Here is a 143,529-nt window from a genome sequence, read left to right on the forward strand (position 1 = left end):
TTGAGTTTTGTACACATGCAGGAAGGCGGCAGGGCTCCTCTGTGTCCCCCCCTCTTCTGCTCAGCTTTATAGTTGTGGGATTCAGCCATGCTATAGTGGCTCACGGGGACAGGCTCATTCTCCTGGCTTGGTTTATAATATTATTATTTATTGTGTTTATTTCTTTATCATTTATTCGTTTATCATTTAGGTATTGTGAGTCTACCTCTCAGACATCTGGGATGTTTAGGGAAGCACTCTTTTTTTTTTTTTTTTTGAGGTTATATATTTATTGAGAGAGAGAGTGGGAGGAAGGACAGAGGGAGGGAGAGGAAGAGAATGTCAAGCAGATTCCCCACTGAGCACGATCTCACCACCCTGAGATCATGACCTGAGCCAAAATGGGGAGTCGGACGCTTAACTGACTAAGCCACCCAGGCGCCCCTAGGGAGACGCTCTTATGCACATTCCTGTTTATGCTCTTGGTGCTCGTTTCAGTTGGACGTAGTTCTGGGAGAGGAGCACCTGGTCATAGGCACACGCTCATGAGAGCCGGCTCTTAGGTCGTCAAGAATTTGCAAAGTTCTGCCCCATTCTGCCCTTCCTTCTCTTGCATTCCCGGGTCTCCCGAGGCTGTATCTGTAATGGTGGGAATGCGGCACAAATGTGATGTACCTTCTCCCTTCCCAGCTCCAAGCTCAGTGATAACTGTCCATGTTGGTAGCGTGAAATCAGTCATGGGGGAATTTTTACAGCATGGAAATGTTACAGATCGAGGCTTAATAGATTTGTTTGGCTGATGGGCTAGGATGAGCCTGAAGGAAGTGATGGAGAATGTGCTGGTAATGCATGATAGGCTCAGAAGGGTTCCCCTCTAAATAGAGCAAAGGAACTCAGGATATATTTCTCCAGTTTCGGAAAACTATGGACTGATTAAGGGAAGAAGCTTGTTGTTCACACCACTGACGAATGAGTGACGTTCAATGTTGTTTCTCTTCCGTGTTACTCTTTAACATCAATAAAAGTATTAACCCAAAGATAATTTTGGTGGAGCTGCACTCCCAGAGCCCGTTAGGAAGCACTGATCAGCCCGGCACTGGCCGAGGGCGTGTCGTGCCATAGCTCATCCCATCAAACCATTCTCCAAAGTGGTCTCGCCGATTTATACGTCTGCTGGTGGGTTTTTAAACAAAATTCAGTTGTACTTTGAACTCTTATCCCAGGACCAGCACTTTCCTAGAAACTAAGGTTATGGCTGAGCAAAGAAACTGACATAGGCTTGTTGATAATTATTGGCAAGAGATTCCATAAGCAAATATTACTTCCATAGGGCCGCTATCTGAAGTGTGAGCCAGCCGTTAGGGCGTTGGGTTGAAGCTGCAACTGCTTGGCTTCCTGGTGGGGGCTGTACTCTGAAGGCCCCACCGCTTCAAGTTCGAGTGGGCATGGGAGGCAGCAGGCACTGGGCAGGGTCAGTCTGTGAGTGCTATGGGGTAGGCACTAAAGCTGGGGCATAGAGAGCTGCAGGCATTTCCATGGGCAGATGTGTTCCTCCTGTGCAGGTGTCCTATCCTCCATGCCTCAGCCCCACTGCCCACCTGGAAGGAAGCCTGAATCGGGCTGTCACTGGGGCAGAAGTTTCACTCGAGGAAGCTCTGCTCCCCTCTCAAGGGAACCCCTCTCTTACGGGTTCCATTCTCACGTCTTGTATATCACTGCTCAGATCTAATCTCAATAAATTCTTTTGTGCACTGACATCTGTGGGCAACACTGAGTGGCCCATAATATGATGAATAAACATTGTCCAGAAATGCACACAAGCCCTTCCGAGGCTTGTGAATGTGTCCGTTGTTCTTGCGGCCGGGGTAGACATTTCCTGCTCTTTCTCTTACGCAGAGGTCAACAATCAATCACAAAGGACTTCTCGCTGTGCAACTCCCAAGAGACAGGCTTTGCGTTAGATGTGGACTGTACAAAGAAAAACTTCAGCCTCCTTCTGAGTTCAAGTGCAAAGAAAGAACCAACATCCATGAAACAGGGAGATGAGCCAAAGGCTTGAATGGGAGATTGTCGGCACTCCACAGTCACAGACACAGGAAGGGCGGAGGGTACAAAAAGTCAGAGTGGGGCTTGAAGGAGTGGTTAGGAAAGCTGTGGAGTCCTAGACACCCAACATGTGAGAATGACCCACGGACACGTACAGAGTGTTTCATGAGCTCCTAGAGTTGGACACAGTATTTTGCATAACTAGGCATCAACATTACCCTGGGGAGAACACGGACCCATGGTCCAAAATAAATTTTAGTGGCAGACTTCTACCTTTGACTCCTAGCACCAATGTCACACTGGGTGGCAGTGAGTTGGGGAACTTCCTCTATCACCATCCACCTGGAGGTCCAAGGGTCTATTCTACTGACAGTGTGCAGAACGGAACTTCTGATCTCCCCCTCCCAGTCTACTTCCTCCAGTCTTCCCATCTAGCAGTGCAAGTCCCTTCTTCTAGCTTCTCAGGCCAAGCACCCTAGCAGCGTCCCCGTCTCCTGATGCTATATTCCCTGGTGATGTAAGCAAACCCCATGGTGACCTCCTTTAAAACAAATCTAGAATCTAACCTATGCTGCCACTTCCCCACTGTTGCACCCCAGACCAAGCTGTCACATCTCTCTTGCAGATTACTGCTGAGTCCCCACAATTGTCTCTCTGCTCCCCTCCTGTCCCTCCTCTTAGTCTATTCTTAGGCCCCTCCAATGACTCGTCCCTCCCCCAGAATGAAAGTAAAAGTTCTCCCAGCTCCCTGCAAGGTCCCATAATCTCCGATCCCTATAACCTCTCCCATAATCACTTTGTTCTAGCCAGGCCCACCTTGTGGAGGTTGCTAGAAGATGCCAGGGTGGGGCAGTGTGGGGGCTTTCGCAGCCTCTTCCGGAGCTGCTCCGGATGGTGACCCCTCCCCCATTTACAGGGCACTGGGCAAGCACGGTCTTTCGTGCCTTTTCCCACACATTCTTATCTCCCCAGTGGTAGTAACTCCCTGCTCTTTTGTCTGTTGTCCTTGGGGGGCAGGGACCAAGTCTGATGTGGGTTGGTGACCCACAGTACTTGACAAGGGCCTGGCCCAGAGCAAATGCTCTGTTGAGATTCTTCAACTGAAGGGAGCTCTGCCTCCCCTCACTCGCCTCCCCCCATCTAGTGCAAGTCAGGAAGCCAGAGTCTGTCTAGCACCTACTAGGGCAGGTCTGGGCAGGCCAAATGTCCCCTCTGTGCTTAGAGACCCCACTTTTAAAATAGTATCCAGGGAAACATTCAGCTCTGAAGGTGTCTGATTTTTTGGTTAACTTACTTCATGGGAGCAGTCTCAAAACAAAATATTATCAAATATCTTGGAAATTGCTCACTTCCGATTCTCCACCATTTCCAAATAACCATCAGGTTCTGGTTCATCTACCAGGTCCCCATCTACTTTGCCCACCACTTCCTCATTCTACAAGTCATGTTCTGCCTTTGTGTCCTTACAGTGGCCTCTGGCATTCGTGTTGCATCCTGTGGCCACTTCCTTGTCTAAGTGCAACTTCCCTGGTGGTTAAGAAACACCTGGGCCTGGACTCACCTGGGTTCACCTGGACTCAGTCCCTGAGCCCTCCAGGGCCCCTGCTGTTGCATACTGATGGGCAGAGCACATCACTTGTCCTTAGTCACCAACACTGTGAACTTCAGCTCCTGGGGAAGAGACCTCATGGCCACATGGATTCTGGGAAAGCGTCTCCTATAGCCCAGGGAAGTGAGAGGGAGAAAGCATTGTAGAACAGAGATATCTGAGAGCTGAGAGGCAGCTGGCTTGGAGATAGATCAGAAAGGACCGAGGACAATGAAGAGTCTGCTGCGAGAGGCCACTAGAGGACTTGGGGACTGTGGAGCTGAGGGAGAAGACAGGAGTGATGAGGGACAGAGAGATATAGAGGATGAAGCAGAGATGGAGAAAGAGCCAGAAGTCCTAACAGAGAGAGAAGGAGGGAGCAACTGAGTTACGGACAAATAACAGGACAGAACAAGGTATCAGAAAGGCAGATGTCCTGGGTCAAACATGAGTGGCATGCTGCCTGGTTCAGCTTCAAGAGGGAGACTGGAGAAGGGGTTCCTACTCTGTCCCCAGTCCTACCTGCTCCTCCTGTGTCTCAAAGCCCCACTCTCCCATTGAATAATGGGATGCTTAGTTTCTTTCTTTTAAAAAAAGATTTATTGGGACGCCTGGGTGGCTCAGTTGGTTAAGCAGCTGCCTTCGGCTCAGGTCATGATCCCAGCGTCCTGGGATCGAGTCCCACATCGGGCTCCTTGCTCGGCAGGGAGCCTGCTTCTCCCTCTGCCTCTGCCTGCCACTCTGTCTGCCTGTGCTCACTCTCGCTTCTCTCTCTATGACAAATAAATAAATAAAATCTTTAAAAAAAAAAAAATAAAATAAAAAAAGATTTATTTATTTGTTTTGGAGAGAGAGAGCGAGCAGTGGGGACATGCAGAGAGAGGGAGAGGGAATCTGAAGCAGACTCCATGCTGAGCATGGAGCCCAACATACGGCTTGATCTCCCGACCCTGAGATCACGATCTGAGCTAAAAACAAGAGTCAGAGGCTCAACTAACTGAGCTTCCCAGATGCCCCTGGATGTTTCGTTCTTAAGAGTTTGGAGATTTTTCCTCTTTTTGTTATTGATTTTTAGTTTGATTTAATTCTGATCAGAGAATACGTTTTGTGTGATTTCAGTTTCTTTGTTTGTTGAAGTTTGTTTTATGTTCTAAGACATGGTCAGTCTTGGCAAATGTTCTGTGGGAACTAGAGAGTTATATTCTGCTACTGCTGGGCAGATGGCCCATAAATGTTGCTTACCTCTTGTTGGTTGATGGTGCTGTTAGGTTCTTCTGCACCCTTGCTGACTTGCTGTCTCCTTGTTCTCTCAGTTGTTGAGAGAGGGGTTTGACATCTCCAGTTATAATTGTGGATTTGTCTATTTCTTCTTTCAAATCTATCAGATTTTTAGGATTTTATTTATTTATTTATTAGAGAGAGAGAGCATGAGAGAGCAAGCGTGAGTGGGGGAGGAGCAAAGGGAGAGGGAGAGGCAGTCTCCCTGCTAAGTGGAGAGCCCTGAGGCAAGGCTTGATCCCAGGACCCCTGGATCATGACCTGAGCCGAAGGCAGATGCTCAGCCGACTGAGCCACACAGGGGCCCCTAATTCTATCAGTTTTTTCTTCATGTATTTTGCAGCTTTGTTTTTTGGTGTTATACATTTAGGATTGTTACCCTTTTATCATTACGTAATGTCCTTCTGTACCCTGAACCATTTTCTTTGCTCTGAATTTGACTTTTTCTGATACAAATACAGTCACTCCTACTTTCCTTTTATTAATATTTACATAATGTATATTTTTCTGTCCTCCTACTTTCAACCTAGTTATGTTGTTGTATTTTTCAGTGAGTTTCTTGCAGACAGCCAATAGCTGTATTATGTTTTTATTTATGTGACAGACAGATCACAGGTAGGCAGAAAGGCAGGCAGAGAGAGAGGAGGAAGCAGGCTCCCCACTGAGCAGAGAGCCCGATGCGGGGCTTGATCCCAGGACCCTGGGATCATGACCTGAGCCGAAGGCCGAGGCTTTAATCCACTGAGCCACCCAGGCACCCCTGGATTGTTTTTAAAAACCACTTTGCCAATCCCTGTCTTTTAATTGGAGTATTTAGCCTATTTATATATGATACAATTATCGATATACTAGGGTTGCATCTGCCATTTTATTTTTTATCTGTTTTCTCTGTTTTTACATTTTTCATTATTTTCTTTCTCCTACTGTCCTGTGGGTTACTTAAACATGTTTTTACAATTCCATTTTGACTTATCTACGGTGTTTGAGTTTATCTACAGTTTGAATGTATCTCTTCATACAGTTTACTTAGCGGTCACTCCTGTGGCCAGTTTGCATCCATGATTTATCACAATCTACTGGCCTGTTAGGATGAGTAATGGACTCCAAAGATGTCCATGTCCTAATTCCTGGGACCTGTAAATATGCTGCCTTATGTGGCGAAAGAGTCTTTGCAGATACAATTAAAGTAAAGATCTTGCGATGGGAAGAGTATCCTGGATTAACCAAGTGAGCCCAATGTAATCACAAAGGTTTTCATAAGAAGGAGGCAGGGGATCAGAGTGAGAGACAGAGGTGGGAAAGTGGAAACAGAAGTGGGAGTGATGTTGGGCCAAGACTCAAGGAGCTCCGTCAGCCTCTAGAAGCTGGAAAAGGCCAGGAAGTGGTGTCGCCCGTGAGCCTCCAGAAGGAATGCAGCTATATGTTCTTTAGCCCACTGAGAATGACCTGGACCTCAACATTTAGAACTTGAGGCTGACAAATCTGTGTTGTGCTAAGCCATGATAGCTGTCATGCCCAGAGTTTTAAGCTATACTTGGGAGGAGTGGGGGGAGATGTGTCTGTTCCATCTTGACCCAGAACTGGCAGTCGGACATGTGATTTTGAGGTGCTGGTGAGACTTGCAGGTTGAACTGTCCTGCTCATGGTTGAGCACATCTCCATCAGACTAGACAAGAAATCTGGGTGGGCATTATAGTTCCAGGAGTTTTCAGTATAGAGAGTAGTTTAATCTAAAGGACGAAGTCCTTCAGGGGCAGAGTGTAGGGAGAAGAGAGGAGGGGCAAGGAAAGAAGCCATGGAAGCACTGTGGGCTCTGTGATTTTGAGAGTCCCATGGGGACAGATGGCAATGGGGCAGCAAGAGGCGGGAGGGCGATCAGGAACTGAGGCAGGAGCCCAGGGCCATCTCATGACCATGGAATGGAAAGTGGCGCGTGGGCATGAAAGGCAGGACGAAGGAAGGCTGAGTGCATTTGGGCACCAGATGGCATCCAGGGAGTGAAGAAGAAGGGGGCATTTGAAAACACACACAAATGTTGACCTGGAGAGATTGGGAGCAGAGCCCAGCCTTGCCAGACTGGAATGAAGAGAAGACCATAAGGGAGCTAGGATTCCAGAGAGGAAGGAAGACATGAGGAAGAGACAGGAAGGATGAGCAGAGAGAAGCTCTTTGATTGCTGAGTTTCCTTTACAAATGGGGCAACATTGGGCAACATCTCTGTTGGTCAGAGCCTTGCTCTCCTGTATCCCCAGCCTCCACCCCTCAGCTTCTTCCAGTCTTCCCTCGGACACCATCCACACCAAGCAGGTGACTGAAAGTTAATCTTTTCCCAAATGGATTTCTCTGATAGTTAAGAGTTAAGACTTTGCTCAGGATCAAGATCTGCTCAGTGGATCAGGAAAAGGGGGCATCTTGGGGCACCTGGGTGGCTCAGTCAGTTAAGTGTCCAACTCTAGGTTTTGGCTCAGGTCATGATCTTAGGTCTCAGTGTGGAGTTTGCTTGAGATTCTCTCTCCCCCTCTTCCTCTGTTCCCCCACCCACACAATCACCCTTTATTAAAAAAAATGTCAAATTGCACTTATTTAAAAAAAAAAAAAAGAAAATGGGGCATCTCGCTTGCCATCTCTGCCCCTCATCTCACTCAATGTGAGCACACAGGAGGTTAAGTATGAGCAGTCATAGTGCCCAGGAGAGAACCCCAGGCTAGTGTTCTCTGTAGCCTTGGGAGAGTGCAAGTTCAGTGATAATATACACTCGTGGGTTAAATGCCACAGCTCATGTTCCAGCACCTCCTACAGGGAACTGGGTTTGTGCTAGTTTTACCTCTGTTTTCAGCTGAACAAGAGTAGGGGGAGGGAAGAGGAGGATTGACTCTAGACCTGGGAAGGAGAGGGAAGGAGGAGATGGGAGGGTGGGGTGTCCCTGGAGAAGATAGCCCCTAGAAGGAGCTAGAGAAAGCGGTCCCAGGCTACCAAGGCCCCTCTGGACACTCCAGTGGGCCTTTGGCTGCAAACTAATTCACTAAGATGAGAAAATCTCTGGCCTGGAAAGGGGGGTGCATTAGGATTTGGGAAGCTTTGCCCCCCCTTCCACAATCCTCCCAGCTCATCACTTTTATTTCCTTGCTGCTCTCCTGGTGTTCCTTCTCCTTGTCTTTGGAAGCTGATGTGGGCTGTAGGGTTGGGAAGAAAACTTTCAGTAGAAGGCGGGGCAGTCCTAGCTTCCCTGTAGGGGAGTTCTGGGTATTGGAGGTCATGGAGGAATCTCTTCTCCAGCCTTTCCTATCAATCCCCTAGCTGCTATCCTCATACAGATGCTCCTTAGCACTCTAGGTCCTCATATGCTAGATGCTGCCCAAGGCAGGACAGGGGCAGGACAGGCATGTCCCACCTGCTGGGAGGTTTCTGCAGGGCACGGGGTTGCGGGGAGGGGGAGATAGAGCAGGCAGGTGTCCCCCCCCACACTACACTGGGGCTCAGTGCCCCACTCACTCTCAGGGTCCAGCTTCCTCCTACCTCCACGGGGATGAGAAGGGTGCCAATTAGACTTAAAACCAAAAGATTTTGGGGAGGGAGATTTAGACCTCTCCTCCTGTTTCTCTTCACACTCACCCAGTGAACAATCCCTCAGTGAGGGTCTCCCCTGGGCTGGACTTGAGGATCCAGAGATGGGTCAGAGGCAGCCCCTTCCTCCTAGAGCTCAGTGTCAGGGGAGGGGTGCAGGGAGATGGGTCAGTGGGACGCACAGCCAGGGTCAGCAGGCTCCTTTTAGCGGGGCACCCAAAAGGAATATGGACCTATGAGCTTAGGAGGGAGGGAGGCCAGAGCTGGAGATGGAGAAGGAAGCTAAGGAGAGAGGAGAGAGGCAGAATGAGAGACGAGGGAAGAGGCAGAGATCAGGGACAGAGACATGGAGAAGGAGTTGGAAAGCAGGCCAGGGTAAGACTGACACTCTAGAACACATGGGCAGTTGAGGGCAGCCACATGCTCTGTTAGAAGGAGGGGCATGTAGGAAAGTAACTCTGCCATTGTTTTGGTTCCGGGGAGCTGTCCCCACCATGGCCAGAGCTCCCAGCAGCACCTTCCTAGGTACCTACACATGGGATAGAGACTCTCAACACACACAGCCCCTCCTGATGGGCCAAGTGTCCCTAGAGGGCACTGCCTGCTCCCCTGTAGCCCCATGCCCAGCCGGGCCCCACACAGCTCATGACACTCATTCACGTCTGCAAATACGACCAACAGCTTGCCCATACTGAGCACTGTATAAGCATCTCGAACATTAGATTTTAACTCTACCCACTTCATACGGTGGGTATTACTTGTATCCTATTTTTACAGATGGGGAAACTGAGTTTCAGAGAGGATAAGAGACTAGCCCAGGCCAAGGTGGCTATTTAGAGTGGAGCAGGTTCCAGCCAGGTGTCCAATCCAATCTCCTACACCTCTAACCATATTTCCCCTTGCCCTCCAGTCCACCAGGCTGTACAGTGCAGAAGTGAATGAGGGGGGTGTGGGGCAGACGTCCTCCTGGAGCAGGTCAGGGGCTGGCCACTCTTGGCCTGGGGGAGCTGGGAAGGAGCAGCTCCAGCCTTGCCGGGGGCATGGAGGAAAATAGCGGCTCCTTGCTCCCCTGGGCACCCACCCAACTCCTTCTCAGAGATGGCGTGGCAGGTTTGGGGGGGCAGCCAGCAGATCTGCCAGAATGCAGCCCCATGGGAGGGACAGCTGCAGGGGCCCCTGGCTCAGGTGATTCCTGCCTGGGGGTTTCTCTGGCAGGAACCTCATTCCTTCTGGGAAGCAATTTGCATGGCTGGCCCTGGGCCAGCAACTGTCACCCTCCAGGCTGCCCTTGGCTGGCACCTTCCAGGAAGACTCTCCTGGGCCTGGCCTGCTGCACATTCTCATCTAGACGTGGTGATTAGGTGCTCATGGAGTTCAGATTTCTGCCAGGGAAATGGGGGTGCTGACCTGGCTGGGAGAATTGAAATCTTGCACCTGGAAAACCTAGGACGTCTCCACTGGCCCTCGGATCACTGGGCAGAATGATGCCGTGTCCTTGGGGAGGTCTGCGGGGTGCTGGCCCGAGAGGGGAGGGTCCAGAAGGGCAGAGGGTGCTGATTACGAGGAGAGGGAGGTGAGGGAGGAGAAGGAGGAGGAAGAGCACTGTCCAAGGACATAGAAGCTCTTTGTCTCTGTGGGTTCTTTGTAAATTGGGCAACATTTGGCAACAAGACATATTAGTTAATAAAGCCACCATTTTCCTGCCTGCCACCCTCCAGCTCGGCCCCCACCACTCACAGACACTCCTGAAGTCTCACCAGGGCTTTTGACCATATGCAAGGGGCCCACTTGGGGCCCAGTATTCTGGGGACCTTGCTCTGGAAATTGTGACCATCACCCTGGCCAAGAAGCAGAGAGCTCTGAGTCTACCTCACCCTCAGTTTTGTTCACGTTCTGCTCTCTCTTCTGGGTGGTCAGCAAAGGAACGATGGAGAGCCATCAGGGACCACCGGATAGGAGGCAGGGGTCAGTGGCGGATTTCTAGATCTGACCAGTGGCGTGGCCACGGACAAGTTGCTTTGCCCGGTTCTCCCCACTCGGAAAGCAGGCCTGCTGAGGCACATCACGGTCCTTCCACAAGGATCAAGAGCCATGGCTGACATGTGGAAGGGGCTGGATGGTACCTGAAGCCACAAGGGGGTCAGTCCCTGTGGGTTTTCCTTCTTGCTGAGGTCAAGAGCTAGGGCTGTCCCTGGATTTCAGCCTCTGTGTGCTGAGCTCTGGGAGAGTTCTGGGCTTCCTTGGGGAGCACAGCCTGGTTGTGGGCTCAGGGGGAGACTCAGGGCTGGCAGTTCCATCTCTGCATCTTACTCACTGTGTGACTGCAGGCAACCCTCAGTTTACCTGATTTTAGAGCAATAACCATGACTTCCAGAGCTCCCTGAGCCATGAGAGACAAGGTCACTGGCAGCTCCATTTGAAGTTCAAAGTGCTAACCAAATGCTTTGGGTTATTACCTTGTCTTTTTCCTAGGAGGCCATTTAGCCACGCTGACCTGGGCACGCTGCCTGCACGCAGTGACAAGCCCGGGCCATGATGTGCTATAAACTGGCTCTTCAGGAGGGAAACATGCCCCGATTCACAGCGTTTGCTCATTTCCATGGTGTAAATACTCCCACCATGAATGAGTTCAAGCTACTAATGGTTTAACAACCTGCCAAAAAATTCCTGAATATTTAACAAGTGGCTGTCTAGCAAGCCAGTAACCTCCCACCATTGGCAGGGGTGGGCAGCCCAGCCGGTGGTCTCCAGTTGGCCAAAGACCCCTAGCTGAGGAGATGTCTGAAGAACTCCTTTCCTTCTTTTTTCCTTCCAGAGCTTGCTCTGCCCAGATCCACAGCTCCTTCCCAAAGCTCCCCTTGGGGTTTAAAGCTGGAGGACACTGTAGAGGGCAGGGAGTGGGGCTAATTGTGCACCTGTCGGGAGGGGGTTTTGCTTGGGCCAGTCCTTGAGCTGGCAAAGGGTCCCTGTGTGAATTTCAGGGCTGGAGAAGGAGTGAGGATATGGGAGAAGTTTGTTGGCTTCCCTCACCTGCCTGCCACACACCAGTCCCCAATGTTACACGGTGGTTTGTCCCATCAGCATCCTTCGTCGCCATGCCACAGTCTTGGCATTGTGAAACCTACAGCCTACTTCCCTGCAGGCTCTGTGAGATTTGGCCCAGCTCCTGGTCCCTCAGAAAGCCATGTAGATCGATGCTGAGCCCATGGGCAAAGTGGGCTCCGTGCACACAGACTCTGGGGAGGCCTGACTTCTCCAGCCCTGGGTCTCCCCCTCTTTCAGATTTGACAATGGCAAGCAGGATCCTTCACGCTCTGTCCCTCCTCCTTGCTCCTTCACTCATTAACCAATATTGATCATCGGGTGTCCATCACATGGACAGGGCTAGCTGGCCAGAGGATTTGAGGACCCCTCTGAGGCTGTTTATTTGGAGGGTTTGGTGGAAGGTGGTAGGAAATCTGAGAGCAGGTGCAGGGCTGGAGCGGGGGATGAGTGCATTTCAGATGCACTGATTTCCAGTGCCCACAGGACCTACAGGGGGAACTGTCCAGAGGCAGATAGACACCTGGTGTGGAGCTCAGGCCAGAGGAGGTGGCTTGGTCAATCCTTCTTCCAAGGAAAGGCCCAGGTCAGAAAGCCCAGATTGACCTTTTGTGGTTCCTCGTGCTTAGGTAATTGGTCACTGTGTGCTCACGCTCCCAGGTCCTCTCTTGTCTGTTTCCTCTACCTGAATATTTTTCCTGTAGAAATGTAGCCCTTCCTCCTGCTACCCAGGCCAAATATTATTCCTTGAACCATTCTGGAACCTTCATGATGGGAACTGGTCAGTCATTCCTCCTCCTACCCTGACTTTGTATATGCTCCTGTGTCTGTGTGGTTGAGGGGTATGCCTGTGCTTGCTCCCAGCCATTTGGCTATGCTGTGAGCTCTCGAGGGCAAGGACAGACCCCTCTTCTCCACGTCCCTCCTGGAACTCACTAGGTCTGGCACAAACGAATAAAGAATGAATGTTGATGATAGTTCTGTTGAACTTCATTGTCTCCTGGGTAGACTCCAACTTTCTGTCCACCTCCTCTGCAGATGGCCTTGGAGTAGCCATGCTCTGTAGGTGTCCAGCTGAGCACATCCCTGGCCTGGGACTGGGCCATGCCCTACAGACACAGCATACAAGCAGTCTGTCCTGTGACCCGACCTATCCCGGTCCTGCCTCCAGGGCCTATCCCTTGAGCTCAGCCTCTTGATTGCGGCCCCAGGTTCTCCATGTTCCTGCCAACGCTGTAATAGACATAAGAGGCTCCGGAGGCCCCTGACTTTACAAGCCACTCTTTGTAAAACTTGCATTGAGAGACAGACATATGGGTGGTGACATTTCTTAATTCTTTAATAATTGTGGAAGGGCAGAGCTGAGTGGCTAATTTAGGTACCAAGATGCTTCAGCACTCCTGAGAATTAGTCAATTTTGCATTTCTTCACTATTTTTGAAATCGCTTATTGCAATTATCGATGAAAGCAACTTTTAACGTTGTGACACTATGTTTCCAAACAATAGGAGGGGCTGAATTTGTCACCCCCAAACCCGGCTGGTGAATCTACTGCTGACCCCCAGGCAGGCAGGATACCTGATCAGACCCTACTCTGTGCCTTGACCGTCTCCATACCTGGGGCAGAGGGGCCCCACCATCTCCCTGAGGGTCCCAAGGAGGCACACTCTGTGACACCCCGAAGCCATGGATGTTGACTTTGCTTCCAGTTGGTTAATGATACACAATGTGGCCCTGGAGATCCTCATATGTGAGCCGCTGTGCAGCACCGGAGTGCATTTACAAGGTATATTCTTAGCAGCAGAATCCTAGAGTTTACAAACACCTTCCTGAAATAAGGTCAGCTTATGTTGACAAAATATGACATTTATCAAAATGAGGTTCTCATCTCCCACCTCATACCGCCACGGAACAAAACAAAAGAAAAATGGCATAAGTGTTAAGACAGCCTTCTCACTGGCAAATGAAGGGACAGGGCGATAGCCGTTGGGCCCTGGGCGGTGGTCGCTTCCTCTGAGACTTCTGGCTCTGTTTTCTGGGAGCTGTACTGTGGTCTCAGTGGGGCAGGGAGAGACCCCATGGGTGGCCTGGGACAGACTCTGGGCGGGTAGCTGGGTCCTCTGCAGAATTCTGGGCTGGCCGCTGGCCAAGGTGAAGTTGGCTCCCAGGCACTTCTGACTCATCTGCGAAAGGAAAGGCGAGCTTCACAGTTCACATGATCACAAATGTTCACCTTGGGATCCCTGCTCTGTGTCCAGCGGTCTAGGAGGCTCTGAGACCAAAGAAAGGACAAGACTCGGAGGCCACGAGTCCCTAGGGACTTGCAGCCTGAAGAAGAGAAAGACCATCCCAGTCCCCAGTCACCAGGCAGCACCAGTGGAGACTCACAGAGGTGGCCTGTGGGCTGGGTTTCCTCCCTTATGGCGCTAAGGCTGCTGGGGCACCGGTCCTTCTCCCCTCCCTCTCCTGTTCCCCCTCTGCCCCCCTTTCTTGGCCTCAAGGAACTAGCGGAGGAAGGGTGCGAGAGTGCAGGGCAGGGGATGCGTATTGGGCCACAGGGCGGGGCAAACCCCCGTGAGGTCACCAAGCCGAGGATAAAAGCGGGGCAGAGCCGGTGGGGGTGGCAGAGCCTTCGTTCGCCAGAGTCGCCTCAGGGACCCAGAATGAAGCTAGTCTTCCCTGCCCTGCTGTTTCTCGGGGCCCTTGGTGAGTGCAGGTACCTGGGAGCGCGCCCCGCCAGGTGGGCGCCCTTGGTCTCCGCGCCCTTGGTCTTCGCGCCCGCTGGGTGGATGCCTGCGTCCCCACTATCCCCCTCAACCGTCTATCCCTGCGCCCCGCCGGGTGGGCGTTTGCGCCCCAACTCCGCGTGCCCCGCACCCTTCCATCCCTGTGCCTCGGCTCCAGCAGCCTGGAGGCGGCCGGGTCCGCCCACCTGCTTGGGGAGGAGCCAGAGTAGGGCTCCTCTGAGCTGGTCCAAGCGTCCCTAGAGCGGCATAAAGCGACCCTGTCCCATTGTGTCCCACTGGGACCTTTGGTACCTATAGTACTCTTGCAGGCTTTTTACGTGGGAGGCAAATGAGACCTAGAGACCGTGAGTGACTTGCCCAAGACACACAGGAGACTGGAGTTCAGAACCCAGCTCGTGCCAGGACTGTGTAACTTGGGCAAGACAGAGCCCAATTTTAAAAAAAAGTCCAGCTGTCTTCCCAGAAGGGCAGAGGTGGTGGCACAGACCTTCCTGAGGGGCCCCGTTCTTCAGAGCGTCTAAGAGAGATATGATTGATTTCTGGTTTTAAATACATCCAGGCTAGGACTATCTGAAATAGTTTCTGGGGTGTGTGCAGGGCACTCAACAGTCATGGACATCAGTGACTGGAATGTGTGAGGGCAGGGGTCCCCGCAGTTGTGGGGTGTGTGTGTGACAGGTATCAGTGCCTAGGCAGTATGTGGGGGGTCGGAGGAAAAGGAGAGATGTCCCCTCCCTCCCTGGGCTCCTGCCATCCCGGGTCATCCTCCTCCTGGCTTAGAGCATGTACTCCCAGCTGGGAGAATCCTGGGTGGAAAAGGGCCACAGAGAGCCCACTGAGCGTACACCCCCAACCTTAGGGACCATGAAGCCAGCCATCCCTGTCCCCATCTTCTGGTTTCCTTCTCCAAATTCCTTCCTATGGGTCTTGTCATCTGTCTTCTCTGAGACAGGATTGGGTCTGCCAGGACCTACTGCTCAGGGCCAGCTTGCCTTCTGCTCCCTGACCTGTGTGTAGCCAGCTGGGAGCAGAGCACAGGGTTGGGTCACCTGAGAGAGACCAAGAAAACTTGTTTTCCTGGAGGAGGTCATAGGCTATGCTGCAGGATCTGGGCTTAGAGTTGCACCCCTGTGTTCCATTTTGAGGATTCACTTGAATCTTTGGTTGCCGTGGACCTTGCTCTAGGGGGTCCTTGCCCTGCTCCCATGGGCATCCTGGCTGGTGAGGATTGGGTGGGGTGAGAAGAGTAGCTCCATCCTAGTCCCTGCCCTGGAGGTCAGGGCACTGCCTGTCTGTACACAAGCAATTAGGGGATGCATACTTTCAAGGAGATTCCATCCAGGCTCAGGGGGGCAGCATCTGAAGGGCTGACAGAGTTCGGGTGTAGGTTTGGGGATACAGGAGGGGGCAGCCTCAGACCTGCTTCAGAGGGCACGTGGTCTTGAGGGGGACGCATGGCTTCGGAGGTGGCTGGGAAGGGATGAGTGGGTGGTGTATTCTGACCCCGCCCCTAGTGTTTGGGGGGCTGGGACTGTGGATCTGGAAAAACTCCTCTGTGGTCCGTTATATAGTTTCCTGGTTCAGCCCTTCCCAAGAGAAGAAACCAACTCTGCCTGTGGGTTCCCCATTCCTGCTGCTGTTCATGTCCTCCCCCACCTTGAAGCATGGTCTTCTGTTTTACCTTTCCTCTTTGGTCGCATCTGTCATCAAGCTAATTTCGGACACCACCTCACTATTCCTGACCCTTGTCCATTCCCAGTATTTTTCTGCCTGGTTCCCTGCTTTCAGTCTACCCTTTCCCCATTCTTAGCAAACCTCTTATCTCTGCTCTCTTTCAAGAGAGAGCTCTACTCCCTCTGGAATAAGACCTCCTTGGACCAGCACCGAGGGCTTTCCATGATCTGACCCCAAACCCTTTACTCACTCCATCTCCACTGTGGTCCGTCTCTAACCTGACCAACCTAAATGGGCGGGCTAGCTTTGTGGTAAGAGCAGGAGGTTTTGTGTCTGACTTTGTAAGTTGAAATCCTAGACCCAATACTTCTTAGTTGGGGGGAATTTGGACAAGCCACATAACTAGCTAAAGCCACTATTTTCTCACCTGGAAATGAGGGTGTTAGGAACACTCACAATACAGGGGGTTGGGAGGACTGATGGACAGAGAAGGCGTGAAGTGCTGAGCAAAGCGCCTGGCATAAAAGGTGCTTGCAACATTGTTCTCACTCTCCTGGACTGCCCTGATTACTGGCTGAGGTCATGGGGACCTCACTTCTGGTTTGGTATTGTTTCTTCTAGAGCATTCATCGTCCTTAGCTTGCTCTTTTTTGACTTTCTCCCTCTCCAGAAGGGAGGTAAGATCTAGTACTCTCTGCTTACATGTTCCTCTGTATGACACACAGTGCTGTGTATACAGAAGGCATCCAGTAAATGCTACTGGGTCACAAGTGGCTGACTATGACATGGTTAGTTGATTTTTTAAAAAATGTTTTATTTATTTATTTGAAATAGAGTGTGAGAGAGAGAACATGAGCGGGGGAACAGAGGGAGAGGGAGAAGCAGGCTCCCCACTGAGCAGGGAGCCCATTGTAGGGCTTGATCCCAGGACCCTGGGATCATGACCTGAGCCGAAGGCAAAGGCTTAACTGACTGAACCACTAATTTTTATGGCAGTACAGTTCCATGAGAGCCTCATGCTAGATTACATCCCCTGGGATTTTTTGGGACATGGCTGGTGGAGAAGAATTGTGGCAGCATGCCCTTGAGCCCCTTCTGACTCTGCTTGGGTGCCTCCCCAGGCCCTCCCCTGGGAGCCTCAAATACCTTGGTGGGTCTGATTATACAGGGGATGGTTCACAATTATGCATGGGTCTGATTATGCCATAGATGGCAGAGGGCTGAGTGTTCTACTCTAAAGCACATCCAAACGGGAAGGGGGCTTTTGCCAACAAGTGGGTTTTGTTTATTTGTTTTGCAATAGCTTTATTGAGGTATATTTTACATATCCTCCAATTCACCTATTTTAAATGTACAATTCAGTGATTTGTAGTAATTTTACCAAGCGGCACAACCATTACGGTAAATCAGTTTTAGTACATTTCTTCTCCCTAAGGAGTTTCTTCATGTCCATTTATAGTTACTTCTCATTCCCACCCCCACATCAGGTCATCACTAATCTATTTTCTGTTTTATAGATGTGCCTTTTAGGAAATTTCATACAAGTGGAATCAAATAATAGGTAGTGTCTTGTGTCTGCTTTTTTTTCATTTAGCATAAATGAGGCTCATTTGTATCATGGCCCATACCACTAGTTCTTTCCTTTTTACTGCCAAATAATGTTTTGTTGTGTTAATGTACCACGTTTTCTTGAGCCATTCACCAGTGCCTGGACTTTCAGGTTGTTTCTAGTTTTTTTTTGGGAGGGGGGCGCTTTTCTGGATAATGCTGCTATGAATATTCATAAAGGAGTCATTATGTGGATATATTTTTTTTATTTCTTTGGGGTATACATCTAAGAAGGGATTGCGGGGTCGTGTGGTAACTCTCTGTTTAACATTTTGAGAGACTGCTCATCTATTTCCTAAAGTGGCTCCAGCATTATACAGTGTACAAGGGGTCCCATTTCTTCACATCCTTACCCATACGTTATCCTCTGTTTTAGTTATTATAACTAGTTCCAGTAGGTGTGAAATGAAGATCTCATTGTGCTTTTAATTTGCATTTCCCTGATGATTAATGATGTCAAACATCTTTTTCATGTGCTTATTAGCCATTTATGTATCTTCTTTGGTGAAATGTCTGTTCATATCTCTTGCCTATTTTTTGATTAGGTTATTTGTCTTTGACTGAGTTGTCAAGGTTCTTTGTAAGTGTTTTCCCCCAACCTGTTGCTTGTGTTTGTATTTTCATAACTGTCCTTGAAACACAAAAGTTTTGAATTTTGATAGGCCCAATTTATCAATTTTTTTTCATTTATGGACTGTGTTTTTGGTGTCATAGCTAAGTAAACTTTGCTAAGCCAAGGTTGCATTGTTTTCCCCATGAAAGTATAATTGTTTAACTCTTACACTAAATTTTATGATCCAACTTTGAGTTAATTTTCTGTGTGTAGTGTGAGGTAGGGCTCTAAGTTAATCTTTGTATGAGCCTACCTGTGTGCTAGCACCATTTGTTAATAGACTATCCTTCTGCCTATGAACTGCCTTAGTGCCATTAACAAAAATCAACTGAATGTAATGTAAGGATTTACCTCACTCAGGACTCAACTTTTTTCATTGATCTATATGTCTATCTCTACGCTAACATCACACTGTTTTGATAACTGTAGCTTTATATAATTTTTTTAAAAAGATTTTATTTTATTTATATTTATAAATATATATATATATTTATATATATAAATATATATTTAAAAATCTTTTTAAAGATTTTATTTATTTATTTGACACAGAGAGAGATCACAAGTAGGCAGAGAGGCAGGTAGAGAGAGGGGGGGAAGCAGGCTCCCCACTGAGCAGAGAGCCCAATGCGGGGCTCGATCCCAGGACCCTGGGATCATGACCTGAGCTGAAGGCAGAGGTTTTAACCCACTGAACCACCCAGGCACCCCTATAATGTTTTGAAAACAGGAAGCAAAATTGCTCCAGATTTGTTCTTTTTCAAAACTGTTTGACTATTGAATATAAATTATATGGAAAAATTATAAATATAAGTTATATAAAATTATTTTGGCTATTTTATATCAATTTATTTATTTATCTATATACATTTTCAAATCTGTTTGCCAATTCCTCCAAAAATAAAAAAGTGGCCTGCCAGAATTTTGATAGAATTTGTGTTGATTATCTGTATCAATTTAGGGAGAATTACCATCTTAACAATATTGAGTTTTATAAAGCATGAACAAAAATGTTTCTCCACTTATTTAGAACTTCTTTCATTTCCCTCAGCAAAGTTTTATAATTTTCAGTGTACCAATCTTCATTTGTTTTGTTAAATATTTTTCTAAGCATTTAATTACTTTTGATGTTATTGTGAATAAAATTATATTCTTAGTTTCATTTTTGGATCATCCAATGCTTATATGCAAAAATATAATTGCTCTTTGTGTATTGATCTTTGTATCCTGTGACCTTGTTTTACTTGTGTATTAGTTCTAATCACATTTTGTGCACTCCTTAGGATTTTCTACATAGAGGATCATGTAATCTGCAAATAAGGACAGTTTTGCTCCTTCCTTTCCAGTATGGGTGTCTTCTGTTGCTTTTTCTTGCCTTATTACTGTGGCTAGGATCTCCAGTATTATGTAATATAGAAAAAGTAAGAGTGGATAGCTGATCTTAGGGGAAAGCATTCAGTCTTTCACCATTATAATATAATGTTCACTGTAAGTTTTTCAATGGTATTGTTTTTAAGGGCTGTGAGCAAATCTGGTCTAGCCTCATTCTTAATTGCAAAGATTCTACTAACAAAGCAGTCTCGGCTGGAGAACCAGTCTTCTTGATACAGGGTGAATGGTGGTAACTCAGACACACTGACCCATTTGGTACACCACTCACTACTACTGAAAAGGAGTCGGGTGTGTTTTAGTTGCCTTGGCATCATCTGGGGATATTCTTGTCAAAGGAACAGTCTAGAGGGACTTGTATTCTAGGCTGGATTTTGCCACCGCTGAGCAGCCAATCAGTTTCCTCAAGAGCCAGTTTCCACCTTAATAAAACAAGAACAGTAATCCCTTTCCTGCCTACCTCTTGACTTCAAGTGGGTCAAAGCAGGTGGGAGAACCTCACAAATGGATGCAAAGGGTCATCATCATTTTTTAGAGGTAGGAAATGTGTCAGGTACAGGAAAGAAAATAATCCAGAGGCTCTGACCATCTCCTTTCATTTATTGAGAGTCACAGCCTTCTGGCCAGCAGAGAATGCTCATTAGACCATCAAGACATCTGCACTCAAGGACAGTTTCTAACTTTGGCACTGAGTGAGGGGGAAAGCGGAAGAGCAGAGAGATGGAAGAGTCTGGAAAACCCTGTCAGAGGGTGAGGTGGTATCTCCCGTGGGCAGTGCTTGAACCCTGACTCCTTGGTTTCTCTCTCCCAGGACTGTGTCTGGCCGCGCCTAGGAAAAATGTTCAGTGGTGCACCATATCAAAAGCAGAGATGGCAAAATGCTCCAAATTCCAACGGAATATGAAGAAAGTGGGGGGCCCTACGGTCTCCTGCACAAGGAGAACCTCCCCCCAAGAATGTATCCAGGCCATCAAGGTAAGTCATTGCCGTGTGTTTGGGTGGGACCAAACTGAATGGAGGGAATGAAATGGAGTGAAACAGAAAACGTGTTTTCCCCCACTTCTGCTTTTCTTTTTGGGTACCTGTAAGTTGGGAGTGCTCCTTCCTTATAGGACACAGGGCCATGTTGAAAGAAGATATTAACATTTCAAAGTTGAGAGACCAAAGGTGGGGAATCTGGGGTTGCAACACAAATTGTTAAGAAGAGTTGTTGCAAACACAGAAGTAGTCACGTTGGATGAACAGGCAACATCAGGGTTCCTCTGAAAGGTAAAACCTCCAGAAGATCATTACCGCCAAACCCTGAACAAAGTAAGATCAGCTGATCTGTAGTTACTGGATCCCAGGGCTTGGGAATGGCTGGCCAGGGCACCAGGCATTGGAAGGACATTTGTGCAAAACATACCCAGAGAGAAAAGGGAATCATGACTTCCGGATGATCTCTGATTCCTTTTGTTTTTTTGAGATATAAGATCTACTGAAATAATTTTTTTTTTAATTTATTTGACAGACAGATCACAAGTAGGCAGAGAGGCAGGCAGAGAGAGACAGGCAGAGAGAGAGACAGGAGGAGGAGGCAGGCTCCGTGCTGAGCAGAGAGCCCGATGTGGGACTCGATCCCAGGACCCTGAGACCATGACCTGAGCCGAAGGCAGAGGCTTTAACCACTGAGCCACCCAGGTGCCCCCTGAAATAATTTTTACTCATTCACTCAACATATATGTTCTATGTCCCTTCCCTGTGCCATTATTGTGGGCACTTGACTCTAGCAGAGTGGATAACTTGTGTCAAACTTTCTAATAATATCTAGAGTTATCAGAACAGTATGTAGGGGTAAAAGATCTAGCTTAAACAATGTTTTAGGCTATTGTTTTATAACTATGGCCTGGGGAAAAACAACACCAGCATACCTTGCTCATTTAAAATGCAGAATCTTAGACTTCGTTCTAACCTATTCAACTGAGTACCTGTGATGGGGTCACAGAATTTGCCTTTTTAATAAAACCCCCCTTCAAAATCAGTTCTAGATACCACACATCAAATGATGTCATTGGAAATAGAAAACGCATTTTTCAAGAATCAAGGGACAGGTTAATTCTCAGAAATTTGGAGGACAAGAATGCTCATAGCTTTTAAGCAATGAACGAAATCGTGAGGTAAACTGACAGATTGAAAAACATAAAAAATTTAATTTTTAGTCATTAAAAACATTCAACCAAAAAATTTAGAAAGCACCAGAATGAATATGCACCAGCTCTGACAAGGGGTTCCTATTTACCGTACACTCTATAAAGAATTAATTCAACCTGGTCAGAAAGGTAGGGTCCTATACGAAAAATAATATGAACCAAGCCTTAGTAAGAGGGCATGCATAATTACTAAAAATAAGAAATGTTCCCTTAGTAACCGGAGGAATATACACCTAAGCAACCTGTTAGCACTTGCATTTTCTAAAGTAATAGCAATAAAACGAAAGCCTGTCCTGCTGGTGATTTTATAGCAAAACTGATCTTCCTGGTCGGTGGGATTCTAAATTGCCATTACGGATCTTCTGGAAAGCAGAAAAACAACAGTGGCCAGGGCCATGAAGATAAACGTGCTCACCGTCTGGGTGATTCCCACCCTCGGATGCCTATCCCAAGGCGACAGGTCATCAGAAGGAAAAAAGAAACCTATGAGGACAAAGCGATCCATAAAAGCATAGATATCATAGCAAAAAAAGAAAGTGCCGAACATTTGAGGAATTACTGGATAAGCTATGGAACAACCGCACTATCATAAAATATAAGGAGGTCAATGAAGTCAATAAAGACTGCAGAAGTAAGAAAATGTCATGTGGTTTTAGATGAGTAAAACAGTCCACCAAATATTGTCTCTACCAGATTGCCAGTATAATGGTGCAGTCGTTAATCAGTTGCCTTCCTCTCAGGTCATGATCCCAGGGCCCTAGGATCGAGCCCCGCATCAGGCTCCCTGCTCGGCGGGAAGCCTGCTTCTCCCTCTCCCACTCCCCCTGCTTGTGTTCCTTTTCTCACTGTGTCTGTCTCTGTCAAATACATAAGTAAAATAAAAAGAAATAGGTAAGTATATGAGAAGTAATATGCCAAAGAGAATGCACATGGTTTATTAGGATAATTTTAAGATAGCGTAAGAGTTCTATTTTCTATTCGATAAAAAGGAACTTAAAAGAACCAAATATAGAGAAAAGATGGGAGCAGGCATCTAGAATAAACAAGTTTAGATATAAATGACTAAAATGAATGAGCGATACGGGCAGGGGGTTCGTACAAAAAAGAGAATATAGCAATATGGCTGGATGATCCTTCCAGCCACAAAGACCTATGACGTCCTGGAATCCAGCGGCGTGGGTTAGGGTGGGCTCTCTTCTGAAGCTTGGCTGGCCTCTTCACTTTCAGGCAAACAAGGCAGATGCTGTGACCCTGGACAGTGGTTTGGTGTATGAGGCTGGCCAGGACCCCAACAAACTGAGACCCATAGTAGCTGAGGTGTATGGGACCCAGGCAGGTAAGTTCTCCCTGGAGACCCAGAAGCTGGGGTGGCCCTAGCCTTGGCCCTGGGCTCCGTGCAGTCAGAGGGGCTGCGTTGTAGAGGTGGGGTCTCGGATAGCATTCCACTTGCAGGGGACAGATGCCCACGAACTGGGCTCTTTGGGCCAGATGCCCACCCACTTGGAGAGGACATGCATGTGCTCCCTGGGGGAACAGAGTAGACCAGAGGAAAATGTAGCCTACGGCTCCCCTTTCCACCCGGGGAAGGTCAAGGTGGGCTGTTTTTCTCCCTCTAAGGCTTTTAATTATCCAGTTAAGAGCTTTCAGTTCTCTCTGTCCCTTTGCAGAGCAACAAGTCTACTATTATGCTGTGGCCATAGCCAAGAAGGGCACTAACTTCCAGCTCAACCAACTACAAGGCTTGAGGTCCTGCCACACAGGCCTTGGCAGGTCCGCTGGATGGAACATCCCGATGGGTACCCTTCGTCCATTCTTGAACTGGGCAGGGCCACCTGAGCCCCTTGAGGAAGGTGAGATGGCTGGGGGATGGAGGGCCATCTCTGGCGGGGGTCTCCAGCCCAGCTGCACACACAGGCCACTTGGTACACATGTGTGATGAGCCCAAGGTGGGCCTCCCTGCACCAGCGGCCCTTGGAAGGTGGCAGCTGAGTCTGCCGTCAGCCAAGGGCATCTCTGAGCTCCCAGTCTCACGAAGAGGTTGTTCAGCAAGGATAGAGGAAGTGGCTCTGTGCCCGCAGGAGTGACACAGGGAGGTGTGACGAGCTGTGGCTGGGTTGGCTCACCCCATGTGGTCTGTTTCTCTGTGTTTGACAGCTGTGGCCAAATTCTTCTCCGCCAGCTGTGTGCCCTGCGCAGATGAGCAACGGTACCCCAACCTATGTCGCCTGTGTGCGGGGACAGGGGGAAATAAATGTGCCTGCTCCTCCCAGGAACCATACTTTGGCTACTCTGGTGCCTTCAAGTGAGTGAGAAGGTCGTCTTCTCCTGAGTGCCACATGTCCTCAGCTCAGGAAGCCTTTTCTCTGGCCCCAAATACAGCTCAGCCTGCTGGCCGGGCCCGCGGAGCAGGTCCAGTTCTCCCACTGTGGTGTAGACAGAAGTACTTAGTAGAAAGAGGGCACTGACTTTGCCCAGCAAACGTGCCCCTCCAGCCCCCACCCCCGGACTCCCCCATGGTGCCCCTCACCCCTACACCAGTCTGGTGGTGTCCTCAAGATACTCAAGACTTTACTTTCTGGTGTAGAGTCTTCAAACCCTTTTATATAGAAATATATACATATATATATGTATATGTATATATATATATATATATATATATATATTATATAGAAAGACCCATTTTGCCCTTTCGGCCCCTAACACAGGAGATGAGGGGCGTGGTCTCTGGCCAGCACCTGAGCCATTCTTCTTCACCATCTACCTGGACGTGGCTCTTGCTCCTTCCCCAGATGGGGTGCTCCAAAGCCTCAGAGCCTTGACCACTGTGGGTCAGACGCCCACAGGAGACAAACCCCAGGACCCTGTTCCCCTGGGAGGCACGAGGAAGAAGTTGGGGAGGGCCACTTCGTGCTGACCCTTCCCGTGCTCTCTCATTCCACAGGTGTCTGCAGGAAGGGGCCGGAGATGTGGCTTTTGTGAGGCACACTACAGTGTTTGGTAAGAGACGGGAGGAGAGCCTTGGGTACTCTCTCCTTTTATTTTATTCTCCCATAATTTTGAGTATTGAGCTAATCGGATGCCTCATCTCCTTGGCACACTATTGTTGGGGTTTCCTACAGGACATGCCTCTTTTTATTTCCTTTTATTTCTTCTTTTAAACAATCATTTTCCCTTAAATCCCCCCTACCCACTGCCTTTCTCTTCCTCATAGACAGCCCCGCCATGGTACTTGACACGGGTCCTTCGAGATGTATGAGGTCTTGCAAAATGCAGAGCGCCCCTTGTATTTTGGTGTTCTAAGACCGCAGATGTTTCAGCATTAGAAACCATGCTGCTGCCCAGATTTTCCACCCAGCAATTTGTTCCAGAGATTTATCTGCTTTTTGTGTCTGTCTAGTTCAGTGGTTCTATCTGTTGAGGAATGCTCCACGGAATGTGTCTACCAGATTCGAATGCTTTCATTTTCTTCTGTTAGTAGGATTTTGCTGTAGTTGTTGTGATAGATGGCATTTGTCAAGGTCAAGAACTTTACCAAGTTCTCCATATTACTAGTTTTCTGAAACTAAAAAACAAACACAAGTAGATGTTGAACATACACGTACTTGTTCTGCATCTATTAAAATTAAGATGATCTCACGGTTCTCTTCCTTTTCTCCATTAATGGCATACATGGCTTTAGCTTTCTGGATGATTGACCATTCTTTTGTTAATGGGATAAACTGACAAACCTTAATCCTGATCTGCTAGTTTTTAAGATACTCTGTTAGATCGAATTAACTAATGTATATTTGAGATTGATGCATTTATGTTCGTAAAGACAAGAGGGCTGTAATTATCTGCTGTACTTCTCTCTCTGATTTTGAGATCAAGGTTATACTAATCTCATAAGAGGAGTTGGGCAGGCTCCTGTCACTTTATATATTTGGAAGTGACATATATACGAGATCCATTAGCACTTCCAAATCAGGCTGAACTCCCTCATAAAAACAGTCTTTCCCCTTCTTTTGATAGCACCCAGTGTTGGGAAGTGATTCAACTGTATCTCTCGCCGTAAAAGCGTTTGTAATTTTTATTCTTTCTAGAGAGGTGGGTAAGGCATCTCCCTCCGGGATGGCTAGCTGGGTTGCCTCTGCCACCTGGCCCTTTTCTGGACAGAGTTGCCATGGAAACAGAGGGGGTCTGGTTCTGCCTTCTTGACCAGTCAGGCAGCAGTCTTGATCCCGGAGCAGCCTGTCTGACCCAGAGGAACACTGGGCTAGCCCCCCGAGGCTTTCTGGGCATTGTCGTTCCTTCTGGAATGTTCTGGAGCAATCCACTGCCTTTCTCACCGTCCAGTTTTGTAGAGTGCCTCCGATGTCTCCTCTGGGGGAAGCTCCTGGTTAGGCTCATCTGGGCTCCCCTTCACTTTTGCCCTTCCTCCAGAGAACCTGCCAAACAAGGCTGATCAGGACGAGTATGAGCTGCTTTGCTTAAACAACATTCGGAAGCCAGTGGACGCTTTCCAGGACTGTCACCTGGCCCGGATCCCTTCTCATGCTGTTGTGGCCCGAAGTGTAGATGGCAAGGAGGACTTGATCTGGGAGCTTCTCCAGAAGGCACAGGTATCCACCCCTCGCCCCCCCCCCCCCCGAGGCCCTCCGCACCTCCTTGGATTTGTGTGGGGAGATGCTTTCCTTCCCCAATTTCCTGCTGTTCCAGAAGTCCTACTGCAGCCTCTCTTCCCAAAAGGTGACACATTCAGTGAACTGCCTACCTTGGCGGTGCTCTAGACAGCAGAAGCAATCCAGATCTCTCCAGCATTACCGATGAACATTGTCTCGTGGGCTGGAGCAGAAGCAGAGGGAGGATGGGGCGGTATTCTCAGGACCTTAAGGTGCTGGGACCCTAGCAACTTTCTAAGGAATAAGCCACAGCTGAGCTCCTGCCACAGGGAAGGCGCCGGTCCCTACGCAGGAGGAACTGAACCAAGGATCATCCCCCAGCTCCTGATACTGTTTTCCAACATGGTGTTTTTCCTTTCCTCTCTATTTACCACTGAGACTGTGATTCTTATTCTTCCTGAATTAGGAAAAGTTTGGAAAAGACAAGTCATCTTCGTTCCAGCTCTTCGGCTCCCCTGCAGGGGAGAAGGATCTGCTGTTCAAAGACTCCGCCCTTGGGTTTTTGAGGATCCCCTCAAATATAGATTCTGAGCTGTACCTTGGCTTCAACTTCATCAGTGCCTTCCAGGGCCTGAGGGAAAGTGAGTGAGGCCGGGGCAGGACCGGGATGAGGGAGTTGTGGGGGTGGGGGGGCAGGGCGGTGAGGGGTGGGGAGGCAGGCTGGCAGCAGGGGCTGCAAGTTGCCGGGGAGACCTTCCAGGAAGGACTCTGCACTCCCTTCTCAGGCAGTGCGGCCCTGCTCTAGAGCGGTCACTTCTTCACTGGAGGCAGAGGCCAGTGTCCTGTCAACCAAGCCCGGGCATGATGAACCCTGAGGGCCTGGTGAACACCAAGTCTGGGCTGGGGCCCTGCACCTGCTGGGGGAGGGGGCGGATACCACAATGAGCCAGCTCAGCCCTGGCTCCTCTCCTGGGTGCATGCACAGGTGGGAGTTTGAGGGGGGAACCAGGACCCTGCACTGTCCTTAGAGGTGGTGACTGCCCTAGGGGAGTTCGGGGATGGGCTCAACGTCCGCTAAGCCATCTCCTGGGACTGCCACTGTCTCTGTGTCCTGGAGCTTGTGTCCCGTGGGACTGAGATATTAGACAAGTTATTGCACTAAGGCTCGAAGGGTGGATTAGAAACCGGGGAAGTCTCCAAAGGAACGGAAACGAGAAGCCGGGTTATGAGCGTTTCTGGAGAAGGGGTTGTGCCTGGGGTGGGGGGCGCGGGAGGGCAGCAGGTTACCTGGGTGTTTCTCTGCGCTGGTGGGCGCTGGGCGGCGCCGGGGTGTCCCCGCTGGGCTCTGGACCCCACTTCGGCCTTGTTCCGGTGCGCAGAGGCTTCGGAGGCGGCAGAGCGGCGCGCGCGGGTGGCGTGGTGCGCGGTGGGCGCGGACGAGCTGCGCAAGTGCGAGCAGTGGAGCCGCGCGAGCGGCGGGACCGTGAGCTGCGAGTCGGCGCCCAGCGGCGAGGACTGCATCGCGCTGGTCCTGGTAGGGGCGCGGGCTCCGCCGGGGGTGGTTCGGGGCCCCGGGATGCTCCGCGCTCCGTTCAGAACGGCTTCTGGTGGCCATCCCACCCCCCCAACCCCCACCCAGCCCGCTTTGACGCGATTATTGCAGGGGACCGAGGAAGCCTAGACAGGTAGCATGTCGCACACCACTAGCAGAGCTACACCGTGGTTCAGGGGTTGAGAGCTTCCTACCCCCGGATTCCTGGGTACACGTGTGCATCCTGGATTGCACTTGTTCCGTAGGCTTTGAGTCCTTGTCACTTGGGGTACGTCGTGGCCATTTTCTCATGTGAACATAGTCTCTGAAAACACTTAAAAATGATGTTAGGGTATCTTTCCTGTGTCTGTGGCTTGGTTTAGCCATGATCCTATTCTGCTTCGTCCCCTTACTTCGTTATTATCTATAACTTGGTGATGCCCCATCCCTGAATAGAAATCTTCAGCCACGTCTCCAGTTATTTTTAGGAGAGTTGTAAAAAAAAAAAATTATTACTGAGCCAAAGAGGGAGTTAGTCTTGATGAATCAATGTTCCAGTGTTGGGGTGCGGGCTCGTTCATTCCCAGGGTGAGGCAGATCAGTCATTTTGGTTCATTTGTTAAACGCCTCTCTCTCTCTTTTTAAAATCTTATTTACTTATTTGAGAGAGAGAGGGAGAGAGCACAAGCAGGGGGAGGGGCAGATTCTCCGCTGAACAGAAAGCCCCACACAGGGCTTGATCCCAGGATCCTGGGATCATGACCTCAGCCGAAGGCAGATGCTTAACCCACTGAGCCACCCAGTCTCCTCCATGTTGAACAGCTTCTGTGTAGCTCTTTGAGTGTGGTGCCAACGGGATGAGACTAGACCAAGCCAGTTGTTCACATGCATTTGCTCTGCGAGTGAGGCTGGTCCAGGAGGGTGTCCCAAGAGTGCTTGGAGGACAGAAAGTCTGTGCTGCCTGTGCCTGGTCTCTGTGCTGGAAGTGACAGCGTGAAAGGCATAGAGGGCTGGTAGAGAATCAGTGATGCCCATAGTCTTTCTTTGGATGCTCTGTTCACACAAACCCCTGTCTCTTTCTGCTTCTTTATTGGAACACCTGACATTCTCTGACGTATAGCCATGCTCCAAGAGACCCTAAAACAGGTGGGATGGGAGAGAGCCTCCCTGTGTGCTGCTGACGATTTGCTTTGGTTTTGCAGAAAGGAAAAGCTGATGCCTTGAGCCTGGATGGAGGACTTATCTATGTTGCGGGCAAGTGTGGTTTGGTGCCTGTCCTGGCAGAGAACCAAAGTAAGTTGGGGGAGTGTCTTCTCTGGTTTATTCCGTCTGGGCCATGGGAGGAGTAAGCCCACCGGGTGGGGTCCAGGTGGAGATGCTGAGACGGGGGATGCATTCAAACAGGAGAATTGGGGGGAAAGAATAAAGGAAAGAGGCTTTTACCTGCTGTGTTGAGAAGCATGGATCGAGCATGGACAGAGAATAGATTGGCATGGATTGGCTTCTTTCTTCTCGTTTTAAAAAAAGGTTTTAGGGGCACTTGGGTGGCTGAGTCGGTTAAGCATCTGACCTCGACTCCGGTCATGATCTCTGGGTCCTGGGATTGAGCCCTGTGTCAGGCTCCATGCTCAATGGGGAGTCTGCTTCTCCCTCTCCCTCTGCCCAGCCCCCAACTCGTGCTCTCTCTCTCTCTCTCTCTCTCAAATAAATAAAATATTTAAAAGAAGATTTTAGTATAGTATAATATACATACAGAAAAATGCCCATAGGCGTGCAACTCAGTGATATTTCACAAACTGATACGTCCCGGTGTGCGAGTGCCCAGATCGAAACACAGCAAATTCCACGTGGCCCTGGGTGCGCTCTTGCCACCAGCCCCCTTACTCCAGCCAGGGTAATGACCCTTGACCTTGGACAACACAGAGCAATTCTGCCTGATTTTAAACCTTGCATGTGAGGCATGTGCTTTGTACGTCTCTCGCTCGGTGCTCCATTGGTGCTGTTCCTCGAAAGGATATGGACTCTTGTGGCTGTGTGGTGTTCTGTGCCGTGACTTGACCAGTTACTTGTCCCTCCAAAGGTAGAGAGGCATTTGGGTCAGGTCCAGCTGGTGGCCGTTGTGAGCGAGCTGCCGTGAGCATCCGCGAACACAAGGATGGATGCCTTTCTGGTGCCAGGGGCTGCTGCACCGTCCCTTCTCCTCAGATTTGATCCTGTGTCATTGAGATTTTAAAAGTTTGCGACTTCTCCACAAAGCTCAGCGTTGAACGGCATTTTGCTTGTTTTTGTCCTTTCAGAATCACAGAACCCTAATAACGCAGGTTGTGTGGATAGACCAGCGGAAGGTGAGTTGGAATCTGTTCCTTTCCGGGTGGAGGTTAAGTCCTCATTGCCAGAGGGGGAGATGGCAGGAACTTTAGAAAAACTCAGAGAAAGGGATGCAGCTGGAGAATCCTGAAGTTCTTTCGAAGGTGCACATAATTCACAGATGCGTAATGGTAATGAATGTTCTGCTAACCTTCACACTTGGCCGAGAACTTTCAGAATGGCTCACTGTGTCCTGATCGCAGGGCAGGAGGGTGGTTACATCCCTGTCTCGTATGGCTGGGTCAGGGTAGGTCCCCAGCCACTGCTTAAAGGCTCGGCTTGTCTTCTTCCTTTCATAGCTTAGATCGGTCTCACCTTCACATAGAACAGTCGCTTAAGTTTCTGACAGTGGCCAGATATCTGGGGGGTATCCCTGATTGGTGGGGCTCCTTGACTTGTTTTGGCTTTGGCTGCAGATAGCTGCGCTTGAGTCTGATGCCAGGCGCCCCCCCCCTTCTGTTGTTCAAGGGTACCTTGCTGTGGCCGTTGTCAGGAAATCAGACCCCAGTCTCACCTGGAACTCTCTGAGAGGCAGGAAGTCCTGCCACACCGCTGTGGGCAGGACTGCAGGCTGGAATATCCCCGTGGGCCTGCTCTTCAACCAGACGGGCTCCTGCAAGTTCGGTAAGGTGTCCTGAGGGAGTCGTGCATGGGTAGGCGCGCAGAGCTGTGGGACCTCAGGGAAGGGGGACGGCGGGGTCGACTGGCCCGAAGGCCTCTCTTGGGGTCAGCACGTTGTCCGTGTAGCAGACCGGACAGCAAGGAGTGGGTCACCCCACCCCAAGATAAAAAACTGGAGGACCAGTCGGCTTCTCTGCACCCTAAGAATAGATACAGGTTCTGAGAAGTACAGATTTTTTTTTTTTTTAATCTTTTGAAGTGTTCGATCCAAATTTCTCCTAGGCGCTGGCTTCCTAATTTGGGGAAGGGCACCTGTTTGCCTTAGGAAACAGACTGCTTCCTCCACGCTGCCAGGAAACCAAATTAAGAGCTCAAGGGTTCTGGCTCTGCCTGCTTCTGGGGCCTTCTCTCCCTGCATGCCCCATGTTCCCCCCGCCAGGAGCAGGCCGTGTCCCACCTGCTGTGGGCCTGCTGCTGTGAAAATGTGTGGCACGTCCTCACCAGGGCTTGCCTCTCGTGCAGGCGTCTCCTCAAGGAGGATGCCGCTGCATTTTGAGTGGATTTGGGAGCCTGGCTCGGGCAGACTTCCATGGGGCTCTGCTCCTCATTGCTGACACTTGCCGTGGTCATCCTTTCCCAGCCCCGTGGCTGCTTCCAAGCTGGGAGAGGGGACCTTAGCAGGTGCTCCCCAGGCCTCTCCAGAGGTTGACACTTGGTGTGGCTCTCCCAGGGGCAGGGCCCGCATGAGTCGGATAATGGGTGCTAGCTGCTCATTGAGGCAGGACCTTCTCGTCCCAGCGTGTCCTCTCACCTTCACCCATAGAAGTCCATGTTAACTCCTAAACGTGGGTCAGATCACACGGGGGGTTAGTCGGATCAAGTTCAGCGGCCAGGAGAGAAAACTCCCCAAGTAGCAGAGGCTTCCACAAAGCAGAGGTTTCTTTCTCATGGAAGTGAAACCCAGAGATTAGATTGTCCGGAGCCCCTGTGATAACCTCACAGGGTTCAGAGCCCGGGCTTCAAACACAGAGCTGTGATCTGTGTGGCTGCCGTGCTCAAGGTCCCTTCATGGCCCGTATATGTCACAACTGGAGGCTGGGTGCTCACTTTGGCAGCCCGTGTGCAGAAGGAAAGAGAAGAAGGGGAGAAAGATCTGGGCCAACTGTCTTCGAAGGGTGTTTCTAAGGAACTTGCTGAAGAGTTCTGTACTAGCCACAGGGCATCTGGTAAGGCCAGTCTTTATCCTAACGGACCGGATGCCCAGGTAAAAAGCAGGGCTTCTGTTTCTGAGGAAAGGGGATCAGATCCTGGAGCGTGGCCAGCAGGTTCGGCTGTGGGTCACTGCCAAGTTTATCAGTTGAGTCTCAGCCCGGGGGTGTCACAATGGGCCCCTCTGCCCAGTACCGGACCCTCTTCTCCAGCCCCCAGGCAGACTTCCTGTCAGTGCCTCCGGTGTGAAGCTCTTTTGATTTCTGCTGGGCCCTCTGTGGGTGGCAGCACCAGGCGGTGTGTGACATCGAGGGTGCGGTGTCCTTGCCAGGCTGTGAAACGGACCCAACCCAAGCTGTATGGCCTGCTGGGTAGAGAGGCCTCTCATCTCGACTCAGGTGGGAAGTGCTGACTCCCGTGTTCCTTCTCTCCAGATGAATTCTTTAGCCAGAGCTGTGCCCCTGGGTCAGACCCGAAGTCCAATCTCTGTGCGCTGTGCGTTGGCGACGAGAAGGGTGAAAACAAGTGTGCGCCCAACAACAATGAGAGATACTTTGGCTACACTGGGGCTTTTAGGTGAGTTCTGCAGCCGAGGCTGCCTGGGTGGGGCCTCGTCGTTCATCCCTTATTCTCCAGCATCTTGACAATGCACGTCTAAGGAGGCAGACACGGCCTGTCACAGCAGAGCCAAGGGGCGGCCTGGGGGCCCACAAAGGGGCTGCACCCATGAGGGCCCCTCCACTCCTTCCCAAGGCTGCCATGGGGTTGCTGCCATGGGGCTGCATGACCTCAGCTCTGCCTGGCCCCTCTCTGTGGCCTGGGACCCAAGTCAGCCTCAGTGGGCCTCAGCGTCATCCGCCTCAAAATCAAATGGGTCGTGTCTGTGGCCTCTTAAGTCCTTTCTACAGTTCAATTTTATGGGCAAGAATTCTCTTTCCTGTAGCTGCCACCCTCTTCACCCTCCTCCCCCATCAGGGTGGTCCTTATATCTCACAGTTTACTTTTCTCTCTGATTTCAGCCTTAGAAATGGCAAAGACAAAGCAGTAGTGCAGTGTTATTTTCCACTAGGAAAGTGAAAGATAAACCAAAAAATACGTTTTTAGAATTCACTAGTTATAACCGCTTAGTGATCCACAGTAATTATCCATAATTCAAAATTGCAACCCCATTCCTACAGAGGTCGGCTTCTCAGGGGTCCTCCACAATCCCTTTTTCTCTATTCACCAAGAATATATTGCTCTTGGGGCTCCTGGGTGGCTCAGTCAGTTAAGCGTCTGACTCTTAATTTCAGCTCAGGTCTTGATCTTAGGGTTGTGAGTTCAAGCCCTGCATCAGGCCCTGTGCTGGGTGTGGAACCTATTAAAAAAAAAAAAAAAAAAGATATTGTACCACCAGATGGCGTCATGGATCTGACAAGGACAGTGGCCAAAGTGGGGTCTTTGAACTTTTCATATATAAATTCAGTAGCCTTCTCTCCCACAATGGGACGATATAGACATAACTTTTACTATAGTGTGAGTGACTTATGAAAATATTTTGTGAAAATATGAGAATATCTTTAAAAGACTAAGGATTTGTGGGCGCCTGGGTGGCTCAGTGGGTTAAGCCGCTGCCTTCGGCTCAGGTCATGATCTCAGGGTCCTGGGATCGAGCCCCGCATCGGGCTCTCTGCTCGGCAGGGAGCCTGCTTCCTCCTCTCTCTCTGCCTGCCTCTCTGCCTGCTTGTGATCTCTCTCTGTCAAATAAATAAATAAAATCTTAAAAAAAAAAAAAGACTAAGAATTTGCAAATAGAAAAGCTGTGATGTGATTCTGCTCAGAAATAGAAAAACCCAGAGGAATCATGTGGTTTTCTCTTTTATAATCACGGGAAGGTATTATTCCATTGGAAACACCTACACCTTAGTCTTCCTCTTTATACAAGAAGGAAATGTTTTGTCTTTTGTCTAAACTGAAAGCTGGACCCAGAAGTCCTAGCATGGCTATATTTCTAATTAACATTCTTATATTGCTGGTTCTTAATTTTCACTTTTCAGCTATTTTTCTGCTGACTTTCCATTATGGAAGAAGTTCTAGCCTCTCCTGCAACTCCTGTGCCTGTTCCACTCACAAGCACGAATTTCACCTTTCAGCACCCAGCATATTTTTATTTCATGTTCAGTGCTTACGTTATTATGAATATGTAAATATTCTCATATCAAATATGTGGTGTAATAAGGTTGTTCTTCTCTTATAGTACAAAGTTTTCGTTTACTCTAGGGTTAATAAGTGTCTTTTTTTTTTGCTTCATTTTTTTGCGTCACGTGCTTAAAAAAAAAAAATCACGAGTTCATCTAAAAACCCGTAGTCAGTAGTGTAAACCTCCTAACAATACATACCCAGACTGAATACTGGCTCTGGTTCCTCAGATGCTGGGGAATCTTGCTCTGGCCAAGTTCCGACTGGTGTTCTCGATGTCTCCTGCACAGCTGTCATCCTGGGATTCCCCTTGATGGTCATTCTGGGATTTCCCTTCACAATACTTTATGTTAAATTGCCTGTTTCCTGGATTCCATATCTTTTGCTTTCTTGGCTTTGTTGGCACAGAACACATCTTTTTGAGAAAGGCTGAATTGACATTGCTGTTCTTTGAGGATTCCGTGTCTGAAAATGTGTTTGTACTACCTTTGAAATGATGTATAGTTTGGCTGGATGACTAAGTGTCAGTTGAAAAACATTCTCCCTAGGGATTTTGACAGGATTTTCCCTGTCTGGGAAAGGACAGCATTAGCTATTTTGACCAATCCTTTCACTAAAAACAAGCAAAAATGTTGGAATAGTCCACACGGTAGCGTGCGTGCACGTACACAGACACACACACACAGACACACACACACACGTTCTTAAAAATATCAAATAAATAACAAAGTAGTAAGGTGGACTAGGAATTCAGAGAAATAAGAGTTCACTTTGTCCTGAGGACATTTACCTGTCATGACAAACTTGAACACAGAGGTTACATACAGCTTTAAAGTAGGAGTGAATCAGAAGTAATTTCCTCACCTACTCCTGAGGGCAACAAGTGGTTGGATGCTGAGGAAAATGGAGGAGAATGCACACCAGCCCTGAAAAACTGAAAGCATGAACCCCCTCCTGCATGGATTTGCAGCTCAAACTTATATCCCCTAGAATGGTCCAGAAATTCTCAACTAATGAATATTTTCATTTATTTATTTATTTATTTATTTATATAAAGACTTCATTTTTTTATTTGACAGAGAGATTCACAGTGAGAGAGGGAACACAAGCAGAGGGAGTGGAAGAGGGAGAAGCAGGCTTCTCGCCAAGCCGGGAGCCTGATGCAGGGCTCGATCCCAGGATCCTGGGATCATGACCCTGAGCCGAAGGCAGATGCTTAACTACTGAGCCGCCCAGGTGCCCCTCAACTCATAAATATTTTTAAAAGTGGTCCCAGACTAGTGGTCCCTCTAGAAACCTGCCTGAAAGACAGCATCTTGAGAATAGGCCTCAATGATTGTTCAAAAATCCTTTTTTTTTTTTTAAAGATTTTATTTATTTATTTGACACACAGAGAGAGAGAGAGATCACAAACAGGCAGAGAGGGAGGCAGAGAGAGAGAGGGGGAAGCAGGATCCCTACTGAGCAGAGAGCCCGATGCGGGGCTCGATCCCAGGACCCTGAGATCATGACCTGAGCCGAAGGCAGAGGCTTAACCCACTGAGCCACCAGGTGCCCCCAAAATCCTGTCTTGATAACAATGAGCAGTACACAGTCAGAAGTAACTATAATAGTATGAAGCAAACACACAGGGGGAAAGTTACTAGAAGCAATATCCAGCAGAAAAAACAGTATTTTTTCTAAAAGAATAAATTGAACTTCTGGAAAGGAAAAAAAACATAGCATTTGAAACTATCTATGCCATTGGCCAGTTTCACAGCTTAGACATAGCTGAAAAGAGAATTAAGGAATATATGTGAAAAAATTATCCAGAATGTAACAGAAAGACAGAAACTGCAACAAATTCAAAAATTTAAAAGCATTAATCCATTGTCTTCTAAATCTAGAATTTCCCTTGAGAAATCTGCCATTTTGGATTCCCAATCCTTTGTATGTGACTCTTCCTTTTTGAAAAAAAATTACTTTTGATTTTTCAACAATTTATTTGTAATATCCTTGTTCTGAGAGAATGAGCTTTAGGAGGGTGAGGAAGCATCTTAGACGCACAGGTCGACCCCAAGAATATTTTGTGAAGAGTAAAGAAATCAGGCACCTATGCCTCTCCCTTAAAATGTATATTTCTCTCTAAATTTACAGAGATTGAACATTGAATGAAAAAAACTTTTTTTTTAAAAGATTTTATTTATTTATTTGACACAAAGACACAGAGAGGGAACACAAGCAGGGAGTGTGGGAAAGGGAGAAGCAGGCTTCCTGCTGAGCATGAAGCCCAATGTGGGCCTCGATCCCAGAACCCTGGGATCATGACCTGAGCCGAAGGCAGATGCTTAATGACTTTGCCACCCAGACGCCCTGAAAAATACTTTTTAGGAAAAATTCATATGGGGTTTTATCGAAAGTAAGATGTTTTGAAAAAAGTTTCTTAAGAAGTTTCTGAGTTAAAAAAAAAAATCTCCAATGTTCTGAAACTTCACACTGATATTTCTTTATGTGAGTCTCCTTTTAAACCTTTGGATTGGATACTTGGTGGGCCTCTTTTGTCTAGAAGCTCAAGTTGTTCTGTTCTGGGAAATTTTACTTTATTATTTCTTAGATAATTTCTACCCTTTTTTCTCTGATTTCTCTTTAAACTTTAATTCTTAAATTATAGACTCCTGGATTATCATTTCATCATCTTCTTATTTATTTTTTTATTATTTGCTTTTCTTTATCTTCCAGTTTCTGGGGTATTTCCTCAGCTTAACCTAATCATTATATCATTTTTGAGAATTTTGATAATTTTTGTTTTACTTTCTAACAACAGTTTATATTCTGACTGCTCCTTTTAAGAGCTTCTTGTTCTTGTTTTATGAATGCTACAATTTCTTTAATCTCTTTAGCGATATTCATTGTAGTAAAAAAAATGTTAGGGGCACCTGGTGGTTCAGTGGGTTAAGCCTCTGCCTTCAGCTCGGGTCATGATCTCAGGGTCCCTAGGATCGAGCCCTGCATCGGTCTCTCTGCTCAGCAGGGAGCCTGCTTCCCCTTCTCTCTCTGCCTGCTGCTCTGCCGACTTGTGTTCTCTCTCTGTCAAATAAATAAATAAAATCTTAAAAAAAATTTTATTCCCTCTCCTGTATTGTCTCTGTACTTTCTGAGCATAATTAACTATGTTTTTGCAGTCTACATTTTTTCCTGGCTTTTATTCCAAAGATCCAGAAGTTTTTAGCCAATTGTCCATATTTGAGAATAAACACAAACAATGACTGTTAGTTCTGCATCAGGTGCCATGTCTTGGCTTGGTTATGGGCCTCACCTATGGGGCAATTGGTTTGTGTCATTTCACTGTGGGGCATCCCCATGTCAGAATCTATAGGAATTTTTCTTGGATTGATCAACTTTTCCAGAGAAAGAATCATCCCGTATGCTTCTTGGGAGGCTGAGTGGGGGAAAGAGGTTATGATTTAACCTTACAGAATATAGGTTTTCAGTCCACTCTCTGACATCAGTGTTGGGCCTCTGCTCTCCACTGTGCTTGGCTTTTTGTCTCTCATGTAATTCAGGTTCAATATCTTGTGAACAAGCCTTCAGTCTTCTGCCAGAGGGTGGGGTGTGCGGAGCCATCTCCCATCCAAATGGAATAGAAGGGCACATAAGCCATGTTTATACACACTCTATCCAGTCCTCCTGTCTCAGCCAGATTTGTGATGCCTGGTACTTCTAGTGATGCCTGGTACTTCTAACTGATGAACCTTTCTGGAGTTCTGTAGCACACATCAGTGTTCTTCTGGGCTTCCCTCTCTTCCAACTTCCATTTACAGCTGTCTCTGCTCTGCTGGATCAATTACAACTCATTGATTTGTGATGCCTGGTACTTCTAGTGATGCCTGGTACTTCTAACTGATGAACCTTTCTGGAGTTCTGTAGCACACATCAGTGTTCTTCTGGGCTTCCCTCTCTTCCAACTTCCATTTACAGCTGTCTCTGCTCTGCTGGATCAATTACAACTCATTGGTTTGCTCTCCGCCTTCCAAAAGTTGTCAGTACTACCTTCTCTCTTCCCCTCCTGCCCTCCTCTGACTCATGGTTTACAGCTTAAAAAAATCTCATTAAAGTTAAATAAAAAGGAAACCAAAACCCCATCAATTTCACTAATATCATTTTACTGGGACTCTGGAAGCAGGGAAGATTCATAAACATATGTGTTCCAAGCTACCATTTTAAATTATATGTTCCTGGAAATATTTGTCTTTATCTATTCCATGTTTACACCCTAGTTCCAGTTTTTGGAATCTATATTACAAATATTCATGAAAACCCTAATAGTTTCTCATTTTCTGGAACATTTAGGTGCCTGGCGGAGAGGGCTGGAGATGTCGCATTTGTGAAAGACGTCACTGTCTTGGAGAACACGAATGGTAAGTGAAGTGTTTCCCTTTCTCGTCTCAGTATTCAGGTTTGCAATTGGGAAGTTATTATAACCTTTTCTAGGCTTTGGATCAAGTTACTTGCAAAATTCTTTACTTAATTATGCCATGTGGTATGTCTCTGAGTGTCACACTGATTTTGAAACCATATTCCCTCTCTCTCTCTCTCTCTCTCACACACACACACACATCCCAGCCATACACAGTAGCAAATGTCTCCCTGGCTTTGTCTAGTCAACCACAGAAGTACACCATCTCCCTGTCCCAAAGTTTTAAAAAAAGAAGTTAGGGCCTTCATTCAGACCCATATGAGCCCTCTGTCTGGAAACTCCTTGGGAGTCTTTGGGGGGACAAAATCACAGGCAGGTACCGAAAATGGAGCATGAATAGTAATTGCCAGCTTCCGCACCCTGAGCCATCTGGCCTCCCTCCAAACTGCAGCCTTCTCCTGAACCCCTACTCGGCCCCCAAGGCAGACATAAAAACTTGGAGTGATCTCAATATCAAATAGAGCCAAGAGAACGGATAAAGTGTTTGTTTTTGTTTTTGCTTTTTTGAGGGGAGATAGGGTAGAAGGAGAGAAGCAGGGGCCTGAACATTGGATCTGTGTTTGCACATACACAGACATGCGTAGAATTCTACTTCAAATTTATGAAGCATTAATCCAAGTGATCTCTGGGGATCGATGGATGTCAGGTTTTTTTTACTGAAGTGTAATTAACATACGGTGTGATATTAGTTTCAGGTGTACAGTATAGTGATTTAACAATCACTGTACATGACTCAGTGCTTACCACGATAAGCGTACTCTCATTATCCTAGAGCGATGTCAGATTGCGGTGTAAAGTTTCTTCGGGATTTTACAACTATTTTTTTTTAAATCGATGGAACATATTCAATAAACTTACAGAAGTTCCTATCCTTTGTCTGGTTATACACTAAGAGCCTTTGAATATGAAAGGAAGGAGAAAACAATTTCTTCTTTTCTAGAACTCACTGGAAAATAGGGCACAAGTGGAGGGCGTTCTTTAAAAAAAAAATTAACAGCTCTGTTGAGATACAATTCATGCTATAAAAATATGCTCATTCCAAATGTTCGACTCAGTGATCTCTAGCACATTCATGGAGCGCCACACTCACCAGCCCAGCCCAATTCTAGAACACTGTAGAACACCCCAGAAAGTACTCCTGCCCCTTTCCCCACTCCTCCAGAGGTGCCCACCACCAGTCTGCTTTCTGTCTTTGTAGATTTGCCTGTTCTGGACGTTTCACAGAAATGGAATCCCGTGGCCTTTAGCGACTGGCTTTTTTCACTGAGCATCACTTTCTCAGGGTTTGTCCACATTGTAGAGCATGTCAGGGTTTCGCTCCCTTGTATTCCTGGGTCCCATCCCCTAGTGTGGAAACAGCACTGACGTCTGCTATATTTGGCGTTTGTATAGCTTGTGCAGACAGCTTCCTTCCCTCTCCCTTGCGTCACTGTGACCCACATGTGTGCATTTCAGGAGAAGCCAGTGGACCCAGAAAGGACCTTTACTGAGTGGGGCAGCCCCATGGCTGATGCCGCCTCCCTTTCTCTCCCCAGGCAAGAACCCTGAGGCCTGGGCTAAGGATTTGAGGCTGGAGGACTTTGAGCTGCTGTGCCTTGATGGCACCCGGAAGCCTGTGACGGAGGCTCAGAGGTGCCACCTGGCCATGGCTCCAAACCACGGTGTGGTATCTCGGCAAGAGAAGGCAACACACTTGAAGCAGGTGTTGCTCGACCAACAGGTGTGGATCGCCAGGGCCTCCTGCCGTCTGCCAGCTGCATGGGCTGCTGCGAGGCAGGGCAGTCACAGCGCTAGAGGGGAAGCAGCCCGTCCAGAGCCCATTTTTCCCGTCCCTCTGCATGAAGTTGGTTTCATGCCGAGGAGCTGCCCAGAGTCTCAGTGATGGGAAAAACAGAGGCATCTGCACACATGATCTCTAGAAAGAACACACCCAGAACTTCTGTAGTTTGAAGGCTATCTGTGGGAAGTGGTTTGCAGGAAACCGTGCAATTTCCTTAAAGTCTGTGATTCTCTTTTAGAGCGTCTAGATTTTGTGTTAGAACACCTCATGTCCAGGTGTGATTTAAAGATGGTGGCCCTAGAATGGTAATAATGGGTACAGTAACCTCACTGTGGCATGCTCACTGGTGCTGGTAAGAGGGGGTTCATCACCGAGGTGTGTTGCTCTCGCCCCGCGGATGAGGCTGAATGACCCACCCGCCCAGGGCAATGACCTGATCAAGGACAGAGATGATTTCCAATGCAGACTGCCTGTCTGCAAGAGCTGGCCTCTTGGAATGCTGTAGGTGGTTAGCTTTTGGGGGAGTTCTCAGAAATCCTCAGCTGTCACCTAGCCACCCAGAGATTTTACGGGAAGAGGCCACAGATGGACAAGGAGGGAAAGATGGCAGGAGGTGAGATCAGAAGTAGGGAGGGGCCCAGTCTCTACCCGGTGTGTCTGCCACCTGTGGAGCACAGACCGCTGGTGGACATGGGGCAGGGTGGGGCTCAGCCAAGCGGTGGAAGGCATCCAGAACTCAGCTCCTTTCATTCTGTGGGCTTCCCAGGGCTGAGCCTGGATGGAAGAGGTGTCTTTGTCCTACATTCTCCTGTTTCCCTCGGCCACTCTCTTACTGTCTGCCTTGTTACTACAGAATCAGTTTGGAAGAAACGGCGAGAAGTGCCCAAGAGACTTTTGCTTGTTCCAGTCTGAGACCAAAAACCTTCTGTTCAATGACAACACGGAGTGCCTGGCCAGACTCCAGGGCAAAAACACGTATCAAGAGTATTTGGGATCAGCATACGTCACGGCCGTTGGTAATCTGAGACAGTGCTCGAGCTCCCGTAAGTGCGACACCCCGGGGAAGCCGGCACGCGGGAAGGGTGGCGAGATTGCTGGGCTGGGTGGCATTTTAGGAGTGAAGATGGGAATAAAAAAGTCATGGCCATGTGCTTTCCTGCTGCCTTGGGAAGTTACAGTGTCACTGACAAGATGAAAGACTTAGGGAAAAATCAGGCAGTAGTAATATGCTCAATTTTTGTAATGCTGAGTGCCCGTCCTGGGTTTTAGAAACCGATGATACATTTTATCCAGTAGAACGAAGTATGTGTACATGTATGGAGCTATATGTATATATGGTTATACACATGTACATGCACATACATGTATGTGTGTGTGTAAACACTTATGTATTCAGAAAGGACAAATGCTGGTCTCCGGACAGTTACTGTAAATGCCAGCCATGGAAAATACAAAGTCTTAGAAAGCATCTTAGCCAGGAAAATGCATTGAAAAATGATTTGCTCCTTGAAGAACACGTGTAAGATACTGCTGAGTGTCGTAAGACCCCAGGAGGTGATTCTAACACTACAATGTGCACCACCTGGCCTATGCATGGGGTCGCCCAGAATCTGGTTCCTGGGACCTCATCGACAGCTGGAGACATCGGGGTGGTGGGGGCCCCGGGGTGGGGTGGGGCCCAGAAGCTCTAGTATCAGTCCTTCACAGCTAGGCGCTGTGTCCTCCCTAACCCCGCCCACCGAGGGGACACTGGGCTGTGTTTGGAAGTATTTTTGATTCTTACAACATAGGAGGGTGCAGTTGGTGTCTGTGGGCAGCAGCCATGGTTGCTGCCGAACAAAGCAGAGGACAGCTCAGCCAACCAAGGGTTCCCCGGGCCCCAAAGTCAATACTGCCACCGCTCTTTAGCAGGGCAATTGTGATCAGGTGGTTCGAGGACTCTGTTCTGAGAAAGAGGCTGCAGGGCTATTCCGGTGCCCAGGGTGTATGCCTCTTGAGGGCAGGGCCCGTGTGTCCCTGCAGGAACCTTGGCACTCAGCACAGTGCCTCACACCAAGCAGGCCTCAGGGAGTATTTGTCAGTGCCCGAGGGCACAAGGAGGTGACCGCCGCTGTGGACAGATCTGCATGAAGACGGGGCATTGACGGCTCCCATCCGAGGACCATCTGTGCCTTGTGAACTTGACTGTGACAGTTGAGTCAGTTAGAGGCAAAAGGGGGTGGGGCCTGTGTCGCTCAGGCGAGGACAGGAAGTCACCCTGGTTAGTGAGGCCCAGAGCCAAGGGGCCACCATCAGGAGGAGGCTTGGAGGGCCAAGGTGAGCAAGCACGGGCCGCAGATTGGTGGGAGAAGGCAGGGGAAGGTCTGTGTTTCAGTACCCTCCTTGACTGATATCTTGGTTAAAAAAAAAAGAAATCGGTTTCTGACTCTCCTGCTTTTGTGTGTCCCACAGCACTTCTGGAAGCCTGCACCTTCCTGAGTAGATAAAATCCGCCAGAAGATGGCCTGGCCTCACTTCCTGAGGCGCCTCAGCCCCTTGCTGCTCCCGGCCCTTCCCGGGGGCGCTGGGCCTTCTCCCACCCTGGCCAGTCATCTGCTTTCCCAACCCCGTGCTGTCATCCTCTCAATAAAATAAAATGAGAAAGGCTGTCAATTTTCATTCCTTGTAATGCATCATTCATCTTTTCTAGATTTTATGCTGAAATCATGGGTCTGGTCAGGTGCTGGGCCAGCTGGACCGCTCCTTCTGCATTTTCCAGGTCCTATGCCTCCTCTGTCCCACAGGCTCTTGGAAGCAAAGGACAGGCCCAGTAGCTGGTTTCCCCAAGGGCATCGGCTCGTTGTTTACATGGTTGTTTGTGTGTGTGCTTGTGTATGTGTGTGTTTCTAGGGCAGGGGGCAGGGAATAGGGAGTAGGAATGAAGGCATCCTAAGATGTGAAAGAAACTGGATATCACAAAGATTTTTGAGTGTTTGGTATTTTAAATAAATTACGTCGGTACAGCGAATGTACAAGTAATACAGGCATCATAGGGAGAGGTAACAGCCTTCTGTCCCTTTGTCTTCTGACTGGCCTTATTGTCCCCCCACCTCCGGCTAACCTCCATTCAGTTGTTTTTCCCCCACTTTCCTTGGCCCAGCTCTGGAGAGCACGGTTCAGGCAGGCTGCCCTCTCTTCCTTCAGCAAGCAGAGTGGGCTGGTCAGGCCACTCTCTCATTCTCTCTGCATCTCACTATGACTGGGTTCTAACCTGTTCTCTCTCCTGAGTGGTTCTGGAAAAGGACACCCATGCCCTCCCAAACCACCAAGCTTCTCAGGGTTTCCGGATCTCTTTCCCCGAGCCCGGGGCCGCTCCTCGAACCCCGTTCCTTCAGCTTCCACTCATCCTCCTCTTCAGCTTCCTTCCCCCGCCGTGTCGAGGACCCATGCTTTGTCCTTGAAGTGTGCCTCCCCTGTGGCTTTCTTCTCCAGGGTTTTACTTCTGACCCATGAGAGAACCATATGACAGGGTCTCGGCTGCTAAAGCAGACTTTCTTCCAGAAACTGGAGCTCAGTGGTGGGCAGGTATCAGCTCTCTCAGACTGCTAACTCTTCCTCAAGAAGGGAACATTCTCTGGCTTTCAGTTTTTCCATTGGCTCACTGGACCCAATAGGCAAACTCATGCCAAGCGGGTGAAGACAAAGCAGCCGCCAGACAAGGGTGGCCAGCATTGACCACCACCAATGGGTAGGTAGCTTTGCTGCAGCCTACACCAGTCTCTGAAATCTGCCAGGAAAGGACATGTATTAGGGTCCCCCAGGCTTCGGATGGAAACTCACTTTTTGCTACTGTGAATTATGGCCCAGATACGCCGTCCCTCCTCACTAACTTGAGAACGTTTTTCAGGGAGCAACATTTGATGCTGTTGTCATGTTCATTACAATACTAGCCCCGCAAAGCATAACATTTGGACAGTATGAACCTTCTCGTATAAATAAAATACAAAGGAGAAATTAAAGCCCCGCCAGTGAAAAACGCTTTCTGGCCTTCAGCTCATGCTAAGTTCTATCAAAATCCTAGCAGCTTACACAGCAATCTCTTGTTCCTGCCTCACACCCGTGTCTTTCTGCCAGTGACCCTTTCGCTCATGTCTTTGTTCTGAGACCCGGGCTGAAAGAGAGACGGGGAGGGGTGCCTCACCGTAATTTTTAGAGCTTCTGTAGATCGACAGCATGGTCATTCCCGTCACTTCATTGCCCTAAATCAGTCGGGTGGCTGCGAAGTTGAGGAGGTGGATATATGATGTCCGGTGGGAAGGAGCAGTGAACATCTTGGCCATAGGACTCTATTTCACTTCTGTGCCTGAGGCTGTACCTTCATTTATTTCAACCCTAAGGCTCTGGTCCATCTCTTTTCTGAGATTTAGTGCTGTCAGCAGAACACACAGGAACATCTGTACATCAGGTTCACAGTCACGAAATGTAGAGAAGATGAGCAAATCACCATTCTGCTGTGGTCGTGGGTGTGAGAAGTCACCTGCTTCTTCCAACCAAAGTGACAGTCCCACTGGGTTGTGAACACTGTGGCCTGAAGCAGGTCATTTCTAGTGTTTGAACCAGAATGAAATATTCTTTTTTTTTTTTAAGATTTTATTTATTTATTTGACAGAGAAAGGTCACAAGTAGGCAGAGAGACAGGCAGAGGGAGAGAGAGGAGGAAGCAGGCTCCCCGCAGAGCAGAGAGCCCGATTCGGGGCTCGATCCCAGGACCCTGGGATCATGACCCGAGCCAAAGGCAGAGGCTTTTAACCCACTGAGCCGCCCAGGTGCCCCGGGCCAGAATGAAATAAATGGGTGAAGTTGAGTTTGAATTTTAGGATGGAAGCAGAGGGTATGTTAAGAAATGGTCGTAGGTGGCCACGGGGTTTGAGAAAAGTGAGCCCTCTACCATGAGAGTGAGAGTTTGGAGCCAACTCAATCAAGTTGACTCACTCTCCTAGATGAATAAGGGAACTTAGAGTTGACTGCAGGTGAGGGAAATGTGGAGATGGTGGAAAATCCACTCAGAGAGGACACATGGGCCCCAGGAACTCAGCCTCTCAGATTCTAAAAGAAAATGTCATCATGGAGACAATTCCTGCTCCTGCTGGCCAGATACTTTATCCCGGACACCTAATACCTATCAATGATTGGACACATCTTGGCCATCCCCCATCAGGACAGGGTCTGCCCGTGGGGAGAGCATGTGGGGAGCGGATTGCAACTTCTGGAATGAAAGGTGGTGGAGACCAGTAATGAGGGAGCAGAAGGATGTGGGTGACAGGGAGGGGGTCAGAAGAGGGTGAGGTCCCAGGAACCTATGGAAATTCGGAGTGGGACCCTGAGCCCTCTGCAGAGCAGGAGATGGGTACCATAGCATGCTGAGTCCTAAGGGAGGGTGTTGCTGCAGAAAGATGATGTGGAGAATCCAGGGTAAGGCAGGGACAGATGGAGGAAGAGAAGAAACAGCCCACCAGCTCCTTTGCTTCAGCTTGGCTGGGATGGCGGTCAAAGCCTCCAGTCATGAGAAGGAACCAACGCGTGCACTTTGTCTTAGCCAAGAGCAACATCCCTCCTTCTGTGCGTCTCAGATCTTCAGGGACACACAAACCCCGATACTGCACCCGCGGTCAACTGTCTTCGAGTTTCGCACTCATGAATTCTCGCAGAAGTGGGAAATCTGCACATTTCAGTTTTATAACTTCCCGGATGCTCCTCTCTCCTCCCACTCGGGGGGCATCCCACCTAGCCCAAGCCCTGGGCTGCCACGTGACCTTTGGTCCCCACTTCCTTTTCACGCTGAAAGGAGGGTGGCCTCGGTTTGGTGTCCCTGCTTTCACTTCCTCCGACCCCTGACTCCTCACAGGCTTCAAGGGAAAGCCCGGAGCCTTGCCTTCTGCATGGTTTCTACCCTGTGTAGCTTCTCTGCGCTCTCTACCCCCTGGCCAGACCTCACCAGCCCTGCTCTGGCTTGCAGCTGCCTCTGCCTGGCTCCTCAAATTCTCTCTGCCCCCGAGCTTGGTTCCAGGTGGAGAAAACCCCCTTCCCTGTTTGTCCTGGCTGCAGACCATGCCCACACACAGGACAGGGGACAGAGAAATGGCCCAAGGAAAATGCATCAGAATTTCATGGTGCCTGGCCAGAGAGCAGTCAGAGGACGGCCCTGCCAGCCTGTATGAAGGCCAGGGAAGGTACCTCTTTCCCAGGGTGTGTACAGGTTCCTGCTTGGGAGCACGGTCTGCTCAGCAACATGGGCTGGATTTCAGGTCCAATGTCTCCCTCATTAGGGTGCGTAGGCAGGACCCCACCTGCATAGCCGCCCAGGCACCACAGACACAGAAGATAGAGCAGATGCCGGATTCTTAGGGGAGGATCACTCATGTCTGAGCACAGATGCCCTCCAGGGAGACCGCTGCTGAATCTCATAACATCAGTCACGCTCCCACGCCCCGTGATAGCATCATCTCCTCTCCTCCAGGCCATATCTTTAGGACTAGTTTGCATACCACTCTCTATCACCCTTATATCCGTCTACCCGTGATTCTGAGCAATATGGGTGTAGCAACACTGGACACTGTCGTGTGCATGTATGATTGAGGAAATGAGTAAATGCGTGGATGCTTTTGGGGACCTAGAGTTACCATGAAAGAAAAGAGGACAGAAATACGGAATGGAGAAGGCGAGGTGGAAGCACTGGGTTGGGCTGGAATGGGCGGTATCAGTACCAGCTCATAATTGGAGTATAATTTCTTGTGCGTGATACAGGCCTACTAAGGAGAAGAGTGGAAGTTAGGGGGGTAACTTCTGTTTAATTGAGGTTCAAAACTGATATTTCCCATTACTGAAGTTGATTCCAACATTTCGTCCCTTAAAGCTGATCCGTGGAGAAATTTTACATCATTCGTCTTCAAAAATGTCTTGTTCACAAAAGGTGCTGTCAAACACTGAGACCTGCCTGCAAGTGTAAGACACTACTCGTGCGTATTTATCACTTGGGAGACGTTTACAGAGTTCTACTAGATTCTCCACTTGATGTTTACCTTCTAGCGTGGCATGGAGGATTGCAGAGCGCCCCCCACTGGAGGTAAAACGAAAGCTCTCCAGTTGCCCAAACTGATTTTAAAAGAGGGAAATGTATTTTGTCCTTGCACAGAGGTCTAAAAATCATGGCTAAGTTCAGAAAACATTTTTTTAAAAAGATCTATTTATTTATGGGGGCGGAGAGAGAGAGAATGGGAGAGGGAGAGAGAGAGAGAGAACGTGAGCGGGAGGGGCAGAGGGAGAGGATAGAGGGAATCCCAAGCTGACTTGATCTCACGACCCTGAGATCAGGACCTGAGCTGAAACCAAGAATCAGATGCCTAACTGACTGACCCCCCAGGGGCCCCCAGGAAATATGTTTGATACAAGTTTGCATGAGAACAGAGATCGCATTTTTGCAACTTAACTTACAAAAAATTGTATTATCCTGCTAGGGCTCCTGGGTGGCTCAGTCAGTTAAGTCTCTGACACTTGCTCTTGATCTTAGGGTTATGAATTCAGGCCCCACATCTGGCTCTGCGCTGGGCATTGGGCCTACTTCATTTATTTTATTTTTAAAAAATATTTTATTTATTTATTTGACAGAGAGAAACATAGCGAGAGAGGGAACACAAGCAAGGGGAGTGGGAGAGGGAGAAGCAGGCCTCCCGCCAAGCAGGGAGCCCGATGCCCGGCTCGATCCCAGGACCCTGGGATCATGACCTGAGCAGAAGGCAGATGCTTAACTGAGACACCCAGGCACAACCAGTTTAATGCACATCGTAAATTCCAGTATTTTCTACAGAGTACCACCAACGAATAACCATTGATTTTCTCATTTTCCCACATTTTGTAAATTTGTCCAACGAAGCCATTTTCCTGCCCAACACATGTTTTAACCCCCATCCATTACAACTCATCTTAGCAGATTCCACTTCAGATTGTACTGAATGAGGTTTTCTCAATTCCTAGAATATTCTCACCTGGAGTTATTTTCACCCAGATTATTCATGTAGCAAGTAGCCAAGGAGACAGCAAATTCCACAGAGCAAGTCCCTTCTACCTCTTTATCCATAGTTTCCAGCTAGCTAGTTCTTTCAACTACCTGCAAGAAAATGTGCCTAGATAATTACTTCTATATGAATAGGTTGCTTCTGATTTCGAATGTGGTCTGATTGGTTTTAAGGGTACGTATACATTTCTCCTGTTTCCTTGCCTGATTTTTGGAATTTTGGCATGCTGGGACAAAGCCTAGGTTTTGGAGCGAGTGGCACTCACGTTTGTGTCCCATCCCTGCCACTTTCCAGCTGCATGAACCTAGACAAATATCCATGCCTCAGTTCCCTCCTTAGCGAAATGAGACACATTCCATCCACACCCATGGTCAAGTATTGAGGTGCAAAGGGGCTCAGGTTAGCAAACAGCCTTCCACAACACCTGAGACAAATTCGGTGCTTGGAAAATGCTGGTTCACCTCCCCGCTTTTCTTCGTGTATCCTGTTTTATACACAAATGCATTAAAAAAAAAACGCAAAACAGGGCAATGTTACAAAAATCAATGTTTATTTGTGCTGCCTTAGACAGAAGCTAGTTTACACTAGCTTGGAGGGGAATGGAATGGTCGTGTCCTTCTCTGGATGCCTCTCGTGTAGATTCCTCCCTGGACTGAAGCGGACGGCCACTGCACACCGAGCAAGGGCGGCAGAGGTGTCTTCTGAATGTGGGGTCGAGGAACGTGTGCAGGAGGGGGTTGACGCAGCAGTGGGTGGCCGCGACAATTCTCAGGATCTGAACGCTCCTGTCCAGGTTGTAGTCACTTTTGCAGTCATGCAGGGAGAAAGAGTCTTTGAAAGTGAAGAGGAAAAGGGCGATATTGTAGGGTCCCCACATCAGAAGGAAAAGAGCCATTATGGCAAAAACAAGCTTAGAACGTCCAGACCTCCTCTCCCCAGACCCTCGTATTTTTCTCACTCGCGCGTAGCAAAAGACAAAAACGCACAGTGGAAAAAGAAGTCCCAAAATGTTCATCTTTAAGGTCAGAAAACGCTTCCAGGATGTCTCCTCTGCCGGCAGGAAGTGAGGTCGTCCGAAGAAGCACTTGGATGTCTGGCTTTCCATCCGAGCTTTGTAAAACACGGATTCGGGCAAAATGACCAGAGCGGCTAGGACCCACGCCAGAACACTTGAGACCAAGCCCCAGCGTGCTGTCCGGGTGGTGGAGGGCAAGCTCACGGGGAAACACTCCAGGTACCTCTGCACGGTCAGGAGGACGTTGAAAAACGCTTCACTGTACAGGCCTATGGAGTACAGTACCACTAGAATTCTACAGAAGGGGTTGTCGAGAACCCCCCCGTGTGTCCCAGTGTAGGCCCAGAATGGCAGGGCCAGCAAGAAACACAAATTTGAAATGGTCAAGTTTAGGAGGTAGATATTTTCCCTGTGCTTGAGTCCTTTATGTTTCACCAGGATAAGCACGACCCAGACACTGCCCAGGAGACCTGCCAGGAACACGGCGGTGGAGAGCTGCGGAACCACGCGGGCCGCCAGGACCTTGGGGTCATAGGGGTCGCACTGTTCTACTTCGCCGCTATTCACGTCATCCTCGATGAGGACGTCATAGTCATCGTCGGGGGCTGACGTGTAATTATCCATCTTCAGGCTGCCCCGCACGGACCGGCAAGATTATTTTCCTTCATACAGCTGGGTGGTCCTGGAGTGGGAAAATAAAAATGGAATTAGTGACCGTGAAACCACCTGTCTCTTTGCTGGTGGTTCATTTTACCTAGAGTAGGTCTACAGCTCAGAAAATAAACATTTCTCTGATGCATCTGCACCTGCTGAGAGCGGCTGCTGTAAATACCTCCTTGTTAAGCCGTCACGTACTGGACCATGCGCTAATACCACTGGGGAAATTAAAGTAAGCATTACACCTCTTCACAGAACTTAAATTCTCCTGGTAGAAATACGGTTTGCCTATCTGAAGATAATATTTAAGGAAACGCACCATCAAAGAGAGCCAAGCAGCGCCGTTTAGTGTCTTGAAATAAGTATCAGTCCTAATTCCTACGTGTTCAAAAAGTCTGTTCACCCTGGCAGATAGCTTCCTGTGACAGGCTGGCCGAGTTCTTCTCTCCAAGGACAGAAACAAAGGTTTGCAAAAGTGAAACCATCCCCAGCATCAACATAGACGTCACTGGTTAAATACAGAGATGACTTACCCCTTGACAGCGTTCCAGGGGGGCAGGACACAGCCTCCCAACCCACCATCCGAGCTGCCGTGGGAATGGCCTGGGGCCCCTGAGAGACCGGCTTTCTTCTGAGCAGCCCCGGTCCTGACTTTGGGGGCAAGAGAAGCCACTGTTTAAGCCCTGGGGAGCTCTACACCACAAGTCACTGGTCACGGTTTCAGGGACTAACCCAAAGAAAACAACTTGAAAGCTTCTCCGGACCCCTACAGTGTTTCTCAAGCCTCTGAGAGAAACCAGGAAGTTGTTTTCTCCTCCCGGTTCCCCCTGGACCCCGCCTTTGATTTCCCCCTGGCCTTTAGACAGGAGTCCTCCTGGCTGTCCCAGATAAGGGAACTGACTTGTCACTGCTCCCTAGTGATACAAGGTGGGGTGACAGCAGGACACTTCTGAGTGGGTGACAGCCAGCAGTGGAGGGGAAAGTGTCCTGTGGGAGCTCTGTGTGCAGACCCCAGGGCAGAAGCCCACTCTGTGTATCTGTAGGGCATCTAGAAGGCTCGGGGAGAACCACAGTGAATGGTTGAGAGACCCTGGTGGAGGGGGGGCGTCCCAAGAGAGGATCTGGGAACAAAGGAAGCCACAGAGTGGTGTCACTTGGGAAGAGAGCTGGTGCAGAGAGGCTAGATTTCCGTGAGTGGGGGGTTGCTATGGGATTTAACAAAAATGTTGTGAGGAAAGCCAGGAGTTAAGCAAGCCGTGAAGCGCTGCCCCTGCTCCCAGAAGATCCCAGAAAATTCCATGGAGGTTGGGGGTGGGTCAAGTCTGGGCTACAGAGCCGGTGGGGAGAACTCCCCGCCCAGGACTGCGGTGGGGGAAGGGGGAGGTCTGAGGTTGGAGAGAAAGGAAGCTGGAGGAGTCCAGATTTCAGAGTGGAGGGAGGAAGCAGGGGGTCGTCAGGGGGCAGGAACCAGGCAGGGAGGGTGGCTTGGAAGAAGGATGAAGGGAGAAGAGGAACACCAAACAGCAGGGAAGTCCCTATGAACTTCTCCCAGATCCGCTCTCGGGACCCGTGACTGACCTAATTTGGGGCCACCCCACTGCACAGTGGTTTAGCACTCACAGACCTGGTTCAAGGACATCCTGTTAACGAACGCCAGAGACGTGTCTGAGGTAGCTTTGAACTCAGAACATGGACCCGTGAAGATGGAAATAGAAGCAAACTATTAAAAGAAAGGCAAAAACAAACATGAAAAGGGCCCAGAAGAAAATTCAGTTGAGTGTTAAATTTAACTCAAAGATGACGTTTGTCCTCCGCACAGGGTTGGCGTCGGTGGGAACCTGGGCGGTGCGCGCTTCCCAGCAAGGACATGCGCCGTCCCCCTCCCCCTACCCCCACACGGGCTTCTGTAGGTGAGTGGGAGGTCACTGCCCACTGGAGGCGGCACAGCCCTGGGACCCATAGACCATCCACCCGGGGCTTTCCCTCCCTGGGTTGGGCTGTTCGGAGCCACACCAGCCCCACCCTCTCCTCCCCAGGACCTTGAGTAAGTGATGGATGCTCAGTAAGGCTCATGCCTTATTGCCACCTGCTCACTGGTCCACGCTGGGCAAGAGGATGACAGTCAAGTCAACTCGGAATCAGGGAAAGCCCCGTGGATATACACACACACCCTGCATGGTTAAATGGAGGAAAACAGCAGCAGGCAGGACCTCATGCATGTCACAGAATTCTATGAGATTTGAAGTTCCCCAGGAAAAACACTGGAAATTCAGGACCGCCCCTAACTTCCCGATATCAATGGCTTTCGCTTTCAGTATTATGTTATTTTGGCTCAATTCCCCAACTTTCTGCTTACCCAGCCTCAGGCCATGGGGTCCTTCACCCCCCCACTTTTTTAAAAATTGAGAGATAATTGACACATACCATTGTATAAGTTTAAGGTCTACAGCGTATTGATTTGTTGTATTTTGATTGCAAGAGGATTGCCATTGGGATGTTGGCTAACACCTCTGTCCCATCATGTAACTACCGCTTCTTTGAGTGGTGCGAACTGTTAAGATGTGTCCTGGTAGCAAGTTGGATGTTTATGACACAGTTTTGTTCCCTATAATCACTATACTCTGTATTCACTCTCCACGGCCTTGGGATTCTAGAAACTTCTAAATGGGTAGGATGGAATGGCTCAGAGGCCTGAAGTGGAGGCAAGAGGAATGTTTTATTACCGTTCTGCTATCAGGAACCGTAATAGGATCTTCATTGTTGGTGAAAGCTTACCGCATTCTGTGACTTCCGCTTGTGGCTCACAGACCTTGCCTGCGAGGGTCTGAGTTCTTCTTTTCCACCATAATTCAACCCCAATTTCAGCCCAAGAAACTAAGAAGCTATAGCTCTTATTCTCCTGTACTCGGAGATCATTCCTTCATTCAGTTCATCGGGTCAGCTAGTCACCTTTGTTACAGCGTGCCTGGCAGGTGCCTGTCTGGGTGAACCATGTAGGCAAAGAGTTCGTAAGTGGCAGGGTAGGAGGAGGGATGTTCTGTGGAGAAAAGCAAAGCAGGAAGGAGGGTGGGAAGGGCCGGGATAGTTCAGGGGTTCACATTTTGTGTCAGAGGGTCTGAGAAAACATGGTGACAGGTGTGTGTAGGGGCAGCGCGGGATTAGGCCTGATAATTAACGCTCACGATCTCATTCTTTTCTTGTTTTACTAAGTCCTTATACCAGGGAGCTTGGAAAGCACACAGCCCAGTAGGTTGTACTCGCACCGTCTCCAACAAGGTCTGAGGCTCAGCCTTGGGAAGGAAGGCACCTTCCAAGTGTGTTCAAAGCGTCTGGGTGTTCTGTCTTAGCCTAGAGACGGCTCCTTATGTCTGCTGGTCCTATAGCTAGTTCCCTATTACTAGTTAGGAATTCTTCATAGTAAATGCTCTTTGTTCATGTTACTGGTGTGATTTCTGTCTCTCGACTGGATGCAGGTTGACAGATAGCCAAGATTGAACTTAGCTCAGTGAAAGGCTGCCAGCATCCCTGGATGATGAATTGCTAACATGGCGAATTTCTCAGGGATCTAACTTGATACTGAGAAAATGGGTATTCAAAATTTTAGAATTATCATAATTTAATCTATCCTTTAAACTGACTTCTTCAAATATCAGTGCTCTCAGATTATATATCTGTCTATCTATCTATCTAAGTTTTATTTGAAAATATTACATTACGGAAAAATTGGGAAGTACAGAAAAAATAATCTATAATAGTGATATTCACAAAGAACAGCTATTATAATTTTTAAATAGCACCACTTCTTAATGAAAAATGTGCAAAAACTGCTTTTAGATGCCTGCTTTCTGTCAGATTAGTTGTTTGGCATTGAGTGGTAGATGAAAAGGGCAAGTATCCATGTGTTGTAATTTTCAGCATTCTGAGGGTGTCTGTCCTGCTCCCACATTTTCTCCCACCAACTGCCTAATGACTAACCCTCGGTCTCAGTGCTCGGTCATCCCAGTAGCTGGCCTTCCTGGGAGGGCAGCAAAGGGGGAATGATCTTTTCAAAATACGATCGTACTGATAATCAACCCTGAAACAGATTTTCTATGTACTTACTGAAAGAAAAATTGTTACCTGTATCTAAAAAAGCCTCTCTTGGCGCATGCTCTATTCATTACACAGTGTGCTAAAAAAGTGTAAAAGAGAAAATCTGGTGGGGGGGAGACTTTGCCCAAGTACGTTTGAAAAAGAGCAAAACTAAAAAAATTGTAAGTAAGTGTCTTTACTACAGGACTTCTCAGAACTCTTAATGTGCTAATAAGCACGGTGATCTTCCATGAGGAAGGGAAGGTCTGTGTTGGGTCCGTTATCAAAAGAACAAGACTGAGACAAAGTGAAAGTTATGTAAAGCTTTATTCTATGCCAAGCATTAGAAGTCAGACTGACCGGCCAGGGCCGCCTCCAAAGAGAGCGACCCCTCTTTGGTCTTATAGGCTAGCTTTATAAGGCACAACTGCAGACCTCTACGTATGTGGCTTTGGCTGATTGGATGTCTCCTACCTGTGTGTTTTAGTAACGGTTACCCGGAACTGGTATCAGTAACTGCTGACGCATTTATTAAACAACAAAATGGCTACCTAGGCATGGAGTCACTATAGCTAAGTAGGCCCAGGCGGGCCCTAGGGGTTTAATGGGTTTTAACGTGGAATTGGCCCCAACAGTCTGCAGTGTTTCCCAAAGCTCTTTGATCATGGAACCCCCTTTTTTATTCTCAGACAGTTATTTATGGGCCAAGGGCTCTGCAGAACATAATTTGAGTAGTGTTGCCTTTGACATTCGTGTGTTACTGTGTCTTGGTATGGCCATGGGGAAGGATCTCTTCATCTCTGAAGGGAGCAGAGTGACTGAGGGTCCCAGCTGCTGCATCCTGAAACACATCCTCGCATTCATGCCAAGGCCATGCCTACCAAGGGCTGCTCCAGCCAGTGACCCTCTTAGGGACATGGGGACAGGCCCAGTGCTGGGAGGTGGGCTCTGATGGTGACTTTGGCTGGCTCTTTCCCCCAGCCTAGCACCCTTCCTCTCTTCTTCACTTGGCGCCAATTCTGCTTTGTGATCTGGTGGTTTTCCCAGCTTCTCCCGACTCCCTTGCAATCTCTCAGAGACATTTCCTCTAATACAACTTCCTCTACACCACATCCCATCTTGAAGGAGCTGAGTCAACACAGCCTTGGAAGGAGGGCATCCATCTCTAGAGTCTTGAGCCCTTTGCTTGCTGGAGAATGATACACTTTGCAGCACCCCAACCCTCTCTGACTGTCTTGTCCACCATCTACCTGTGGCCTGTCAGGATGGAACTTTCTGGAACACAGGAGACCAGGTACTGCGATCATGCCCCCATCCTGCTCAACTGCTCAGGTCCTGTACCTTGTCTTGGTTCCCATCAACATTCTCCTTTGTGCTTCCTCTGCCCTTGGCTCATTTCTCAATGTTTCCTCTCTCCCCATTCTCTTCCTCTGCACCTCTGGAACCTGAACTCCAGGACAGTTGCTCCTTCTGACATCCTTCACTCATTCCAGAACATTCCTAGCATCTCTTGTCTCTTGAGGATACTCCTTCCTTCTCATGCCTACCTCAGACTTGGGGGTCAGGAGGTGACATCTCTGGCCCCAGTGCCACTTGCTGACCATTGCTCCTGGGTATGTAGGAGACCCCTTCAGTCCCCACCTCTCTGACTGTGTCACCTTTTGCTCCACCACTAGCCTGATGGCCCTCTTCTTTCATTTTAGCCTTGTGTACCATGGATAACAGGCTTCTGTTCACCCCAGTTTCTTCCACACCCCTGGAGACCTACCTGCCCTAGTTGACCCCGATTCAGCTCCCAGGTCATCACTTTCATGGACTCATTAATTCAACTTTACTCAGGTCTGTTAACACTGATCCACCACTGAACCCTTAAAATGAAATAGCTCATTTTCCTGATGACAGCGCCCACCCCTCTGACCCTCCTCCCTCCATCCACTTCCCACCATTGGTTGTTCTCTTTCCTTCAGTCTTCTAGCTCTGCCTGCGAGAGTCTTGGGTAGTCACACCCCTCCCGTCTCACTGAGAGCCTAGTCTATCACTTAGCCACACTCTGATCTATACCCTGCTCTCCCTTAAAGCCCTGCCTTAGATCAACCCATCCATCTGCTTCTCCCTTCCAATTTTTCTCCCAGTATGTGTTTCTGAGGATAGCTGGTTAAAACCACTTAGCCACAAAGAGAAGATCCATCACTAATTTGTGGTCTCCAGGCTCAGCTAGCCTCCAGAGACTTTTCTCATTTCCCCAGTCACTCTTCTGAGTGTCCCAAATTGTCACCTTCTCCTGTCTTCCGTTGGCTACTCCAAGCCCCCTAAAACTCTTCTAGTGCCTTCATACTCCCATCGCCACCACATTCACTTCTGCTCAGGAGGTGACCTCATCTCCTGCTTTTCTCAGAACTCTCTCCGCTCCCTGGCATCCAGCTCCAAATGTCATCATGGCATCTCCATTCCTTCCTCCTCCGTGGACAGAGCTTCTCCTTGGAGAGCAGAGGCTCATTTCTCCTCCTGCCCTCTGGACCACACTCTGTCTGACCTCTGGCAACTGTTTCCGACCGTCAGTTCCAACCTCAACTGCGTTCTTCACAATATTGAAATGCTCTGGTCTCTCCTTACACTAAAAACCATAAACCCATCCTGAACCCCACATGTTGGTCTAACTATATACTCTCCCTCTTCTCAGGCAGCCTTCATTCCTTGTCCAGATCTGTTCATCCTAGTTTATCCTTGTTCATTCTCTACTCAGTCCCCTCCAGGCTGGTGTTGGTCCAGATCCTTCTGCTGATATTGGCCTCCTCAGGGTCCCCAACACCCTTCTGTGCTGAAATGTCATCATTGCTCTGTGAAGCACCCATGAGCAGGAAGTGACCAATATGCCCCTGCTCACAGTAAAGCCAACGATACATCAACATCACCATTTCTGGGGCTTTCCAAGCTGAAGCCGTGCTTAATGGTTTCGAAACCCTTGTGAAATCTAAGAAACATTAGTATGGGTTTTCCAGTAAAGATGGCAGAGGGAAGCAGGATCAACGGTCTTGCTCTCCTCTGGTATCTTATCAAATCGCTTCAAGAAAAATTCTAAAAAGCTACCAGTAGCAACCGAACACAAAACAGGCTGCAATCTTGTGCCAAAACCTTGAAATGCAATGCATTACAGCGATGTCTAAACCTAATCCTATTACAGGCACAGTATTGAAGAAAGAGTGAGAATCAGCAAATCCTGAGAATTATCCTAATACTCTCCCATCAGAGACAAGTGGGTGGAAGAGGAGTGTGTGTCCCTAGGAAAAGAAAGGAAAAACACTTACGGAGTAAAAGCCCTCCCATTCCAATAGGGTTTCTTGGACTTCGTACATTCTAAGACAACGTGTGGAGCGAGGGCAATAGGACAGACTCCAAAGAAGTCAAATATGCCCTCGTACACACTGAGTAACTTCTGGTAGTGATATTCTATTTTTTTGCTCTTCTTTTTTTTTTTTTTAAGGATTTTGATTCCTTGTGAAAAAAAAATTTTAAGGTTTTGTTTATTTATTAGAGAGAGAGAGAGAGCATGAGCGGGGCAAGGGGCAGAGGGAGAGGGAGAAGCAGACTCCCTGCGAGCAGGGAGCCCGAGCGGGGCTTGATCCCAGGACCCTGAGATCATAACCTGAGCTGAAGGCAGAGGCTTAACCAACTGAGCCACCCAGGTGCTCTGATTCTGTGTAAAAATGCTTCGAATCAACTAATGACTTAACCCAGGCTTTCAGGGTTCTAGTCCTATGGTTTGGGAGGCCTGCCTGCTATCACTCTTGGTGCCGTATTTCCTCATGTGTTTTGTAGCTCCGTGTGAGTTCACCTTTATTGGGAATTACTGGTCCTGCAACAGGTTTTTGTGGCATGAGGTGGGAGCACTCCCTTCCAGAGGAGTTTTGCATTTGTTCCCACCAGGACCATGAAGGGCATCCGTGGCCTGAGCTGAATTTTAGTTTCCGGGTCTCCCGTTTTGAGGGTATGATAACATTGAACTTGCTATTTGCAGGAAGGATGGGTTTTGGAGTCTTAAGAGATTTTCCGCCTACCACCTGGAGTCAAGGCCAAGCCAGCTAAGCTTCCTTATTGTCCCCCAACTATGGGTGAGTTTCCTCCCCAGGGGTCCGCTTTCTGCAGGGACCTCTCTGCACCAGCTCCTGTCACACACAGCCCAAGGTCTTGCTGTCTGCTCTGTGTTCGATGTAGGCTCCACAGCCTCTTAGGGTGTGTGCCTTTTGATTTGTTTACATCAGACAGTGATCAAAATAATAAATATCCCTGAAGTGAATATTCAGGGAATATTTGTCGAAAAATGTTATTCATTTCATAGGCATTTAGTGTCTGCTGTTTGGTAAATCCCCCCCCCCCCCACTGCCCTTCTGTACTCACTCTCCATCCCCTTCCAGTCTGCTTTGGGTCCCGGAGGCAAATCTTGTTAAGGGCAGAGCTTCTACCCTCTGACCCTGGGAGTCTCAGTCGGGCTTGGCCAATGGGGGCTTTGGGTAGGAGGTTAGGGGCTGAGGTTTAGCACCCTGGCTCCTTCCTGGTGGGGCTGGTCTAACTCTTGACCTTGACTTAGGCAGTCCCTCTGGCCCTTGTTCCTAGCAGTTGGAATGGCGGCCCGTTCTCTCCTGCACCGGGCACTGCTCAATGCTCTGGGGTTTTCCTACCCTGTTTAAATCTCAGGAGGAATCCTCTTACCAACCTTCCTCAGTTGCCTTACTGGAATGTGCCATTTGCTTTAGGCAAGACTCTGCAGGACTCATCTGCTGGGTTCCAGGAACTTTGCAGTCCCTGGGAGAAAACTGTGAGCAACGAGACCCATCCCCTGCCCTCATGGCGTTGATGTTCTAAAGGGAGCTGGGCAGGTACATAGCTGGTTGCGATCTGGGGATCACTGGCGCTGTGCTGGGGGAAGCACACGGAAGCTAGGGGGGCCGTGGGTGAGGACACCCCCCCCTGTCCAGAGGGACCTGGGATGGTGTCCCATGGGAGGGGCTGTCTAAGCAGAAAGCCTGAGTGGGAGTTAGCCAGGTAAAGAGGGGCACAGCCTCTTCTCTCCTCCCTTCTCCTCCCAATGTCTTCTTTTGGTGGCGGATCGGCCATCCACCTGTATCTAGAAATGGGGCAAGGCAAGGAAAGCAGAACCCAGAGGGGAGACATTTTATTACTATCAGCCTCTGAGTTTCTGCGGAAGAGAAAGTTGAAACGAGGAACCAGACTATTTTCGATCTAATTCCTGGGAGTCCAGAGCTCAGAGGGACAGCTGCAGGCCAACGCCTGGCTGGGGAGGGCTTCCGGGGGGCACCCCTGTCAGCGAGTGGGTGGGGCAGGACTGGACAGAGGGAGAAGCAGACCCCAGTGTGGAGAGCCTCGAAGCCCCCACTGACCCTGTGAGGAGTTCTGGGCCTGGGATGGTCCTTCAGCTCCATCCCACATGGAGGGAAGGGGGCCAGGCCCTTGCAACCCTCCATCAGCCGGTCATGGGCCTTAATCGTCCTTTGGGAAGGGACAGAGCCCGGAGAAGGCAGGCCCCAGTGGCTGAGGTTGGGCCCCGTCCCCAGCAGCTGGGAGGGTGGGTGCACTGACCCTGAAGAGGGCCTCTGGGCAGACCCCACAGCACCCATGGCATGGGCTGGGTTTCTGACAAATTTCCTGCTTAAGAAGGAACGGTGAAATTTCTAAATTGAAATTCTAAATTTCTAAAATTCTAAAACCACCATGTCGTTAAGACTTCGAGCCATATTGGGTGCACTCGTGCGTGCCCGAGGAGTCACGTGCAGCAAAGGCAAACCACTCACTCCCTCCACGTGACCCCTCTGGTAGTCACTCGCCCACTGGCATGTGAGTGAAAAACAGAGTTGAGGAGGAACTGGACCCTCCCAGGCCCTATCCTCTGGCTTTTTCCTTTTTCTTTCCTCTTTCTTGTTCCCCACCTAAGTGGCCACACTCCTGTTTCCATGGGCTCAGGCGGGTTGGACAGTCACTGGTCTGAGAGCAACCATATTTAAAAGAGATTGAAAAAAATCTCTTTTTATGAGCAGGGGTAAAAAGTAGTAAAACGAGTAGCATTCTCATTTTAACAAAATTCCATCATGACTGGGCAGGGTTTGCCCTGGTGGCCACGGTGAGCCCCAGTTGTTGGACCCTGAAGGCCCTGCTGCCTCTCTGCCCAGTGGCCCCACCACGGATGGTCCCTGAGGCTCCCCAGAGGCTTGGCAGCCATTCCCTTGCAGACCCTGGGGCTCCCATTTCTGCCCCAGAGTTCCGGACCCCCGCATCCCTTTCCCGTCCCAAAGGATTCAGCTGTGCCCTCTGGAAAGGGTGATTGGAAAGGGCCCCTAACCAGCTAACCAGGACCTCCCAACCACAGAGGCGGGTCCTGTCCTCCCTGGACAGTCCAGAACTTGGGTACAAAAGTGGTGCCTTCCCAGGGGGAGGTGGGAGCACGATTTTGTGTCCTTGGCTATGAGTCAGCGGCTCGGGAAAAGACAGGCAGAGGCCATGAAGTTATCTTGCTTTTCTGATTGCGTCATGGAGTCAGCAGATGTTTTTTCCGCCCTTATCTTGCTTCATATCTCTGCAGCGTTTGACACTGTTGACATTTCCTCTTCCTCTCAGAGGTCTCTTCTCTGCACTGACTCTGCCTTTCCTGGTATACCTTTTCCTTCACCTTGGGACTCCTTTACTGCCTGGGTGCTCCTCTTGGTTCTGTCTGGGGCCATCTGTCCACCCCCATGGGGTCCACTGCCTGTAACTGTGGGTCTCCATGCATGTGCTCTGCTAGGTTCAAGGCAGCTCCTCCTGACACTGCCACCTGGATGGTTCCCAGGATTTCTAACTCAATCTGTCCAGAAACTTGCCCCTGAAGCCAGTGTTTTGCATCCCCCTGGGCTGGGGCCCTAGCCTTGCCCTCCCTGCTTCCCCCACTCCCTCAGTCCAAGTCCTGATGAGTCCTTGTCCCCGATAGCTTTCAGATCCCTTCACTTGTCTCTACCCAGAGCTTTTTACCTTGGCAGATGACTCTGCTGTGTCCCAGAAGGAGTACAGCCCAACCTTTGCCTTGGGGCTCTCATTCCATCCTTGCCATCCCCTAGTGCCTACTGCTCCCGGGTCAATTAGCTGTCCAGAGTCTGCGTTTACTCCCTGGCTTCAAGCCCCACATGTCGCTGGCCCACACTCCTCAGCACTCTGTGCGAGGTCTGGCCACATTTGCCCTCCACCCACCAGCTTGCAATCCCGTCTCTTCCTACTTTTCTTCTCTCCTACTGCTCTCACAAAAGCACTTAGGGTTCCAGGAAGTGCCTCTGTGTTTTCTCACACAGCGCTTGCACTGCAATTCCTCCCACGCATACACACTGGTCCTCGTGCTTTCTCCTTGCAGGACCACTACCTCCCACTCCAAACTGGATCACTCAGAAAGATGCCTGGCGGGGCGCCTGGGTGGCTCAGTGGGTTAAAGCCTCTGCCTTTGGCTCAGGTCATGATCTTAGGGTCCTAAGACAGAGCCCTGCATCGGGCTCTCTGCTCAGCAGCGAGCCTGCTTCCTCCTCTCTCCCTCTCTGCCTGCCTCTCTGCCTACTTGTGATCTCTGTCTGTCAAATAAATAAATAAAATCTTAAAAAAAAAAAAAGAAAGATGCCTGGCGTGGCTGTGTTCTAAGGGCACCTTGCCAGTGGGGACGGGGGTTGGAGGGCATGGCATTCTGGCCCCCGGTGGGACTCTCTGTGGGCATGTCCTGCAGCCACAGGTGTGGGAAGGCCATGGAAGTGGAGGAGTAGCATGAATGAGGATGAAGATTGTATGTCTGAGGACGCCAGGCTCCCATGGCCATGCCAGGGATCCAGAATGTTCCACAGGTAAGCTGCAGCAATCTGGAGGTTGGAGGCCTGAACCAGCCCCCTAGAGGCCTCAGACTCCTCTTTTTTGTTTTGAGAGAGAGAGAGGATAAGCGGGGAGGGGCAGAGGGAGAAGGAGAGAGAGAATCCCAGGCAGACTCCACACTGAGCGCCAATCCCAACACGGGACTTGATCTCATGACCCTGGGATCAGGACCTGAGTTGAAATCAAGAGTTGATGCTTAACCGACTGAGACTCCCAGGGGCCCCCAGACTCGTCTAGATGAGGCTTCAAGCAAGGCAGAGACACCAGATAGGGTTTCTAACCATAGCAACTGCCCACATTTGGATTGGAGAAGCTTCTGTTGTTGGGGGTTGTTCCGCGCATCAGAGGACGTGGGGGCAGCATCGCTGGCCTCTTCCCAGGTTCAGCCAGACCTTGCTGGACGGCCACTGGAGGTGAAGCGTGCCCCGGTGGATACCCGCCCCACCCGAACAATCAACTGTGGAGTTGGGGGACCGGGAGCGATGATCCTTGTACCTCCTGAATTTGACTCCTGCATCCCGGGATGGGACCCAAGATGCTAGGAAGGGGAGGTAGAAGTCTGGGCTCTAGGACAAGTGGAGCTCAGAGTGAGGGAGTGTTTGTTTGCCCAGAGACTAGCTTCTGTTGTGCTACCAAGGAAGGGCCTGATGGAAACGTGAAGCATCAGTCATCTTCTCCCACTTCCCAGGCTCTGGGCTGGGGGGCTGGCCTTGGTGCAGGAGGTGCCCCTCACTTTCACGGGGACCATCTGGCTCCCTGGCTCCTGCCACCCTTTGAAGACAGGACTTGGGCCATGCTGGGCGCTAGCCCCAGCACGCCAGTTTCTCAATCAACATTAGGTGAATCACTAAGTCCCTTAACATGAAGTCCCGAATGGGTGACCCTTTTCACCATCATCTGTTCCTTAACTCTGTGCTGCGTGAAGGAGGGAGTGGAGTTTTTGATCGAGTAGGAGTACCACGAGGTGGGTAAAAGGGTTCATCTTCCCAAAGCAGTATTCTTTTGTAATTATCATCAGATCCCTTGAGAAAGCAAATTCCAAGGGGATAGACAAACACCTAGTAGAAGAAACGGCTGGTGTCTTGGCTGGGACTGCTGTATGGAATTACCGCAGACCAGGGTGGGGCGGGGCGGATGGTTTCAAGAACGGACGTGCGCTTCTCAGACCGCTGGAGGCTGGAAGTCCAAGATCAAGTGGCTGACAGATGTGGTGTCTAGTGGGAGCCCACTTCCTGGTTTGCAGATGACTATGTTCTCATTTTGTCTTCACAGGGGAAGGGCTGAGAGAAGGAGCAAGCTCTCTTGTCTTTTCTTTCCTTACAAGGGAAGGGGCCCCTCATGATCTCATCACCTCCCAACCCCCGCAGCCCCCAACACCATCACATGGGGTGTTAGACTTTCAACATTCAAATTTTGGGGGCGGCCAACACACATTCGACCTCCAACAGCTGGCAAACAATCTGTGTGTGGAAACCCATCAACTCATCTGGGAAAAGAAAGCAGCAGCTGAAAAGGAGGAAGGGGAGAACTCTTTCTTGCTGAGTGTGGGAGAAGTGGGGGTTTTAGATCTGTACTAGTGAGGGTTCAGCTCATCTAGCCATTATGGGGAGAGCTGGAACATTCCTGGGGTTGATCATAGAACGGATGGAATTGTTGGGTGTCTTTCCTTGGGAAAGATGGGACCCCAGGCAGCTCTGCCTTGGGACATAGCTCTCTCCCCAAGTGGTCCTAAGGCCTCCCTCTGGCACTGCTGGGCACTGTGGGGTGCATTAATTGTCATTGCTTTTCGGAGCAAGAATCTGATGGACTCACCTTGAGCAGCACATGTCTGCACTCTGTGTGGGAGGTAGGCAGCCCTTCTAATTTGTGACCACTGCAACGGCACTTGGGGACCAGTGGGAGACTTGAGCAGGTCTGACTGACAGACATGGGGGGAGCTAAAATAGAATAAAAATGGCATTTTAATTTAGTAGGAAAATTATTTTATAAATGGTCTTGAGATGGTCGTGTGTCATCTGGGGAAAACCCTCGGGATTCCCACTTCACTCCATACTCCAAGATGAGTTCCAGAAAGAGGAACCAAATGATTTAAAAAAAGAAGCCATAACAATGTTAGAAATAAAAATGGGAGATTTTTTGCAATCTCAGCATGGGGGGAAGGCTTTTCTAAGCATGTCATAAAACCCAGAAACCAAAGAAAAATTTAATAAATTCACTTGCATAAAAATAAAATCTGCATGGTGAAGGACAGCTAAAATTCACCGAGTGGTTGTCATGTGACAGTTGCCACGTGCAAATTCCTATGTTAGTTCATTTACTCCTTGGAGCAGTCAGTGAGGTTGGCATTATTACCCCCATTCCACAGACGGGGAGAGTGAGGCACAGAGAATTTAAGAAAGTTGCCCGAGAGCGTAAAAAACCCAAGGTGTGATATATGATACTGGCGTTGGTGCAAACTCAGGGGATAAGGGTAGAGACGTGATCTTGTTTATATACGCATGAAATCTCGCCCATGTGATAAGGCAGTGCTAACTCTATCGCCTCTTGGATGGATGACCGAGTAGCCGGAAGCAGGGGTGGGAAGGAGATTTTCACCGACTCCCTTCCGTACAAACAAGCTGAAAGCAAAAGCGGAGACAGGGAAACTACAAACCAGACCCAAAAATTCAAGAAGACTGGTGTCTTGTACATCACAGCCTTCTCCCCAGCTCTGGAGGACCCCGCCTCCGGGCAGCGGTGCTGGTGCTAGAACAAGGAACGAGTATGTTCTGCTCTGCGTAAGCTGTTTAAGGTGCGTGGAACCAGGAAGAGGTTGTAGCTACGCTTTCTTTACAAAATGGTCAGATAAAGCACTGTCATGTCTCACTCATCTTTGCTGGGCCACTTTAGGCACCTGTTCGCGCCTGCGTACTTGCTCCTCCTAGGCTCCACCCACCCGGCTTCCAAGCAACCCTCATTCAAGGGCACAGAGCCCCTGGCAAGCTCCTTTATTCCGCGCCCCCTGCCGGCGGTGCACAGGCCCTCGGTAAACGTTTGCTGAATGAATGAATGAATGCGTGCATGCATGCTAAACCTGGGCTGCACATGGTCAACGCACAAGTGAACTGTGTTCCCGCCTTGCTTCTCCGGGTGTGTCAGCCTCTGTCGGAATCCCAGAAAGGAGGGCTGGGGGCGGTGCGGGGGCGGGGAGTTGGCCTGGCCCCCCACCCCCACCCCCCACCGTCTCCCAGTCTGTTTAGAGCTGCAGGGTCTGCATCAGCCAGAATTACATTGTCAGATTAATCCCCGCCCCCCACACCCCGCTCCGAAAGCCTTTCCCAAGACACTACACAGGGTCGTATGGATTGAACACAACGCCCTAATGTTGGGAGGCACTTTCAATCCGTGGTGTTTGATTTCACACCCAAGAGCCCTCCCACGTACCCAGCAGCTTCCATTCCACCACCCTGAGGAACATTCTTTGGGGGAGCGCAGTCCTAATAGAAAGAGGCAATAGCTATTATCAGGAAAGTAGCTGCCAGCTACGAGAACTCTTATGTGCCAGCGACTGCGTTCAGCCCACACGCCATCTCTCATTTCATCCTCCGCACAAACATAGCTAGCACAGCTTACTCTCGGCCCCAGTATTGCAGATAAGGAAATGGAGTCTAGAAGCACTGAGAAACTTGCCTAGGAGTCCTTATGCCACAATCCAAGTTACACGGACATTTTTTGACTACTAATTGTATACCAGCCTTGAACTGTCCATTGAGACATGCATCGAATATTTTCAAATTAATTAAAATGAAATAAAATTTAAAAACCAAGCTCTATAGTCATATGAGCCACATTCTGCACTGATCTGGTGGCCGCTGTCTTAGTGCATCTCCATTGGTACGGTAAGTTCCTCGGGATGGGGCTGGTTTAGCTACGCCATCCTGACCTAGCTATCAGGCAGATAGTATCCCAAGTCACAGGAAGGGACTCTGAGGTCCCAAGACTGACTCTGAGTCACTTCCCCAAGCTCCCTCAGCCTCAAGGCTGGACCTCAAGCAGGCTCCACTTTCTATCCTATAGGAAGGAGTAGATAACCCATCAACAGAGTCCTGATTTGATGATCTGTAAGGGAAAAAAAATTGTAATTTTCTTGAAAGGGATTTTTGAAAAATATTAGCTAGTGGATATAAACCAAAACACAGGCATTTAATTTGCTTTTTAAAATTTTTATTTATTTATTTGAGAGAGAGCGAGAGAGAGCAAGCACAAGCAGGGGAGAGGCAGAGGGAGAGAGAGAAGCAGGCTCCCGGTGGGCAAGGAGCCTAATGTGGAGCTTGATCCCAGGACGCTGGGATCATGACCTGAGTTGAAGGCAGACGCTTAACCGATGGAGCCACCCAGGCGCCCAAGTACAGGCATTTTAGAGTAAATACGAGCTATTGCTGTTTTAAAACTACCTTGTTGGGGGCGCCTGGGTGGCTCAGTGGGTTAAGCCGCTGCCTTCGGCTCGGGTCATGATCCCAGGTCCTGGGTTCGAGCCCCACATCGGGCTTTCTGCTCAGCAGGGAGCCTGCTTCCTCCTCTCTCTCTGCCTGCCTCTCTGCCTACTTGTGATTTCTCTCTGTCAAATAAATAAATAAAATCTTTAAAAAAAGAAAAAACTACCTTGTTGCTTTCTCTGCAGAATTATCGTTGCACCACCCAGAGCTGACACAGACTTCGAGCGTTTTCTAGGTCTTCTGGGATAAGGCTTTACTGGACACAGTTAAAGGGAGGGCTTCCTGAAGGGATTAGGAAATGGGGGAAAGGGAGAATTCTTTTGCCAACGTAAGCAAAATCGATATTCATTTGTAAAACATCCCAAACAGACCTTTTCTACTTATTTCTACTCATCCTGTCTTGAATTTGAAGCCGCCAAGCTCCGCACGGGTGCCAGACGACCCATCTTTATTTACTTTTCACTTGGAACGGACGGATTGAAACATAATCCCAAACCAGAAATGAAAGCAAGACGCTTGGAGCCTCTAACACAGAGATTTTATACTGCCAATTAGGCCTAGATTCACAGGCTTTAAAGACAAGCCTGCGGGAAGACCCAGTTAATGCTTTGCATGTGAAAATCGAGGAGTTGAATCCAGACCCTCCCTGGCCCGCGTGCCACTCATTTTCAGGCTGGCAGGATCCTCTGTGGGACAGCAGCCTCCCTCCAGCATGCTTGGTTTGATGGGCTTTAAGCAGCGGTTTTCAAAGTTGGCTCTACTTAGAATTGCCAGGAGATTCTGCAGACCTAGCAAATCCGAATGCTGGGGCGGGGGGGGGGGGGGGGGACCAGGAGTCAGAACCACTCCCACCTGCTCCTCTCCACGGCACATTGCCAGCTTAGCAGGTGGGACGGGAAAACCGCAGGAGAACTGAAACCTGACCTGATGCTCCAGCCCACCCAGACCTCTGATGTCAGAATGTCTGGCCCGTAGAAGGTGGGAAGGGGGATATGGTGGGAGGTGGGGTCCGTTCTTCTTCCAGAGAGTGAAGGGTCGGGCTGACAAGTCTTCATCAACCTTTGTTTTCACATGATGTGATGCCAGAAGAGGGATCCGAACAAGGTGAAGACAGGAATGGAGAAAGGGAAGCGTGAATAAAGAAGAAAGCCGCCCAACTGGAGATCATATTTGATTGCTTCAAACACGTGGTACCCGAAACCATGACTGGTTGTACAAGAGAGACGCAAGGGAGGGGCTTGGGGCGTTTTATGGGCTGTGAAAAATGCTTCCTCACAAAACATTTTGTGGCCTTGTTGCAAGCCTGTGGGTTCAGTGATCTGCGGAGATTGGCCCTGGGCCACTGGGACCTTCATTTCCAGTTGCAGGCGTTCTTCAGAAACAGAAAGAGCCGAGCATTATCTACACGGAGCTGCTGGGGAAATACCTCTTGTCCACAGCAGGATTGGTGCCGCAGAGGCCAGCATGAAACAGCCAATAGTAAAGCTTCTCCAGTCTCCAGGCTCTGAGGTCCAGGCGCAGCTGCCGGACGCGCTTGTTGGTTACCGAAGTGGCCACAGGGGGGCAGTGTAGCCCAAGGTTCTTACTGGCTCTGCCGCTCTGTCCGTTGGATTCCAGTTTGAAAAGAATAGTGTTTAAAAAACTGGGTACCACAAGAAAAAGGAACAAAACCAAGCTCCTGACCCATGACGGAACCACAGTGGCACAGAACTTATAACCAAACTAAAGTAGTAACAACAGGGAGCCAAATAGAAGACTTCTAAAAGAATGCTTCTGGAAGACTGAAGGCAAATAAGAAATATGGCACCATATGTAGAAAAATAGCTTGATTTCATCATAACAGTGGCGAGGCCAATGCACTGTAGTTGTATTGCAGGTGTTTTTATTTTTTTAAAGAAGATTTTATTTATTTATTTGCCGGAATTAGAGAACACAAGCAGGGGGAGCAGCAGGCAGAGGGAGAAGCAGACTCCCCACTGAGCAAGGAGCCCAATGCAGGGCTTGATCCCGGGACCCTGGGATCATGACCTGAGCTGAAGGCAGACACTTCACCCACTGAGCCACCCAGATGTCCCTAATGTTGCAGGTGTTTAAACTAGAACTTGAAATACAAGCGTGAGCAGAATCCTAACTTACGAATTTGCACATTTTTTCCTCCCTGCTGGGGATGTTCACTTTACTTTGACTTTATCCATAGCACATATGTAACCCCTTCCATGACAGAGGCCTCTGGGCTGGGGGTAGGGTACCTTTGCTCAGGACATGGTGAGTGAAGTCAGACCCCAAAGGTCCCAATAAGTCCAAACTTCGTTTGTCTGTCTCAGGGCTGAGGCAGAGGAGGGCTGTGCCACAGAGTGCCCCACCAAGGGAAAAGTGCGGGGACGATGGGCGGGTGCCGTAGACCCTTCCTCTGCTTGGCCTCAGCCCCCTTCCGCCCTTCCTTGGATCATGCCTTCTTTCGACTCACGGGTGGAAGGTTGTTAGGGAAAAGCCATCGTACGAGCCAGCTCTGGCTGTCCTTGTCTTCCGCTCATTCCACGGACCTCCAGGGAGGATGGTGACCTGTTCTGGAAGGTGAGAACCTGAAAACCAGCCGGCCCCAAACCGTGGGTATGACCCGGACCCATCACCTCTTCCCGGAGCACCTGTCCTCTCTGTTGATAAGAGACACATGCCCAGAAATCCAAATGTCAGTGACACAACTGTCCCCACTGCGATTACAAACATTACAGTGTTTGGAAGGGATTTGAAATGAAAGAAAAGCAAGTTCAGGAGGAGCTGTCCTCAGTCCTCTTGTGTCTGCAACTTAGGATGACAGAAATGACCAGCCTGTGACCTTAGGCCTTCTTCACCGTCAAACACAGACAGCTGGCATGGGCTTAAACACACATCGATTTTCCGGGTTTTAAAAATGCATCAGGTCTTTGGCTCTTGTAGTAGAATTAAATTAGAAGTTTAAAAGGTTTCCAGTGTCCATTGCCCAGAAACACAACCCTGAGAGGCTGTAGTTTCAAACACATTATTCTGGCAATCTGACTCAGGGAGGGGGGCAACGTCTACAGATATTTAGAAAGAAGTGTAATTCTCTGTGTGTGTGTACCTATGGAATTTTCCCAAACCAACTACTTTCAAAGTTTTGTAAGCTAGGCTTCCCTTGACTGAGATAACAAGAGTACGATCAGTCATTTTAGAGGGCGGCTTTTATTGGGTAAGGATTTTCTTACAAGCAATTTGTAACTTTCCATAGACACAAGATTCTCAGATATGTAGGATATATACATACACATACACCAAGATACAGAATGTCTTTGAGTTGACCCAGAGGCTAGGGTCATAGGATACTGATGCCCTTGAAGCAACCTTCAGAGTGTCTCTGGGTGCTTCCCGGTTGCCACCCATGCTCTCAAGTTTCGTCTTTCAGAGCTTGAGAAAAATCCGTAGCACCTCTTACTATTCTGACACCTTTACCCTTGAGTGACTCTTACTCCTTTACGTTCCATCGCCTCATCCCTCCCAAATGGTCTCAGCCATTTCCCAGATCCAAAACTATCTCAGGCAGGTACAAAATAATAAAAGTTGCAGCTCAGAACAGTCATGACTGTCTCTCTGACATGAAAAGATCCTTTAGTGTTTGGGGACAATGGAGAAGTTGGCTGGAAGGAGCGTCTAAAGTTGCCACACTCAGCCTGAAACACAAAGGTCCGGAAGTGGTGCTTTCTGTGGCTGATCAAGCTGGAGGCGGGCTGTTTTCAAATGAATCTGTCCCTTCTGCCCTCTGCCTATGGAGAGGTGAATCCAGGAGACAATGTTGAAGCTGTGGTATGCCCCGGGAGGGCAGAGATGTACTCATTCGGGCTCCCCTCCCTGGCCCAGGGTCTCTTAGCTCAGTGCTTAGAAAGCTCTTCTTGATAGGTTCATTAACTATGTAATCAGTCCTCACCTGAATGTTCCTGTGTTCCTGGACCTCAAGCTCAGGTGTTCCTAAGTCAAGTGTTTCCAAGCCTCCTGGAGATGCCCCGTTGTTGAAACTGGGCTGGGAAGGACAGCTGTCAGGGCAGGAGCAGCCACGGAGAGACAGCCCAGGTTTTGTCTACAGAGGGCTGTGTTTAAGGTCACGAAACCAGACTCTTCCTCTTCCACAAGCCCCTCCTGCTTTTGACCCAAACCTCATCCCCTTCCCATGCTTGAAGTCTTCCTTAGGGCATCTCTCCAGTCTGCATGCTTGATGCCTGGAGGTTCTGTATGTCTTCCCTCTGCCTCTTACCTCCAACCCAAATCCATCCTAAGTTCTCCTGACTCTCAGCCTACATGCTGTGAAAATACTCTCTGCTTCCCATCCCTGGTGCCTGGACCTACACAGATGTCCCCTCACCTCGCCTGCGTGTCATTGACCTCCCTGCCTTAAATGCTCACTTTTCCAGAACATCCTTTGGCCATGCAATGAGCTCACTGCAACAGTGGCCAGGGCCCTCCTTGCTCTGGCTTTGACAACTGGTGCTGTGTACACTCTCCACGGTCCGGGCTCACCCTGCCTTTCCCAGCCCACGCCAAGCTTCCCATTGCCGCCGAGCCACTCCTCAGGTCTGGGGTCTGTAGCTTGGAACTCACTTTCCCTCCCCACTCCCAGCAGAGGATCTCCTTCTCACTGAAGATGCTCTCCCCGTTCTCACCTGGTCCTGAACATCTGTGGATCTTACCAACCACACCTTGGAGGGCAGATCACACTTGGAAGACGTCCTTTCTTAACCGATCATGACAAGGACCTGCTTTAAGCACGTTTGCAATCTGCCCCTCTTGCCTCCGGCAGGTGAGAAACTATCCAATACGTTTCTTGATTAATTTTGGTGTTCCTGTTCAGGTTAACCACAGTCAAGAATCAGCAATTCTCCAATGATTTTTTTTTTTTTAAATAATGAACTTCCGCAGTGAAGGGAGAGTGTGCCAATGAGTTGATGTGTGTAGAGCGGAGATGGGAAGGTCGCTGTCATCAGCATATATCGATTTGGCTCTCCGGAAGTGACGGCTTCCAATGATCCAATGTACTTAAAAGAGATGCCAGATGGATGGATGAATCGTAGCCCTTCTATGACAGCACCTTCCTTTTCAAAAGAACCACTCCCACCCCCAGGCTGTGTACAAAGACAAGTCCAGGTCATAAGCCGACAGAGATCTCCTGCTCCCCGGTGGATCGAGTGTAAACCGAGCTTGCCCTGTCGGACACGTCTCCCAGGAAGACGGGGCAGTGTTTGCAGAAGTGTCTGGCGATGTGCTTTCGGAAGAACTTTAAGAGGTAGTTTCTGAACTTCTCCCCCACGAAGGCGTAGATGATGGGGTTGATGCAACAGTGTGTCATCCCAAGGGTCTCCGTCACCTGCATGGCTTGGTCCAGCCTGTTGGAGCTGCTGCAATTATTCAGGCCGAAGGACTCCTGGAAGGTGCTCAGGAGAAGCACGATGTTGTAGGGAGCCCAGAAAAGAAAGTAAACAATCACGATCACGAAAATGAGCCTCACCGCCTTGTGCCTCTTCTTTTCGTTTCGGCACCGAAGCAGGGTCTTGAGGATGGCCGAGTAGCAGATGACCATGACGAGCAGGGGCAGGACCAGACCCAAGATGGTCATCTTTAACGTCAGGAAGTTCTTCCAGAAATGGTAATGAGTGGGTGGGAAATGAGGGCTGCAGGTCAGGCGAGACCTCTCCTTCTGGGATCTGGTGAAGATGATCCCGGGAAGAGAGGCGAACACGGCCACCACCCAGGTGACCCCGCTCGTCACCACCCCAAAGGTGACTGTCCTGGCCTTTACGGCAAACACGGCGTGGACGATCGCCAGGTACCTGTCAATGGTCAGGAGGATGATGAAGAAGATGCCCGTGTAGAAGCCTACGTAGTAGAGCCCTGTCAAAATCTGACACAGCCTATTTCCAAAGACCCACTGGTCCGCGGCGTAGTGGGCCCAGAAGGGGATGGTGAGAAGGAAGAGCAGGTCGGAGATGGCCAGATTGAGCAGGTAGATGTCAGTCATGCTCTTCAGTCTTTTGCAGTTGATGAGGATGAGGACGACCAGCATGTTACCCACGAAACCAAAGATGAACACCAGAGAGTAGAGCGGAGGAAGAAGTCTGGCTGCGATTTGTCTCACGTCGGTCTTCTGACAGGGCTCTGACATCCCGTAATCAATGTCATAGTATGGAGTCGGCGTGGAGTCATTCATTTTGCTCGACCCTGGGAATTAAGAAAAAGTGCTCCTTTATTCAGCCCTAGAATGTTCTGAGCGGTCCACCATGAGCACAAACTGTCTTAGACCTCCACAGGCTTTCAACATTGGTGCCTCGATTTCCACATTTAACTGAGTTCCCTTTTGTGGCCAAAACAAAGGACTTTTGCAGGAAAGGGAAGGCTTGCCGCTGGTGTCTCTGCTCGCTAGACGGAGAGCATGACTCCCCGGGAAATTCACAAAACCGTCATCTAACCAAATAAGATCTGGTGCCCCGTGGCCATGTGGAGAGAAGGCAGCTTTGATCACAATTTCAAGAAACTGACTCGGGTGCCGTCTCACACTGTCTGACGATCTACTGTGCTGTAGCTGCCGTTCCCCAGAGGATGAGCTTACATAGAGCATTCACAGAGTGCTAGTAACCATGAACGGCTCCCCAGGGCACTCTGTGGGCCAGCGCTGTTCTGAACTTCGCACCCATTCATTCGTTTAATCCTCAAGGTCACCGTAGGAGTCAGGTCATGTTATTGCCCCATGTTGCTGATGAGAACCTCAAAGCACAGAGAGGCTGAGTAACTTGCACAAAGACACACAGCTAGGAAACAACTGACTTGGAAGGCAGGCAGCCTGTGCTCTTATCCACCAGCTACCCTGGTCTCTCGCTTCTTGGTGAGAGAACTAGAACTTGGCATCGCCAGGTTGGTGTTGCAATACAGTCAGCACGAGATGGGCTGAAGCCCGAGTCCCCTGAGAAGGTCATGGGAGCTAGCAGCCAGCTGTAAAATCTAGACTCCTATTCTCACTTTTGCTCTCACATTGCCTTGCCTGGTCAATTTCAGTTCCATTGCTTCATTGAGAAATTTCTTTAATCCATATGGGTCTTAAACCTCCTGGATCTCAGATTAGGCAGTGGGAGGAGCACACAGAAATGTTCCCCTTAAATTCTGAGCCAGAACAAAAATTGTTACACTAAATGTGCTGTGGAACTGATTATTAAAGGGAAACTTAATTTGATATTTGTAATATGACATTAATTGGACAATGTTTACCTTCCCTTTTTGGGGGGCGAAAAACAAACAGAAGAGTTAGACTTAGATACAATTTCTGTTTGGAAACACATTCAGAGGGCATCCCATCCCGGGGAGGGGGAGGGGATTTTCAGTTCCTCTTACCCGATTATAATCTATAATCTGGGCCAAGATTCTGGCCAAGAATCACCTCTTTTGAAAAGCTTTCTTTTGAAAGGTGAAGCTTCTTTCCTTTTTTTTTTCTCTTTCATTCTTCCTTCCTTTCTTTCTAGTATTGATCCCTTACAATCTTTCATTCACAATCGTGTTTTGTATCTTCGATATTATCACAATCTGAAACTCATTCTAAATTCTAACTCTTTTCTTCTCTCAAAGATTATGTTTCAAGATAGCTCTAGGAGCACCTGGTGTTTGTCTAATGGGTTTCCTCTAAGCCCTTTTACTCATCACAGAAGCAGAGCTAACTAACAGGCAAAGTGACTGAAAGGTGACTTACCAAGAGGGTTCTCGTAGGGGGACGGATGTCTCAGCTCCTCTGACCAGCTGAGCTGTGCAAATCAAACATATAGGCAGCATAAAAGTAGGAAATGCACAGTTTCTAGTGAAAGGGGGGAGGCGGAGTTTAGTGAATAAGTATATTGCCTGGGAGAAAAAAAAGAAAAAAAAATCAGAGAACAGTTCTTCTTTTTCAGCTGAACTTGAAATAGGTTGCAGTCTAGATGTCTGGCCTGAGCGCTTATTCATGGGTTTCGCGGATTACACTTACGTCTTTTGTTTTCTGTTCATCCAACTACACAGAAACTGTTAGAAAATAGGATTGAAGGATATTAGAACTAGAAGAACATTCGCGTTTATGGAGTCAAAATCCCTCATTTTCCCGAAAGAAATTGCTGCTTCGGAGGCCCATGATTTATCTGTAGAAGACCACAGGGCTTATCCATGGCAAGGCGAAAATGGGAGAGATTCTGATTCTCTTACTATTTGTCCTCAATCAAAGCCACTGAAGCCAACTTGAAATTGAGGGGGGAATGCTTCCCATGAATCCCGTGGTCCCCATTACCCATTTCCCCCGTCCCCTGTGCTTTTCCCACCTCACCCCCATCCACACCCTGTACTATTTTTCTCTGGAAATGAAAACAACTGATTGTCTAATGGGCTTTACTTGTGGATTCATCTGTGAGCTAAACCTGTTGCCCATCTTCCTTGGGTTTGGGTATGTCCTGGGGTTCGTCATTAGGAATCTCCTCCACCTAGTTACTACGTGGCAGCCCTCAAACCAGCAAGCGTTCATGACTGCCTGCACTCTGCCAGATACATAGACAGCAGAGATCCTGCCTCCAAGGACACAGTCTATCTGCGGCTCTGAGAAGTTGTCCACATAAAATGAGCAATAATTGGTCACCTAGGGTCAGGTTCAGGAGTATATGACAATCCCATATGCAGTCACAGAGAGCTTTCTTGGTGGTTGGTTACTTATCTGAAAACCTCAACTGTTGACTTCGGGAGCTGAACACACAGGGGACAGCACCCTGAGCCTCAAGAGCGTTCTCTGGGGTCTTCCACTTCCTCCACTATAGAATCAGAAGCTTCAGCTTGTGGTCTAAGAAAGGGCGGAGACCCCAGACCTGTGGAGGCAGCCTCACACAGGGCTAAGCACATGACCTCCGCAGCCAGACCTCCGGAGCTTGAAGCCCCGCCCTACCCTCTGCTTTCCGATCCGTGCAATGGGCTGAATAATGGGTTTGTGGGGAGGGGCACACGAGGCAGCCGCACCCAGAATTTAGCACATAATATCCACACGGGAAACATCAAACTCCTACCTACTCATTCTGTGATCCTTTCCTAGGGAGAGTTTATTTGATAACATTTTAATGAAATTTGCTCCCGGGGCCCTTGTCTAGAGCAGAGTCTCAGCGGCCTAGGGGTGAAGCCAGGGGTGAAGCAGGGTCATGAAGCTAGGGACTGGTGCTTGGAGAATAGACTAGAAGGAGGTGATGGCTGGGACAGCCATAAAAGCACAGAGATAGCCCAGCAATCAGTAACCACGCACCCAGGGCCATGCTCTTGTGTTACAACAGAGCCCAGCAATTGGTAATTGTAACCAGGACAGTGAATCATGAAAAAAAAAATTCTTCAAGTTCATCCTGTGTGTGCAAGTCAGGAGGCAATGATTAAGAACCTGCCTCTGCAGACATACTCCAGGGGTAAGTCCCAAGCTTCATCGTTTGTCACTTGGCTCTGAACAAGATTTTGAAAGTCCCCAAGCCTTATCTGTAAAATGGGGGAAAAAACCAAACCCCAAATCACAAACCTATTTGTGGTCAAGATCAAATGATATAACAAGAATGGGGTGCTTCGCAGATATTGGCCCTCCATGGGCTATGTGGTCAAGATCAAATGATATAACAAGAATGGGGTGCTTCGCAGATATTGGCCCTCCATGGGCTATGTAACGAGGCCTTATATTTTACGAAAATATGGGTTCACAAAATGGGTAGCAAATAGATCAATATAAAATTTTGCAGAAAGCAGGAGGCATCAATAGTCTTGGTCCTCCGAAGAGCAGCCTTGTGTTCACGGCTGGTAACGTGTGTGTGTGTGTGTGTGTGTGTGTGTGTAGAACTCTCAGCTGCTCCTGGATAAATGTTACATTTCTGTAATGTTGCATTACTGTCACCACCCGAGCTGGGGCTTCTCCCTGTGAAGTTCTGCGTGTCCGTCATCCAGGCGGCGGAGGCTGTGACGGGTGCTCGCCCCCGGAGGGCAGTATGGAGTAGTGGTACAGGCTTGGAGTCCCCACTCCCACCCCACCCCACCAGTGTGCCCTTGGCAAGATACTTCCTCTCTCTGAGCTTCCATATCATCATCTGGGGAATGACATGCTAGACCCTGGGGGTCCCGAAGGCAGCTCCCCCATTGAATACCGGATGACTCTATGGCCACACTGGTTTGGACAATACACATTTGGAGGGGAAAACAGGGGGAGGATTCATAGAACATGGAAGCCCAGCTTAGTGGGTGTCATGGCTTTCAGATTTCTGGGTTCAGAGAGGGATTCAGGTCACCTCTCGGGGTGAGGCTCCATCCCAAGGAGTTACAAGGAAGTGAGGACCCACAGGAACTTCTTCAGCCTTGAATCAAGGAAACATTTCTTTTTTTTTTTTTTTTAAAGATTTTATTTATTTATTTGACAGAGAGATCACAAGTAGGCAGAGAGGCAGGCAGAGAGAGAGGAGGAAGCAGGCTCCCTGCCGAGCAGAGAGCCCGATGCGGGGCTCGATCCCAGGACTCTGAGATCATGACCTGAGCCGAAGGCAGCGGCTTAACCCACTGAGCCACCCAGGCGCCCCATCAAGGAAACATTTCTGTCTGTCATACCGTGACTGAGTTTCATGGTCTCGGATTCTCTTTGGCCCTGTTTGCAAGGCTCTTGTTCTCCTGGGGATGACATTCAGACTTCCCATGAGAAATGATCCTTTGACCTGTTTGTCACTCTGGACTTGATGCTCATAATGGAGGGCATCTTGAGTGCGCCCTCCTTTCGGGGAGTTGGCCGGCCTTTGAAATAGTTGGTGTCCAGGCATTGAATCCAGGTTGGGTGGACGGCTCTGCTCCCGCTGCCCCATGCAACTCTTCACTCTAGATGCTGAGCAACTGCCAGGGGCTAGGGAAACGCAGGTTCCTCTCCTTGGGTTCAGAGGGTCAGCCTTATAAGCCCAGCTCCTGTCACCTGCCACACAACAGCTCACACACACATAGTTCCTTCCTCCCTTCCTCCCTTCCTCCCTTCCTCCCTCCCTTCCTCTCTCCCTGCCTCCCTTCCTCTTTCTTTTTATGGCAGTCTAATTTAGATGCAGCAAAATCCGCTAGTCCTAGGTGCACAACTTTGTCAAGTTTTGACATGTATATACCCACATAACCACCCCTCCCCAACCGAGATGATACAGCATCATCCTAACACCCCAGAAAGTGCCCTTGCACCACACCCACTTGACTTTGGGTCACTTTAAGGGCCACTTGACTTTGGTTACCATGGACCATCACCTGCCTCTCCTTTAAATTCATATAAATGGAAACATAGATGCTATCCTCTTCTGTGTCTGGCTTCTTTTGTTCAGTATAATGCCATAACCATATTTGCCAGAGTTCCATTATTAGACGTTCAGGCTCTTTCCATCCATCGCTATTATGGACCACCTGTTCTTAGTGTGGCTGCCAGTGCCCTGATATCCCCACCAAGGAGGATGTTTCCAGTGTCCCCAAAGCCACCTTCACCAAGAAAGTCCAAGAATCCCCATAGTTTTCAAAGAAAGAGGAAAAATCCTTCCCTACCACCTGTGTGTCTTAGCAATGATGCTAGGGTCCCATGACTCCCAACACTGCTTCACCTTTGGTCCCAGATACACTTCGTGGTGAGTGGGGCTGGGGGTCATTACACTGTCCTCTCAACCTCTGATGTCTCTGTCCTTCTGGTCCTTCCCAGAATGACCCCCTTCCCAGTGCCTGCACCACATTTCCCATGCCCTGTGCAAATCATCACACCACATGGACACTTGCAGACTTTCTACCTCCTTGCTTAGCAGATATGTCCAGATGTGGTGGCAACCCTTTAACTCAGCTGGGAAGTTTGCTTTATGAATTTTGGGTATTTTTTTCGAGTCAGTGCCCAGACATGGTGCTCATACAGTGTAGTGCACTGATGAAGGTATGTAATAGGCCCACTGTGACTTTAGATTGGATCACACCTGCACCTCTGTCTTCAGCTGTATGCAAAACAGGATATCATACAGGACTTTTCCTGTTGCCCCAGAACTGGCAGTTATGGCCTGAGGCTGAGGGCAGAGAGGTGTTAAGTACCTTACAGTTCTAAGGAAAACCACTGACACCTGGGGTCACACATCTTCCTAGGGGGCTTCCTAGACTGACAGAATCAGCTCTGTGCCCCTGGTTGCCATGCCAACTCATCACACCCTTGTCCTGCAAGGAGACAGATTTGAGCAGGAAAGGTTGTAGAAATGGGTGGGCTTGATGGGGAGGTGAAAGGGAGGGGTTCTCTCCTCAAAGCCAAGGGCGGGGATTCTGAGAAAACCATGTGAGGAATGGGAGCTTGCAAGAAGGGGAGGCTGACACCTCCTTCCTGGGTGGGGGATCTTCTAGATAGCAGGTCAGCTGAGCAGGAGAAGAGGGGATTGGAGAGAGGAGATGGTGGAGATGGGACATAGCAGTGAGGCAGCAAGGAGGTCCCAAGGATGTGAGATCACAAACATAGTGTCAAAGTGACACCTGCCCAAGACATTTCCAATCTCAGGCACTCACTAGACCCAGGGCCAGCCCTCCCCTAAATTCACAGAGGTCAGCTTACCAGCCCAGAGGCCTCTTCTCTCTGACAAGCTTCCTCTTGGTGGCTCTTGGTGGCCCTTACTGCTGCTGACTAATCAACCCTGAAGCCATTTCATTTTGTTAAGGAAATCTTAATAATGAGAAGAAGGCAAAGCAGAGAAGGATGGGTCTGGGTGGCTCACTCCCAGGAGGCGGCAGAGCGTCATGGAGGACGACACGGGGTGGGCCCTCTGCCAAGTCCCCAATTCCACCAGAGGTCTTAAGACACCCATCCCTGGGAACGATGACCTTCCCTGGCAGCTGCTTGACTCAAATAGCCCACTCAAACGTTCTTCTTGGGATAAAGAAGACTGGGTTTCCACATCTAGAAATGGAGAGAGTCAGCAGCTTTTAAGTAGTGGTTTCTTTGGTGGCAATAAAATTCTACTGTATCTATGACTTCCATGTTGTGGGACTATCATTGAGTTGGTGACTCTCTCCTCTGGGCTCTCAGAACATTTCACATATAGCTCTACTTCTGTGCTCTGTACAGTGCCTGCTGATTCACAAACACCCCATTCTCTACCCTTCTTCCCCTCCCCAGTCCCTCCACTTAAAGGGCTCTCAGACCATGGGAATTAACACACCCTATCTTCATGTACCTACTCCGGACTGGTGCACGGTAGATCCTCAAGGGGGTTTGCTGCATTGAATTCCATGATGGAATAAGAAACGGATACTTTCCCGAATTTTAGATGTACTAATTAGCCTTTGTGCTTCTTGGTAAACATCTGCCACAGCTCAGTGACTTAAAACAGCAAGTGTGGACTTCTTGTTCCTATGACGTGTGGCTCCTGTGTGTGGCTGGGGTCTGGCTCTGTTCTCTGTGTCTTCTTGCTCGCATGGCATGGCACCTGCTGTGGCCTGGGAGGGACCTTCCAGTGGCCGAGCAGGGAGAGCCAGAGGCTCAGCCCAACCACTTCTGTCACTCTGTGTGGTGGAACCAGGTGGCACTTCTGCTCACTTTTCATGGTCGAGCCTCCCGTGGATGGAAGGGGGGCACCTAACACTCTAAGTCATAAGTCACACCACAAGGACAGGCGTGTGTGGGAAGGAGTGAAAAGTGGCAAAGAGTAAGACAATCTACCACACCACAGAATAACAAAGCGGGCAGGCTTTTTTAAAAAAATTATTATTATGTTTAGAACCCTAAACATACCATCTACCCCCCCACCCCCTTAGCAGATTTTTAAAATGTACAATACAGTATTGTATCAACAGGTACAATGTTATAAGCAGATGTTTGGAACTTCTCATCTTGCACAACTGAAATTATATGCACATCAATAAACATATAAAGAAAAGGCGGTGTGTACATGCAATGGAATATTTCATTCGCCCTTACACAAAGGAGTTCCTGCCATATGCAAAACCATGGGTGAGCCTTGGGGACATAGAAGGACAAATGCTACATGGTTCTCCTTACATGAGGTACCTAAAATAGTCAGAATCATGGATGAAAAGAGTAGAATGGTGATTGCCAGAGGCTGGGTTGGGGAGGGGAGGAGAAAACAGGGAGTTGCTAATCAGATAGTTTTTCAAACAGCAATGTAGTTAGAGCATTAATTCTTTTTCCAAATCATAGCTTAAAAAGTCAATATTTATGGTCTCCCTGATATGAGGAAGTTGAGAGGCAACGTGGCGGGGAGGGTTGGGGGGTGGGAAAGGAATAAATGACTCACGATGGGATCAGGAGGGAGACAAACCATAAGAAACTCTTTTTTTTTTAAAGATTTTATTTATTTATTTGACAGAGAAAGATCACAAGTAGACGGAGAGGCAGGCAGAGAGAGAGAGGGAAGCAGGCAGAGAGCCCAATGCGGGACTCGATCCCAGGGACCTGAGATCATGACCTGAGCCGAAGGCAGCGGCTTAACCCACTGAGCCACCCAGGCGCCCCCATAAGAAACTCTTAATCTCACAAAACAAACTGAGGGTTGCTGGGGGGGGGGGAGGGGGGTGTGGAGAGGGGGGTGGGGTTATGGGCATTGGGGAGGGTATGTGGTATGGTGAGTGCTGTGAAGTGTGTAAACCTGGCGATTCACAGACCTGTACCCCTGGGGCTAATAATACATGATATGTTAATAAAAAAATCCCCAATATTTACATTTCATCATCCAAACCAAATTTCATGTATTCATGAGGATACTACAAATATCGGAAGGCAAAGCTTGCTCTCCCCACCCCAAACACACGCACTTCTTTCTGAAACCTTCTTGGCCATGAACCAGGAAAGGAAAACGTTGTCACTTAGAGCTCCTGAGCTGCCAGGTTCCAGAAACCCTGTGTTTCCTGCTTGTGCCAGATCAGAAATGCACTGGGTCACACGTGTGCACATTCTTGGCTCGCCCAAGATAAAAATCTTTGCTGACTTAAGTGAGCCAACTCCTCTCCTTTGTAAATTGGGTTTAAAAATTCGATTAGGGGCCAGGGTGACTTAGGAGTTCCCACTCCAAACCGGACAGTTGGAACATGAATGACATTTGCAGAGCACGGAAGGATTTGAACACGATCAAACCCATGACTTCCTAGACTTCATAATGATATGGGATTTGTGGCTGCAAGGCTGTGAGAATAAAGACCCAGTTGAGATGCTGCCTGTGGGGTGTGTGCTGTGATTGAAATGGTAGGAGTTAGACGTTACATCACCATGAGCTCGTAAGCCCATAGCCCAGACCCCGGACTCCCCGATCAACAACTGTTCATGCTGAATTGGTAGCCTCCCAAACATACCACAGGCTCCAATGATCTAAGCTCAAAACCAGAATTCTCTCTGTGACTAATACAGTATTTTCAGGATTGACCTACTAGGCAACTCTTAAAATGATATTCTGCCCCATTTGCAAGTTACAGTTCCAGCTTTACTTTTCTTTTTACTTTATTATTATTGTTATTTTTACATATGCGAACTCTATGCCTGGACCCAAAAATGAGGAGCTGGAAGGTACACTTTCTCCCAATCCTTCTAGAGTCTTCCTTGTGTAGGTTGACCCAATCTGGCCGGTTAGATCCCAAGATTCACAGGCTGGGGTAAGACTTCTAAGGCAAGGGCCTCTGTCATGTCTCCCGGCCCCTTCTCTGTCCTGGAGACACACCCCAGGACTCCCACCGGTTGCTCCCCATCTCCTGAGCACACGGAGGAGTTCTGGCTGCACCGTTTTCTACTCCCCAAGGCTACTCTCCTGGACCTCCATGAGCTGGTTCTGGGGAAGGGCAATCTTTTGGGCAAGAGTGATATGATGACATCTGGGGGTTGAAGGGGGAGCAGGTGGGGCCAGGGCAGCAGGGACAGGTAACAAGAAGATAAGCACAATCAGATCCAAAGACTTGAGGCCTCTACAGGTTCTGACATATCCTTCCTGGTCTTTCCTCCTAGTTGATTCTGGAAACATCACTGTGGGGGCGGGGCAGTGGGTGGCAGGGTGGGGGGGCCGGGGGGGAGGGGCTTACACGGTCTCCCAAGCTCTTGCTCCTGCCTTCCTGATGCAGGGTCATACATCTTCATGCCTTCTCCCTATCCCTACCTGCAAAACTTTCCTTTCCCTGCCCAGACCGAACGAGGGTTTTTATTTTTCATCTCATTATAGACGACACAGACTATATAAACAGACATGTTCATGCGTTTTTACATAGCGGGAATGTGGCTTACAACACACGTGAACAGTGGGGCATAATATTTAAGAGATTTCCAGTGCAGGCTGCGTGGTTGTCATGGATAGATGGCAAATTAGTAAAAATGTGTCATGTACTTACACGGGAGAGGTGATCGGACCCAAAAGAAGCTCTCAGAGGGTTCTTGGGGTTCCCAAGCTCTCCCTGAGCCGGTGGGGCCTTCCAGGTTAATATCAGTGGGAGGCAGGGCTGGGGGTAGCACAACTATCTGGCTGGACCAACGAAGACCTTCCTTTCCTCCTCACCCAGGCTCAGTCATGCCTACACCTACCACCTCCTGGCACTTAGCCCTGACCCCACGCCCCCTCACGCCATCCACTGTGCCCACTCGCCCCCCTCCCCCCTCCAGCTGAGCCCCTGTCCAAAGGGATAGCATTGCAGAGCTACTGAAGCGAAGGTGAAGGCTGGGAGAAGTGCATAAGTATTTTCCAGATGTGGCATTTTTCAGGAACTGGGAGGAGCTCATTGGAGAAGTCCTGGTCTCTACCCACAGTTGTTCTGGACTATCCCCTGAGTGTGAGTTGGCTACCCAGGGAGGGACAAAGTCTGTCTTGGTGCCCATGACCCTGAGGTTCCTGGGCACTCACCTCAGAAGCTCACAGGCCTCCCTTCTTCAACAGACCTTTGAGGCTTTATTATCATAAACCGATTGCCGTCCCCCATCAAAAACAAGAAGCAAGCTGCTACTCCTCTACAAGCCAACTGAGACCTCCTGTTCCCCCGTGGAAGGTGTGTATGTGGAACTCACTCGATCCGCGGGCTCCCCATAGAAGACTGGGCACTGTTTGCAGAGGTGTTTGGCGATGTGCTTTCGGAAGAACACGGAGAGGTACCTTCTGAACTTCTCTCCCACGAAGGCATAGATGATGGGGTTGACACAACAGTGCGTCATCCCAAGGGTCTCCGTCACCTGCATGATTTGGTCCAGCTGACTGGTGCTCTGACAGTTGCTCACATTAAAGGATTCCTGGAAGGTGCTCAGGAGAAGCACGATGTTGTTGGGAGCCCAGAAAAGAAAGTAAACAATCATGATCACAAAAATGAGCTTCACTGCTTTGTGCCTCTTCTTTTCATTTCGGCACCGAAGCAGGGTCTTGAGGATGGCCGAGTAGCAGATGACCATGACGAGCAAGGGCAGGACCAGGCCCAAGAGGCTCCTCATGATTGTATGGAAATTCTTCCATGCTTTTGGAAATTGAGAGCTGCACAAGGTAATATTATGCTCCTTTTCCAGTCCCCCGAAGACGATCCCGGGGAGAGCAGCGAAGACGGCCACCGCCCAGGTGACTCCACTTGTCAACACCCCAAAGGTGACCGTCCTGGCCTTTAATGCAAACACAGCGTGGACGATCGCCAGGTACCTGTCGATGGTCAAGAGGATGATGAAGAAGTTTCCTCCAAAATACCCAACGTGATACAGCCCGGTAAATGACTTACACATCACCTCCCCCAAGAGCCACCCGTGCACGGCATAGTAGGCCCAGAACGGGATAGTGAGAAGGAAGAGCAGGTCGGAGATGGCCAGATTGAGCAGGTAGATGTCAGTCATGCTCTTCAGCCTTTTGCAGTTGATGAGGATGAGGACAACCAGCATGTTGCCCACGAAACCAAAGATGAACACCAGCGAGTAGAGCGGAGGCAGGAGCCCAACTACAGTCTGTCTCACATTGTCCTTCAGACAGGGCAAGCTGTAATCATAGTCATAATTGGTGGTGGGTTCTTCATTGCTGGCCTGGATATTGGATGTAAACAGAGAATGCGACGTGGGCTGCGCGCTGTAGCCGGCCTGGGCAAATGTGCCATTGTCATCCATCTTTCTCCGTGCTGTAATCAGAGAACAAAATGATAGCATGCCACGTAACCCTGCAGTCCCTACGCTTAAAAAGATCCTCGCTCTGGATCAGTGATGGCCTGGTCTTTGTCTCTGCTTTGCAACTGTGTCCTGGAAAGCTCCTATGCTGGCTGATCACTTCCCTTTATTCCTGGGAGCAGACGCTAGCTGTCTCCCCACCAGCCGTTTCTCAACACCCTGGGCCTTCCCAGAGGACCGGACTCTCATGGTACAGTTCCCTGTGCCCCTCTGCCTCTTCTGCAGGTGAGGTGGTGGAGGGGTTGGGGAGCATGTGGGCCGGTGACCCATTCCCGGAAGGCGACGAGGAAGGGCATTCTGCAAGCAGGCCTCTGAGAATGCTTTTCCCCCACCAAGAGAGATGCAGCAGAAACCCGGGCCTGCACCCTCCACTTCTGGAGCCTGTCTTGTGAAGGCTTGGTGTTTGGGACCCTGAATGAAAGATTCAGAATGGAGCAAAACCAGGCAGAGTCCCAACGCCACCAAGTCATAAGCCCAACCTTGAACTGCTTATGAACTGCTCAACGCATTTTCTAATTTCTTGTGATTTGAAAAGTAATAAGCCCTTGTTTTTAAGCTACTGTGAGTTCCATGTTCTGTTACTTGCAGCCAAACGCCTTCTAACTAGCTCTCAACTCTCTGCCTCCACCTCCCCGCCAAAGCTTCCTGGGTGAGGTTGCCATGACAACCCAACTACCAAATGCCCCGGCTCTGCTTCAGCTTCATCCTCGATGAGTGTTGGATCCTTCTGCTAAGTTCTCCCGTTTAAAACTCATTTGCCTTCTGGGAGGTGCGTGCCTACCTCGTGCCTCCTTATCCACTTGCTTCGTTGGTGTCTCCTTCCCCTGCCCACCCTGGGAGAACCCCCAGGCAGGATCCTTGGCTGCCATGTCTTTTCCTGCCACCTGTTTATTCTCGACCCCAAGTTCTTGCTGAGTTGTGTTGTCTAATCTCGGGTTTTAGGCGCCCTGAATGCCAACGCATCCCGATGCTCTGCCTTCTACCTCTACGTCTTTCAACCTCTACGTCTTTCAACCTCTACCTTACCACCTTTCAACCTCTATGTCTCAGAGCTGAATTTCCCATTGCCTCCTGCATGGCTCCCCATGGGTTTACCTATTCAACCAGCATTTACTGAGCACTTACAGTGAGCTGAACTCTGTTCTATACTACTGTCCTTATCATTGTCATGTGAATTCTACCTCATAAACACCTCCAGGCTCAGCTCCTCTGCACCTCGATCAGCTGCACTGTCTTGGCTTAGACCGTCCCTATTTCCATCATTGTTGTGGTCTTGCCTTGCTTGCAGATTATTCCTGACCATGCTCCCTTTCAACCTGTCTTCCCCAAGGCTAGCAATGGGATCGTGTGCTTCTCAACTGAAAACCGCAGTCCTACACATTGTAGGTGGTGGGACCTCAAAGGCAATGCTCAGACCATTCGTCAGTCTTTTCTGTCTTTCTTTCTTTCTTTCCTTTTTTTTTTAAAAAAGATTTTATTTTATTTATTTGACACACACAGAGAGAGCACACAAGTAGGCAGAGCAGCCGGCAGAGGGAGAGGGAGAAACGGACTTCCCGCTGAGCAGGGAGCCTGATGCGGGGCTCGATCGCAGGACTCTGGGATCATGACCTGAGCCCAAGGCAGATGCTTAACCCACTGAGCCACCCAGACGCCCCTCATCAGTCTTTTCTATGCTCACTTCTCAAACCCCAGGTCCTGTGCTCCCACCCCATCCGTCTTCCATCCATTTCCCTGCAAATTTACCTGCTTCAGTGGTTTTGCATAAGCTTGCCCTCTGCCTAGAACGTCTGGTGAATTCCTAGTCTTCTGCCAGTACTTCTTGCTCAAACTCCCCTTCTCTGTGAAGCCAAACCTCCTCTGCTAACAAATCACTCCCATCACCTCATAACATATGCCTCTAAACAAGCCCTTATCACACGATCTCCCACACGCCGTTCGCCCCTTGAAGTCCAGATCATGTTTCTGTTTCCAGCTCTGACAATATAGCATCTGGCTAAAGGAGGCACCAATAAATGTTAATTGAAGAAATTCATGAAAGTCTTTATACTGAGTATAACATCTAACATCATTAGACTTGATTCTCAAGAATTTTTTTTTGTTTTTCTTTTCCTGGTAGTAACTGTGAATTGGTTTTTATCTTTGTACACACCTTATTCTTCAATTTCTCTTATGATCCATACATTTCATAGACCTTGCATTTCACTAAGCCAGAGTCTCGGAAATCTGCTGCCACTAAAGAAGACTTCTAATCAAGCTCCCGGGGGATGGGGAGGAGAATGTACCCACCTCAAGAATTACATCTATGATCATTAATTGAATGCTCCTTAAGCTTCAGGTGCTGCGTTAAATACTGTGCATGAATTAGTTTAATATTTGCAAAGCTTTTGTGAGCAAGTATTTTTATATCTTACAAGTGAAGAAATTCAAAATTTAAGCATGGGCAAGTTAAAAGACTTTACTAAATTCACAAAACAGGTAATAGCGGAGCTGGATTTTGAACCTGGGGCTATTCTGTGACGAAAGACCCCAGGAGCTCCTATCTCCAGGCTGGGAGAGCAGAGGTGGACATGGAATAGGTAATGATTTTCTAGGTAGGCATGGAGCCTTGCACTTCTTTGGCATGTAGACTTACATGCCACACATTCACCTCCATGAGCATGTCCCACATACACATGCAGAAGTGTGAGCATGTGTACATGTGAACACACACACCCAAATAAGCTCCACAAGGGTCAAGAACTTTGTCTTGCAATGAAGTATCTTGGTGCCCCAGAGCCCGATCTGGCACTTAAATCCTGCTAAATAAATATCATTTCTGTAAGTGAGTGACAGAGATCTAGCAGGCTGCAAGGTGCCAGAAAACACAATGGCCCACTGTGGACTAGCTCTGGGGTAATCCAGTGGGAGACCCGTATAAAAACTAAGATACTGGGGATCCTTGCACAGAGCCCCTTATGTGCAGCACACCCTTGGGGCTGTTCTGTAACCAGCCACAGGACTGGCCTCCTCATCTGGATTGGGAAGTGTGGACTGGACCGGTGTTTCTCAAATGCTGGGCTTTGGATCACACAAGAAGTCTGTCAGTCAGAAATGCACGCTCAGACCCTCTGGTGATTCAGATCGGGGGTTGGGTGGGGTGGGGAAAGGGTAGGGCTCGAGGGGGCCAATTGCCCTGACCACTTCCACCGTGTGTTCTCTCCACATTGCTGTTTACTTGCACTGGCTTCTCAACTACCAGCCACCTCCTCCTCCACGACTTCTCCCCAGTCACTCCTGCACACCTAGCTCCTGGCACAGCAGATGCTTGTGAGGTGTCACTTTCAAGTGTCAGGACACATCCTGAATTGATTAAAAGTTGCCACTCAGAAAAAGAGATTCCTCACTTCAGCCCCTGTGGGCTCCTGAAGTGAGGCAAGAGGCCCAATTTGGTTCAGGGCTTGAACCATCATGTATACAGACTGTGAAGGGGGAGGGGCAATATTTGGGATAGAAAGTTCCAGCTCTTTAAAGCCCTAGGGGGCTGGGAGGGGTGGAGTGAGAGGAGCAGCAGCTGAGAGAAGCCTGAGAGTCCTTACACTTTGTGACTGTCTTCTTTAGTACTCTGTCCTCTCACGTGAGCCCCGTGGGGTGGTCTTACCCTGCTCTGCACTTGTTCACTGCCACCTGGGTCTCTTCAACATTTATGGTGCAGACACCACCCTCCAGACTTTTCTTCTCCAACACCATCCCCCAAGGTACTAAGCTATGCAACCTTCAGGATGCTCCCAGGCCCTGCATCTCCAGTGTTGGGATGCTTTGAGCCCATGATTCATAAAGGAATGGAAAAAACACCCACAACTCACCGGCAAATGGCTTCTCCCAAGTGGCACAGGAGGGTCAGGCTTCTCAGCAACTGAACCAAACAGATCTGGAGGTAGAAACTTGGTGTGCAGAAGTAGGAAATAATATTTCCTGCAGAAGAGGAAGGCGGAGATAAAACAGCAAGTAATGGTAAAGATTTGAAAAAAAAAAAAAAAAGAATGATATAGTTCTTCTTTTCCAGCCAGGAACATTGTACACTAGGTTGAGGTCTCCAGAGTAATATTAATTTTGAAATCTTACTTATGCAACCATGAGTGTGAGTCAGGCAAACCCTGTACATCTGCTCCTCTATCTAACGACTCTGGGCTTCTTTATCTTGTGGGTCTCTATATCTGGCAATCTTCTCTCTTCTGCCAGTGATAATTTGCATGAAATGAGCACAACAGAACTCCATTTTCCAGAGGATAAATGCTAACAGCAGAGCTGTTGGTGATGGTGGAGAAAACAGAATGAGTTTTATGACCATGCACACTGTTGACATTATGGAATTGGGATCTAATTGGAATTTTTCTTTTTCTTCTTCTTCTTCTTCTTTTTTTTTTTTTTTGTGATGTTTACTAAAAGGGAATGCAAAATGGTCTCTTGTATGAGATGTCCTTAGCAAGAAGGGCCTCAGTTATTATAGGTTCCACTCCCCAGAAAGAAGTTTTTCTAAAAGAAAACACCAAGGAGATTCAGGGAGGATGGTGGCATAGGAAGCACCAGAAATCTCTCTCCCCACCCAGACAACTGCCCTGACAGAATCTGTCTGATCTAACTATTCTGGAATCTACTGAAGGCCTGCAACTGTTAAGAGGAGGCTTGGAAGATCAATCGCAGTTAACTTTGGTCAATTTCAGGTTTTGACACAGTAGCCGCTACCCATCCCCCACAACCTCGTCTTGACACATGATATATAAAAGTACTTCTGCAACACCAACAACCAAAAGAGGTGAGCCATACAAGATCAGAGTTTTGTGTGTTGTTAAGCTGTGTGATATTAAGCTGGTATAAATTGAAATTAAAATGTTCTAATTATGCTACCCCCCCCCATGGTAACCACAAAGAAAATAGCTTTAGAACAGACACAAAAGGAAATAAAAGTGAATTTAAGCATTTTATTACAACACACACACACACACACAAGAAGACAGTAGTGCAGAAAACGAGGGACAAAAAAACCATAAGTATGCATATAGGAAAAAAAATGGCAAAATGACAGAATTAAGTCCCTTGTTATCAGTAATTACTTTAAATGTAAATGCATTAAATTCTCCAATCAAAAGATAGAGAATAGTAGAATGAATAACAAAACAAAATATGTTCTAACTATATGTTATCAACAAAAGACTAATTTTTGATCCAAACACACAAATATATTGAAAGTGAAAGGATGGAGAAAATATTAACTAAAAGATGTGAAACAAAAGAGATGACTATACTAAGATCAGACAAAATAGACTTTAAGTCGAAAAAGTTTACAAGACACAAAGACAGATATTACTTATTAATAAATGGCTCAATACAGCCAGAAGATACAACAATTGCAAACATTTACACCTAGTGACAGATCATCAAAATATATGAAGCAAAAACTGACAGGACTGAAGGGGGGAAACAGACAGTTGCACAATAATAGTTGGAGATTTCAAAACCACATTCTCAATAACGAATAGAACAACCAGATGAAAGATAAATAAGGAAGCAGAGGGTTTCAAGAACACAATAAGCCACCTGGATGTGGCAGTCAGATATAGGATATTCTACCCAAGAGTAATAGCACACACATTCTTCTAGGACATTTTTCTAGGTTTCTAGGACATTTTTCGGGAGAGGCTCTATAGAAACTAGATAGACAACTTCTCAAAAAAGCAAAAATTAACAACTGTTGATGAGGATGTGGAGACACTGAAATTCTTGTGTGCTCTTGTGGAAATGTAAAATGGCAGAGTTGCTGTGCACAACAGTATGGTGGATCCCCCAAAACATAAAAATAGAATTATTATGTGATCCAACAATTCTACTCGGGTTGCATACTCAAAAGAACTGAAAGCAGAGTCTTGAAGAGATATTTATATACCCACGTCCATAGCCATATTATTAGTCACAATAGCTTAAACATGGAAAAAATCCAACTGTCTACCCACAGAATGAATGAGAAAAATGTGATATATGCATGCAATGGGATATTATTCAGTCTTAGGAAGGAGATTCTGACATCTGTTACAACACAGAAGGTCTTTGAGGACATTATGCTGGGTGACATAAGCCAGTCACAAAAGACTGGATGATTCCACTTACATGAGATACTTAGTTAAAATCATAGAGACAGAAAATAGAATGGTGGCTTCCAAGGGCTGGGGTGAGGGATTAATAGGGAGTTAGTGCTAATGGGTGCAGAGTTTCAGTTTTACAAGATGAGATGAGTTCTGGAGGTGGGTAGTGATATGGGTGGCAACATTTTTTTTTTTTTAAAAATATATTTTTTAAGACTTTATTCATTTATTTGACAGAGATAACGATCACAACTAGGCAGAGAGGCAGGCGGCGGCGGGCGGGGGGAGGGGGGAAGCAGGCTTCCTACTGAGCAGAGAGCCTGATGTGGGGCTTGATCCCAGTACCCTGAGATGATGATCTGAGCCAAAGGTAGAGGCTTAACCCTCTGAGCCACCCAGGCACCCTGGATGGCAACATTTCAAATGTGTTCAATGCCATTGAATTGTAAACTGAAAAATAGTTAAAATGGTAAGATTTTATGTTTTATGAACATAATACACGTTATATTTATTTTACCACAATAAAAAAAGAAAAGGAAAATATAAATCACCACTAACAGCACAAATCCTGCAATTGAGGCATCTATACTTAGGAATATTCCTCAGGTCCCGCAGGGAAAATTGAGCCATCTGAGTTGGCTCCAGACAACTTCTGGAATTCAGCAGAGCTGGGGTGAGGATCCTTATGCTGTAGCCTTGGCAATTTTCTAAGCTTTGATTTCTCCAGCTGTAACATAAGAATAATAAGGCCTCTGGGGTCTGTGGTTGAAATGGATACAAAGCAGCTAGTACAGCATCTGGTATGAAGTAGGCACTCAATAGATAGCTAATAGTAGCTAACAACAACAACAATAAAATTCTCAGTGCAATCCAGGGGTTCTTCCTGGATTTCTATTTGCTGTAGCCATGTATCCTGCATAAGACCTGGTTTTTGTGTGAAGCAAGAAGGGCCTCAGGTTTCTCCTTAGAAGATAGCTTCTTGCTTGATCAGGAACATAAAAAGTTCCCCAGGTGTCTCCTAATGTGATTTCTGAGTGGGGATCTGAAGGGTCTTTCTGAGACTTTAATAGTCAAGACCCTCGTATTTTGCGCTTGTTATTTTCCGTCTTCACACTAAACATCACTGACTCCAGCCCTGTGATTTTTATAAACACAGAGGCACAGAGATAAGGGGTGGCAGAGCCAGGATTTGAATGTCTGGTTTATTTCTGGCACAGGGGACAGATGGCACACTTGGCTACCTGTTTTGAAGACACAGTGTAAGGCTGAGTGTCTGTACAGAAGGGTAGGCAGGGTTAAAAGAATCAGCAGGTGGGTGAAGTGTCCAAAGATTAGTGGGAACTGTTCCCCTATGCTTCAAGGGTCAAACCATAAATATCACCTGAGCCCTGTTGAGAGCTGAAGGTAGATAGATACAGCTGCTGCTACAACTTCTGCAGGGCAGGAGAAGAGCAGGAGCAGAAGTCCCCTGACCTCCTGCAGGTGCCTGACCCAACAGAAAAAGGGAGCTGTGAGGGTACAGGTGATGTAGCCTGTAGGTGTCAGCTTCCTGGAAATCAGAGTAGATCTCGGGGAGCATGACTAATAATCACTCAGCTATCACGTCAAACTTTTTTTTGGTCACTCTGTTCTTACCTGGTCCATGCAGATAGTTTAAAAATTGGGAACCAGGGTAAGTACACCTTAGGATTCTTTATGCATATGGAGAGAATTAGGAACGATGCTTTTCCGGGAGTTTGAGAGCATCATATTCACCTGTTGGCACTGGGTTGACGAGTTCTGAAATTCTCCGTGTGGAAGATAGGTGCAGCCTTTTGAGCAGGCTTGGGGGAAAGTGTGTCAGCAGCTTCCCATATGAATAGATCAGCCTCCTATCATGGCTGTGGTCACCTTAAGGTGACCTTGGGCAGGGACTAGGGGACACTGTTCTATAAACCAATAAAATAAAAACAGTTCACACTCCCTGAATGAAGAGGGAAGAACCAGACCAACACCAGCCATGAGAAGGTTAAGATTCTTGTTTATCTGTACTCTGAAGGTCAGTAGCGAGTTGCGGGTTAGATCATTGACACTGAAAGGTGGGTTTGTTCTGAGAACCTCTCTCGCCTTGCACAGATGCCGATATTTAGCTAAATGAAAACATGGGGAAGAGTGTAGCTGGAAAGAGTTGCTGCCAAGGTGAGAAGACAGGAAATGTTTATCAACAGCCTCAGATTACAGTGATGACTCTCCGTGTAACTCCCTTACTGATTTGTGATGGATTTGTTCAGCTGACACCTTTAGAAGATAAATTCTTGCCTTTTTTTTTTCAACACAGATGCTTTGGTTGATTGTGGTTTCTATGGTTTTCATGCTTCCTGTGACCTACTAAAATAGATCACTGTGTTCTAGGATTTTACATCTTCAATTTTGGTTAAAAACATTGATCTGGACTAATATGATACCCACAGAAAGAACCCAGCTATACATTCCTACGTGCTCTGGTCATGCTTCCGTAATAAAAAGAATACAAATTATTTCCATTATTGTCCCAAGTGACAAAGTAACACAACAGCAAGAAAGCCCAGAAACTGCAAATGGTTTTTGGGAAGGGGAAGTGTCAAGGAACAGAAGATAAGCATGAATTTCTCTCTCCTCCTCTAAGTTCATCATCATCTTTAGTGAACCAAGAGTGACAAGAATATGTGATTAAAAAAAAGAAATAAAAATGTCATAAAAACAGGTAATTTAAGTCTCTATTAGCTGAGAGTGTGAAGGTAGTAGATGTGATGTTTCCATTCCTTGAGACCAAATCAACTTTGGAAAATAAAGGTGAAGTCAAGATCTTTAAAATATCTACTTGCTGAAAACCCCTCTCAAGTGACTTAAGAGGATGTTGTTTGAACCCTGTAGTAGGGAGATAATCTTGTGTTCTTCTACAGCCCTTGTGTATCTTCTACAAGATGATCTTGTGCTTTTTCAACTACTCTGAGACTAAGACTCAGACCTTAGCCTTGGAGATGGTCTGCTCTAGAGAGGAGGCTGTGGCTGGGGATGGGTCAGGACGCGGTAATTGGAAGGTATTTTTAGAGACCCCCTAAGACATGACAGCAGTGAGGGGGGGCTGGTTCTGGGGAAGCAGAAGTTAGAATTCACTGTTACCACCATCACCTGCCCTCCCCCAAGGCATGGTGAGTAGGAGGAGGATGGGGTGACCGCCTACAGGATGAGGTTTCAGACATGGCATTAGGGGACATAGTTACTCTCCTCCTACCTCTGACATCATTTGAGTGTGGCTTCTGAGGTGTCCCGGGGAGGGGTACTATGCTGTAGCCATCTGAAAAGAGCTCAAATAGTGCTCTTTGCAGATTCTGGTGGCATGAGAAGAAACCCACAAATCTGGATGTGGCAGAGATTCTGATTGGAGGGTGTGACTGACGCCTCACCCTGAGTGGGCATGGGTGATAGAAGATAGACCCTTCCCAAGTATGGCTAGTTAAAGGTGTGCCCAATTGCTGTTGGCTTTGCAGGAACCATAAATACTTGGTGGTGGGAAAAGGACAAGTTTGGGAGGACAAATAATTCAAAATGCAATATATATATACACACACACATATACGTATATACATATATATGTGTATATATATTAAGGTAATGCATGCTGAAAGCAAAGTTTGGTTCTTTAAAAAGATCAACAGAATTGACAAACCTCTATGCTAACTGTGAAAAAAAGAAAGGACATAAATAACTAAAATAAGATGAAATTGATTACTAGTGAATTTACAGAGTAAAAAAGATTATAAAAGAATATTATGTACAACGTACACTAACAAATTCAATAACATGGACAAACGAAACAAAATGGACAAATTCCTAGAAACATATAAGTTACCAAAAAGTGACTCAAAAACAAATAGAAAATCTAAAAAGTTGTATAAAAAATAAGGGGATTAAATCAGAAATTAAAAAATCTCCCAACAGAGAAATGTCCAGGACTAGACGGCTTCATTGGTGAGTTCTACCAAAGATTTAAAGAAAAATTAACATCAGTATTTCTCAAACTCTTCCCAAAAATAGAAGAGGAGGGGACACTTCCTAACACATTCTATGAAACAAGAATTACCCTTTTAGTAAAGCTGGACAAAGACACCACAGGAAAACTGCAGATCAATATCCTCTATGAATATAGAGGCAAAACTCTCAACAAAATACTAGTAAACTGAATCCAACAACACATTAAAAGAATTATACTCCTTGGCCATGTAGGATTTATCCAAATAATCCAAGGGTGGTTCAATACAGGAAAAATCAGTCAATGTTATACACAACATTAACAGAATAAAGAAACAAATATGATCATCTCAACTGGCACAGAAAAGGGATTTGACAAAATTCAACAGCCTTCCATAACAAAAATGTTCAAAAAAGTAAGAATATGAGAAAACTGCCTCAACATGATAAAAGATTTGTGAAACCCCCTAAGCTAGTATCAGACTCAATGGTAAGAGACTAACACCTCCCCTCCCCCCAAGATCAGGAACAAGACAAGGATGCCCACTTTCACCACTGTTATTCAGCACTACACTGAAGTTCTGGCCAAAGCAATCAGGAAAGAATAGGAAATAAAAGGAACTCAAATTGGATGGATGACATGGAACAGATGACATGATCCTATATATCGAAAATCCCAAGAGATCCACAAAAATACCTCAAAGAACCAATAAACAAATTCAGCAAACTTACAGAAAATAAAATCAATACACAAAAGTCTGTTATGTTTTTATATACCAGCAATGAATAATCTGAAAAGGAAATTAAGAAAACAATTCCATTTACAGTAATATCAAGAAGAATAAAATATCTGGAAATAAATTTAAACAAAGGGGTGAAATATTTGTACACTGAAACCATAAAACATTGCAGAAAGAAATTAAAGAAGACGTAAATAAATAGACGGACAGTGCATATTCAAGGATTGTAACACTTAGCATTGTTGGGATGGCAGTAGTGCTCAAAGCTGTCTTAAAGATACAATGCAATTCCTATCAAAATTCCAATGGCTTTTGCAAAAATAGAAAAGCTGATCTTTGAATTTGTATGGAATTGCAGGGAGCCCTGAAGAGCCAAAACAATCCTTAAAAAATAATAACAATAACACCAACAACAGAAAACAACTTGGGAGGACTCCAGCTTCCCGATTTCAAACATACTACAAAGCTACATTAACTAAAACAGTGTGGCCCTGGCATAAGGATAGACCTACTGATCGGTAGAATGTAATGTAGAGTCCAGAAGTAAAGTCCCACATCTGTTGTCAATTAATTTTCAACAAGGGTGCCAAGACCACTAATAGAGAAAGAAATTCTTTTCAACAAATGATGTTGGAACAACTGGATATCCACATGCAAAAGAATGAAGTTAGACCCTTTCCTCACATCATATGCAAAAATGAACTCAAAATGGATCAACAATGTAAATATAAGAGCTTAAAACAGTAAAATTCTTAGAAGACAACATAGAGGTAAATATTTATGACCTCTGATTTTGAATGAATTCTTAGATATGACACCAAAAGCATGAGTGACAACAACAACAAAAAATAAGTAAAATGAACTTCATTTGGAGCACTGGGTGTTATAAGCAAACATTGAATCATGGAACATTCCATCAAAAAACTAATGATGTATGGTATGACTCAGATCACATAATTAAAAATTATTAAAAAGAATTAAAAACCTTTGTGCATTAAAGATGTTACCAGTAAAGTAAAAAGACAACCTATAGGACGAGAGGAAATATTTGCAAATCATGTATCTGCTAAGCCTCTAGTTTCTGGAAAGTATAAAGAATGCCTATAGCTCAAGAGCAAAAAGGCAAACAACCCAATTTAAAAATGAGCAAAACACTCAAAAAGACATGTTTTTCCAGAGAAGATGAACAAATGGCCAGTAAACACATGAAAAAGTGCTCAACATCATTAGTCAGTAGAGAATTGAAAATCAAAACCACGATGAGACACCCATTAGGTATAGAAGTATTCATACCCACTAGGATGGGTATAGTTTATTTCAAAAAGGAATAACAAGTGTTGATGAGAATGTGGAGAAATTGGGACTCTCTTAAGTTACTTGATGGGACAGTATCATGGCACATCAGATTTGGAAAACAGTGTGACAGTTCCTAAAAAGAATTAAACCTAGAATTATCACATGACCCTGCAATTCCCATTCTAGATATATATCCCTCAAAACTGAAAACCGGGGGTGCCTGGGGGCTCAGTGGGTTAAAGCCTCCAGCTTTGGCTCAGGTCACGATCCCAGGCTCCTGGGATCAAGCCCCGCATTGGGCTCTCTGCTCAGCGGGAAGCCTGCTTCCCCCTCTCTGCCTGTCTCTCTGCCTACTTGTGATCTCTGTCTGTCAAATAAATAAATGAAATCTTTAAAAAAATCCAGATCTAAAAAAACCAAAAAACAAAAAATTGAAAACTGATAATCAAATACTGCCACACAAATGTTCATAGCAGTACTTGTTCCTAATAACCAAAAGATAGAAACAACCCGAATGTTCATCAACAGATGAATGGATAAACAAAGGGGTCTATACATACAGTTATCCATAAAAAGGAATGAAGTATAGATACAGGGTACAATGTGGATGAGCCTTAAGGACATCATGCTAAGGGAAGGAAACCAGACAGGAAAAAGCCACTCATATGTGACTCTAATTATATGGAATGTCTGGAATAGGTAAACCCATAGAAACAGAAAGCAAATTGGTGGTTTTTGGAGCTAGGGAGGGTAGAATGAGGAGTAGGCATCCCAATTGGTACAGGATTTTATTTTGGGATGATGAAATATTCTGGAAGTAGATTGAGGGGATTGTGCAACGTTGTGAATGTACACCTTCCTTGTTGTCTGAAATGTGTAAGTTTTTGATGTTATTTATATGGCATTGTAGTCAAACATATATATACTTTTGTCTCTTTTCATTTTTCCACCAAGGAAGCCAGAAGTTTTTCCATATTATAAATTCTTTGCGAACATAATTTTAATGGCTGCGTACAGTTCAAATGATAAAATAGTTCATCTATTCATTCATTCAGTCAATAAATACTCAGAATCCATATCATTTTATATTCCCAGTCCACCATAGATTGGACCATGTACATAAAAAGATGAATCAAACATATCACAAGAAACTTTTGTGTCCAAGCGTGGTAAGCAGATGTTAAGTAAATAAAAATATATAAATATAAAATACAAATTTTCGTAAGTGTACGGGCAAAAACAAACAGGTTCCTATGAAATCTAATTTATAATGGAGAGCCAGGATAAACTTCTTTGGAAAGTAATACTTTTTAAAAAGGATTTTATTTATTTATTTGACAGACAGAGATCACAAGTAGGCAGAGAGGCAGGCAGAGAGAGAAGAAGGGAAGCAGGCTCCCCGCTGAGCAGAAAGCCTGATGTGGGGCTCGATCCCAGGACTCCGAGATCACTACCCGAGCTGAAGGCAGAGGCTTTAACCCACTGAGCCACCCAGGCACCCCGGAAAGTAATAATTTTAACTGATCTTTAAAATATGCAGGGTAAACAGGAGTTTAGCAACAAAAAGATTTAATAATAATGGTGATATTGATGATGATGGTGGTAATAGTAGATGTTTATGAAGTGCTCACAGGCACTGTTCTAGTGTTGTTCCTATAGTGATCACATTTAGTCCTTGGAACAACCCTATGAGCTCCATGTTATTATTATACTCCATTTTCAGAAGAAAAACTGAAGCAATGAGATTAAGAATCTCTCCCTATGTCAACCTAGGACTGGGACTCCAGCCCAGGCAGGGCATCTCAGCACCCTGCTCTTAACCACCCCATGAAGAATCCAGGCAGAGGGAGCCACACCTCACCAGGAGAACCATACACTTCACCAGCCATACCTTCACCAGGCAGGTGAAGACCTGGAAACAGAAAAGAGTCAGCTAAAAAATTACATGTGTATTTTTGTTTTTATTTTTTAAAGAGTTTATGTATGTATGTATGTATGTAAGTATGTATGTATGTATGTAAGTATGTATGTATGTATTTAGAGCATAAGTGGAGGGAGGGGCAGAGAAAGAGGGAGAGAGTATCTCAAGCAGACTTGAGGTGGGGCTTGATCTCATGACCCTGAGATCATGACTTAAGCCGAAATCAAGACTTGGATGCTAAACTGACTGAACCACCTTGATGCCCCTGTGTTTTCGTTTTTAAAATGGAATATTCTGGGACTCCTGGATGACTCAGTTGATTGAGCATCTGCCTTCAGCTCAGGTGATGATCCCAAGGTCCTGGGATTGAATCCTGCATCAGGCTCCTTGCTCAGCAGGGAGCCTGCTTCTTCTTCTGCCTGCTGCTCCCTCTGCTTGTGCTTTCTCTCTCTCTGACAAATAAATAAATAAAATCTTTTTTAAAAAATGGAATATTCAAATATATACAGAAATATTTTTAAAATGACAGAGCAGCCATGCACCTACTGTCCCAACTTTAACAAATCTTATTTTGCTGTGTCCTATTTTAATAAAGTAAAAATTTAGAGCTACAACTAAAGTTATACCTGCCCCTAGTCCCCATTTATCTTTCTCTCTTTTTCTCTTTTCAGTATCAACAATATTCTGAATTGGGTGTTTATTATTCTCATGCATGATTCATTTCTTTTTACTATAGACACAGTATTATTGCTTTGTGTGTTTTAAAGTTAAAAAAATTTCTATACTGCTTGTATCATCTGCATCTTTATGATTTTAAGATTTACCTCACTAATCATAATTGCCTCTTTTGGGGAAAATTGGTAAAAGTGGGATTCCTAGATCAAAGAATATGTTCATGTTAAATTTTTGTGTATACTGGAGAAGTCCAGTAATCAAACCGTGATCAGAATGGTCCTAGTGTGAAAGGCTCCCATCCGGTGAAATGAAACAACCATTGCTTCATGTAATATTCCATCAGATGAACAAACCACAATTTAAAAAATTTCCTGTTTGTTAATATATTAATTGAGTCCAGTTTCTCACTATTTAAATAGTGCAACAATGAACAGTCTTCAGGTATTTATTTATTTATTTTATTTATTTTTTTTTTTTAAAGATTTTATTTATTTGACAGACAGAGATCACAAGTAGGCAGAGAGAGAGAGAGAGGAGGAAGCAGGCTCCCCGCTGAGCAGAGAGCCTTTTTCCTTTTTCCTTTTATGGCCAAATCATATTTTATAGATATACCAAATTTTATTTATCTCTTCATTTGTTGATGAATATTTGGTTTGTTTCCATTTTTGGGCTATTTATTCATTGCTAATATACTGCTAGTAATAAATATAATGTGTATCATATTGTTTGTACTATGTTATATATTCTAGTAATTAATATAACATTGTGTATTATATTGTTTATGTCATACTTAATATAACTTGTTATACTATAGTATATTGTTTATGTTATACTTATGTAATCTTATATTTGATGCACTCATATATAATTAATATAATATATAATTATAATCATATATAATATATCTTTTTTTAAAATTTTTTTATTTATTTGACAGACAGAGATCACAAGCAGGCAGAGAGACAGACAGAGAGAGAGGGGGAAGCAGGCTCCCTGCTGAGCAGAGAGCCTGACGTGGGGCTCGATCCCAGGACCCCAGGATCATGACCTGAGCGGAAGGCAGAGGCCTTAACCCCCTGAGCCACCCAGGCGCCCCTATAACCATATATAATATATCTTAATAAATTAATTTATATAAATACATTGTCCAATATAATATATTATATTAATATAATATTTCTAATATAAACATTTGTATACTAGTTTTTGTGTAGATGTATGTCTTCATTTCTCTAGGATATATACCTAGAAGTTGAATAGCTAATTCTTGTTGTAACCTTATGACTCCCTTGTTGAGGAACTACAACACCATACATTTTACATTCCTACCAGCCCTGCATGAGGGTTCCCGTTTCTCCATATCCTTGCCCACAATAACAGTTATCTGTGTTTTTTATTATAACCATCTGGGTAAGTGTGAGTTGGCATCTCATTGTGGTTTCCATTTGCATTTCTCCAACAACGACGTTGCACATTTTTTCATGTGTTTATTGACCATTTTTGTATCTTTTTGGAGAAGTGCCTATTCATATCCTTGGACCATGTTTTAGTTGTTACTTATCTTTTTAGTATTTGGTTGTAGGTGTTCATATAAGATATATTCTGGATACATCTCTCTCTCTCTCTTCTTTTCTTTTTTTTTGACAGACAGAGATCACAAGTAGGCAGAGAGGCAGGCAGAGAGAGAAGGAAGCAGGCACCCTGCTGAGCAGAGAGCCCAATGTGGGGCTCGATCCCAGGATCCTAGGATCATGAACTGAGCCGAAGGCAGAGGCTTTAACCCACTGAGCCACCCAGGCGCCCCTCTATCTCTCTTCTAAAGATTTTTTTTAATTTATTTGAGAAAGAGAGAGAGTGAGCAAGGGGAGAGGCAAAGGGAGAGAGAATCTGAAGCAGACTTCACACTGAGTATGGAACCCAAAAGGGGGCTTGATCTCAGGACCCACAAGATCGTGACTTAAGCTGAAGCCAAGATATATTATTAGATATATAATGAGCAAGTATTTCTCCCACTCTGTGGGTTGTCTTTTCACTTTCTTTATGGTGCCCTTTGCAGCACAGAAGTCCTTCTTTAGTTCTTGGTGCTTTGGATATCATATCTAAGAAAACATTGCCTGACCCAAACTTTGTAATAAGTTCTTGAGTCAGTAAGTGCACGTCTTCCAACTTTGTTTATTCTTCTTTTCAAGATTGTTTTGACAATCCTGGGTCCCTGGCACTTCCATGTCAATTTCAGTGATCAGTGTGTCACTTTCTGTAAGAACATCAGCTGGAATTTCACAGAGGTTGAATCTGTAGCTCAGTGTGGGGAATACTGCCATCTTAGCAATACTGAGGTTTATTATCACTTCTCCTTTTTCTACTCCCCTTCCCATTCTGGCACAAACCTTCTATCTCAAGGTTACTTGGTGGCTAAAGTGTGCCTAGCCACCATGTCCACAGTTGAACAGCCGGAAAGAGCAAGTGAGGGGAAAAAAAAAAGGCTCTCTTCCATTTATTTTGAAGGAGAATTTGCAGAAGTTCTACATACTGCTTCTGCTCACTTCTAAATGGCCAGACTTGGTGATTCCTCGTAACATGGGAAGCTGTGAAAAGTCATTTTTTGCTTGGCTGTAATTGCATTGCCCAGGATTTTGTTACTAAGCGAGATGGTGTTCCTAAGGAAGGAGAGCCTTTAGAAGGCACACAATAGTCTCTGTTAGAGTCATACATTTGGGTGTATTTTTATCCCTCAGGAGTCCTAGAACCTCATTCTAGCCTCTGACTTTAAGCGATAAGCCTTGGCTGTCTTTATTACCATCTGATTTCTTCATGAATTGTGGGATTTTTACTTGTAATCTCATTTTGGATAAAAGAATATTCAGTCTTCCTCCTTATGCTTATCTTTCCTTATCCAGCTACTTTGTGGTGGTCTTCCTCAAAGTGGAAGTGGATGCTCAAAGCACTGGCCCTGAGAGAATATTGGAGGTAGAACAGCAGGTGGTCTGGTTCAGTGCCTCGATTCCAGGTGATGTCTCATCTTCCTGTCTCCTTAAGCCTGCTGCTCTGTACAACTGTAGCCCTAGGAAAGTGTGGGTATGACTGTCAGCCTTCTGTCAGGAGTTCTAGAGCTTCATTCCACCTTTGATTTTAGGAGTTAGCCTGGGCTCCAATTCCTTTCTCAAGCACACACTTTTAGTACCTATTACCTATCAGAAGATACACTCCTGGCTGGCATTGCCCATTTCTGGACCTGGGCCCAACAGGCTTGTGGTTTAACTCTACTCACCACATTGGTTTTTTGCTCTACTTCTGGTTTCCAGAGATGCTTGTTTTAGAGCCTGGATTTGTGTTTTTAGAGGTATATTGTATATATGTATATGTATGTGTATACACACACACGTATATATACATACATATATATTATATATATTTAGATGCATATACATACTTATGTATATATACGTGTGTGTGTGTGTGTGTGTGTGTGTGTGTGTGTATCTCCATATTGTTATATCAGAAAGGATACAACCAAAGAGTAACGTGAAGTTTCAAAGCCATCTGGATCAGTAATCACCATTTTCAAGGAATTGAAAGAAGGCCAGTGAGCCCAGAGCACAAAGTGTAATACGAAGGTTTATGGGGTTGGAAGGGATGGGACTGTATAAGGCCTTGTTCAGGAGTTTAGGTCTAATGTGAAATTGTAAAGGTTTTTGAACAGGAACATGAACAACAGAAGCAAGAGATTACATTTCCCAGAATCCTTCTCCTTGTATGGATTATATAAGGTTTCCCTTTTCTATATGGTTAGAGGCCACCAATTTGACTATGATTTGGCTAGCAGAAGAGAAGAAAGATCATTGTTCTCAAAAGCTGTGGCAGCCAGATACAAGGGCTCTGTAGACTTCTCTCTCAGCTCTTGCTTCACTGTCAACAGAATCAGAAATTTTAGTGTTCAAAGGTATTATCATAGGGTCTTATTTATTACCTGGGGCTTAAGGGGATGTGGAGGCTAGCTGGGCACTTCTCATATTTTACTGTCTTTTCCTCTTTCACTCATTAACATGGCCAATATTTAGCTGGCTTTAAAGTCAGATGGATGAGTATTACAATATGTAATGATCAGCCTGTAGGATTTTTTCAATAAATCGTCTTCTATGTTTGTTAATGACTTTGCACTGGCCCTCATTATTTATTCTTTAGGTCCCTATTAGGAGCAATTAATGGTTCACTTGAAATACACGCAAATACGACTAGAAATAGAATCTATGCATTCATTCATCAAATACTAGGTGAGCACATAAAGTATTTTGGATGCTATGCTAGTGAAATCCAAAGATGCATAAGTCACGATAAGGTTCTGTCCTTAAGGGGATGGAAATATGGTGAGCTAGGGAAATTTTAATACAAGGCAACATGAGATAATGACCACAGATGTAGACCTCCATATTTTGCAGACCTCAGAGGAGGGAGAACCTCCTGACAGGGATTTTCATGAAAGACTTCATGGAAGAAAGGGTGTCTGAAATGAGCTCTGAAGAATTTAAATCTTGGGAGGTGATGAGGGAGGACATTTCAGGTAGAGTAAATGACATGAACAAAGTTACGGGTAGAGAAAGTGTGATAGCATGAAGTATGTGATGAAGACCTTAGGGATGAAGCTAAAATGTTAAGTTGACTCATGGAAGTCATGGAAGACTTTGAATGAAAAGTTCAGGAGTTTTAGGCAACAAGGAGGAAGAGATTTGTTATCCCAAAACTGCCTTAAATGAATTAGAGTTTTGACAAGGTAAATTGTGATGGAGGCGAGCAGTATGGATTGAGGGCAAACAAATCTATGGGGTAGTTGAGCTAGGAGGCCATTATAAGATTTGCCTGGTGTGAGGTAACTGGAGAGATGGATGTGAATGAGCAGCTAAAAAGAAAATGGCCAGACTGTGTGTATGTTATTGATTGGGAATAACAGTGAAGATACTGGACTCTGAACTTCAGTTCTATTCATTTGCCATATCAGCCTGATAGATCTTGAAATTAGAGTCTAGAGCCTCACGACTCCAAGTGTGGTCCACAGACTGGCAGCATCAGCATCACCTGGGAGCATGTTAGAAATGCGTGGGCCCCACTCGAACCTATGGAACCAGAAGCTCTTGGGGTGGGTTGATCTATGTTGAAACAAACCTTACAGGTGATTCTGATGAACACTAATGTTTGAAAACCATTGGTCTAGAGAAAAGATGTTTTCTGTAACAGCTAGGGCACTAGATACATAGCTGAGAACACTGACTATCGGGTCCAGTGCTGTCCCTTCATCATCTGGATGACCAAGGATGATCCGTGCAGACTCCCTGAACAGACAGACTCTGGAGTTGGATAGATTACATTCTGATTCTGGCTTTTCCAGGCCCACCTGGTGATCCTGGGCAGGCAATTTCTTTTCTCTGAGACTCAGCTTCCAACCTGACAGTAAGTCTTCAGAAAATGGGAGCTCTTCGTATTATTGTTTCTTCTTCTGGACAATGACACAATTGACCCAGCATTATATGTTTCTAAGAATGCTCTAAAAGGATGCCCTAGTTGATAATCTTTTATCTAGAAGTGATAAGTGGTAAGTTTTATCTGGGAATGCCTTGGAGTAACTATTAAGTCTGTTGCAGTTTGGGCCCTGTCTTCTCCAGATCTGCCATCCCAGCAATTTGGTTATCCTCCTTGCATCTCATCTCTGAGGTCATGAAATAGGTATATCAGTACTGGACTCTACTCTCACAGATATTTTAAGAGGGCCACACCATCAAATAAAAAAGAATGCAGTTAAAAAGCTCTTTTGTAAATTGTGAAACACATGCTGATTATTTTTTATGCTATTGCAATGGATAAAAGGAATATTACTTCTTCTGCCAGTAGTTCTCAAACCTTAGTGCACCAGAATTCCCCAGTGGGCTTTTTAAGACCAGTCCTCATCCCCAGAGTTTCTGATTCCATGGGTCTGGGGTGGAGCTGGGAATGTGCATTTCTGTCAAGTTTCCAGGTGCTGCTGTGTGGGGACCTCACTCTGAGAACCATGGTCTTGGATGTACATCTGTCACTGAGGAAAACTCAGGGGGAGATGTTAATTCAATGCAATGATTACATTATATTGATATGGGGGTCCAATGAAAAGAACACAGGACAGATGTCCAAAGTGACTTTCCAGACTGCCTCTGACCTCTGTTAGCTCTGTGACACTGGGAGAGCTTTAGAGGCCCCTTTCCTTGAGATGTGAGAGATGAACATTTTTGAGACAAGCCCTTTCATCTCTAACACACCTGTAATTGGGAAATTGCCTGGTTCTTCAGGTCAAGTTGCTTGAATTCTCAACTGTAATGGTGCAGAGACATATTTTTCTCAGAGCTGTTTCCCATTGACTATTTTTTCTCCTTTTTTGATGGAGTCGTCAGGGAGAAGGGGGAAGCTTCTGGACTTTCTTTGTAAGAAAATTAAATTTCCATTCCTCTTTTTTTGTAACTAGAATTTTACCTTCCTCTTTTTGTTTCTGGCTCTTAAGCCCTGCCTTCTCTGAAATGTTTCAGTTCCTTCTCATGTATTTTTAGACCAACTTTCCTTCTTTCAACACATGTGGCAAGGATATTTTGCACAGCTTTTTAAGGCCAGGACCCCAGAGGGAGACTCATTCTGGAATAGACATAGCCTGGATCAGTCCCTGAAGTCCTTCTTCATTCTTCCAGGGCTTCTGGTTTTAAATGCTAGGTTTTGTTGTTGTTTTAGCTTAAAATCAAGCCTGGAGTCTCCTTGGGAAGTCATTGATGAGGCAAAGCCACTTTATTCAGTGATACTCAGTCAACTTTTGGCCTCTCCTAGTACCTCGCTTTATTTTTCATTCTTTTGTGATATATTTAACACCTATGGAAAACTAGAAGTATATGTAACATACTCAATGCATTATATTCACCAGATGCTTTCTATCTCTTCTCTCTTTTTTTTTTTCCTGATTGCTCCACATTATTGCTAATTAAGTTAATAAGATGACCTCCAACTTTGCAAACTTCTGAAGTTCTTTAGCTCCAAGAACAGATTAAAAAGTCTTTCAGGCCATGGAAAACTGAGACCTTTTTCTCTAAGATTAGGAAAAGACAGGGATGCCTGATTTCTCCACTTTTATTCAGCATAGTACTGACAGTCATGGCCAGAGCAATTAGGCAAGGAAAAGAAACAAAAGGCATCAAAAACAGAAAGAAAGAAGTAAGATTATCTCTGTTCCCAGATGATATGATTTTACATATAGAAAACCCTAAAGTTTCCATAAAAATACCTGTTAGAACTAATAAGTCAATCCAGCAAAGTTGTAGGATACAAAATCTATACACAAAACACAATGCATTTTTATATAGCAACAATGAACAGATTGAAAAGGAAATTAAGAAAGCAATTTAATTTATAATAGCATCAAAAGGAATAAAATAGTTGTACACTGAAACTATAAAATACTGCTGGAAGATATTAAAGAAGACAAAATAAATAGACATCCCATGTTCATGGTTTAGAAGAATTAATATTGCTAAGAAATGAATACTAAAACAATCTACAGATTCAATGCAATCACCATCAAAACCCCAATAGCATTTTTTTTTTTGCAGAAAGAGAAAAATCCATTCTAAAATTTACATGGAATTTCAAAGAACCCTAAACAGCCAAATAAGCTTGAAAGAGAACAAAATTAGAGGTTTTACTCTCCCTGACTTCAGACTTCTATGAAGCTACAATAATCAAAACAGTGGCATAAAGACAGACATAAAGATCAATGGAATAGAGTATGATATGCATATATGGTCAAGTGATTTTGAACAAGGGTGCCAGACAATTCAGTAAGGAATAGATAGTATTTTCATCATGGTGGCTAGATTTCCATATACAAAAGAATACATCTGGACCTTTACCTTACACCATTTACAAAAGTTAACTCAAAAGGGATCAAAGACCTAAGTGTAGGAGCTAAAACTATAGAACTCTTAAAGAAAACAGGGGGAAAACTTCATGCCATTGAACTTGGCAGTGACTTCTTTGATCTGACACACAGGCAACAAAAGAAAACATAGACAAATTGGACCTTTTCAGAATCAAAAACTTTGTTCATCAAAGAATACCATCAACAGAATGAAAAGGCAACCCATTGAATGGGAGAAAATTTGTAAATCATGTATTTGATAAGAGATTTGTATCCAAAATATGTGAAGAACTCCTACAATTCAACAATAAAAATCAAACAAAGGACTTGAATAGACATTTCTCCAAAATAGAAAATGAGTAGTAAGTACTTGAAAAGGTGTGCACATCACTAATAACTAGGGAAATGCAGGTCAAAATCACAATGAGGTACAGAGGGTATAGAGTATAGGTGTAGGACCTCTACACACATTAGGATGGTATTATTAAAGAACTAGAAAATAGCACCTGTCCATGAAGATGTAGAGAAGTTGGAATCCTCATGCATTGCTGATGGGAATGTAAAATGCTGCAGCTTCTGTGGAAAACAGCACAGTGGTTCCTCAAAAAGTTAAATGTAGAATTACCGTATGATCCAGTAATTCCACGCAAAGAAGTATGAGAGTAGGACTTGCTCCAAACAGACGTTTGTATAACCATGTTCAAGTGGTATTATTCACAATAGGCAAAGGTGGAAGCAACCCAAGTGTTCATCAACAGCTGAATGGATAAGCAAAATGTGGTCTATACATACAGTGGAATATCATTTGGCCTTAATAAGGAAGGAAATTCTACAAAATGGATGAATCTTGAAGCCTTTACACTGATGAAATAAACCAGTCATGGAAGGACAAATACTATATGAATCCACTTAGCATGAGGGTCTTAGAACAGTCAAATTCATAGAGACAGAAAGTAGAATGGTGGGTTATGGGGGCAGGGGGATGAGGAAATGAGGACTTAGTGCCTAATGGGGACAGACTTTTAGTTTGGGAAGATGAAAAAGTTCTGGAGATGGATGGTGCTGATGACTGCACAATGGTGTGAGTGTGCTTAACGCCACTGAAATGTGCACTTAAAATGGCTAAAGTGGGACATTTTATGTGATGTATATTTTACCACAATAAAAAAAAAGTCTCTCAGACTTAATTTCACCATACTGTGGGTAGTAGAGTGGGGAGCAACCTTTCTGGTTATGTGATGTAACCTGCCCATGTTACAGCTAAAGAGACTGAGGCCCTGGGGCGCCTGGGTGGCTCAGTGGTTAAAGCCTCTGCCTTCGGCTCAGGTCATGATCTCAGGGTCTTGGGATCGAGTCCCGCATCGGGCTCTCTGCTCTGCAGGGAGCCTGCCTCCTCCTGTCTCTCTCTGCCTGCCTCTCTGCCTACTTGTGATCTGTCTGTCAAATAAATAAATAAAAAAAAAATTTAAAAAAAAAAAAAAAGAGACTGAGGCCCTGAGAAATGGTATCACCATGACCAGACCAAGGCTGCATGGCCAATAGTGACAGAGCCAAGTCCTGACAGATTTCCTTCTATTGCAGTGCACTAAACTCCCATGTGGCTTCTCCAACCAGCCTTCTCCAGTTTGACGCCCTTGCCCCCAGCCCTATCTTATCTCACGTGCTCTGTAAAACCTCCAGACTGCTCATTTGAGACTATGGTTCAGATCCAGATTCCCATTCCCCAGATTAAAATCCTCCATGCTGTTCTCCCATGCCCCACTATGTTTTTAAAATCATATTCTCTAGTGTGGAAGCAGACCTTCTGAGATCTGGCCCTCTGTCTCCCTACCCCCTCTTCCTGCCATTACCCAACATGAGCCCCGGCCACACCAAACCCACTCCAGGTATCTGAAGTTATTATGCAGCTCACACCATTTCTCCTGCCTAAATGCTTTTCTTCCTCTCATCTACCTACAAAACACCATTCTAGGTGTCCTCTCTCTCGGGCAGCCTCCTGGAGGACCTGTCTAGAGTCAGCCCCACCCATGCTGATGTCAACACTGTGCTGAGTCACACAACTTCCTGTATCATTGCTGGACCATGAGTATCTAAAAGACAAGGGTCAAGTCTCTGATCTGCTTAATAAGCAATTCTCAGCCCCAGACAAGGAATGCTACAGAAATATCAGATGTTCAGGTCTCTCCTTAGACCCAACTCAATCAGATTGTAGCCGCAGAGTGCTCAGCACACTTGGGGGACAGTGAATGACCAACTGCAGGGACTGACAGTTTTATATAGGAATATGCTAGGAGATAGGCCATAAAATAACAAAGGTCGGTGCTGTGGGAGGATCTGGTCCAGAGGAGTGACACAAAGAAATGCGCATTTTAAGATGGTTAGTGTGGTACAGTATGTGATATGAATTGGGGGGATGAGATGTTGTGGTCAGAGGGTTGAGTGAGGATCTGAAGTGTTGCTTCACATTTGTCTTTCTGGTGCCAAGTATATACATTTCTCCTTGTACAGAATAGATGCTCAATGAATGAAATAAGTGAATGAATGAACTAAACTCACCATAGCAAGAATGGAGCAGAAAATTTCGTCCTGGGTGTCAGCTCAACTGCAGACAGAGAGCTTAAGGGTCAGTTTGAAATTTTCTTCAGCATCTTTTAGCATTTTGAGTTTTTTAAACATCTAAGACTGTACTGATTACACTCTGACTCAATAGCACCCTGACAGGAATGGAACATATGCATGTGTGCACGGGCATGTGTTCGCAAGTGTGTGCTCACGCATGCACACACACACACACACACACACACCTCAAGTGTGAATAGTGGTTGTAGCTGAGCTCAGCAGATTTCTGCCCCACTTCCCCTGTGTCTATGAGTCAACTGCAGGGAGGAAGGAGTCATGCCTTTTCCTGGACATATATAAAGTTTGTTTAGGTCAGAGAGGAGTTGGGGTTTCAAGGTTAGGGGTGTTAAGGTGAGTGCTTCTTGATCTTGGCTATGCACAGGAATCCACAGGAGATCTTGTTAGAAGGCTGTTTCTGCTTCAGTGGGTCTGGAGAGAGTCTGAGATTCACATTTGAAACAAGCTCTTGGCGGAAGCTGCTGGTCCCCAACTGCTGTTTGATTATCAAGGCTGGGCAGAGCTTTCCAACTGGTATTCCCTATAAAGAAAAGGATCCTGGGTGGACCAAGAGGCTGAGTGTCCTGGCTGCGAGTAGCTTCACCTCGTTTACTCTACTACACTGAGTAAGTATCATCTTCTATGATGGTACAGCATGGAAAATGTTGAGAAGCATGATACCAAATCATTGGTTAACTCTTGTTTGGGTACATACTAGAATCACCTGGGGATCTTAGTAAAACTACAAAGGCCTATCTTACTTCAAAGAACCTGGACCTCTAGATGATTCTGATACACACCAAAGTTTGAGAGGCACTGTACTAAAAAATCACTTCCAATGCCCCAGGTGCTGAGCTCTAGTTTGTAAGAAAATAGCAAAACAATGAGTCTACTGGTCAGAAACAAGGAGACTCATTTCCACTACAGCTTTATTGAGGTATAATGGACAAATCAAATTTAGGGAGGTTCATTATGGTTCATTCATTCACTTGTGCATTCAGCCATTCAACAAACACGCACTGAGTACTTACTATGTATTAGGCATGATTTTGAATACAGGGAGCATGGGTGTTCAGAGATTCTGCCCTCAGGAAGTTCACAGTTTAGTTGGGGAGACGGGTGCTGAACATATCACTGGAGTAATGTTAGCAGTTCCTGGAGCTCATACTGTGGAATGAGATAACACATGCATGTTTATAATTCACCAAACCTTCAGGGAACAGCTATTCTGGGTCAAGTGCCAAGGTGACAAAGATGAGTACGACAGACTCCTGCCCTCTAGAAACTCCTGGGCTATTGGGGGGAAAAGAGGGGAGTGGATATGAAAAGGCTTCCCTGGAGTCCTGGGTGTTAAAGAAGACAAGGACTCTTCTGACCCATGGATTCTTGGAATCGATGCCAAGTAGGTCACCATGGAAACAAGATGGGTTCTCATTCAAAGAAGTTAGCTCTCAAAAATATTCTGAAGTGCCTTCTTTTTTTTTTTTTTTTAGATTTTTATTTGACACAGAGAGAGAGATCACAAGTAGGCGGAGAGTCAGGTAGAGAGAGAGAGAGGAGGAAGCAGGCTCCCCACTGAGTAGAGAGCCCGATTCGGGGCTCGATCCCAGGACCCTGGGATCATGACCTGAGGCGAAGGCAGAGGCTTTAACCCACTGAGCCACCCAGGCGCCCCCTGAAGTGCCTTCTTAATAATATTTTCTCCAGCTGCATTCTAGTTATGCCTACCTATGACCATAATCCACATTCTACAGGAAACTGGAAGGAAGCATTTTAATGTTTAATTTTTATGGGGTTTCACTTTCTTGTGACATACTATGGCCCACAATGCTGCTAGTGTTGTCCCCAGCCGCTCCAGCTTCAGTGCTTGATTATGGATTTCAAATCCAGATGGGTCCTAAGCCCTAAATTACATAGACTTTACACACCAGAGCAAGGAGATGTGCATTTTGGCTTTCCTCATTAGAAGGCTACAACCTACTTCAAGCAGAAATGAGTCACTTCCTCTGGCTTTCCTCTGCTTTGATGTTAAGGCCCAGAGCTAGATGGCCAAAGTCATCATTGTTTAAAGAAAAGTTCTGGGGATGCCTGGGTGGCTCAGTGGGTTAAAGCCTCTGCCTTCGGCTCAGGTCATGATCCCAGGGTCCTGGAATCGAGCCCCATGTCGGGCTCTCTGCTCAGTGGGGAGTCTGCTTCCTCCTCTCTCTCTGCCCACTTGTGATCTCTGTCTGTCATATAAATAAATAAAATCTTTAAAAAAAAGTTCTGTGGGCACCTGGGTGGCTCAGTGGGTTAAGCCTCTGCCTTCAGCCCAGGTCATGATCTCAAGGTCCTGGGATCGGGCCCCGCATCGGGCTCTCTGCTCGGCGGGGAGCCTGCTTCCCCCTCTCTCTCTGCCTGCCTCTCTGCCTACTTGTGATCTCTCTCTCTGTGTCAAATAAATAATAAAAATCTTTAAAAAAAAAGTTCTGTTGGTTGGACTCTGGTGTATCTTCAGCTGCAATCCCTCTTGTGATGAGCCCAGTTATAAGGTCATGCACATGAAATAGAATGTGTTTAAATCTCAGTCTCTGAATTCTTTCACCAAATATAATTAAATGAAGAGAGGAAGTTATCATCTTCAACCTCAACAGTGAGGAACAAGTGTATATTGCACATTCAATAAAGATTTAACACCAACCATGTCATTTTCAAAAAAGACTGAAATCATTTTACATATGAGATGCCACAGACACCATTTTATACATTCTTTCTTTTCACATCTATAATTTTCCCTTGGCTCTATCTGTACAAAACCCATAAGGATTTCCTCCCTCTTCTCCCATACAAAATTATTTTTCTCCTCTTACTTTTTCTCTAAAATAATTCATGAAATTATTCTATGTTTTATCTATGTGGTGATGGGTCAGAAAGTGCTGAGGACTGAGGGAGAAGCTGTGAGGAGGGAAGTACTACTGTGTGTCCTCAGGAAGGATGCCTTCCAGTGAAAGAGACAGGATTGAATCACAGTTGGAAGGACACCCAACAATGCTGGATTGCTTGTATTTTTAGAAGAGTAAGGTCTCAATTTATGATTTGGGTTATATTGCTTTTTGTTTACATTCATGAGAAAATATTAATATGTCATTTTCTTACAGTGTCTTTTTTTTAATTTTATTTTTTATAAACATATATTTTTATCCCCAGGGGTACAGGTCTGTGACTCGCCAGATTTACACTCTTCACAGCACTCGCCATAGCACATACCCTCCCCAATGTCTTACAGTGTCTTTGTATGATTTTGGTATCAAGGTAATGTTAGTCTCATAGAATGAGTGGAAAGTACTCTCTCCTCTTCAATTTTATAAAGGAATTTGCTAAGAATTGGTATTATTTTTTTCTTTAAATTCTACTGGGATTGAAGCCATCTGGGTCTAAAGTTTTCTTTATGGGGTTAGCTGAGGTTTCAATTTCCTTTAATAGCTATGGTGCTGTTCTGTTTATCTGTTTCTTTTTAGGTGATCTTTGATTGTTTGTGTCTTTCAGATAATTTGCTTTATTTAAGTCATTTAGCTTACTCATATAAAATTGTTCATAATATTCCCTTATTATCTGTGAGGTCTGTAGTGATATTACTGCTCTCATTCTTGATATTGGTAATTCATGTCTTCTTTCTTTTTTTCCCCTCAATCAGTCTGGTTCCAGTTTTATTAATCTTACTGACCTTCTCGAGGAACTAGTTTGTCATTGATTTTTCTCTGTATTTTTTTGTTTGTTTTCTAGTGCATTGATTTATGCTCTTATCTTAATTATTTTCTTTCTTCTGTTTACTCTGTTACTGTTTACTCTGTTCTGTTACTCTGGGTTCACTTTTGTTCAACTTTTTCTAGTTTCTTAAGGTGTAGGCTGAGGTCTTTGATTGGAGACTTTTTTTTCTTTTCTATTATTGGAGTTTCATGCTATCCATTTGCCTCTAAGCACTATTTTAGCTGCATCCCCCAGATAGATTGTAACATAGAGTGAAACAAAAACTAAACAGAAGCAAAGAAATTTTGTCCTTGAAAATCCTGAGGAAGACTAAAAGAAAAACATTTTTTGTACTCTGCTCACAACACTTCAAATAAAGGAATGCCCAGTTTCCTCTTCCTACAGAATACTTCTCATACCAAAAGTGTGGGAGTCCCCCACCCACACACACCAATCAATTCTCCTGTGGTCTCCAGACATCAACTTGCTGTCCTACAACCCAATTCTGACACTACCTGGAGTTAGTGCAGACCCTTCAGGTTAAGGGTTCAGTCCATTAGACTGCTTCCACTTCAGATATTAACTGCAAGTTGGGTTCAACAATTTGCTAGAACAGCTCATAAAACTTGGAAAATGAATTCTTACTAGATTACTTGTTAATTATAGAAGGATACAACTCAGGAACAGCCAGATGAAAGAGATGCATGGGGCACGGTATGGGGGAAGGGTTGTGGAGATTCTATGTCCTCTTGGGATGTGCCACCCTCCCAGCAGCTCAATGGGTTCACCAACACAGAAGCTCTCTGAACCCTTTGGTTAAGGTTTTTGAGGAGACTCTCTTACAAAGGCATGATTGATTAGATTATTGGCTATTGGTGATTGAACTTAATCTCCAGCCCCTCCCTCCTCCCAGGAATTAAGGTGAGAAGGAGAACAGAGAAGGTATGTGAAAGGTTGGACAAAAAGTTCCAACCTTCTAATCCAGGGAATCATGGCTGGTTCTCTGGCAATCATCACCCCATCCTTAAAGGCTTTCCCAAAGTCACATCATTACCATGAGCTTGTGTGGTTGAAAGGGGTTTGTTATGAATAACAAAAATGCTCCTTTCAGCTTTATCATTCCTGAACTATTTCAGGAGTTGGGAACAAAAATCAAATGTTATAACAAAAGATACTTTCTCATCTTTCTTATCACTTAGGAAATTACAAGGGGCTTAAGATCTTTGACCAGAAGCCAGGAGGAAGACCAAATATATATATTCTTACTATATCACAACTTCACAGAAGACAAAATGAACAATTTGTTGGTAAATGCAACATAGTCATTCAGGACCTTTGAGAATGGTTGTGTAGTTGGGGTGCTACTGGAAGCTGAGATACAGCCTAGCCTCTGCACATCATGCTGAATGCCAACTGTGGCTCCTTAGAAGAAATAACTTTTTCTAATTTGCTTGAAGATGCCCTATAGCTGCTCCACCAATATTTTCCTTCCCTATTGGAACCGATCTTTTTTATTTATTTTATTTTAGTTTTGCTTAAAATAAAGTAGTTTGTTTGCTTTAAGGATCTGTGTGGGACAAATTAAAGAGGCATCTTTAAGTTGAGGTATTCTTATATGAGACTGGATAATCTTTGGTCTGTTAAAGTAAATATTTTCTTCTGCTCTGTTGCCTTTTAAATTGGTTTATTGTGTCTGATTTTCTCCCTTGATTGCCATGATTTTATGTTTTAGTTAGTAAGGCCTCCCTACCCCAAAGGAATAAAAATATCCTTCTATATTTTTTTCTAGTACTTAGAGTTTTATTTTATACATTTCTATATTTAACCCATCTGGAATTTTTTTCTTATATATGGTACGGACAGCTGAACTTTATTTCCTTCCAATGTATAACCAGTTTTTGAATAACCTATCCTTTATCAGCTGATCTGAAAAATCTCTCTTATTATATGCTAAATCCCTATATGTGCAAGAGTTTGTTTTGACTATTTCATTTCATTTGCTTGCCTACATCTGCACCGGTACCCCCCATTTTTGTTATTTGTCGTGAGCACGCTATAAAGGTCCCTACACAAGTTGTGTCTTTCCACAACGTCAGCTTTATTTAGTCATAAAGTGAGGTTAACATAATTGTAAAGCAGATTCAGGATTTTGAGCTCAATGACATTTCACTATTCATTGAACTTGGCTTCATACATGTCACACAAAACAAAGCAGTTGCAGAAAAACAAGACACAAGGGCTAAGAAAATTAATGAATAAGTATGAAGTCAGCCCATGAGGGTGCCATTTAAGTGAGGCCTTGGTCTTGTCCAGGTCAGCTCTAGGTGCCTACGGCTTATGACATTCAAGCAGTGGACAGTCTCTGTTATGTTCAGAGATTAGTCAGACCGAGCCTTTGCTGCATTTGCCTTTTTATTTTTACTATTTTTTTAAATTTGAGAGAGAGAGTGCAATGGATTGAGAGTGATAGAGCGAGCACAAGGCAGGGAAGGGCAAAGGGAGAGGCAGAAGCAGGCTCTCCACTGAACACGGAGCCTGACATGGGGCTCGATCTTAGTTCATGGGGCTCAATCCCAGGACCCCAGGATCATGAAGGCAGACGCTTAACGAACTGAACCACCCAGGCACCCTAGTATTCTCATTTTAAATATGAGGAACTTAAGGTTAAGATAGTTTGCGTAATTTGTCTGAGGCCAAGTACTACCAGAAGTAAGCTCTATGAGATACTAATACGTGTTCCATTATACCTCGTTATCAGTATTTCGTTCTTCATATTAAAGATATTAATCAGATACTTTTCTGAATATTGGCTTTGATCTGGGGAGAAAGAAGAGCATGTGACCTCATTAGAGACTTCAGGAGAAAAGAAGATACATAATTGATGGCGTACAATGCATTTAACTTTGCTAATTATTATTTTGGCTTCCTAGTATGCAACTTTTCGTATTTTCAGAAATAACTCAGATCCTGCTTGAGAAGCCAAAGCAGGGAGAAATGTGCTCTTCTCACTCTCTGACACCTTGTGAATGAGCATGTGATATAGGCTGAACCGTATGCTGCCGTCTGGACATTTTCATCTGGACGGAGTGGTGCTTACATGGAGTTCATTGAGCAATGAGTGCTGGGCAGCCTCAGAAGTAGAGAATTCATGTCACCAGGTTAATGGATGTGCCTTGGATTCTGTCCAAGCCTGGATTCCCATCTCTTCATCAATTATGGCAGCCACTGGTACCTTTTCTTCCTTCCTCCTTCTTTTTTTTTTTTTTTAAACATAATCCTCTCTTTATTTTTAAATTTTATTTATTTTTGTTTTAATATTTTATTTATTTATTTGACAGAGAGAAACACAGCAAGAGAGGGAACACAAGGAGGGGCAGAGGAAGAGGGAGAAGGAGAAGCAGGCCTCCTGCTGAGCAGGGAGCCCCATGCGGGGCTCTATCCCAGGACCCTGGGATCATGACCTGAGCTGAAGGCAGATACTTAATGCCTGAGCTGCCCAGGCACCCCCACTGGTACCCTTTCAATAAAATTCTCTGTTCCTTTATCTGGGAGCCTGGGTGGCTCAGTGGGTTGAGCCACTGCCTTCGGCTCAGGTCATGATCTCAGGGTCCTGGGATTGAGTCCCGCATCGGGCTCTCTGCTCAGCGGGAAGCCTGCTTCCCTCTCTCTCTCTCTTTATCTGCCTGCCTCTCCGTCTACTTGTGATCTCTGTCAAATAAATAAATAAAATCTTTAAAAAATAATTCTCTGTTCCTTTATCAATTATAATTGTTCTTATTGCTTGCAACTAAGAACCTTGACTACTATAGAAATTGAAGCCTAGAGGGGCACAGGCCAGAGACCCTCAGGGAAATGGGGAGACTGGGATTGATTTCCTGGCTTGATTGGGACCAAAGCTGGTGAAAATCCAGCTGACATTAAGTTGTAGGCATTTGAAACAGCTAATGAAAGTACCGCATGTGGTCACTGGTAATAAAATGCTATTATGTTGTCTGGGATTTATAACACTTTGGTTTTAAACATGTAATATAGTGGTGTGTTATTTAGTTTTAATCCCTATCCCAGAGATATTAGTTAGCATTTGAAATATCCCAATCAGGAATACACCCTCCTGGGGTGAGTTAACTTTGGAAGAATTTAGTTAAGAGCCTTACTCCAAAAAATTATCCATTTTCCCCTTACTGATTCATAATACTGCATTTATCATGTATTAAATGATGTTATATTTATGGATCTATTACTATACTTCGTATTCTAGTTTATTGATATGTTTGTCTACTTTTTGTGGTATTTGTACCAATACCACAGTTTTTTTTTTAATTTTTTATTTTTTCAGCATAACAGTATTCATTATTTTTGCACCACAACCAGTGCTCCATGCAATCCGTGCCCTCTACAATACCCACCACCTGGATCCCCCAACATCCCACCCCCCGCCCCTTCAAAACCCTCAGATTGTTTTTCAGAGTCCATAGTCTCTCATGGTTCTCCTCCCCTTCCAATTTCCCTCAACTCCCTTCTCCTCTCCATCTCCCCATGTCCTCCATGCTATTTGTTATGTTCCACAAATAAGTGAAACCATATGATAATTGACTTTCTCTGCTTGACTTATTTCACTCAGCATAATCTCTTCCAGTCCTGTCCATGTTGCTACAAAAGTTGGGTATTCATCCTTTCTGATGGAAGCATAATACTCCATAGTGTATATGGACCACATCTTCCTTATCCTTTAAAAAAAATGACTGGTGTTTTGATATGTACTAGAAAACTATCCTTATATTGTTTCAATTTAGGATTGAACTGGTCCTGGCAGTCAGATTCTGGTTCCAGAGTGGGCAGAAGAAAGAAATCACACCTCTTTTTCTTTTTTTTTGAGATTTTATTTATTTGACAGAGAGAAACACACTCTCTGAAACAGAGAGGGAACACAAGCAGGGAGAGTGGGAGAGGGAGAAGCAGTCTTCCGCTGAGCATGGAGCCTGATGCAGGGCTTGATCCCAGGACCCTGTGATCATGGCCTGAGCCGAAGGCAGATGCTGAACAACCGAGCCACACAGGCACCCCAAGATATCACACCTCTTATAAAATGTCATCAAAGACTAGCTCTGCAGAGATGTACTGTATCTAATGATGGCCTCCGGACTTGCATACAGTATTCCAGACATGATCAAGGCAAAGTAGGAGACTTTTTACCTCCTATGTCTAGAGTTCTGTTTGTGTAGATTTCTATCAGCATAACTCCTGTCTTTAGGAACTGATTCTTCCTCCATTTAAACTTGCGGTTTATAGCCAATGAAGAGTATTGGGTATTTTATGAGCATAAGCTGATACAAGGTTAGATCGCCCCCATCTTGCCTTGTGCAGCTAAAAATCGTTAATTTATATTTTATTATAATAATAGATATCAGATAAGAAAAAAATCATACAATAGCCTAACACAGAGATTGCTTTCATTTTTTTGTTTTTGTGAAATTCTTGTTCATAATTCTTGTTCAAAATATACATAAGCACATCGAACTTGGTAACTGTACTCATAGAATAGGAAATAATTAAACTTATGTTTTTATCTCATACTGTAAGATCTTTCCCTGTTGCTATATCGTCTTTAGAATAACATCCCTTCCTTTGAAAACTTCCTCCCTTTTTAAAAGCTGCACAATGTGGTTGACATACATATCAAATTACTAAATATTATCATTGTTGCTGCACCTTTGTCTCTAGGTTTTTGCTATTATAAGTAGTGCTGTCATAAGCCTCTTTTTGTATTTGGCATTTTCCTCTTTTTTAGATTTTTTTTTTCCAGGATAAAGTCCTAGGAATGGAGTTACTGTGTCAAAGAGGAAAAAATAGTTTATGAGTATTGAAATATTTGTACAGTTACTTTCCAACATTATGCCAATTTATGAAATACAAAAGGGTCATGTTTACTGCAAACTTATAAACATTAGCTATTATTATCATTTAACATTTTTGAGAGGTTAGTTCTTACTCCTCTGAAATCCAGACCTTATATTTATTCCTATTACATTTTTATCCTCTTAGTTTTGACTAGTTATTTCAGTCTGTCAAGATGTTTTTGAAATCTGTTTCTGTTATTTAACTCATTAGCTGTCATTCCCAACCTTGTGCCCATTGCCACTCCAGTAAGGTACAACTTTCCTACCTTCATTTAAGTAACTGACAAATCACTGACTAGCACATATGATGTGATGCATTTTAACTTACCCCTAAGAACCCTCTGGGTAAGATTAGCCCATTAACCAACTATTGTTAGAGACCAGTGTTGAACCAGTCTTCATATCTCCTTTAAGCTATCCCATAGGCTATACTCAATCCAACCCAATGTAATTAAATCTATTTCTCATGATTTAAGCTCTAAATGCCAAAATACATACTAGGCAGCAGAAAGTGTGCCAAATAACTTGTTGTCACTGAGGTTCATCAGGCATTCCTGGTTTTACCAATTGAGTAACTGTTAAAAAAGGGAAATGTGGTTGGCGTGGCATGAATTGTTGTTAGTGGATTTATGTTGTCCTATAGTGGAAGAGCTGGTTGCTCTGCCAGAGGAGGGGGTGGTGGAAATAGGCCAAGGGGTTAAGCAACAACAAAACCAGGAATGGGCAAGTGGGGTGGAACTGAGAAGCTGTTGCTTAAGCACACACAAGAGGGACTAAACCAGAAGTAGTTCATAAGCATGGTGGACTCAATGCAGGAAAATTTAGGTCAGAGGCTGGATGGAAATGAAAAAATAATATTCAAGAAATTTACAAACTTACAGTCTAGTCTTACAGTTTATCTATGGGAAAAAGACATAAAAGTAAATAAGTAAAAAATTCCAAAGAGATGAAGCAAAAGTATTTTCCCCTGTTCTTCCCACTAAGTATGACCAAAACCCTGATCATCATATATAAAATATCATAGGGAAACTCTCAAAGTTGGAGAGAAGGCAGACAAGCTTGAGACCTCAGGACTTGTAAGGAACAATACATTGGTGACTTCTCTGGCTTTTCTTTGTGTCTCATATATCCCTGGGTGCTGGAGAAGCTAGAAACCTGGAAATGACAACAGATAGGGACAAAAAATAACTAACTCCAACAAAAGCTGGCTCTCTCTAGCCAAAGGACTAGAAAGACAGAAAAACTTTTATGCATCAAACACTCTACTCCAGCCAAACACCACAGAAAAGCTGTGGCCCCAACCCCACCCATGCAACCAGAGGTCAGTGGGGACCACAAACTTTCACCTTCCACAGGGTGTAACGAGACTGTCCAAACTTCTCCCTTCCTCCCAAGCTGGTGTCATGTCAGAGAAGGTCAGCTAGAAAGCAGGGACTTTCATCCCCAGCAGGTGGAATGAGGCTCATCCATTCCTTCCTGTAGGGTCAGTGGAGACAATGTGAGGAGCCTGGACTTCAACTCCCACCCAACAGTAAAAGAAACCATCCTCCCTCTCCCCATTGGGGTGGTGTCAGAGGAGAGTGAGTGCAAAGACAGGACTTCTACTACCACCCATCAGTGACAAGGTCTAGTGGTAATGTGGTGTCAGTGGAGACAGCGTGGGAGAACAGTAATGAGGCACACCCACCCCTCCCATCCAGAATGGTATTAACTGAAACCTAGTAGGAACTCCCAGTTCCACCTGGCAGTATTAGAGTCCCTCTTCCCCTTCGGCTGTCAATGGAGACCAGGAAAATCTGGACTTCTAGCCCTGCCTGACAGTAATAAGGCAACGCTCTTTTCTACCAGAGCAGTGTCAAAGGAAGACAGCAAAACAGAGGGTTTAAATAAGATCCAGAGTCCTATATTATGCTGCTTAAAATGTCCAGCTTTCACTAGAATGTCACTTGTCACACCACAGGCCAGTAAAATCTCAACTTGTACAAAAAAAATGATGATCAATAGATTTCAACACCAAAATATTTATAAGCAGCCATCATATAAAGGCTTCAAGGAGCAATTATGTACACACTTGAACAGTATGAATAAACCAAATATCTAAGAAAGTCTTAGCAAACAGAGGCACCTGGGTGGCCTTTAGCTCAAGCCATGAGCTCAGTCCTGGGACTGAGTCCTGTATCGGGCTCCCTGCTCAGCAGGGAGCCTGCTTCTCCCTCTCCCCCTGCCGCTTCCCACTGCCTGTGATCACTCTCTCTCAAATAAGTAAATAAATAAAATCTTTAAAAAAAATTCTCAGCAAAGAAATAGAAGATATAGAGAAGAATTACACGACAATTCCAGAACTGAAAAGTACAACAACCACAAAACCTTGCTGGAAGGGCTCAACAGCACAATGGAAGGAACAGAGGGAAAAAAAAAAATCAGTGAACCTGAAGAATAAACAATAGAAATGACCTATACTAAATCACAAAGAGAAAAAGGACTGAGAAATAAAGAAAAAAGAACAGGCCTTCAGGATCTGTGGGTGGAAAAAATCTAACATTCACAGCATCAGAGTTCCAAAAGCAGAGGATAAAGAGGATGAGGTTGAAAAAAGTACTCAAAGAAATAATGAAAGCTTTATAAAGAATAAAGAAAATAAAGAATAAAAAAACCTTTATAAAGTTGGCAAAAGGCCTAATTTGAAATCCACAGATTCAAGAAGCTGAGAAAATTGCAAACAAGATAAGCCCCTCAAAATCCATACCAAGGCACATCATTGTCAAACTTCTGAAATTTAAAGACAATATTTTTTTATAAGATTTTATTTATTTATTTGACAGAGAGATCACAAGTAGGCAGAGAGGCAGGCAGAGAGAGAGAGAGAGAGGGAAGCAGTCTCCTTGATGAGCAGAAAGCCTGATGTGGGGCTTGATCCCAGGACCCAGAGATCACGACCTGAGCCAAAGGCAGAGGCTTATCCCACTGAGCCACCCAAGCACCCCATTAAGACAAAATATCTTGAAAGCAGCTTTATTCATGGGGGCAAACAACTAGAGTGATAGTGAATTTCTCATCAGAAATCATAAAAGCTCAGGTGAGTGGCACAACAATTTTGATGGCTAAAAACAAAAACAAACAAACAAACAAACAATCCTCTATTAACTCAGAATTCTATATCCAGTGGAAATATCCTTCAGGAATGAAGCAAAAATCAAGACATATGATGAAAGAAAAGACAGAGAATTTGTTACCAGCAGAGCACTGTAAGAGAATGACTAAAGGCAATTCCCTAAACAGAAAGGAAATAATAAAATAAGAAATCTTAGAACATTGAAAAGAGGGCAAGAACAATGACAAGAGTGAAAATGTGGGTAAGAACAATACATTTTTTTTCCGATCTTGAGTTTCCTAAATGATGTTTGATGCTCACAGCAGAAATTGTAACATTGTTGGATGTGGTTTAAAATAATATGTAGAGGAAATATTTAAGACAATTTAAATATAAATGGGGAAGGATAAAGGGAAGTTAAAGGAAGTTTCTACACGTCATTTGAACTGGTGAAATGTCAGTACCAGTAAACTGTGTTGTTATGCATGTATCATGTAGTAACTAGAATGACCACCAAAAAAAAAAAAAAAAAAGAACTGTACAAAAAGAGATACCTTCTAAGGCACCATGGCTAAATCAAAGTGGAATGTACAAATGTCTCAAAAAAGGCAGGATAAGAAAATAGAGAAATGAGAAACAATAGAAAAAAATAGTAAATAAAATAAATCGCAGGCATAGCACATTAATAATTACATTAAATATAAGTGGCATAAACATACCTATTAAAACACAAAGATAGCTATGATGGATTAAAAAATGTGACCCAACTATCTCCTCTCTTAAGAATCTCACTTCTAATATAACAATACATTAAAAATACATGTAGGGACGCCTGGGTGGCTCAGTTGGTTAAGCGGCTGCCTTCGGCTCAGGTCATGATCCCAGCATCCTGGGATCGAGTCCCACATCGGGCTCCTTGCTCAGCGGGGAGCCTGCTTCTCCCTCTGCCTCTGCCTACCACTCTGTCTGCCTGTGCTCATGCTCGCTCCCTCTCTCTCTCTAACAAATAAAATAAATAAAATCTTTAAAAAAAAAACTTTAAAAATACATGTAGATTGAAAGTAAAAGGACAGAAAAATAGACATCATGCAAACATCAGCCAAAAGAAGCACTAATGGCTATCTTAATATCAGTCCAAGCAGAGTTTAGAGAAAGAAAATTAACAAGGACAGAGAAGGACATTAACAGGGATGAAGAGGACAGAATGATAAAAGGGACACTCCACCAAGAAGACACAGGAAATCCTAAATGTGTATGTACCAAATCAGAGCCATAAAATAAGCGATGTAAAGACCAAAAGAAAACCAAAAAGATCAATCTACAATTATATTGGAGACTTCAACATCCTTCTCCCAATAACTGATAGAACAACCAGACAAAATATCAGCAGGGTTATAGGAGAACTTAATAACACTCTTCACTTCCAGGATCTAATTGACATTTAAAGAACATTCCACTGAACAACTGTAGAATACACACACACACAAAAATCCACTGGGCACTAATGAAGTTATATATGTCCTAGGCCATAAAACAAATCTCTACAAATTTAGAAGAGTTGAAATAATACAGGATGTGTTCTCAGGCCACCACTATGGAATCAAAATAGGAAGATAACAGGAAAATCAACAAATATTTGGAAACTAAGCAATACACTTTCACAAAATCTATGCATCAAAAAGGAGGTCTCTAGGAAAATTAAAAAAAATACATTAAACTAAAGGAAAAAGGGAATACAATGTATTGAAATCTGTGGGACACTGTTACAGGAGTGCCAAGAAGGAAATCTATAGCACTAAATGCTTATACTAGAAAAGAAGAGAAATCTCATATCAAGTATTGATTATCTAAGTTCCTACCACAAGAAGCTAGAAAAAGAAGAGTTAAATAAACCCAAAGCAAGGAGAAATAAAGAGTAAATATCATAGAAACTGAAAAGAGAAAAACAATCAAGAAAATCATTCAAAAACTAGTTCTTCTAAAAGATCAATACCATTGACTCACTCCAGTAAGATTAACAAAGAGCAAACATTGTACAGATGATTCTACAAACATTAGTTTAATCGCCAACACAAAATGGACCAATTCCTCCAAGAGCACGAACTATCACAGTTCACCCAATATGAAATTGATAATTTGAATACTCATATAACTATTAAGGAAATTGAATCAATAATTTAAAAAGTTCTTCAAGAAAGAAATTTCCACATCCATATGATTTCAGTGGAGAATTAAAACCAATTCTATGCACTCTGTCAAAAAATAGAAAAGGGGGGAACATCTATAATCTTCTATTGCTAGAATTACCTTTATACAAAACCAGAAAAACCCAATACAATAAAAGGTAGCTACAGGCTACAGGCCAATATCTCTAAGGATTATAGACCTAAAAAGTCCTTAACAAAATATTAACAAATAGAATTCAGCAATATTTGAAAACAATTATTCATCATGACTAAGTGGGGTTTATTGCAGGAACACAAATTTGGCTTAATCTTTGAAAATCAATCAATGTAACCCACTATATTAATAGGCTAAAAAATCACATGACCATATCAATAGATTCAGAAAAGCATTTAACAAAATTCAACATGCATATGTAGAAAAAAACTCAGAAAACCAGGAATAGAGTAAAACTTCCTCAACTGATGAAGAGCTACTACAAAAAACCTACAGCTAGCGTCATACTTAATGATAAATATCTTAATGCTTTTCCAATAAAGTCAGGAACAAAGGCAAGAATGCTCACTTTTACCACTCTTATTCAGCATTGCACTGGACCTTTTGTCCAATAAGGCAAGAAAAGGAAGTAAAAAAAATATGGATCCAAAAATAAGAAATAAACGATCCTATTTGTCGATGATTTGATTATGTACATAGGAAATCTCAAGGAATCTACCAAAAAAAGAAAGAGAAAAACACCTAGAAGTAATAAGTTAGTTCAACATGGTTGCAGTATACCAGATAAGCAAATAAAATTCAATTGTGTTTCTATATACTAACAAGGAACATATAGACACAAAAATTAAAAGTACAATACAATTTTATAATTATTCAAAAATGAAATATTTAGGTATAAGTAACAAGACATGCCCAGAATGTATATGCTGAAAACTATAAAATGCTGATGAAAGAGATCAAAAAAGATCTCCATAAATGAAGAGACTTACTGGGTTCATGGATTAGAAGGCTCAACACCATAATGACCTCAATTATCCCCAAAATGACCTACAGGCTTAAAGCACTTCCTTTCAAAATCCCAGTTGGGTTTATTGTAGATATGAAGGAGATTATCCTACACTTTATATGGAAAAACAAAGGAACTAGAATAGCTCTAAGGAAAGATGAACTAGAATAGCTATAACAATTTTGAAAATGAAGAATAAAGTGGAAGGAATTAGTCTACCAGATTTCAAGACTTGCATCACTACAGTATCAATGTTACATGAGTTAGTAGAGATATAGTCACATAGATAAATGACACAGAATAAACAATCCGGAAGTGGGCCACACAAATATAATCAACTGATTGTAGACAAAGGCACAAAAGCAATTCAGTGGAGGAAGAGTAAACTTTTCAAGGAATGCTCAAATTGTTTCACCCACACACAAAAAGATCTTTATATCTTATATGAAAATCAACTCAAAATGGATCATAGACTTAAATGTTAAATATAAAATAATATGGATTTTATTAAAAAAATCTTTGGGATCTGGGGGTAGGCAGAATTCTAGACTTGATACTGAAAGACAATCCACAGAAGAAAAAAAAATGATAAATTGAGCTTTATAGAGGTCAAAAACTTTTGGTCTGCAAAAGAGTCTCTTAAAAGGGTGAAAGACAAGTTATAGAGTAGAGAAAATATTTGCAACTCAGGACTAACATCTAGAATATACAAAGAATTCTCAAAACTCAACAGTAGAAAACCAAAGAATCCAATTTTTAAAAGAACAAAACACATTAACAGACATTTCAACAAAGAGGCTATATAGATGGCAAAAAAACACATGAAAAGATGTCCAACGTTGCTTCCTGTTAAGCCATCATGAGCTATCACTACAAATAGCCAAAATCAAATGCTGGTGACAATGCAGAAACAGTCCTCAGACCCTGCATTGCTAGTGAGAGCATAAAATTTTATAGCCATCCTGAAAAACATTTGGCAGTTTCTTAAAAAATTAAACATGCAAATACCATGTGGTGCAACTTTTGAATTTCTAGGCATTTATTCCCAAAGGAAAACTTACGTTCATACAAAAACCTATACATGAATATTCATAGTAGCTTTATTCATGATAACAAAAAACTGGAAAGCATTCAGATGGCCGTCAGTTGTTGAATGGGAAGCACGCTGTGGCTCATCCATACTGTAGAATACTACTTAGCAGTAAATAGGAATAAACTCTGATACCCCAATATGGACGAATCTCAAGGAAACTACACTGAGTAAAAGAAACCATTCCAAAAGGTTACATGCTGTATGACTCCATGTACATAGCATTCTTTAAATTAAAAAATTATAGAAATGGAGACTAGATTAGCAGTTGCCCAGGCTAAGGACTTCGGGCGAGGGTGGGATAGGGAGGGAAGTGGGTGGGACTTTAAAAGAGAACACCAGATCCTTGTGGAGATGGAATGGTTTTGTATCTTGACTGTATCCATGTCAATATCCTGGTATGATATTGTATTTGATTTTTCCTTGATGTTACCATAAAGGAAATGGTATGTTACCACAAAGGGTAAAGAGTACATAAGATCTTTCCACATTATTTCTTATGACTAACAGCCCCTGAATCTACAATTACCTGAAAATAAAAAAACTTTAATTTAAAAGAACACACAAGTGGACATGGGGAGATGGAGAGGAGAAGTGAATTGGGGGAAATTGGAGGGGGAGACAAACCATGAGAGACTGTGGACTCTGAGAAACAAACTGAGGGTTTTGGAGGGGAGAGGGGTGAGAGGTTGGGTGAGCTTGGTGGTGGATATTAAGGAGGGCACATATTGCATGGAGCACTGGGTGTGATGCATAAGCAATGAATTCTGGAACACTGAAAAGAACTTTAAAAAATTTTTAAAATTAAAAAAAAAGAACACAAGTAAATGGATAATTATGAATTTTAAAAATGGATAAAATACATGACTGGGGATCTGAAAATAAAGAAGTGTGCTTTATTAGAATAGCAACTGACACAAAGTTGGGGGTGAAAAGTGATGATTTAAAAAAAACAGAATTGGTTGCCTGAATGGCTCAGTTGGTTAAGCATCTGCCTTCGGCTCAGGTCATGGTCTTAGGGTCCTGGGTTCAAGTCCCACAGGGAGCCTTCTTCTCCCTCTGCCTCTGCCTCTCTGTCTCTCATAAATAAATAAATAAATAAATACATACATACATACATACATACATACATACATAAAATCTTAAAAAATAAAATAAAAAAACTTTTAAAAAATTAAAAATAAAAAAAGAACAGAATTAAAATTCAAAAACCCATAATAGGCTGGAATAATGGACCAAAATGAATGGGATGAAATATATTGGATTTTAAGGTAAAGCTCTGTTTTTATACACATAAAAAGTATCTGCTCAAAAGTTGAAGTAATGAAGTTCCTGTCCTCAATCTTGAGAATTTAGGTCCTCTTAAGTTATCAATTTTAGTGAAAATTTTCTAAGAAACATCAGAATTAAGAAAGTCTTCTTCCCTTTCTCTTTCTCTAACAGCCCCACTTCTCAGCAACTGTAGAAGGCAAAGTTATGAATCATAATGGAAGTTCAAGGGTCAGTTCTGTAATGTATTAAGTTGAAAACATTCACAAGAATATTAGTCCTACTCCTTTGTCTGTTAAGAAACAGGGTAAGAAAAGTCATTAACTGTGATCACCCTTTACTTGTATCATAAAAAGTCATTCTTGCTTTGCATTTCTAACAGATTTTCAAGACATCTAGACTTTAGATGTTACTATAATTGCTATGAAATGTAGCTTGAAGTATCTAATTGTCTGGTTTGTGAAACTGGTTCTCTTGCTTCATCATCTGCTGCCCTTAGTAATAATATTCAAACCGGCTTTTCTGATTTCAGAAGGTATAAATACTCATAATGAAAAGGGCACATATAATTTCTTTCTGAGACAGAAGAGCGTAGAAGGTAAAAGAAACTAATGAGGCAGATAGATTTATCTTAAAACATTAAGCATGGTTGGTTATTGTCATGTCATTATCTTACCTCTGGACCTCCAGTTTTATGAAAGAATGACCCTCCTTATTGTTGAAGTTATTATTTTGGTTAGCTTTTCTGTTACTTGTGTCTAAAATTATGCTGTTTACATGTACTCTGGGTGAAATGAATTATTAATTATTTGAAAGAGACTTTTTTAAAAAAAAAGACTTTATATTTAGTAGTTCACAACTATATGTCTAAGTACATCTTGAATGGAAACAAAGTATGCCCAACCAGTTATTGTGGAAATGTAGCACAGCAATAGTCCAGAGAAATTCTTCCAAGGTGTCAGAGAGAAAAGATGGCTTTTAAGCAGGTGACAAAGAAATAATAACACCCAAGTGTTCACAGAAAATGACTGTTAACTTTGAGGTTTGATACCCAGCTATTTTATCATTCAAGAGTGAAGACAAATTTAAGAGATCTCAAGACATATAAGGATTAAGGAATTTTACTATCTACAAACAATAAAAGGACTATCAAATAAAAATCTATTGGTAAATTTAAATGCTGATGGGAGAAAACTTGGTTGTTGTTGTTGTTTACAAATGTAAAACAAACATAAAAACAACCTTCAAGGTAGTGATGATTATATAATAAGGAAGCGATGCTTGATGAGTGAAAAAAATTGTACAAAAATCTATGTTGTGTTTAGGCAGAAAATAAAAATATTACATAATTTTAAAATCTGTTGGGAAAATCTGTAAATATGCATGTTTAGGGGTACCTGGGTGGCTCAGTTGTTTGGGTATCTGCCTTCAGTTCAGGTTGCGATCTCAGGGTCTTGGGATTGAGCCCCACTTTGGGCTCCCTGCTCAGTGGGGAATCTGCTTCTCCCTTTCCCTTTGTCCCTCCCCCCTGCTCATGCTCTCTCTCTCTCTCTCTATCTCAAATAAATAAAATCTTTAAAAAAACATAAGAGGAGCTGTGAAGAGAATTAAGTACGATATCTAGCTTCCAAAATAACACAGGAGAAACAAACAAAAACTAAAGACAGGGAAAGAGATTTAAGGATGAGCTAAAGGAGAAAAGCTCATAAATTGAAACAAAATAGGATGGCTAGGGCCATTCTGATTATATTGGTAATCACCAAAAAAGAAAAAGTAAATGGATTGACATCATTTGTCAAAAGACATAAATTACCCAGCACTGCTTACACAGAACTGTAAGAAAACCACATAGGCTGAAAATAAAGGGTGGGAAAGAGGTATTCAGGGAAAAAACGAACCAAAAAATTATGCTGAAGTAGAATATCAAAATAGAACTTAAAGCGAAATCTCTAAGAAAAGAAGAAAACTGTTTAATTTTAAAGGAATGATTAGGAAAGTAATACTCATTTTGTTAATATTATAGTTATAATAAATAATATTATATAAATAATTAGAAATTATTGTAATTTTATAGGTTTTTTAAATTTTACATTTATTTTTCTAATTGTATTATAATTATTATAAAATGTTAAATATTGGGTTTTTATCAGTTCTACACATAATTTTTAAATGAGAAATGAGGCTGCCCTTACAGTCATAAGCCTTTATGGTATTTTATTCTAGAGACTGCTAGGCACCTTGCAGATCAAGAGTTTTGATGATAACAATTTCAAAATCTTGCTCATCACTATCAATGAGAAATTTATTCACTTAAGCAGGGGATAGAAATTAAAGCAAAATGTTTACAAGCAGACAAACTTTTGCAATACTGAAATTATGTTTGAGAAATCTACCAGTTCTTTCGCTTCCATGAACACAGGTAATGTTGAAATTTCTTGTCATACTGAAATACGAACGACTATCAGAGGCCATCAAGTGTTTTTTACTAAGAATTTTTAAAAATGCTGCAGCTTTACTTTACAAATCATAATTACATGGTGAGAGCAGACCCCCGTGGCTGGTTTGGATGCCAGTAAAAGGGCGCCTTAGCCACAAATGAGCAGAAGTGACCAAAAATGTCAAGTAGAGAGTCAGTGCTGTTGCCCAAAGCTGTGTCGGCCGGGAGCCCCAGCAGATCCTCTCTGTTCCCCAACCTCTACCAACCCGATGCCTCAGCTGTACTCTACTTCCGGGGCCCCTGGAATATGAGGGACCTTTTCTATAATTCTGTAGACCCCTTGTCTTTGATGGGCAGCCATGAGCTCTGCTGGTGATGTGAATGTCCACTGAGGGGCACCTCCTTGCCCAGACTCAGCTCATGACCATAGAGCCCAAAGGCTGCAGGAAAGTCATGTGCTTACTACGCATGGGGTCACCAGGTGAGCTTTCTGGACTGAGGGGCTGACTGCCAGGAACCCCAGATGAGGTTGCTTAGGATAAGGCCCCACCCATCTGTCTGGAGGGCTGAAGAAATCCATCTGTTGTGACACACCCACAGCGCATTCATGGCTCACTGGCTGGGAACTTTGATGAAAAGCTGAGCGTGTGCAAGTTCATAATAGACTTATTAGCAAATGGTGTCACACAGACTGCATTCCCTGACTGCAATTTATTGAATTAAAGACCATCCTAGTGTAAATTTTAAACAACATGTTTATTGTTGTTTCCAAAATTCCAAAAACACGTTTTTGGGAACGGCAAAATATATTTCTAAATGCACTGTGAGTTAAAAAGAAAAGCAGAACAAAAATCACCAAGTAAAGAGAGTTGAATGAAAATGAAAACATTGATTTGTAATCCATGCAGTCCGTGATTAGGAAATCCAAAGGATTCTGAAAACTGAAACTTTAGTTCATAACTCACTTGGTGGTAAAAATCTGACCTGGGGCTATTCGATCTTCATTTTCCCACCTCTAGCAAGACAATAAAGGGGAAAAACCAACCAACCAGCCAACCAACCAACCAACCAACCAACCAAGAATAAGCATAAATAAGCAATATTAGCAACCACAACCACAAAATATATAACTACATAAAACAGAGAATAACCATCCTAAGAGAGTAGTTGGCATGACTTCTATGCCAATACATTTGTAAGTTCAGACAAAATGAATAATTTTCTAGAAAATTGCACATTGCCAGAATCAACTTCTGAAAATTATATTAAAAAAAAAAAAAACAGAGATAACGTTTTAAGAAACTGAATTGTTAAAATTTCTTCTCTACCGCAGCAGATTTCCAGATTACAACTACAGATGGTCAAGAAACAGGCAAATATGCTGAATTTCCATCATAATCAAGAAAATAGAAACTGAAACAGTATTGGGCTAACATTTCCCACCTGTCTGATTAGTAAAGATTACAAATCTTTAATAGGCAAGTGCTACAGATGATGTGGAGAGCAGGCGCTCTCCTGTCACGTAGGCAGGAGTGTAAATGGACAAATCCATTTGTACAGCAATTTGATAATATCTAGAAAATGCACAGATGCTCTGATTCAGTACTTCCATTTTTAAGTATATATCTGACCCGGAGAAATGCAAGAGTGGTGCCCAAGGAACCGCCAGGAGACCAGCATAGCTAGAGCAGAGGGGAGCGAGGGGGAGTGTGGGGGGCGGGACCGACACTCAGCAGAGGTGGAGTTGGGAGCCAGGTTAAGTGGGGGCTGGCGGGCATTGGGTGGGGCTTTGCCTTTTATTGGGGCACCAGGTGGAGAAATTGCAGGTTCTGGGTAGTGGAGGGATTGATGTTTTAATGGGATGGCTCTGGCAGCTGCATTGGACATAACCTGTTTAGGCACACAGAAGGGGGGAAGAAGCCCCACCCACGGTGGCATGGCAGCAACGCAGGTGGGGGGAAGGGCTCAGAGCCTGGGTGCAGCCCCGGCCGCATGACTGATGCTGGGTACGTGCATAGCCCTGGCCTCACTCCCACACACCGTCCAGTCGCGTGGCTGAGAAATTTTCAAATATCCTTGGGGTAAACCGGTTTCTTTTGGAGCGAACAGCTTTCCTCTCCTGTTCCCCGTGGAAGTGAGGAGGCCACTACTATTTCTGTGGGCCTGATTTCGACCATGTAAGGAGTGGGCGTTTGAGAAGGTTGTCTAAGGGTGAAGTGGCCTGACAATTCCTAGTCCCATAAAGCATGGAAGTGTCTTGGAATGACGTAAGAAAGCAAATCCCGAAATAGATTATCAAAGTCCCCAAGATTTTCAGAGTATTAGTGGCAGAAATAGACAAGATGAAATTTAAAAAAAAATAATAATGATAATAATAGTAAGGAGAGTTTTTGACAGGCTCCAGAAGCAGTAAGGCCCCACACTGTAGTTGGGGCTCCTTCCTTAGAGCCCATCTGGTCACTCACAGTGTTCTATCACTTTGTTCCAAGATACTGATTCGAAATGGTTGCTTGTATCTCCTAAGTTTGGGACTTTATAAAGAAAATACAGAAATTATTTGAAAAGAGCCCAAGTCAAGTTTTGGGGGTTCGGGGGTTTGTTTTGTTTTGTTTTAAATTTTTTTAAAAGATTTTATTTATTCATTTGACAGACAGAGATCACAAGTAGGCAGAGAGGCTGGCAGAGAGAGAGAGGGAGAGAGCAAAGCAGGCTCTCTGCTGAGCAGAGAGCCGGATGTGGGGTTCGATCCCAGGACCCTGAGATCATAACCCGAGCAGAAGGCAGAGGCTTAACCCACTGAGCCACCTAGGCACCCCAGTTTTTTTTTAAGTGAATGCGTTGTCGGTTACTTTGAACATACATACATCAAATTACAAATCCCAAAAGGATTTGTATACAACCCAGCAGTGTTCAGGGTACAACCTGCACAACCGTCCTTGGCCACCCCTCCTCCAATCTACAACTTGATAAAACCCAGCACTGAAAGCCTCCAGAGATTTCTTGGTTTGGGTTCAGTCCATTTCCTCTTTTATCCTTGTTCTTTTTTTTTTTTTTTTTTTTTGCTGTTTGCTCATCTTCTTCGGCATCCCACACATGCCACACTGATCTACCCTAATTCAGAATGGACTTGCCACTTCCTTTTATTAAGGCTGGCACATTAAGTGCCACGAGTATTTTTCTTTTTGTAGTTTCTTAAAGGCCAAACTTTAAAGTAGGTCATTTCCACTGCTCTGTCCACGGTCTTAGCTACTTTCCCCCATGGGACCTGTGAAAGCACAGATCCATTTAAATCTGAGAACTTAGAGGCTTAGCTTTCTGTTGCTATGGCTCTGCAAAACCTCTTCTCCTTCTCTTTCTTAGGAAAGCCTTATGAATATTCTAATTTTGAGGTAGCCTTCAGTTTAGGCTTGCCCGGTTTACGAAAAGCTCTTATATACAATGGTGGCATCTGAGGCTTGATAATTGGTTGATAATTCTGGCCCAGGATTCCACAAAATGACACGGTAGATGCAAAACCTTTACATCAGCTTCACTGGCTGGTTCTGTATGGCTCTTAATTATTCCTGCAGCCACCTCACAGGGCCCTGTTCTATCTGTCCTCTCAGTGACTTTTCTCTTTGACCGAGAGAAGTTCCATTTTTCATCATGATGGGTTGAAGCCTGGGGGCGCGAGCGTCCGTCCTCCCTCTGCTAATGAACGTGAGACACAGGCTGTGGCTTGTGGCTCCTTGGGACCTCAGTTTCCCCAGCGGTGCAGAGGCCAAGATCAGGCTCTCTCCCAGCCCCACCAATCTGTAGCATTGGGAAGTTGGCCCTTGCTAGGCATCCTGCATTAAAGCAAGAAAGTCAAGGGGAGCCAACCCCCCTCCCCTGAAGGTTTTTCTTCTTGTGTCTTTTCTGCTTATTTCACTATGACTTTAAGGAAGTGGGGTGATAGACAGACGAGGTTATAGAGATGATTTGCATCTTCTCCGACGGACAAGCCCACCGGAGAACTTCTGGTTCCGTAGGTCTGGGGTGGTGGGGCCCTAGACTGCTTTTCTAATGGCATGTGGCTGATAGCACTGCCCTGTAGGACTGCGCCCAAAGTTTATAACTCCTAAATTTCATTTCCTCACCTTGACTGCCCATGCACCTGATTGACATTCCAAGCACAGGAGACTAACACTCACTTCTATCCACCTGAGGGGTGGGGAGTGGGAAGGGGAAAGGCCCCTGGACTCAGATGAAGTGACTCAGTCTGTCTCTGGTAGGGCCACTGAGCTGCTTCCAGAGTGACTTAAATAAGAATTGAGCCTCCTGGTCGCGCCACTCTCTGTGGCAGACACCCCTTATCCCCCAGCCTATGGAAGGGGACTCAGAAGAATCTGCTTTGCAGCTGCAGTGGAGGCAGGGCAGAGGGAGGGAGGGGAGAGAGGAGGCTCCTGTTGCCTTGGGCTCCCATCTTGGCTGCCTGTCTTCAAGGTCCTGCTATAGTTCTGTCCTTGGAGGCCCTGAGGAGCCCCCGTATCCTTCAAATCTATTCCTCCATTGGCTGAGACCAGCAGTTTCACATTTTTTTAATGCACCTCGGCTTCCCCAGAGGGCTGGTTAAAATGGGCTACGGGGTGCTACCTCCAGAATTTCTGACTGCGGAGGTCTAGTCAATCCCCCCACCCCCCATCACCAGGTCCTGGTTGTGAGAAGTTAGTCACCCGCCTGAGGTTCCTCTCTCCGAGGGTGCGGAGCTAGGAGGCAAGCCCCTGGCTGCCTGACTCAAGCTCCTGCTCTTAACTACTGCTCGATTTCACTTCCCCCTCCTGCCAGACTGGGTCTGTTGCCATCCTCTGGAATGCTGGTCTGCCCCGTCATCCTCAGAGGCTATTCCAAAGTCTCCCTCTCTCAAGAAGCTCCTCCGTATTTCCTAATCTCTGCCCACTCACCGTCCAAACTGTGGATAACATGGTCCTCAAAGCCTTGCACTTTTTAAAAATTTAAATTCAATTAATTAACATATACTGTATTATTAATTGCAGGGGTAGAATTCAGGGATTCATCAGTTACATATGACATCCAGTGCTCATCACAACACGTGCCCTCCAGTTACCCCAGCCCCCAGCCCGCTCCCCTCCAGCAACCCTCAGTTTGTTTCCTAGAGTTGAGAGACTCCTATGGTCTCCCTCTCTGATTTCATTTTATTCTATTTTTCTCTCCCTTCTCCATCACCTCACACCAGTCAGAATGGCTAAAATTAACAACTCAGGAAACAACCGATGTTGGCAAGGATGTGGAAAGGTGAACCCTCCTCCACTGTTGGTGGGAATGCAAGCTGGGGCAGCCACTCTGGAAAACAGTATGGAGGTTCCTCAAAAAATGTTCATCATCACTAGCCATCAGGGAGATTCAAATTAAAACCACATTGAGATTCCACCTTACACGAGTTAGAATGGCCAAAATTAACAAGACAGGAAACAACATGTGTTGGAGAGGATGTGGAGAAAGGGGAAACCTCTTAGACTGTTGGTGGGAATGCAAGTTGGTGCAGCCACTTTGGAGAACAGTGTGGAGATTCCTCAAGAAATTAAAAATAGAGCTTCCCTATGACCCTGCAATTGCACTACTGGGTATTTACCCCAAAGATACAGATGTAGTGAAAAGAAAGGCCACATGTACCCCAATGTTTATAGCAGCAATGGCCACAGTCGCCAAACTGTGGAAAGAACCAAGATGCCCTTCAACGGATGAATGGATAAGGAGGATGTGGTCCATATACACTATAGAGTATTATGCCTCCATCAGAAAGGATGAATACCCAACTTTTGTATCAACATGGATGGGACTGGAGGAGATTAAGCTGAGTGAAATAAATCAAGCAGAGAGAGTCAGTTATATGGTTTCACTTATTTGTGGAGCATAAGGAATAACACGGAGGACAAGGGGAGATGGAGAGGAGAAGGGAGTTGAGGGAAATTGGAGGGGGAGATGAACCATGAGAGACTATGAACTCTGAAAAACAATCTGAGGGTTTTGAAGGGGCGAGGGGGTGGGAAGTTGGGCCAGCCTGGCGGTGGGTATTGTGGAGGACACGTATTGCATGGAGCACTGGGTGTGGTGCATAAACAATGAATTCTAGTACACTGAAAAGTAATTAAAAAAATAAAAATTTTTTAAAAAAGTTAAAAATAGAGCTACCCTATGACCCAGGAATTTTACTATAGGGATTTACCAGAAGGATACAAAGCTAGTGATCTGAAGGGCCATATTCACCCCAATGTTTATAGCAGCAATGTCCACAGTAGCTAAACTATGGGAAGAGCCCAGATGTCCATCAACAGATGAATGGATAAAGAAGATATGGTGTGTGTGTGCGTGCACACATGTGCGCGCGTGTGTAACGGAATATTACACAGCCATAAACAAGGATGAAACCTTATCATTTGCAACAACGTGGGTAGAACTAGAGAGTATTATGCTAAGTGAAAAAAGTCCGTGAGAGAAAGACAATTATCATATGATTTCATCCCTTGCACCTTATGTTTGCTTATTTTCCCAGTTCCATTGCATGAGCTTGAGCCTGTGAGCTCCTTGAAAGAGGCTGGTGGTGATCCTTCTTCATGTTTGTATTCACCGCCCCTCCCAGCAATGGCTCTAAGCCTCTGATATATTCTGCCTTTGACAGATGCCTGTTAGGTTGAACTAGAGAAAGAAAGAAAGAAAGAAAGAAAGAAAGAAAGAAAGAAAGAAAGAAAGAAAGAAAGAAAGGGCTTGTTCTTGGTGCAAGCTGCGCCACTGGCAGCCAGCAGGGTGTTTATTAGGAGTGGATGACCCTGGTGGGTAGGGAAGGGCAGGAAGCAAGACTGGGAAAAGGGAGGAGCTAGGCTGCCCTGTAGTCCCAGCCTTAGAGCCATGAAAGGGCCAAGACGGTGGCGGACTGCTGTCCTGGGAAGGAGGTGGGACTCTTTTCAGCCAAGCGTGTGCCAAGAAGTCTGACAGCTGAGGCTGTGTTGTCGGAACTCTCCACACCAGGGGTCACGAGCCCTTCAGCCTTGTGGGGTGCTTGGGGCATAGAATCCCCATATGTGGCTTGGCCACCCTCTGGGTCCTAGTGCTCCCCTTCCAGGCCCTGCCATCTGCTTTCTGCATCTTAGACTTATTTCAGGCACTTGAGGTGGTCTCTGGTGTGGGGGAGCACCCCAGCTGACTGCCCCTGGTTGTGAGAGGTTGGTCACCTCTCCTTCTTCCTTGCCAACTGCAAATATGCAACACATGGCCTGGAGCTGCAGGTCACAGATTACGGGTCTTGGACTTGGGGGAGCTGATGAAAAGTCTTGGAAGATAGGGAAGGGGTTCTACAAGGTATCTTGTGGAGGGGGCTAGGCAGCATTAAACAAGCATAGGGAGAGGGAAAGATTAACCTCAATCATGCTGGTTCAATTGTGGTCATTTCCATGGGCCCCACAGGACTAGGGAGGTGGCAAGGCAGAGAGTGGGCATCAAAGTTGGACAGAGCTGAGTCCAAATCTTGGATTCCTCACTGATAAGCTGTGTGACCTTGGCAAGTCACTTGGCCTCTCTGAGCTTTTGCTTGGAAAAAGATTTAAGGTGACTCAGAAACAGAGGTAACGTCCAGAAAAACATCTCAAGTACATGAACGAGGAAATGAGAGAGAAGAAGCAGACACCATTGAGTCAGGCCACAGAGGCTGTGCTCCAAGGCTCTACACATTTGCTAGAGGACCGCCGACAGTCTGGGTCCCAGTCCAGCAGCCAATAAAAAGAGCCAAACACATCCAGTTTCATATTCTTGGGACTCACAGAATCAAGCAAGGTAGTCCTGGATTCAAGGACAGAAATGTCTCCATGGGTCTTCTTGGAGAAGACAGGCACATTGGGGAAGTCTGTTCTGAAGTGTTTAATGCAAAAGCATCTTAAAAAAAAAAAGGTTAAGTTGGAAAGCCCCATCTATCAGACATCCTCTTCGGAGAGTCCCACATCAACGTGTTAAAGGCTCTGTAAATCTCAGAGCGAACAAACCAGCTTCCAGAGCTTCTGGAGCACAGGAGAGTATCTTTGTCTTCTTGCTTCTGTCCTTGTTCCTCTGTAACACCTGCTAACTAGGGCATCATGGCCTGAACCACAGCAACTACTGGGGCGATGTGATCAATGTCCCTAACAAAATCTACAGAGTCCATATGGCAGTGCGCTGGAAGGAGCCATTTTAAAACGAAACACTCCTCAGTGTAGGTCAGTGATGACACGCCGTAGCACAAATCAGAACGGGGTGTTCGGAGTCGGAGGTGGGGGGGGATGGAGGGCAGCACCTGCCCACCTCACACCAGCCTCGTTAAATGTGTGCAGATTAATCTCCCCTTTTGGGACCCAGAGGACAGTCCTCTTGCTAAGGGATTAGGGCCATTCTTAGGATATGAGCTCTTTCTTTCTTTCTGGATTACTGAGTTGAAATTTGTCATTTATGGGTTTCCTCAAGGCAAAAGTAACCATCTGGGACATAGTGGAGTGGAATATACTGCTTGGAACCACACACACATTTTTCCTGACAGGAAGGTCCTGTGAGTAGGAGAAAGAGAGGCCTGGTGTGGTGGGGTCATTCCCGGGGTGGGGGGGCCTCCTGCAGAAACCCTGGGCCTGCTTCTGGAGTGCAGCCAGCACAGGATGGCAGTCTGCAGCCTTGACCTTGGCAGTTCAGGCCCGTTTCTTAGGGCCGGTCAGGTTGGGAGCTTCCACAGAAGCAGGAGGCTGCCTCTCAAAGTCATCCCACTCTCCAGCCCATTGTCTTTCCAGACTTGGGCTGTGGCTCTTCTTTGGTCCAGAGTGTCAGGAGGCAGTGGCAGTCACGTGGCCCTCAGGTAGAGGAGAAGCCTGACCGGCGTCTCCCGGGAGTGGGACTCAGTGACCTGCCTCGGCAGAGGGATGAACTGAAAGTCTAAATCAGTGACGTTTGAAACTCCCTTCCCCCCCTCCCAGGGCTCCTGATAAAAAGTCAGATGTCCAAGGAGAGGTAGACTTTCAAAAAGCAAAGGGAGTGATGAGTCACACAGATAATTTAAAACCTGCAAGAAGGAAATTACTTTAAGCAGTATATTCCACTCCACTATGTTCCAGGCCTGCATGCCAGGCCTCTCTGAATCTGAGTTTCCAGGGGAAGAACCTGGACACCTGTAGTTTAGCAAGTCTCAGGAGGTTCTTGCTACTGGGCAGGGCTGGGGGCTCGCCACCCATCCTGCTCCTTATCTCTGCTGTGATGATGGCTCCCCATTGTTGCTTCACATCTGAAAACCAGAGCCATTTCCTGGCTGAAAACATCCAGCAAAGTTTGATTGGGGCGGGATGGTGGGGGCAGACCCAACGGAAATGTCCTTCTGAGTTCACAGGTGCACAGCGCTCCAATAGGCCTTTTCGGGCTCGCCCCGCTCCCCCACCCCAGGACTTCTCAGTTTATTCAACCTCCGCATCTGAGGCCCAGCTTGTCCACGGAGCTTTTGGTAGGACCTCGAACCCCAGGCGCTCTGTTCCTTCCGCCTCAGTGCCTAGTCGTGTTTCTCCAACTTGAACGCGCCTACCTGCCATCTGGGGATCTTGCTAAAATGCGGATTCTGATTCAGTAGATCTGGGATGGGACTTGACAGTCAGCCTTTCTGATCAGCTCCCAGGTGATGCAGACGGTGTGGGTCCACAGACCTCCCGCTGAAGAGGGAGACCCCGGGCCCCGTAGCACTGCTGTTTACTGCCCTCTGATTGTTCCATGTGAAGAGTAGGTCTTCCATCGCCCCACCCCGCCCCACCCCCACCCTTCCCCAGCTCAGTACCTCGTCCATGGTCATGCTTGCTCAGCCTTGGTGGGATGGTGAGCACGAGGAGAGCTATCAGAAAATCATAAACCTGGCCCAGTCGGTCTGCAGGATTCCATGGCCGGGAGCCAGGACCAGGGGGAATTAAAGGAAAGCATCAATGCCCCTCTCTCACCCCTAGGCTGCCTCAATTTTGATTCCTATCTCTAAATCCCCCCACCCCACTTGTTCTCTGCTCCTTTGTCTTAACCTCTATAGAAGGATTGAAACTAACAACCTTCAATTTTCAGTGCTGAAAGTAATTTCCTTCTTGCAAGTTTTAAATTATCTGTGTGACTCATCTCTCCCTTTGCTTTTTGAAAGTCTACCTCTCTCTGTCCCTTGCCCATCCCCACACCCACTTACTCCTGGGATGTGTCACCTTGCTTTGTCATGACAACCTCCTCTCCAGGGCACAGAGCCTGTTGGAGCTTCCCCCATCCACGCCTTATTAACCCCAGCTCTTGGTTGATTCCTCACCTGGCCTTAGCTGTCACTCTCTTCTGTCACTCGCTCCCTTTCTGCAGAAGACCCACACAACCTCCAAGAGGAAGGGGACAATTCACTGGTCCTGGAGGCTCCCCACAAGGGCTGGGACCAGAATGCAGCTTAGAACCTCATGGATTCTTACTACTTCATTGCTGTTCACCTCACCCCGTGTCACCGGGCAATGTCCACGTTGTCCTAATTGGCATCTGTGGATCAACCTGTAATGGGATAAAGTGGGGACTAGCCTGGAGCAGGGGTCGGGGAAATGCCTAGACTGCCCAGTTGCACTCAAAGGAGTGTCATACTGAGCAACTTACCCAGTGTCCATGAGGGTGTCCTGACCCAGGTCCCAGATTCCACCCAACCAGCTCAGTGCAGGGGTTGGTGCCTGGTGGCTAAAGTTACAGACACCACCTAAATGCATATCCCAAACCCACATGATCTGTCCTTTAGGGCCACACTGTGGCTCAAGAGTATCAAGAAGGCTGGGGACATCCAGGGCAAGGGGAGAGTGTCCTCCATAGCTCAGAAGGATTTCACGGTCCCACATGGATGAACGGAGTGTACTCTCAAGCCAGAGCCAGAAACATGGCTCCGGAGAATTAAGGGGTATGTGCCAGGATTTCTCTGTTCTCCGCAGTGAAGACAGCCCAGTACAAGATCCAAGACCAGCATTTGAAGGCACACTATTTCAGGTGACGTTGGTGGAGTTTGAAAGGAGGTGCATATGCTTTCCCCTTTATATTATTATTTTCAGTATTATTTATGTACTATTTATTATGTTATTATTTATTCTTATGTTATTATTTTTTAAAGTGTGTTGAAAGCGGAGTTGTAATCTGATTGGTGATCTAGCACAGTTTGCTTTTCGGGAAGCCACTATTTGGGGGGAAACCTGCTCTCCGTGGTAGAAAGACAAGCTCCTTATCTCATCAGGTTGTGACTTTCAACACATGTTTCTATTGGGTTGTTTATCCTTTTCTTGCACATTTTTTAGAACTCTCTACATTGTAGATTTCAACACTTTATTGGACGTGTTAGCGCAAGTGTCTTTCTCGAACAATTATGTTTACACTGAGTTTGCGATGGTTCTAGAAAAATTTGAAAAAATTATGTCATCAGACATGTTTATCTTTCTTTGATAGCGTCTGAGTTCCTGGGCCACTCTGGGTAGTCTAAGGAAAAGTGATTGATTTTTGTGTGTTCTGGAAGTTTCTTTCTTTCGGGTTTTCTAGGTGTCTGGACATGCAAAGTTTTACCAATGTTTTTTCTTGTTGTACTCATCATATTTGTTAGACCCTCTAAGATAATATTAAATTATAATGATGCTGGCAGGCGTCTATATGTGGTTTTTGAGTCTCATTGGCTTAGTTTTAATATTTTACCATTTGGGGGGATATTTTTCGAGGATTTTTGGTAACACATTTCATCTCAAAGAGTTCCATGATTTCCCTTATTTTGGAACTAATTGCTGCACTTTTATCCAATAATTCCTCAATTATTACAACCATTTGGGTTTTGTTCTTTTATTTTTTAAAAGCTTTTTTAAATCAATTAATGCAATCATTTGTGTTTTGTTCTTTAATTTTTTTTTTAAGTTTTACTTATTTATTCATTTAAGCAACCTCTACACCCAGTGTAGAGCTTGAACTCACAACCCTGAGATCAAGCTTTTCCAACTAAACCAGCCAGGCACCCTGGTTTTTGTTCTTTTATTTATTTGTCAATCAAATGTATTAAGAGAATGGAGTTCCTAATTTGTACTATCTTTTCACATTTACATAATATCACTTGACCATATATTATTATTCTTTTGATGCATTGTTGAATTTTATTCAGTCATGTTTGGATTTTTACAAACTTATGTAAGTAAGGGTCCATATATATTTGATTCTATCTTTGCAACAGGCTGACCTGACAAAATTAAGTAAGTTTTCCGTCTTTTTCTATGAGCTGCAAACATTGGAATATCATTAAAAAGATCTATTCTTAAAAGGTTAGGTAGAACTTAGCTGTGAAAACATCTGGTTCTCATGGGCTTTTTTTTTTTTAAAGTAGATATTACTTCACCTTCCTAATTTTCTATTATTAACTGATCTCTTCATATTTCCCTCTTCTTGGCAGAATTTTGATAATGTAAAACTCTCCAGGTAGTCTCCTGTATCCTCAAGATTTTCAAATGTATTGCCATGATGCTCTAGTAGAATTCACCTGTAATTGTACAATCCTTTCCACATTTATAAGTATGTCTCCTTTCTTATCCCTGATGAATGGCCAATTCACAGAAAGGCAAATCAAGATGGCAAAAACAGAACACACACACACACAAACACGTGAAAACACACAAAAGTGTTACATTCAAAGCAAAATACCACTTTATGCCTTAGACTAACCACAATGGGAAGAGTGGGAATGCCCGGGTATGTTTAGAGGTAGAGGCAGAAGTGGGATCTTTCCTCAT

At 45.7% G+C, this 143,529-nt stretch overlaps 3 protein-coding genes across 8 annotated transcripts; 1 reads left to right on the plus strand and 2 right to left on the minus strand.

Moving 5' to 3' along the window:
• Positions 1-14,069: 14,069 nt before the first annotated feature.
• On the plus strand, positions 14,070-43,117 carry LTF (lactotransferrin). Its single transcript, XM_047695747.1, has 17 exons — positions 14,070-14,202; positions 20,339-20,502; positions 22,944-23,052; positions 23,384-23,566; positions 23,871-24,018; positions 24,658-24,713; positions 26,139-26,317; positions 26,784-26,958; positions 27,697-27,851; positions 29,051-29,141; positions 30,146-30,193; positions 30,684-30,839; positions 32,480-32,621; positions 38,553-38,620; positions 40,215-40,399; positions 41,313-41,502; positions 42,911-43,117. Exons 1-17 carry the CDS (start codon positions 14,160-14,162, stop codon positions 42,943-42,945), a joined length of 2,127 nt encoding a protein of 708 aa, XP_047551703.1. The 5' UTR covers positions 14,070-14,159; the 3' UTR covers positions 42,946-43,117.
• Positions 43,118-49,039: 5,922 nt separating this feature from the next.
• CCRL2 (C-C motif chemokine receptor like 2) lies at positions 49,040-51,034 on the minus strand. Of its 3 annotated transcripts, none has more exons than XM_047695763.1 (2): positions 50,716-51,034; positions 49,040-50,207 (listed from the first exon to the last, which is right to left on the minus strand). In XM_047695763.1, exon 2 carries the CDS (start codon positions 50,147-50,149, stop codon positions 49,085-49,087), a length of 1,065 nt encoding a protein of 354 aa, XP_047551719.1. In that variant the 5' UTR covers positions 50,150-50,207; positions 50,716-51,034; the 3' UTR covers positions 49,040-49,084. The 3 variants fall into 3 exon arrangements, with proteins under 3 accessions (XP_047551719.1, XP_047551714.1, XP_047551726.1); XM_047695758.1 differs by lacking the exon at positions 50,716-51,034 and adding an exon at positions 50,502-50,620; XM_047695770.1 differs by lacking the exon at positions 50,716-51,034 and adding an exon at positions 50,332-50,494.
• An 18,766-nt stretch (positions 51,035-69,800) lies between these two features.
• On the minus strand, positions 69,801-88,789 carry LOC125081230 (C-C chemokine receptor type 5). 4 transcript variants are annotated; one of them, XM_047695782.1, is made up of 3 exons: positions 88,627-88,754; positions 84,506-84,735; positions 69,801-72,685 (listed from the first exon to the last, which is right to left on the minus strand). In XM_047695782.1, exons 2-3 carry the CDS (start codon positions 84,722-84,724, stop codon positions 71,771-71,773), a joined length of 1,134 nt encoding a protein of 377 aa, XP_047551738.1. In that variant the 5' UTR covers positions 84,725-84,735; positions 88,627-88,754; the 3' UTR covers positions 69,801-71,770. The 4 variants fall into 4 exon arrangements, with proteins under 4 accessions (XP_047551738.1, XP_047551747.1, XP_047551757.1 ...); XM_047695791.1 differs by lacking the exon at positions 88,627-88,754 and adding an exon at positions 86,528-86,611; XM_047695801.1 differs by lacking the exons at positions 84,506-84,735; positions 88,627-88,754 and adding exons at positions 74,357-74,502; positions 79,223-79,303 and having other exon boundaries at positions 69,801-72,840.
• Positions 88,790-143,529: the final 54,740 nt, after the last annotated feature.

Source organism: Lutra lutra, chromosome 1, assembly GCF_902655055.1.
Source record: "Lutra lutra chromosome 1, mLutLut1.2, whole genome shotgun sequence".
NCBI lineage: Eukaryota > Metazoa > Chordata > Mammalia > Carnivora > Mustelidae > Lutra > Lutra lutra.

Coding starts and splice junctions, on each gene's coding strand:
- CCRL2 (XM_047695763.1), bottom strand. CDS start 50,149: ATGGATAATTACACGTCAGCCCCCGACGATGACTATGACGTCCTCATC.
- LOC125081230 (XM_047695782.1), bottom strand. CDS start 84,724: ATGGATGACAATGGCACATTTGCCCAGGCCGGCTACAGCGCGCAGCCC. Junction 72,686..84,505: donor TCTTTGGTTTCGTGGGCAAC/ATGCTGGTTGTC, acceptor TTCGTGGGTAAC/ATGCTGGTCGTCCTCATCCT.
- LTF (XM_047695747.1), top strand. CDS start 14,160: ATGAAGCTAGTCTTCCCTGCCCTGCTGTTTCTCGGGGCCCTTG. Junction 24,714..26,138: donor GAGGCACACTACAGTGTTTG/GTAAGAGACGGG, acceptor CCCTTCCTCCAG/AGAACCTGCCAAACAAGGCT. Junction 30,840..32,479: donor GACGGGCTCCTGCAAGTTCG/GTAAGGTGTCCT, acceptor CCTTCTCTCCAG/ATGAATTCTTTAGCCAGAGC.